At 35.7% G+C, this 121,896-nt stretch overlaps 5 protein-coding genes and 1 long non-coding RNA gene across 10 annotated transcripts; 5 read left to right on the top strand and 1 right to left on the bottom strand.

Annotated features, from left to right (window-relative positions):
- Positions 1 to 5,146: 5,146 nt before the first annotated feature.
- Positions 5,147 to 21,092, top strand: LOC127850892 (ras-related and estrogen-regulated growth inhibitor-like). Its single transcript, XM_052384283.1, has 5 exons — positions 5,147 to 6,143; positions 14,572 to 14,702; positions 18,656 to 18,757; positions 19,094 to 19,202; positions 20,660 to 21,092. The coding sequence occupies exons 1-5, from the start codon at positions 6,002 to 6,004 to the stop codon at positions 20,836 to 20,838; spliced, it is 663 nt and encodes a 220-aa protein (XP_052240243.1). The 5' UTR covers positions 5,147 to 6,001; the 3' UTR covers positions 20,839 to 21,092.
- A 3,961-nt stretch (positions 21,093 to 25,053) lies between these two features.
- On the top strand, positions 25,054 to 47,838 carry LOC127850309 (uncharacterized). 4 transcript variants are annotated; one of them, XM_052383250.1, is made up of 6 exons: positions 25,054 to 25,214; positions 33,066 to 33,152; positions 35,769 to 35,822; positions 40,932 to 41,132; positions 44,234 to 44,516; positions 44,931 to 47,838. In XM_052383250.1, exons 2-6 carry the CDS (start codon positions 33,137 to 33,139, stop codon positions 46,756 to 46,758), a joined length of 2,382 nt encoding a protein of 793 aa, XP_052239210.1. In that variant the 5' UTR covers positions 25,054 to 25,214; positions 33,066 to 33,136; the 3' UTR covers positions 46,759 to 47,838. The 4 variants fall into 4 exon arrangements, with proteins under 4 accessions (XP_052239210.1, XP_052239212.1, XP_052239211.1 ...); XM_052383252.1 differs by having other exon boundaries at positions 25,127 to 25,260; XM_052383251.1 differs by having other exon boundaries at positions 25,148 to 25,296.
- An 18,181-nt stretch (positions 47,839 to 66,019) lies between these two features.
- Positions 66,020 to 73,596, top strand: LOC127851647 (uncharacterized). Its single transcript, XM_052385468.1, has 9 exons — positions 66,020 to 66,274; positions 67,159 to 67,275; positions 68,086 to 68,181; positions 69,079 to 69,277; positions 69,815 to 70,045; positions 70,915 to 71,376; positions 71,706 to 71,817; positions 72,581 to 72,791; positions 73,058 to 73,596. The coding sequence occupies exons 1-9, from the start codon at positions 66,236 to 66,238 to the stop codon at positions 73,262 to 73,264; spliced, it is 1,674 nt and encodes a 557-aa protein (XP_052241428.1). The 5' UTR covers positions 66,020 to 66,235; the 3' UTR covers positions 73,265 to 73,596.
- Positions 73,597 to 75,910: 2,314 nt separating this feature from the next.
- LOC127851349 (uncharacterized) lies at positions 75,911 to 83,307 on the top strand. 2 transcript variants are annotated; one of them, XM_052385075.1, is made up of 6 exons: positions 75,911 to 76,012; positions 77,756 to 77,809; positions 78,793 to 79,101; positions 79,880 to 80,080; positions 80,558 to 80,639; positions 82,458 to 83,307. In XM_052385075.1, exons 1-6 carry the CDS (start codon positions 75,976 to 75,978, stop codon positions 82,594 to 82,596), a joined length of 822 nt encoding a protein of 273 aa, XP_052241035.1. In that variant the 5' UTR covers positions 75,911 to 75,975; the 3' UTR covers positions 82,597 to 83,307. The 2 variants fall into 2 exon arrangements, with proteins under 2 accessions (XP_052241035.1, XP_052241034.1); XM_052385074.1 differs by lacking the exon at positions 75,911 to 76,012 and adding an exon at positions 77,438 to 77,622.
- Positions 83,308 to 92,927: 9,620 nt separating this feature from the next.
- On the top strand, positions 92,928 to 102,112 carry LOC127849790 (uncharacterized). Its single transcript, XM_052382541.1, has 4 exons — positions 92,928 to 93,038; positions 99,764 to 99,894; positions 100,082 to 100,211; positions 101,993 to 102,112. The coding sequence occupies exons 1-4, from the start codon at positions 92,928 to 92,930 to the stop codon at positions 102,110 to 102,112; spliced, it is 492 nt and encodes a 163-aa protein (XP_052238501.1).
- Positions 102,113 to 118,159: 16,047 nt separating this feature from the next.
- On the bottom strand, positions 118,160 to 119,424 carry LOC127851206 (uncharacterized). The gene is made up of 2 exons (XR_008035693.1): positions 119,338 to 119,424; positions 118,160 to 119,019 (listed from the first exon to the last, which is right to left on the bottom strand). It is a non-coding gene; the product is annotated as an uncharacterized LOC127851206 (long non-coding RNA).
- Positions 119,425 to 121,896: the final 2,472 nt, after the last annotated feature.

The raw sequence follows: 121,896 nt of genomic DNA, 5'->3' as shown, positions 1-121,896 counted from the left end.
ACTCATATTATTTTGCCACGTATTTGCCATATTTGTGTAGGAGTCCTGTAAAATCCAACAGTTGTACGAAATACGCATTGTTTTTGTTACATTGTTACATAAGTGGGGATCAAATTATACATAGGTTTTAAACCTGTCGTGTCACATTATTTTTAATTTTTAAACATGATCAAAATAATATTGTGGTGCTAAATGTTTAGCTATAGAAGCAAACAAAATAATCAAACTGTGTCCTATCGTGCAATAATTTTTAGCAATTAATTGGAGTACGCAAACGAGTTTTATTTTTCGGATATATCAGTGAATTTATTACAGACAAAACAGAATGTATTCATTCTATACTATTTTGTTTAAAACATTATAATTATGTAGGAAATTTGATCATATTCATTGAAAATCTAAGAGGTCAGAAATAATTCAAATCCTAAGTTTAAAGAAAAGCTATTTGATGAAGGATCTTTTTTTATATTTTAAATAATTGTACAATTTGGTTTATCACAGTTTTTATAATTATTTCTGTAGCTTAATTTGACCAATGTTAGAGCAATACACACGTGTAACTGTTACACTGTTTAGTTAATTTTGTACAGTGGAAATAAAAGTGAAAAACTCACGACGTTATATCTTGTAATGTGTGTGTTCGTCCCTACGTTTGGAGTTGGCATCACATACCATTGACAATGCGATGGTGCATAAATTGATGAATCAATGATTTCAATATTGCCTGTGTATGCTATATGCAATAATGACGTCGCCAAAAAAGCGGTTTAGGGACAAAATTCTGAGGTTTATTAAAGCCGCATTTTTATGGGAAAAAAAAACAAACAAACAATGCTATACTTGGATGTTCGTGTGATTGTGAAAAGTAATAAGTCGACTAATAATGTGATAGAGCGTTCGAGTTCCTGTAAATAATTTATACACATTAAGATGCTTTGTATTACACTGTTTCAATTTGGACCATTTTAACAAAAGACGCAGCACCTAGAACATGTCTCTGTACATTACATATAGATGTACCCTTGCCTAAACATTTATACTAGGTAAGATATAGCTCAAATTTGGTGTGACTTCCAGGTATAACTTACACCTGATTCATATATAAAGTAAGTTGTAAACTGATCCAACCTCGGATCCAACCTGTCTGATGCGCTGGCTTGTTTTCAACGTGAGTTCTTGGTTTATTTTATCGTTTGTTATTGCATATAAATAAGGGAAGTAACTCATCATTACCAAATGGTCCATAGTATCATAGAAAGCAAAGGGAAGTAACTAGTCGGTATCTAACACAATCCTTGCAACCCTGATTATCCCGCTTGGCATTGATAACCATTCGATCATCAGAATAAACCGATCTAATCAGAGTATAACTGTTTCTGGCATCTTCGAAAACGCATTGGTCCTCATATTAGCAATACAGTCCTGGTAAAGAGATGAATACAACCATTGGTTTTTCTTTATTAAATTATCTCTCAATTTTATGTTTGATACTAACTTATTTTCTGTTAAATTTAAGAATGCTAACTTCTTGCGTAAAATTAAAAATTGGATGTATATTAAGTATTGGACCCACAACTCGTCACTTTGTGCATTTTACGGTATTGCGAATAAATATGCTAAAATAGAAGCTATTTTTTATCGATATCATTTTATTCTGTAACAAGTTAAACTGATTAATACTTTTGTTTATGTTTTGCCAATGGGTAACTAGTTGTATTTAAGGACAAGTACTGATTTCACTGTTTCACCTCCGCTTGTAAAATTTATAATTTAACATATCATTCATAACATAAAAATCGACAAATATCATCTCTATTTATGATAAAATACAGAAAGATATGGTTGTCAATCAGGAACTTGCTTTTCAACATTACTGTTCTGGATTCCCCGGAAGTGTTCGATAAGACGATAACATACGGCTATCTACCTGTAAACCAGTTTATTAACCACATTTCTTAACATGTTCGATCGGCCTGCTTGAAGGTATATTGGCCATGATAGCCTCTCGTTGAGAGCAAAGATAAATTATGACTCGAAACAGCCGTATTATCTTACACGATTCCGGTATTTAAATTCCGCGAAAAGTACGGAGGCCATGAATTAAGGAATATTTTCGTATTTTCGTGTTTTTTTCCGAAGCAAGACTTATACTAAGCAAGACATACTTTCTAAAATCACGCAATTAATGTGTTAGTTTACACCTATTTATTTTAGCTCGATTGCATCGAAAGCCTAAGGCTTATATAAACGCTCTCGAGTCCGTTTCCTGGGCCTAGAACCAGTACATGGTGTCTGTGGGGGAGATCATAAGAACGCTCCCACGGTGGGGATCGAACCCGTGACCTCACGGTCGCTAGGCGGACACCATATCCATTACACCACGGCGACCTTAAATTAATTAATATGTTGGTAAATATGACTCTGGTTCAAGGCAAGTTGCTTACTCATGTTATACGTAAATTGAAGGTTCATTTAAATAATATCAGTTGATATGGTAGGTTATTTTGAAAGGATATTTTATTGGTTACCTTTGTTTGCAACTCAAAATTAATGTTCCTTTCATTTTAGATCGTGGCAATTCCCAGGCACGTGTATTAATTACTGTTGCAGTGCAACATTTGATGAGTTTGTTCACATTGGGAATCTGGGGAAAATCGCAGTTTTTATACTTTTTTCACGATTCTAGTTCTGAGTGAATCGGACGCGAAAACGCGGTTAATTAACATTGATAAATATTATTTACCCAGGTATGTGTTAATGAGGGATCCAAAGAATGAAAGGAAGGGGCGTAGCTAGCATTTTTTGAGCTGTAGGCCCGGATATGATACATAAAAACGGAGGATCCGGGACTCCTCCCCCTGAAAATTTGTAAATCCCATAACGCCTGTGTAGAGATTTAAAGCATATCTAGACAAATAATAAGATAAGAAAGTATAAAACTTTGGCCTGTTTTTCTTTGATATTTTACTGTTTTATCTCAATGTAAGAGAACTAAATTTTACTGTATTATCTTTATACCAGAGAACTAAATTTTAAAACAATATGGAGCAGAGAAACATTAAAAAATGTAACACTCCACTTTTTCCACCGAACCGACACGAAATCAGTCAATAGATCGGGATACGGGGGCAAGTGCTCCCTTTTTAAATTTCCGCGGTCATAAGCATCATTCGGAATGTTTCTTAAAAATCCAACGATAATTGATTACACCTTACTGTATTGTTAAAAGGGAGACAAGTAGATCTACATGTAGATCTATGTAAACTTGTAACAGCAAGTCACGTGAAAAGAAGCGAGCTAGAATCTATGCCCATAAAAAGAAGTAGAGTTGATAATTGGAAGATATGTCCTTTGAACACGACCAGATTCCATTGTCTGAGAAGTATGTCAATATGAAATGCAGATTTCTAACACCTCATCCCCTCAGGATCAACTTTTTAATGCGTTTTTTGAAGATGAAGCATTTTTTTCATGTTAAAAAAAGTATAGGCCCGGACCAGCTGTGCCTAATAGCAGCTACGCCCCTGAAAGGGTAAAAATGAAGACGTACCGTAGTTACTTTAAAAGTTCCACGTCAAATGTTAGAGAAAATGTTAGCGTTTATTCTCTGATTTTTTTTACTATCAAAATATATCAAAATATGGATGTTTGCATCCAAATTTAAGTAGTATACATATGTTTCGTTAAAGCGAGATTATACGATTTTGTCAAATATTTATGCATTTATATAAAATTTGTGAAAAACTTATTATACAATTATTTCAATATAAATTAAAATAAAAGTTACGAAGAACATTTGTCGAAAAATGCGAAATAAGCCAGATATTTAATTATGAAGTCGAAAATGTCTGTACAGTCGAATTCGCCAGCATGTATATCTTGCATGTACGATGTGAATCTAAATTTAGTTTAACGGTTCATTTTAAATTCCTGCAACGATATATATCCATACGACACACGAACACTAACTCTGATCCTAATAAAAAGACGAATGCTTCGGTTATTGTAGGAAAATATGTACGAAATATAGTCGTCACAATCGGCTCGGGGCGCTAATTTGTCTTTGCTGCATTTTATGAAATTCGTCTTCAATGTTTAAATTGTCTTGCCTATTTTGTGTTATTGTAACATATTTCATCAATATATTCCAATTTAACACATATACAAATAGTATAATCTCGCTTTAACAAAGGACGTTGTCCCTCCAAATTAAGAAATATACAGTATGCAGAGTGATATTGAATTTCATACTATCTGTATCAATTGTGTCGCGTTCTGAGAAAACTGGGCATAATACCTGTGCGTAAAGTGTCGTCCCAGATTAGCCTGTTCAGTCCGCACAGGCTAATCAGGGACGACACTTTCCGCCTAAACAAGATTTTCGGTCAGAAGGGACTTCCTTCAAACGAAAAATACCAAACAAAAAGCGGAAAGTGTCGTCCCTGATTAGCCTATGCGGACTGCACAGGCTAATATGGGACGACACTTTAAGCACATGCATTCTGCACAGTTTTCTCAGAACGCGACACAATTAATAACATGACATTACGGTATTATGTTTCTTACCTACAAATGCCCTAGGATTTTAAATTCGTTTTATTTTAACATTTGTATCAAACAAAATATTGAAAAAAAATCTTAAAAGCAAAACAACACAATTAATATGTGTACACAAAAAAAGGCAAGAAATAATATATATCACCTTATGGAATATTAACATGTGCTCTATTTGTATATGTATAAATGAGTTCTAGTCCTACATCTACACTTAACTTTACCCCAGGTACTTGATAGGAATTAGCTTGCGTATATAAGGCATATTGCGTTTGTTTATTCTTGTAGAAAAGCTAGGCATTTACCGGCACGTGGCGAACGCCTTTCTGTTTTTTTTTTCCTCATATCTTATCAATATACCAATGTCGGTAGGCAGTGATTGTTGCTTGTGTAATAATTAAGAGTGATTGCTAAACGCAAGTGCATATTACAGGGGATTGTTATTCCGACCTACCGTTCGCAAACTTTGAAAAAAAATCGTTTTTGTTATATTTGGTTAACTTAGTTTCATGTTAATAATTATTCTTAGACATTGTAGGTTTGAACAGGGACGTGCTCTGTGAAAAGGGGGTTTAATGCATGTGCGTAAAGTGTCGTCCCAGATTAGCCTGTGCAGTCCACACAGGCTAATCAGGGGCGACACTTTCCACATTATGATATTTTCTGTTTAAAGAAAGTATCTTCTTAGCAAAAATGTAGTTTATGCGGAAAGTGTCGTCCCTAATTAGACTGTGCGGACTTCACAGGCTAATGTGGGACGACCCTTTACGCACATGAATTAACCCCCCTTTTAAACAGAGCACGGTCAATATTACGTTTAACGATATCATGTGTTATTAAAAACAAAAAATCTAAGGTGTAACAATGTGTCTTAATGAAAAGTAACTTTGAATACAAAGAAAATGTATGCTGTGAATATAACTTTTTTCTGTATTTGACGGGAGGAGCAAAAACAATTACAACGGAATGCTGTATTGTTTTCCTGCATTGTTGCGCGATCGGCGGATTATTTTCTTTAGTGCTTTGGTGATTTGATCTCGAAAGTCTTAAAGCGGACAGTCTGAAACGGCATGACGTACTCTTTCAAACGGTGGATGACAATCTAAAACCGTTGCACATTAACTTATTTCATAAATGTATTCATATGTTTTTGCGCAGTTTGCATTGTAAAGTATACACCAGGATTATTTTCAAATCAATACCAATAAATAGTCGTTTACTACGATGAAAACAAGTTTTGAGACGTAAATGTAGTAATATATATCAAACTTGTTAAAAAGCTATAAAAATGCAACGTGGACGATACTGTTGAACTAAGTTATCATTAAATTCTCAAACAAACATAACGCAGTCATAAATATTCCGTTTCATTAACTTAATATGTAAGTGAGAGATTTGGACAGAATCAAACAAACTTATTGTTGCCGACGTATCGACCGACGTGACGATGAGCGGAGGACCTGTTGGGGGTCTGGGGGACAGCCCCGCCGGCGCCGGCCCGGCACTGAAGCCGTACCTGAAGCGGAAGAAGTCCTCCCTGGGAGAAACAAAGATCGCAGTTCTTGGCGCGGAAGGAGTCGGTAAAAGCGGTACGAATATATCTTTATCAAAAAGTGTGTTTGTTATGTTGTTATGAGTATATATAAACTGTTAAAAAAATTAGTCAGTGGGATTCATTATAAAGAATAACGCAGTTTATTTTATTTTCGTTTATATTGTTCATTAATGCAAAGTTTTGATTTAACAAAACTATAGCGCTAAACTGTGTTCCTCATAATTACATCGCTATGGGAAAACGGCCTGCAAGTGCGTAAAGTGCCGTCCCAGATTAGCCTGTGTAGATTGCACAGGCTAATCAGGTACAACACTTTCCGATGTTATGGTATATTTGCGTACAGGAGGTCTCTTCCAGTTAAGGTGGAGAGTGTCACCCCTGATTAGCCTGTGCAGACTGCACATACAACTATGAGACGACAATGTACGCATTCGCATTAAGGCCGTTTCTTCCAGAACGCGGCTCAATTTGATTATAAGCAATAACTCATAGCTTTCATATACACATTTTTATGCTTCCCAATATACAAATCTTGTGAATGGATATGAATATATCACATCTTACAATAAAATACGATAAGATGCAAATAGAGTATCATCAACTCGCCATATACTTTTATAGACAGTTAAACCATATGCAACAAATAAACGATATGCAACAAAAACGATATGCAACAAACGCACTTCAGCACTCAACAAAGTTTGCAAAAGTATATTCTTGATAAGTTGCTATTTATTGAAGCAAATCAACCGGCCTATCTGTATTTTTCTACTAAATACGTTCTTAGACGAGCAACCAGTTCCCCAAGAACAAGCGTAGACTAATTGATAAAGGCTTTACGGCATTACACTCTCAATAATGTTTTATGAGTTGGCGTCTTATCAATCTAAAATTATGTGATGGTAAGTGACATCTTAATTATACCATGCGGCATTTGTTAACACAGATACGTTCACTGGAGGCGCATGTTAACATAAACTACTCTACTATATATAAGACATACGTTTGATTTCTAAAGCAAATCTATGGCCTCTAGATTTGATAGTGTGAGATGTTTTGGTTATACAAAAATGGTAATTTTACAATAAGTTTTTTAAAAGAACTCATACTTACCAATACCGACAGATCTTTCATTATTGTCATTCAGGTTGCAGGTCTTCGACATTGGACTCATATCTATTGTTTTCCGTAGTTTTTGTATAAGTATCTGATATGAATTATCATATTAAATCTTTTGTTGACGTATTTGTTTTCCTTTGACATCATCTTACATCAAGCGACCGATTTTGAGCTTAAGCTAAACATTTCTGTTCAGGATATTCGGGCGTCAAATTGTTAAAAAAATTATGCCATCATGAAAACATTCGTTGATCGACTGCGCAGAGTAAAGTACTTATCCGAATGTCGCGAATTCTCTTCCTAGCCATAGCCCGTCCTAGCCCGTCCGCATAACTTTTACGTGGGCCGGTCACTTCACTTTCTAAGGCCAGTTCTAGCACTACCTTTGATATAAGTGAGGCATTTGCCAGTAATTAGAATATGGTAGAATGTGAAGAAAAAAATGTGAGAAGGCACACTGACAGCCGGTTTTTGATTGAATTACTGATGATACGATTAGAAATCCAAATTAAGAAAAACCTATACATTAATAATACTGTTTAGAAGGTGACTAGCTGTGTACCAAATCAGCCTCGTTTTGGAAAATGGGTTTTCATAGATATTGTGTCGTCCCAGATTAGCATGTGAGGTCCGAACAGGCTTTCCAGTTACGACAGTTTCCACTTTAATTGTATTTGTCTTCTTTTTTCTAAGCGAAACTTGAGTAGAGGCGGAAAGTGTGGTCCCTGATTAGCCTGTCCGTACTGCACATGCTAAGCTGGGCGACACTTTATGCAAATGCTATAAGCCCCGTGAGCGGTGCTGATTATTTACAAAAACACAAGAGGAGAACTAAACCCTTAATCCCACCAGCTGTCTGATTAGTTTACACCAGTACCTAGCAGCTGGATAAACTGTTTACATTTCTAGGATTGAAAACAAGAAGGCGCGAAATGCTATTGAACTAAACAAATCTTAGCACCTTTTGGTTTTTAAGCCTTTGTAACGTAAGTTTTTTTTACGTGGATGGAAATATCACGGCCTGTATACTATAAACTGTTTCTGACCGAGCACAAATTTCACGCGTACCATTTGCTAAGCATTGACCGTTCCAAAGCGATGACCTTAGTTTTTCCCATGTGTGCGTGCTATTATGTACCTGTGTGGGTCGTATGATGCATGGTTTTGTGTTTGTTACTGTTTTGCTTATGATCCGTGACATAAATATTCATTCCGTGACACATATTTAATTATGCGCGACAGTTTCGGTATTGTAGAAATGCTAAGCGAAACGACAAAGATTAATTAATGTATCACATAATACACAGGGCAGCAAATAGCACTGTTGACTTCAGTTATATTGATTTCTGTTTCATGTATTATATAATGTATTATTTAATGTATTATTATTAAATATACATATATATACTTTGGTTATATCAAACACTTCACAAAAGAACTGCGAGACAGTTATTATGCCTGTAATTTAGCCATTGATGTCAAAAGTATATTTTATTTTATTTTAGTTGAGAGTATGTGCTATTAAAACTAAAACTTATTTTCAAAATGACACTAGTACATACCGATGTATGGTTGTCATGAAATTGGTTAAACATTGTAGGTGGACATATATACGCACAGAGTTTCCAAACAAACGGGCGGTGATCGTTTGTAACGGTTTTACTTTGACGAATCCTGATTGAGTGCGATATAAAGTTTAGTGTTTGGATCTTAAAAGTCCCCAGATAATTGTTAACGAACAATAATAGCACACGCTCCTATGAGCGTAAGTATCGTATTTATAATCTCTTAATTTCTTCTTCTTTTTTTTCAACGCATATTTAGGCGTAAAACGCGTTAAAGAAACGAAATGAACTAGAATAGCTCAAATATTAGATATTGCAATTGGTGTGAGGTATATTCAAAGTAAGTAGAATCATTTAATGTCAGAATTAAACAAAGTATATAATTGGGCCTTGCTCTGTGAAAAGAGGGTTTGATGTGCGTAAAGTGTCGTCCCAGATTACCACGTGAAGTCCGCACAGGATAATCAGGGACGTTACTTTCCGCTTTTATGATATTCTTCGTTAAAGGAAAGTCTCTTCTTAGCAAACATTCAGTTTAGGCCAAAAGTGTCGTCCCTGATTAGCCTGTGCCAATGTGGAAATTTAACAAACTTTTCCAATAGGAAATTAACCGTCCTTAGTGAGTCTGGGGTGAGTAAGCCGCTATTAGTAATTGAGACAATCATCACCAGCTCAGAGGCCTTCGGGACGTATGGAGGGCCGTTCTTTAAATATAGGGGTTGCTGTGAGATAAGCAAGGCCGTCGAAAACAAATACACAGCTTTGGACTAACCGGCAGTGTTTCGATCCGAATGGACTTAATGGGTAGCGGCGCTCGAAAACTAGAAGTGAGATTATATTTCTTAAACCATGAACCCATGACAACGAAATGTTTGAACGTAAAGTACAGAGCTCATCCATTTAGTCGGACGTCTGGCTTTCAGTATTGGTAATTCATATTCGTCTGTACATATCAATAAATTATCATATTAGTAAAATTTCCCTGGAAAATCCACGGACCGTTCATGTTTAATTCAATATGACTGTCAAATGGCTAAGTATGTTCTGTAAATTGTACAATTGTTTATCAACTTCGGGGTCTGAACAGATTGAGTCCTTAATCTCGAACTCATGTTTCGCCATGTACTGTGCATGTTCGAAGTTATACATGTACAGTTTTGCACGAGACTCTTTAATTGCAGTAACCTTTGGAACCACAGTGTGCAATGTTGGCAAAATTGGTACAGCATATACATGTGAACTCATTATTCGCGGAATTCCGTTAGTATGTGTTTGTTGACGTTTTAAGTTATCGCTTCTTTCTGAACAGCATCAGCAAATATGCAAATGTCATTAGTTGTTTCAATAAAGGATGCTAACACTATGTATGGAATGGTGCGAACAAACTTACTTGAATATTTGGTAGATATATCGGCGGAACCAAATAAATGTGCAAAAGAAACATGTTTTTTTGAAATGCATAGTGGTATAACAACCGTAAAAATCGTTGTGCTCAATATTTTATTATATCAATACTCTGACATTGACCTGATACAAGAAAGTCTGATATATGAGGAATATAACATGAGAGTTGTTTTCCTGTGGTTGGCGTAATGTTTGTCAGTAATTGACTTTGTATTTCACGAGCCCATTATCAACGAGTGCGATGCAAGCCATCGAAAATCCCCAATCGTGACATATTCCATTCATTGTGTACCTACTCACATTAAAAACGACATTTTAAGTCACGAACTCAACAAATCACGTACATATTTCTAACATGAACACACCTTTAAATTGAACAACTCGAATACATACATGCCATCATGACGTCATAATGATGTGTATAAACAGTCTGGTTTCGCAGCCGTTTAATAACGAAACGGTGGTCAACCAGTGAGATACGGAATTCGTATCTGGTCTTCTCCATTTGATACAAAAGTACACCAGGGTTTAGATCAAATTATCTATAGGAATATATTTGTTATCAGGTTATCATTAGGTGTGTATATCAGTCAATGTTTGGAGGTACGTAACATAAATCGGAATTGACTATGAAGTCATATGTTTCTATAGAAATTAATCATATCCACCAAAACAACGCTTTGATACCAAGATGTTTTACATTTGAGAAACAAACAGCAATAAAACACAGCATCAATATATTTTACAAATCGATTTATAATTTCTTTAAAAACGGGGGCGTCGAGGTACGATACATAGAACAGCAAGGTACTACAAGAATCGCCGTTATTTTATTTTATGACATGCTTCACCACCAGATACATAGCAAAACGATGGGGTAAAATCCGTTAGTCAAAATGGGTTTATGAATGCACTGTTACATGTTTTTACATCCATTTTATTAGTATTATGGCAGTTATATAAATAATAAAGCCCCTTATTGTCATTGCAGAAAATAGTGATATGAGTGTCTATTGTATGTTTCTTGTTTGTTTTTGGTTTATTAAACAAACTAACAATGTTATAAGGCGTGGTTTGAGCTGGAATGCACGTGATATAGACAATCGACAATAGCTAAATAAAGCGCAAAAAAAACATTTGAACGAGAATCAATCATGCCATGAAATGTACATAACCAACGAAAGTCAAGATATTGTAAAATGCGGTTATCATTCACGGAAATCACTAAAAGGAAACTCAAGATAACCGACACTTTAGTGTAGTATATTTGTAACGCGTTTCTATTTGCGTTCCTCGTTCTGTTAATCTTTATTAGTTACGCTTTATTGTTTAAAACTGCGGAATCGAAAGACTTTATCAGCTGGATTGACAGTTCACATCCATTTTGTAACATATGAGTTTTGGTAAGGCGTTACAATACGTGTGTAAGGCAAACATTGATATTTGATGTTCATCTTTGTTCCAGTAGTTAATTACCGTGACATCTATTTTCTGTTAGCGATAAACACTCGATAATCTATTGAAATCAACAACTGGAATTATTTTGCGTAACGTTGACAGTTAAAAGAAGTATAACATGAGACGTTATTGCAAATTACCCTTAATGACTCTTTTCCTGACCTATTGAACCTCAAACCAAAATACACTGTACAAAAAATGAACAGAAAGGGAACAACATATTTCTTCTTTAAGAACAGATGTACACAAGGAATGCACTCATCACTTTATCTGGAAAACTCATTAATGAACTTCAGTGAAAAACGCGCGTAACATCAATTAACATATCATCGCTGCGATAATGAAAGTCCCAGGTGTTCATGTACATTACATTTTGCATATATTTCCAATGCTTTTAAATAAATACTTGTATACTAAGTCTTCTCATAAACAAGTCATATATTGGTGCAGCAAAGTTCACATACGTACATGTATGCTGTTAACCCTTAAAGCGCTGGAGCTGAATTTTAAAGGCCTTTGCAAACAGTTTGGATCCAGATGAGACGCCACAGAACGTGACGTCTCATCTGGATCCAAACTGTTTGCTATTCTGATAGTATTCTTTGAAAAAAATTCGAAGAAAATGCTAATTTTAGAAATTCAACAGACGACATTTTAGCAGACGACAAATTACCCAGCATGCAAAGGGTTAAAATGCTGAGATTATTTAACTACAGACTGTTGTGAACTATTTATTACACTTTAAACGTTGAATACTAGATTTACAATTGTTATTGATGATTCAATTGCAACAAGTATATTCTACTTTCATCCTTTAAAGTAAATGCAATACTTTACGATCTCAAAAAAATCGTTTTATCATGGCACAAGTTCTACATTTAAATACGAATAAATTATGAAAAGAAATGCGAGAATTTTATTGTGCCAAACATTATTTGGTATTCCTTTAAGTTGTTCAACTCTTTCATGCGTTATATCAACCGTTCCACGGATGTGACCCCATTTGTAATAGGTTCGTTTGTTTGTTCCACTTGTCCCATCAAACAGACTTTATTGTGGTATTAATGATTCCTGTCTTGTTAATTTTTTAATTGTTCATTTTGGTAAGAGTAATGTATTTATGTAATATTTTCGATAATCTTATATCTTAAACGTTTAAGGACTAGAGGCCATGACAAAGTATTAGAAATAATGAAGAAAGCACAGTATGCCAGAAGTATTACAAAAAACAATCTTTGATTGACACGTAAACCGAGTTCTTGTCTTCGAGCATATTTTTGTAAATCAATCTTACATCTAGCTTTAAATGTGTTGGATTTAACGCATACACGCGGTTACAAGAAAATAATGTAAATAGTTGTCTTTTCATCAATTTGTTCAAGTTGAAAAATAAACTTTTTTTCTAATATAAAAATAAAATACAAAATGGCATGAAACATTTTAAAACGAAATTGTGTGTGCTACTTATAACATGTGTATGTTTGTTTTTTATTTTAAAGGGGCCTTTTCACAGATTTTGGCATATTTTGAAGTTTGTCATTAAATGCTTTTTATTGATAAATGTAAACATTGGATCTTAAAAGCTCCAGTAAAAAATCAAGAATACAATTTAAAAAAGGAATACAAAGTAGCCGGTACCAGGGCTCGAACCAGTGACCCCCGGCGTCCTTGAGTTAGTCTGAAGCAAAAACGCATTAGCCCACTCGGCTATTCCGCCGGGTATACACAGGACAAGTATTTTATACCTTATATAAGCAATCTTTGTAGTTTCGTAAATTAAACGACAACAACAGAACTTTCCAAATTATTCAATCGTTTCGCGTTGCAACGCTTTATAATTTTTAGGTTTTCAAATCGTCAAAAGATACATATAATGGTTAAATTGGACTATGGTTAATGTTCAGTAATACTGTAATACAGTAATTTGCGAATCTGAAACAACTTTTTTCAATTTTGTCAATTTACCAAACCGTGAAAAGATCCCTTTAAATAAAACATAGGGTACATAACATAATCATGTAAGACCTTAGTTTCTGAAACCGAAATAATTAACGAGTGTAATTTCAATTTCGAATGTGACTAGTGTTGCGTTATTTGTATGTGTGACAATGTGCGTTCAAATGAGCACATTTTCAACGGGCTTTGGATGCAACTTTAATATGATTATGAAGCAGTTTAATCTCATGGATCATGATACATTCATAACGCATTCCGACCTAATCGCAAACATAACAATCTATATTCAGCAAGAACGTGTTCTTTTTATATTTATTTATAAACGCTTTATAACAATAAGATTAACATATACGCAAGTAATTATGTGTTATATAATCATACAGGTATCTGCAATATTTCTTCCAGTTATCGAGGTTATATCAACAAACTCGTGAGAATCCAACAAATCCGACTTACCTGTGGCAAAAACGCCGTATCTTTCAAAATCGGCTAAGTTATACCACTACACGTGGTTTTCTGCTTTATGTTTGCCTATTTTGCACTGCATATGTGCACGCTTGTGTTATTTATTTTCCGAGGAAACAAATGAATGTCAAGTATTCGTAAGGGTTGCGCAGTATTGTGTTATATTATAGAGGTACAATAAAACTACAGGACAAAAGCATATTTCATTCATTCATTACGTATATAGCATGCGCATTAAGAAACCTTTTTATTCTTGGTCACACACAGTATACTATATGCAGTTAGAAGCAAGGTCATGTACATGTCAGGCGTTTCTGGGCGGATATGTTGGCGACTGAACGGAAAACAACATCGACATATATTTATTAAACAAAATCGATTTAAATACTGGTTACGACAATGTATTAAATGGCCTCTATGTTTTTAGCTAATTTCGTCGAACAACTATTAGACTCATGCGGCTTAATAGCAATAATGTTTCCATTTTGTTGACAGCGTTGTCGGTGCGGTTCATTACGAAGAGGTTCATAGGGGAGTACGACCAGACGGCCGAGTCAAAGTACAAATACAGTACGATGGTGGACGGGGAACAGATGGCGTTCGAAGTGCTCGACACTCGCTCTGTGGTAAGTACAGTACGGTGGTAGATAGGGAACAGATGGCGTTCGAGGTGCTCAGGGTCACAATTTACTAAAACATTCAATGTAAAAGCAACACCTTCAATGAAAAATGAAGTCAAACTTTTGCGCGTAGACACCCTTATAACCATACCAAGACGAATTGTTTTAAACAATAAAAATAGATCATGCAGTATGTAAGAAAGAACTCGACGCGAATCAACGGTCACTGTTTTACGGCCATCTTTTTACCGGCTTATTTTCAGTAGAAGAGGGTTTTTCGCCAACTGTCAGTCTCATGTAGTCTCCAACCTAAAAGCAACACAGTGAATTTCTAGTACACAACAATGTTTTCCCTACCATATGCACACAGAAATATTCAAACATGACAAATGACAGAGAATTGGTGTCTTGTTCTGAGAAAACTGGACATAATGCATGTGTGCAAAGTGTCGTCCCAGATTAGCATGTGCGGACTGCATCAGGGACGACACTTTCCGCTTAAACTAGATTTTCGGTAAAAGGGACTTCCTTTAAACGAAAAATACCATTAAAGCGGAAAGTGTCGTCCCTGATTAGCCTATGCGGACTGCACAGGCTAATATGAGACGACACTTTCCGCACATGCATTTTGCCCAATTTTCACAGAACAAGACACATTGTGTCTTCAAATACCGGCTAAATGATGCTCCCTCTTTTAGAAAGTACGTAGCTCTGTAGTTGTAGTAAGCAATTCTGTCGAGGTGTATAACAGATCAAACATTTATAATAACAATTCCGTATTGATCTGTTACAACGACTTAAAGATAGCATTCTTACAAAAAATTAACGCCACCGCACATGCGTTCGTCGACATGTTTGTTTAGATACCGTTCAGTACAAGAATGTTACCTATAACGTATCAGATATCGATAACGATTAGCGCGTGGGCGATACGTTCGCTTCCATGTGATGCTTACATAATTTGCAAGGCAATTTACGAGGTTAATTACAAAGAACCTGATATACGTGTTCGTCTGTTAACCTCATTAAAGCTTTTAACTGTTCATCCAAAGAAAATTACGCTGATGAGCGGGCGACTAGGTTAAACGTTCACCGAGGTATAAACAACAGGAGTTTCATACAATCCACACGTAAGTGAAGAATGAAAATGTTCAGATTCGAAATTATCCTGTTTAGTAATTTTGGTGTTAGTGTGTATGTTATTATATGAGAAAAAAAAACATCTTCGGATACACACTTTCAATTATTTACATTCCTTCAAGTTCTTAAATGGGGAAACGTAACCAGCTGCTAAAGGTATCAAGAAACAAAACAGCGATGTTTTCGTAAGATGAATATAATTTCCCCAAAATATATCAAAACGAAAAAATAAAATAACCACAGAATTACGAGGTACCGGGTAGTAAACGTCCTATTTTATTAGTGGTACACTGTCTTGAAGTGTAGTCGAGTAGCGCCATGTAACAACCACGATGTCGGATGTAGGTGTCGTTTAACAAACAAACGTCAACAAAATTCTGGCGCCTATCAATTCCGGCAACATGTTAAGGAATTAGTTCTCAAACAATCGCTAGCATTTTGTAGTTTGGTATTACTGTCTCTAATCGGACTTGTTCAGAGTTTTGCAACATAAGACTTTTACGAAGAATCGTTATTTAGAATTCGTACAAGCTTATTGATTTCTTTTTCATGTGGGACGAGCATATTTGCAGCCAAATAAATCGCTCATTACATAAAACGATTGCTTTGAACATGAACAAGATAATACATGCATAAAACATCGGCTTCTAGCCGATCTAATAGATTAATTTGTATTTTTCAAAAATAGATGGAGCCAATACCTAGAAGGTGGCGCTAAGAATAGAAGGTGGTGCAAATGCATATTTATAGCTATTTTTAAGTGACATATTTTATGTAATGGTTTCAATTTTGTTTACAGGACTTAGATAATTTTTGTAATTTGACTTCTTCAGCACATTTGAGTCGCGTGCTTTTTTTTTATTAGAAAAAAAGTTGTTTTCTAATAATGTATTGATGGATGTAAACGTTCGTCTTTGTAAGATAAAAACATTTAACATATATAATACATAAAAGTTAACGGAAAAGACCGAGCTATCTAATGTTTGGAGTTGGTAATGGGAAAAACAACATCTATGAGCCTAATTAAGATTCGTTTATCATGGCCTTTTTGTAAATTAAGCATTCAATTAAGGGACACAAGTCATCGTTTCAAGAAAAAGTATTATTTTATATTTAATTCGTGAATTATCATACTGTATACAAAAATTGCTGTTGATGAACTATTTTGATAATGTTGAGAATTTTGTCATTGGTTTTATTGAGTATTACAACTACTTGGTATACCGGTATATCGTACAATATGTTGTATTCATGTTGGTGACTTCTTAATTGAGTTGATAACTTATATATATAAATACATTCTTATTTATAAAAGAATGTGTTTTTTTTTCTGTAAAGAATTTGGCGTTCGTAGTACGTTGAAAAATAAAGTAAAAATAAAAAATAACATTATTTATCACATGTACGTCATGTGATGGCATTACGATACGAATGTTTATTGATACATCCTGCATTGGCACCATCTCCCATAATAAGCGCCATCTCCTAAGCATTGGCTCCATCTCTTTTGGAAAATGCAAAATTATCTACTACATCGGCAAGAAGCCAATATTTTTGTGACTGGAGCATCTAATGTCGTTAGCGATTGAATTGGGTGGAAATTTGCTCGTCACACAGGAAAACCTCATCGAAATGCTTTTTAAAACTCCACCATGCCACAACTGATAAAGGTTCTCACGTTTTTAAATGGGTTGAGAATGTACGTTTCTTTACATTTTCGGATGAATTGATCTTCGCTAATTCGCACTACATTGCCCGATTTTAAAAATAATGCGATGTATGCTGAAAAAACATATAAAACATAATCAACCTGTAACATCATTCATGAAATTTCAAAACATTCGGGCCTGCGCGCCACCTCGGAAGTTGCATGGACTAAATTATTATTGCATCTCAAAAAGAGGTGGTGCCCGTGATTAACGGCCGTGTAAATGCACTTTATTACACGCAAATTATATGGCAGTGACCGAGTGGTTAAAAAGAATGTTTTTGGTTGGAATGCCAGAATCGTTTTTTAAATTTTGATTTCAAACATTTATTATTTATTGAGGTTTGCACACGAATGGCTATTCACCATCATGTTTAAGTTATATGAAAAGAAACTATTAAAAAGCATATCATGCGACCGAATAAAATTATCACAACTTTTCTGTTTGTAGTTACTTTGAAAATGGATAAAGTAAACATAGAGAAGAGCAAAACAAAAAAACGGCGAATGATTATTTTTTAAATTTTTGACTCGAATCTGATACATTTAGGTTAGAGAAGAAATTATAAAGAAAATTGATAACACCGATGCACCGATGTACACATACATTACATGCAGTATTTTCTGCCCGTTACTCGGAGTACTTTCATCAAGAAATCGCTAAAGCATATGCAGCAAATCAATAACACTATCAACCACCAAGAAATTATTCACGCCTTGACAAATGAATAGAAGGCTACCTTTTTAATTATGTTTATCTGTAAGCGATAGTAATACAATACTAAAACATTACAGCATTAGTATCATGAAAATAGCCATAGGCCGTGCTCTGTGAAAAATGGGTTTAATGCATGTGCGTAAAGTGTCGTCCAAGATTAGCCTGTGCAGTCCGCACAGGCTAATCAGGGACAACACTTTCCGCCTTAACTGGAATTTTGCTAAGAAGAGACTTTCTTGAAACGAAAAATATCATAAAAGCGAAAAGTGTCGTCCCTGATTAGCCTGTGCGGACTGCACAGGCTAATCTGGGACGACACTTTACGCACATGCATTAAACCCTCTTTTCACAGAGCACGCTCCAATCTATTTCATGTTTGTTGTTTTATTCCAGAACGATGATTGTGGGGCCCGTGAGGACGTGTTGCGCTGGGCGGACGGATACGTTTTAGTGTACTCGGTTGTTTTCCGGAAGTCTTTCGAACTACTTAAAGAGGTTATTGATTTTATCAAAACAGTGCAAACGTTTTGTATTAAACACATTATCATGGTCCGTTCAACGTCAAGTACATTGTTGTAGCAACAACTTGTGTATACTGAAAGATCCCCGATTTAAATGATACGATTATCTAAGATTGACTGAGAAGATACAATAATAATTCACTTAAAACATACCCTTGTCGCCATCGTCTGACGCTGCTTTCGTAACTTCTCAAGCATTTGATTCATTGGCGAATTACATAGTAAACATCAGACAACTACAGCAAAATGAAAATCGAATGATAAAGTTACGTTTTAAATTGACAACTATATTTCCCATATCGTCGCCTAGGTACAGAAGCGAGTGGAAGACTACCGGAAAGGTGCTGCTAGCGTTCCCATAGTAATTCTGGCCAACAAAGCCGACCTTGCTCACATGAGACAGGTCACGCGGGAGGAGGGTAAGACAATAATTGATGCGTCATGCGTAAATGTGTCTAAGCCATATGCAGCATTCGCGCAGTCTAGTCAGGAACTACTCTTACCGCTTTAAAGCCACGCCAAGTTTCGCGGTCTTATAAGTGGACGGCGTAGCTCATAACCTGACTACGCTTATTGTATAAGACCCTTTTTCGCATGAAGCGTCGAATTTATGTAGAATCGGTATATACTACACCATAAATTCATTTAAAAGGTACATGTACACCTAATTTGGAAGTCAAGTTTCCCCCCATCCGTCAGTCCGCAAAACGGGATAAACCCAGTGATGAAACACTTTATTCTTAACTTTAGGAGTATGCACCAACTTTAATTGTTCGCTACAGGTATAAAGTCACATTAACTTAAAGTATACGATATTAGAACAAAATGATAGTTATTCAAAGACATTATATATTTTAATCAGAAATAACAAAGTTTTCTTTATCTAGTAACTCATTATTCCAGATACAATCATTTGTGAACTTTTATTTACTTTGCACCATAATTATCACTACCCCATTGAGTGTATGCTCTAGCCTCTAAATGTCCTAATGTACAGTATTAAAATGTCAATAAATGTAGGTATGCGTGCGTTGAATATTTGATTTAAAGGGATCAAGGTTTTGTAAAGGTCGGCATGTAACAAATAGTATGTGTAACTATTCTTTATGATCGTTATTGATCAAGTCCAAGCAGAACATGTTTTAAGACAATATAATAAGTTTTTTATTTCATAATCAATAGGTTACCCAATGAATGAACATATAGATCTTGACTTGACTTTATTGTTTGTCTTTTTGGGAGTTTGCCAATCAGTTGGTAGAGCGTAGGACTTTAACATGCGAGGGTCGCGAGCTTACTGCCCGGTCGGGTCGCGAGCTTACTGCCCGGTCGGGTCGCGAGCTTACTGCCCGGTCGGGTCGCGAGCTTACTGCCCGGTCGGGTCGCGAGCTTACTGCCCGGTCGGGTCGCGAGCTTACTGCCCGGTCGGGTCGCGAGCTTACTGCCCGGTCCGTCCACACACCTTGTTGGGTCTGTCATTAAATCCTTCATTGGCCATATTTTCCCTACCGTTGATTCCAGTAGGGTGGTAGCCAGTTGCTGGCATAGGTATGTGCGCTTACCACAGGTAAACCAGCGATCACAGGAAAGATAGAGTTAGTTACCGGACCGCAGTGATATAACGGAGAGACTGTTGATAGTGGCGAAAAAAACAACAACTAAACAAACATACATATATGAACAATTTTATGCTTCCACTGATTTTAAGAAAACAAATTGGATTATGCAAACACGTGCTATAAGCAATTAAAAATAAGCCTACAATCAGCCTTATCAAACCTTGACTGACAAGAACTAACTGGGCCCACTTGCACAGAAGCCGTGTTTGTGTCGGCTCTTATATGCCCGCGCTAGTATTCATGTTTTTTTATTTCAGGTCAACTCTTTGCAGCCTCTCTCGGGTGTCCGTTCATCGAGTTGTCTGCGTCCGAAGACGTCAGTGACGTCACAGAGGCATTCCACTCCCTTTGTAGAGACATTGTGGAATATAAACGAAGGTCTAGGACATTTTTTGGCAGGGTACTTGGGGCGTTAGGCAGAGAGAAGGTTTCGTAGGACGTGTTTTAGAAAAAAAAAGTTTAGAAAAAAAAGTTTTGACAGTTTGAGTAAAACTGTTTGATGTTGTAGTGTTTCATTTTGTGTTTGCCGTATGATTGTCATGCTCTAGTAGCAGAGAGTGCATGGTGAGGTTAACATTACTTAGGAATATTGTATAGTCTTTATAAATCATTTATGTTGATTGGTTGTTGTATTAAACAAAAAAGAGCAAAACCGATGGATGTTCCGTGGTCGTGCTCTTTGAAAATTAACGAGTTTTTGTGGAAACGATTTTATTATTGAAAGGACAATAACGTTTCAAAAATCTAAATGAAGCTGAACGAAATAACAGTTAGCATTTGTCAACCGTGTCGTGAAAAGAATAAAGATTTGTTCATGTGACACAGACTATTGGAATTCATACGAAAAAGTCATATTATTAATCGAATGACAAAAACTTCCTCTAGCGGATCGATCTATAAATACACATGTAGACCCAATATGGATGCTGCATATGACGAGCCTCCACTATCGGATCTTTAATGTTTGAGATCAAACGCGAAAAGGAAATATTATTCGAAGGGCAATTACTCAATAACATTAACAATGAAAAATCATTAGAACGAAATGACATTAGATCTACTATGCCTATTCTTAACGGAAAGCGCACATAAACCTTCATCGAATTATGATCACGAGGTTCATGCGATCTCTCGCATAAACTAAAACTTAATTAGAAAATTATATAATGAAACATTATATATAATCAAAGGCCAATAGTTACCTGAACAAATAATTGAACGGAACGAGCGCAAATCCACCAAATATGGATTAACATATCAACAGATTCATTTTATTTTGATCATTAATGATTGAGTACTCGCGCGGAATCGACAAGTGACATATTAATAATCAGAGGGCAATAAGGCCCTTATAAAATCAGTGGAGATCAACGACCTGACAAGGATAAGCATGCCCACCTTATAAGGATGCTTCATATCCTTTTCGATAATAAAAGGGCAACAACTCCATGAAAAATCGTGCCCAATTAATCGAGATGCTGCATATAAAGTTTCTTCAAAGTCGGATCACTAGTCTCTGGGATCTCGAGCTGTGGAAAGGTGTTTTGAACAGAAAGACGGACGGACAGATGGACGAACATCGAGAATGACGGAAATGATTTTCCGGGAAATTTGCGTCAGACAAACCAACACAAAATTCCATCAAAATTGGAATTCGTACATACGCACAAAGTGATACCGGTACAAGTATGCTCTCTTCATTCGAGGAACATACAAATCATAACTCAGGGAGGCATATGTGTCGTTCCAGAGTAGCATGTGCTGGCCGCACTGGTTATTCCAAGACGACACTTTTCGCCTAAAAAAGAAAAGCGGGAAGTGTCGGCCCAGATTAGCCTGTGCGGACTGTACAAGCTAATCTGGGCGACACTTTACGCACATGCATTAAACCCCCTTTTCACAGAGCGAGACTCATGCATGAAGTTTCATCTCAATATCTAAAATTGGAATGGATGCATAAAATGCGCACGAAAAATAACATTGTAAGAACAATAACGAAGAACATGTAATGCTACTTTTACTCTGCTCTTCCTCAATAAGTCATTTATCAATCTATGAAGTTAAATTTGAACCCATTAAATACTTTTCAAGTTATGTTTTGCACAAACATTTTATAGTAAATCATAGTATTCTGAACAAATAAATAAACAACTGGTAAGAACTAAAAACACTGTATTTAACAAGTTTTGGTCTGTGCACCTGGTGCTCTTACTCTCAATGTGCTAATTTAAAAAGAGCACTAATTCTGTAACTATTGCAGATATATTTATATTCCTTAACCACAACATGTACGTCAATCTTTGTAGTACATCTATTAGTTAATAAATACTTTGAATACTTTGAATACCTTCAAAACGTGCAGTTATGCTATACACAATGAAAAACAAATCACAAAAAGGCAATGGTCAATTACTACAAAATACCGATCAGATAGTTGTGGTTTATGTACTTTGCACTTCCTTACAATATTCCTCTTTTAATGTACACAGTTTTTATAGATACTTTCAATGACACATTCACCTTAAAATTCTTTTTGAAAATAAGCATATGATATGTGATCAAAGAGTTAAAACTCCTGAAAATCCATTTGAGCAGAACCATCTTAGAATATACCAGTTCACATGTGCACACAATAAGGAAACCGAATACAAAGTTTCGTCAAATTCAGATATTAAATTCATGAAAATGCGTTTGGAAACTATCAATAGCTTAGTCTTAACCGTAATTCAAGTGAAATAGTCTGAAAGATCAATGGACCGTAACAACATGGCAATTTGCTTATGTCCACACTATGTGGTGTGAATCAAATGTTTCATCACATTCGGATAACTCGGTCCTGAGGCTCGCTCAAAAAGTACCAGAAAGCAATACCGGATGGGCCGAATGAGGGACGTACATTTGTTTTGTTGATACGTTTTATCAGGGCGGTTAGTATCCACTTCCACAAAGTCAAAACATATAAGTTATTGTAATAACAGAGAGAGTACGAGAGTTTGTGTCCGCGCTACAACCGACACTAAAAAATCCTCTCGAGGTGCCTTAAAAAGATAATATTTCAATAGTGTGCTTTGCATATGGCTGAAAACGAACGTCGAAAAATGATTGTATGCTCATTGTAAAGCAATTAAACACCTCTAATTCGATGGTAGTTTGGCTTAGCCATGCATTCAAATGTTGCTAAACAAATAATTTGACATTCTTTACATCGTTGGTAACCTATTGGTTCTTGACTGTGTTTACATATAGTTCCTTAAATAAAACTTATAGCCGTTCCTCAAATTTATAAAATATGTAGAGACTCTGGCATTTTTACATTAAATTGTTTAAAGGGTAACTATTTCTATAATGCTGAACGTTTTATCTGTTTGGTCACCATGATCTGAGCTTATATCATACATTAATATCTGCCTGATATAATTCTACCTGATACATATTGTATGAGGTCCACAAGAAGATGTTATCAAAACAGGCTTACTGTTGATTTATTCTAAGTTATTTTACATTATTACATATTGCTGGCAATAAACCTATAGATACAAAACAGAAAACCAAAATAAGAATGGAAGTGAAATTAAAACATATCATTATGAGTCAACCGGCCTCACGCGAAGTATCCGTACATATTTTAAATATTTATAGGCGCGTAATTCGAACAAACCTGTTTTAGTGGTTTGTCGGGCATTGCTATTTGATTCGATTATTAACAGTATCGAGAATCATCGCGCTCATTCTTAATACATTAGTCAATATGGTGGAATAATTCTTGTTAAGTTAATCAAAAATAATATTTATCATGGTTGGTTGAAAACACATTTAGAATCAATTATTGACATACCATACTTATATCGCTGAATATCTTCATTTTTCATATTTCTGGTCTAACGAAAACTCCAGGTCACTTAGTTCACGGATAGCGTCTATATTATACAACGATTATTTTACTGGCCGCGAACTCAGGTCAGCACATAAAGAAGTCGTGAAGACGCAGCGATGACCTGTAAATAAACTCTGACATTCACACACACTGGCCGCGAACTGACCCTGATACCTCGCGGGTTGAAATGCAATGCATTAAAGTGAGGCCACGCTTCCACTGATTTTGATACTTTTACATGTTAACATGTTGACAGGAATATGGAAGTACTTAATATGAGAACATAGCCTTTAAGAAAAACGCTGTTGCGCTGGCAATCCTCTGAAAATAAAAGGTGCACGCACAAACTGTACTGGTGTCGAGAGTTGAGTGTAGAATTGTTCTATCTATGAAGCCTTTTCATTAGAGATAAAATTGTTTCGTGCAGTAAAACAGTGTTACAAAGACGCGGATATGTTTCCAATGTTCAGGTGGCATACTCAAATCAGTCAATGGAATAAATGAAGTGTATTCATTCATTTTATTTGAATTTTATTGGACACGTACACAGGTCAGGTAAGGTCAAAAGTGACGTTAAACATCTATGCCGAATAACAGATGTATGGGCCTCTCATTAACGTAACTAAACACAATGAAATCCAGGAATAAATGGGTAGCCAAGCTAGTAAACTGAAATAGACTGTTTAGAAGATAAAACTCAACGGCTGGTTATCATATTCGTACTTCGACTGATAAATGGCAAATATACTTGTCTGATCAGGGGAACCAGTGAATCGAAAAATAGTGTATTTTAATCATTGATCGACTAAATATTTAGTGATTGGTAACCGATGACTCATGAACACACGGTTCGCGTAAAAATAAACACAGGTTAAAATTGGGTCATGAGGTATCAAAAGCTGACACTTGAAAGGCGTTTTTCAGGAAGACAACTTAAGGTATAAACACAAATCTTATTCAATGGTATTTGTAGCACGGTTCTACGTGAGTGAATTGTTATCCACGTCTCGTTTGTCTAAGGTAGACACTGTCACTGTATTGCGCAGGTCTTTTTCTTTGTTGAATAAGTAGCATGAACCAATGATTTTTTTAAACATAAATAATTGATGTCAAATGCCTGCAGGAATAATATTTAAGGTATTAGAAAGCATTTTCTTTTTGTTTTAATGGATTACTTTGAAAATTCTATTTTTTATGCATTTTTTAGCAACAAGGTGTAATGAACTTTAAAATAATGTTATTGAATTTCTAACCAAAAACTGGTACCATGGCAATACTGGATGGATTGCAAACTTTTCTTCAAAACAATCCGAATTCTAATGCTTTTTCTTGATAAAATATTTCCTATACTAACTAGAAATACCACTTTTGATCAGAAAATTAATACAAAAAGAGGTTTTAGTTGTTTTTAATTTCAATAAGCATACTGTTTACGTTCTGTTCATATCTTCCTAACAATCTGTTATCCTAGCGTTACCAGTTTCCGATAATTTAACAATAAAACTCACCTTAAAAAATTGTCTGTGTTTATTGTCGTCTTTTCTGTCACTGCATCGTCAAGATGAATACCAAAAACCAGTTAATGAAAACCAGTTAAAAACGTATACACTTGTAATAAGTAAATTTGTTACCTTAATTCGCAGCATTTTCACGAAATTGTTGAGCTACAAAAAATCGCAGATGTCGAACGCACTTGCTTGCAAGTTGTTTACCTGTGACGTCATGTAGTAAACAAAAACACGCGCAATATCGGAACCTATCGGAAATAGGTGTCTATCGGAAACTGGTAACGTCACGATATGTCATCATTTTTATAGGACAATATTTAATGTATTGTGTTTTATAATTTTGAAATGAAAACATTAATATTGTTTAAGACTAATAAACAAAACATACTGATTAAAAGTGATTTTTGTTGTTATTATTGGCATTTTATTTTACATGTGTAGCAAGTTTAGGTAAATCTTTACCTATGTATTTTTTCAAACTATATATATACAATTAACATTTTTGTACCAGAAATGTGTTATTAGATAAAAGTTTCTCAATACAAATAACTAAAAATATATAATAACTCAAGTTTAAACATACATAATATGTGTCATAATTTCAAAAATAAGTGGGTGGCTGAAGCTTAAGTAATTGATAAAACAATCATAAGAAGGATAAACTGAAGTATGATTTTTCAATGGTTTATGCGCTAAATTTGAGATGTCTTTTTTAGCAGTTATATAAAGTGTGCCTGACCAAAATAAATGTTATATTACTTTCAAATCATTTATGTATTGGTATACAACAAGAAAGTGATAGAATATTTGCGGAAAACATAAGAATTTTTGATGGAAACTTGTTTGCTGAAATTTACCGAGATGTTCAGGAAATGACAGATCGTCGGTTTCCGAAAATAATACATGTCATGGTTTCTGAAAAACAAAATGGATGTACCCAAAGATTTTGGTGTTATTGACTATTACTGGTTGATAAATGTATGATCTTGCTTCTTATTTGAAAAAGTGATGCTTTCAAGGCTGATAAACTTGAAATATGAAAGCTATTCGGTCGTTTGGCCTTTGTATGTCAATACATCTGTACGATCGGTAATTTCCGTAAGCACTCGTAAAATTGTAGAAGACACAAGTTTTAATCACAATACTTATGTTTTCCACTTATATTCGACCACTTTCTTGTTCAATACCAATACATAAATGATTTCAAAGCAATATTTTATTGATTTCAGCAAGGAACACCGTCTATAACCGCGAAAAAAAAATCCAAACTTTTTGGTTTACGATTTTTATTTTCTAAATAGCTTGCATAGAGCATGGCATTGAATGTTCTGCAAGATAAATGTCTCTCCTTTCTTGATTGGATGATTTCAGACTGTTTAATCCAATTTGAAAAGAGCTTTAAAACTTAATTTAGACCCATGTTAAGCGAGATAATAAAGAACCACTTTTTGGTTACTGCCGATTTGTGACATCACGAGTTGCCTCCCTTGTTGGTTCATGCTAGAATAAGTTCTTCTTGAATGCTCTGAGCTTTTATGAGTACATACGTACAGCTCAGAATTGCCATAAGGAACACTGATTTTTAATTGGTTAAGTCTATTTTACGATCAATTGTACGAAATGTTCTTTGATTTTGAGTAGTAATGTTTCTTTAAATGGTCGGGAGCAATCAAATAAGACGTTTGATTCCAATTAATTGTATTTATAACTTTAATTACGCACGACCGCAACACACATCAGTTAAGGTTAATTTTTGAAGCAAGTTCTTTATACTTTTTTATTTTCTGCAATAGTCGTAAAAATTAAAAAAATTAAAAGATTGCTGTGGCGTAGTGGATATAGTCAGCGATTTCTTTTGTCCAATTGGGAAAAGTACCCGTACCGGTCTAATTGGGAAAAATTGAGGCGTGAAAGCCTGAAAATTGGGAAAAGTCGAGTCGTGAAACCCTCAAGTTGGGAAATTGGTGTATTTGATTTCATGCTCCGAAATACTTTAAAATTGATAACTAAGTGTTTTCAAGCTGTCAATATTATATTTACCTAGGTTCAAACCATAGAGCTGCATAGGGAAACTAACAAAATGTTGCATTCCCCCCCCCCCCCGCAAAAAAAAAACAAAAAAATAAATAAAAAAATTACCTTAAATTGGGAATTTTTTTGACAGCAATTGGGAAAATTGTAGTTTTTTCGTAATTGGGAAAGTGCTGTTTACTGGTTCTTTATAAAGAAGGAAAAAATTGCTGATGGTGTCCGCCTATCGATCGGGAGGCCACTGGGAGTGTTCCTTTGATCTCCCCAAAAAGACACCATGTACTGGTTTTAGTCCCAGGAAACGGACTCGAGAGCGTTTATATAAGCCCACGGCTTTTGATGCAATGGAGCTTAAATAAATAAGTTTAAACTATTTAAAATAAAACAAACAATTTGAGCATATCTTTAATTGCTCTTACTCCACATGTACCGGTAAAAATAGATCATTCTCGACCATTATTAGGGGACAAACACCACAATTGATCCCCATGAACTACCCATAAATCGTTCATACCTGTTATCTAAGCCCCTTATGCACACACCACTGATAAGAGCGTGCATGTTTTGATTGAACATTGGCCGAATGCAGACAGCAAGCGCTTGTGAGAATTTCAAGTGCACGCATTTTAGCCCGCTGGGCTAAAATCGCCTGGGGAAATCATAATTCTTATAATCCATGCATTACACTTTTGTTATTTTCTATTTTGTATATGGCTTAAAGCAATTGTATGCTTTTGAGCTAATACATGTTGCTGCTGTAGATGTTGTATTATAATTCCCTTACGGCAGATCTAAGGGTCGTCGTTCCTTTTGTTTCTTCCAAAAGTCTGTTGTCTGACCGCTTTTCATTTACAATTAACATAAGTATTAATTAAAATTTGAACAAATTGTATAGAAAATTCCTGTCCATTTAAAACAAATGTTTAATATTCGAAAATAAACTTTCTTATAAACATAAATTGTATGTTTGGAGAAAAGCATAGGTTAACCGTTTATTGGTACATGTTGTAAACACACTGTGTGCGTTCCTTTAATTTTTCTTTTGGTTAATAAAAAATGTTCCATATGAAAACAAGTTGACATTTGCATTTATGGTTGACGTGTTTGAAACTTTGATTAAAATCTTTCTTCTGCGAGCACACCATATCATGTAAGTTATCTTAATTTGCTCATTATAGATATATTGATGATCTATTTGTGTTAATTCATGCCAGAAAATAGTTTATGTTGCTAATTTTACCAATAAATCAGCGCCTGTAATCCAGGCAGTAAAATTTCTATGGTAAATCGTGTTACCAGTTGCAACTCCCAGCGACCCTGAGGGTCAATATAGCTGGGAGTTGTATTATTGCAACTATTTGTTGAATTTGAAATGACAACACAGTCTTTTACCCTTAATTTTACTGCAGGCACTCGGCATAAGATGCTATTCCTCACCCCAATCTGTAACCCCCCTTCCCAACTGCAACTTTCCCCCTCCAAATGCCCTTCAATTACTCAAAATTGGGGACAATTGAACATTACCAGTACAGTCAAGTTACCATTACCGGATCAGTAGCGTTATTAAGTTGTTCTGGTGGAAGGCAATACATGTTTTGAGACTTCTTTTACACCAGTTTGATTAAATATTACCTTTGCTTACTGATTCAGCGCATAGTCTTATTTTTAAACGCATTCAAAATGTATTTGTGATACCGGTACTTTTTTCGCCGCAGAATCCATGCATTAGCCATAACGGATCACGTGACTGAAACCACTCAGGGGGGGGCATCTAACACGCTATTTGAACTGTCGAAACATGAAATGTGTTCTTTACAATGACCAAGTTACATTTCCAGTTATAAATTATATTCATATATTTGACTAAAATTTGTAATTAATTGTTTTCTGTATGTGATCTTGTATCCACACTTTACACATGGTGTTCTTGTGTGAGTCTGTTGTAAAATCCTAAAAAGATCAACAAGATATGATCATCTTATAAACCATGTAAATTGTTTGAATCATATCTTATATGATATTGAACATGGGGCATATATAAAACATTAAGATTGAGATCATTTATTGTAAGAATCAACACGATATGCATATATTAAAATATAATATTTTATCAATACACATATGAACCACAGGTGGTAAGCGTTTTGCTATGATATTAATTAGTAAAAACATCATTTTGAAGGATAAATAATCATATTATAACGAAAAATTATCTTTTCTGAAAAAAAAATCACTATCAAATATATATATAACAAGGTATGCAAGGTTATATACCGGAATATATTTGATAGTGATTTTTTTTTCATAAAATTAAATTTTTCGTTATAATATGATTATTTATCATTCAAAATGATGTTTTCACTAATTAATATCATAGCCACACGCTAACCACCTGAGATATGAACACGCTTGATCCGTTATTGCCCTAATTCTTAATTTCATTTAAGGTGTTGCAAAATCTTAAACACGAATCAAAACTGAAATGGACTTTTGCAGGCGGAAGGACTACTAAATTGCTTTTAAATTAATGCGTAAACTTCCTACTTTACAACAGAGTTATAGCATGTGACCTTGAAAAATATTTAACCTCAATTTGCAAACGAGACATAAGTCATATATACATGTCAGCAAAACATACGGAAATGTTTGACAAAGAGTAGCTCTGACTACAACTCAATCAGTGCATTTAAAGAACAGTCCTTGAAGATGCTTTAGGCAGAATATCATCTAAAAATGTCAACTATTTATCGCGATACACAATCTTGAACATCAATGTGATCCGCTATAGGTAATGATCCGATAATGATAACTTGACTATACTAGCTAAAGAATCTTCAGCGTACAGTTTATATAGTATTGACATACGCCAGTCAAAAATCCTAAAAAGCGGCATTTAAAAATTTGGTTGCCAGAACTATACCGGTACGTAAAAAAGAATGGAAAAGCGTATAATTTTATCGTTGCTTAGCGCGCAACACCTAACACCGAACGCAACACTTAATTATCCTTTTTATCCTAGATATTTCCTTATTATTGGGGGCTACTGTCCCCAATCCCCCCCCCCCCCCCCCTTTGTCAATAGTGCAATAGTCAACAACTGCATACCGGTTAAGTTTTTATTCTTTTTTATTCCTTTTTTAGCTCACCTGATTGCTCAGGTGAGCTTTTGTGACCGGTCTATGTCCGTCATATGTCCGTCCGTCCGTCCATTAACATTTGCTCGTAAACACTCTAGAGGCCACATTTCTTGTCCCATCTTCATGAAACTTGGTCAGAAGCTTTGTCACAATGAAATCTCGGCCGAGTTCGAAAGTGGGTTGTGCCGGGTCAAAAACTAGGTCAAAAAAAATAAAAACCTTGTAAACACTGTAGAAGTCACATTTCATGCCCAATCTTCATGTAACTTTGTCAAAATGTATGTCTTAATGATATCTTGGTTGAGTTCAAAAGTGGTTCTAATCCGTTGAAAAACATGGCCGCCAGTGGGCGGGGTAGTTTTCCTTATTTGGCTATAGAGAAACCTTGTAAACACTCTAGAAGTCACAATTTTTGCCCAATCATCATGAAAGTTGGTCAAAACATTGGTTCAATTGATGTCTCAGGCGAGTTCGAAAATGGTCAAGATTGGTGAAAAAACATGGCCGCCAGTGGGCGGGGCATTTTTCTCTAAATGTATATAGTGGCAGTTTTGGCTCTAGAGAAACCTTGTAAACACTCAAGAAGTCACAACTTTTGCCCAATCATTATGAAAGTTGGTCAAAACATTGGTTTTATTGATATCTCAGACGAGTTTGAAAATGGTCGGGATCGGTGAAAAGACATGGCCGCTAGTGGGCTGGGCATTTTTCTCTATATGTATATAGTGAAAACATGTGAACACAGTAGAAGTCACATATTTGGCCCAATTTTCATGAAATTTGCTCAGAACATTTGTTTCCTTGATACGAGAGTTGAGTTCAAAATTGGTTCCGGTCAGTTGAATAACATGGCTGCTGGGAGGGAGGCAGTTTTCTCATTATGCCCCCCCCCCCCCCCTTTCGAAGAAGAGGGGGTATACCGGTATTGTTTTGCTCATGTCGGTCCGTCCGTCCACCAGATGGTTTCTGGATGATAACTCAAGAGCGCTTATGCCAAGGATCGTGAAACTTCATAGGTTCATTGATCATGACTCGCAGATGACCCCTATTGATTTTCAGGTCACTAGGTCAAAGGTCCCGATGACCCGAAATAGTACAATGGTTTCCGGATGATAACTCAACAACACTTATGCCTAGGATCATGAAACTGAATTCATAGATACATTGATCATGACTTGCAGATGACCCCTATTGATTTTTCAGGTCACTAGGTCAAAGGTCAAGGTCACGGTGACCAAAAGCAGTAATATGGTTTCCGGATGATAACTCAAGAACGCTTATGCCTAGGATCATAAAACTCCATAGATACATTGATCATGACTCGCAGAAAACCCATATTGATTTTCAGGTCACTAGGTCAAAGGTCAAGGTCACGATGACCCGAAATAGTAAAATGGTTTCCGGACGATAACTCAAGAACGCTTAGGCTTAGGGTCATGAAACTTCATAGGTACATTGATCATAACTCGTAGATGACCCCTATTGATTTTCAGGTCACTAGGTCAAAGGTCAAGGTCACGATGACTCGAAATAGTATGATAAAACTTTAAACAAAAAATTAAATAAAATAGTAATTAAAGCGGAAAGTGCTGTCCCTGATGAGCCTGTTTGGAATGCACAGGCTAAGTGGAAACATCAATATTCCCACATCCATTAAGCCAAGACCTCCTACAACTAGGCTAAAATGATAACCACGATCAGCTTTATACTGCCATAAAATAATATGAGGCACACAACAAATATTTGAGCCAGGCTCTGTGAAAAGGGGGTTATGTGGGTTAAGACTTAAGTGTCGTCCTAGATAAGCCTGTGCAGTCGACACAGTTTAATCAGGGACAACTCTTTCCCTGTAAACTTGATTTTCGGTAAGAAGAGACTTTATACGAAAAATATCACAAAAGCGAAAAGTGGTGTCCCTGCTTAGCCTATGCAGGCTGCACAGACTGATCTGGGACGACACTTTACGCACATGCATTAAACCCCCTTTTCTCAGAGAACTGCCCATTTTTAATCCAAAAACAGAGAGTAGTTTTAATGCATGTAATTTACATAACCTCCCCTTTAAGGCATGTACATGCTTATGAACTCTGCCTCTGTTTTATCTATTATTCAGTGGTGAAGTCAGATCCAGTTAGCGGCTCAGTGAGCACAGCTGACAATTAGCTAACTATCAGATCAGCAATCATGGCAGTCAGGAAAGGTAGTGTTTACTTTACATATACGCATTAACATGTATATCCATGTTTGTTCGAGTCTTGTATTGTAAATAATTATTTTATTATTTCCCTTCAGATAAACCATTGTTACTTTAGTGTAATTCTAGAGTGAGAGAATATGGGTTTGCTTGATCTAAGTGTTTTTTGCTTGATCTAAGTGTTTGTCATTGTTTTGATGATGATGATGATGATATGATAGTTATATATATTTTAGAAATTATTTATTATTTTGTATTGCATGTACCTGTATTGACCTAAAGCTTTGATAGTGTAAAGCGCAAAATCATTCCTTACTTACTGACAAATACAAAACAGTTTTTTTTATGTATTTGAAAAGCGGCCTCGGCTTCCCCCATTTTGTGAAAAAAAAGTCGCGCACTTTATAAAATTGTGAAAATTTGAGCAAGCTTCGTGACATTGTGAAAATTCGAGTCATGAAGTTCTTGAAATTGTGAAAATTTGAGTCGCAAATTTCCCAAAATTGTGAAAAACAGCCATTCTCACAGAAGGAGAAAATCCCTGCAAAATTGTGTTGATTGTAAAAGCAACTAGAAATGGCGCTGCAGAGGCCGATGCGTATCCCCACGCCGCATGTTTGACCCAGGGGGGCACCCCAGGGTTGGTAATTGGGCGCTGCATAGTTGAGATTGACCATATTGTCATAAGAGATGTTCATTATCAATTTGAAGTAAATCAGTGTGGAAATGAAGAAGTTATGGTAAAAGGCAATATTTGGTGGGTGTGGTCTATGTGGGCAGGCATGCCCCAGGGTTGGTTATGGGGCCATGCATAGTTGAGATTGACCGTATTGTCATAAGAGATGTTTAGTATCAATTTGAAGTAAATCAGTATAGAAATGAAGAAGTGATAGTAAAAGGCAATTTTGGGTGGGCGTGGCCTATGTTGGGGGTATGCCCCGGGTTGGTAATGGGGACATGCATAGTTGAGATTGACCGTATTGTCATAAGAATTGTTCAGTTGCAGTATCAATTTGAAGAAAATCTGTGTAGAAATGAAGAAGTTATAGTAAAAGGCAATTTTGGGTGGGTTTGGTCTATGTGGGCGGGGTCGCCCCAGGGCTGGTAATGGGGCCATGCATAGTTGAGATTGACCGTATTGTCATAAGAGATGTTCAGTATTAATTTGAAGTAAATTGGCGTAGAAATGAAGAAGTTAATGTAAAATAACATAAACAAATGAGTGAAAATATCTGACCCCACCCCGACCCCCATAACTTTTGACCCAGGAGTCAGATCAAAATTCCAAATAGTGCAGGGTCGCACATTTGCACATAGCTACCATGTTTCTAAGTTTCTAGATTCTAGTGCTTATAGTGTAGGAGGAGATAGTGGCCAGGACAGACGGACAGAGAAAAGCGTGGGGATAATTATAATTCATTGTGCATAATGTTTTATGTAAGGTGTTGCAATGTCAGTTAATTTCCTATTCATGCTTATATAATGAACTGATTATCAGTGATGTTTATCAATTAATGCTGACTCAATACAAGCGTTCTAAAGTCTACCTATAACCAGCAAAATACTCTAATTATAGCACTTAGCAAAACAAGTTTTACCCTTTGCAAATATTAAGCTTTTTAGCTCGACTATTATATATGAAATATATATAGTGGAGCTATCCTACTCACCCCGGCGTCAGCGTTGCCGTTCCCGTGTCCGTTTGCATGCATATGTTAAAGTTTGCGTACTATCCCAAATATTTTCAATGTCCCTTGACATATTGCTTTCATATTTTGCATACTTTTTACCATCATGACCCCAACCTATAAACAAGAGCAGACAACTGTATCAAGCATTTTGACAGAATTATGTCCCCTTTTATACTTAGAATATGCATAATATTGATAAATCTATGTTAAAGTTTGCATACTACCCCAAATATTTCCTGTGTCCCTTGACATATTGCTTTCATATTTTGCATACTTGTTAACCAACATGACCCCAACCTATAAACAAGAGCAGATAACTGTATCAAGCATTTTGACAGAATTATGGCCCCTTTTGTACTTAGATAATTGAACATTTTGCTTAAATTGCCATAACTTCTTAATTTATGATCAGATTTTATTAATACTTTGACAAAACAACACTTACCTGAATACCACAATGGATTCCACCCAAACAAAACTCTACGCCCCAATCAAGAATCACTGCCCCCCTGCCTCCCCCCCCCCAAAAATATAGTTTTTTCCCTTTTGTTTTGTTTTGAAAGATCATCTTATAAATGACCACACCCCACATTATATTATACTCACCCCCCTACCCCCCCCCCCCCCAATTGTTTTTCCCTTTTCTTTGTGAAAGATCGTCTAATAAATTACAACACCCCACATTATACCCTCCTCTCAACCCCCCCTACCCCCCCCCCCCAAAAAAAAAAATTAAACATTTTTTTCTCCTTTTTTTATTTTTGAAAGATCGTCTAATAAATTATTGAATATGAACAATTGAATAGTCGAACGCGCTGTCCTCTGACAGCTCTTGTTTTAATTGGTAATTTACAGAATATGTACCACTTTGTGTTCAACGCCTAATTGATTAGACTAAGAATTAATTGTGTATCCCACAACGTGTTTTCAGGATTGCAGAAATTGGTGTTGCTGTTGGCAGTATGGGTGGCCTTCATAAAGCAAGGTATATATTTTGATATCATAGAATATAGCTTATTTTAAACATTGAAAGACATTTTCATATTTCCTGACAGTTTAAGTAATTTGTTGTGGATTTATTCCAGGATTTGCATAAAAGGAAGTTTAAGAGTAATTTTAACCCAGTTTTGGCTGCAGTTCTTCAAAAAATATAGCTACCGAAGTTCCAAGACTTGCAAAACAGTTTTAATGATTCTGTTAATAATAGAGTAATACGTTGAAAGAAACACTAAGCAATAATTAGTTTAAACCTATTTATTTTAGCTCGATTGAATTTAAAGTACTTACTACTTCTTTGAAACGCTTTTGAGTCCGTTTCCTGGGCCTAGAACCAGTACTTGGTGTCTATAGGGGGAGTTCTAAAGAACGCTTCCACAGTGGGGAGCAAACCCTTGACCTCCCGAATTAAGCAATAATTCATAATAAATACTTGTTTTTCTAATTACATACATGTACGTACAAACTGATGTAGGGCTGATGTTTGAAGTTTAAATAGACCGTTACCAAATTCCAGAAATGAAGAATATTAGGAATTGCCTCACTTGGAAGGACAATTAATGAGCAAGGCTGGCCAAGTAATGGCCAGAATTTCCAATATAGGAATTAAAATGTGTTCTGATTGTTGTACAAAGTTATACAATTTTGTTATGATTATCAAGTTTACATATTTATTCATAGTTTTAGTGTTGCAATATTTATTTGGATACAGATTATATGCCTAAGCTTGTTTTCAGTGTAACCCTTTCCCACTCCGAAGCAAAGTAAAAATGGCTATGTGCAAACAGCATAAAACCAGAACAGTCTGCGAGTTATTTTCAGGTTTTATGCTGTTTGCTGCACATCAGTATCTAAGGGTTGGAAATGAAGCCTTTAAAACTTGAATCTACACAATGTAGTAAGAAAGGTCTTTAATTTAATGTAACTTTCTAAGAGACTACAAATGCGTCAAAATACTATCCTAAGTGAGGAAGCGTATACTTATAAGCAATGATCGCTCTTTATTTTAATTTAATTCATCTCAGGAACACATGTACATGTACAATTTTATAATCCATTTTGTCATCAAAAGCAATATTATGTATTTAGTCATAGATCTTAATGTAATGTACTTAATTATGCATATATAAATGTTGCTTTATTATACATATAAATGTTGCTTTAACGGGAATCATTTGTGATGAAGCCAGTCAAGCTGTTGTGACAGTGGCATGTGTTTTACTTAATTGATTGGTATATTACTGTGTGTATTAGATAGCGGCAGCATGTTTTTGTAAGATAACATATATGATTACAAATTGGTCATGTGCTTGTATTATATCAGGATCATTTCCTTGATAAGACAAGGCTCACTCAGCTAAATGTGGTCAAGGGCTCATGGAATGAACACAAGACAACTTGTCTTGTGTTCATTCCATCTTGTCAAGATTGCAAGCAACAATTTTAATAATCAAATGATACTATTTTATTAAAATATCATTATGCTTTGTTGGAAATTACGTTGGTTTGGCAAGAAGTAAAATTAGTCATATTTATAGAACATAAAAGTATAAATACTGCTAGGCGCTATCTTGTGTTCTCAAACCTTAATGTTGATTCATTGAGAAATAATTGCATATTGATAATAGCTTAAAATGGGAAAAGGATCTATAGATACTTTTTTTGCCTTTATGAAGAGTGCATGACTTTTGTTGCACACTTAAAAAAACTACGAATTGTGCAGCGCTATAGAAAACCTGGCTAATTGTAAGTGTGCTTAATGTTGTCCCAGTTGAGCCTTTACAATCATTGAGGCTAATAAGGGACGACTGTCACACTTTCTGTCTGGACTTGATTTGTGTTAAGAAGAGACTTCCTTTAACATGGCAAGTGTTGTACCTTGCACAGGCTAACTCAGGACTATGCGTTACACACATGCATTAAGCCCCGTTTACTAAGAGCGCTGCGGTTTCATGTCAGCAAAACTCTTTCAAAATTAGAGACCAGTTAGTTTGAGACTTCCAACATTAGAGGCAAGGAAGTTTTAGACTTCCAAGCTAAGAGGCAAGGAAGTTTGAGACTTCTTAATTTTAGAAGTTCATGGAAGTTCCCCTTAATCCAAAGGTTGAGTTTGCATTAACAGTTTCCCCACACCATTTTTGTGACAATTTGTCATACCAAGATCTAAGGTCGTAGCCCCAGTCCTAGTGTAGATGTCATCTTAGCTATCGAAAAAGATTCCCTCTCTATTATCTAAATACAGTCAATCTTGTGCTTGCGACCACTCGAATTAAGCGACTTTTGTCTTATGCGACCACTTTGAATCCCGCCCGAGCGTTTTTACTATGTTTTCATATTGTATTAAGCGACTTTTGTCTTACGCGACCAGCGACCGCTGATTTTAGTGTATTTTTATGTCCAAGTCTTGAATTAAGCGACCACTTTGAGGTAAACGTGGTAAATCTGTTGACCGTTCAGGGACAAATAAGTGCTAATTGCTTATCTAAGCCGATAGATTAACGATTACACCTTTGTTTTGATTTCACACCAGCCATTTTCCTTTGTCTCGATGACCGGTTCTGACCGGCGTTAATGCTGACTGCGTATCAATTTTTGGTGTTGAATAATACAGCGAGGTATTGCCGACAGTCTACGGGTTGACGAGTTTACTATCTGGGACGTTACGTGACACATTTGATCGCCGATTTTATTGCAGAAACAATGCGCCGACGCGACAAACATTTTTACAGCATTCTCGAGATGTGTAAAAAATAAACTATTTATCTGGAACATGTGTCGAAATCCGTTCAGTAAAAAATTGTAATTGCTATTATGCTAATTAGTTTGTGTTAGCAAGTTTTCCAATCAAGCCTGTTTATTTAGTTTTCAATCGACGTGTTTTATTTATTTAGCTATGTACCATAATCAAGTCCGATTTCCATAAGCTTACATGCAGAAATTAAAATGTCAAAACGGAAAGTGTTAACGTTAAATGAGACAATTCGGGTTACTTGGAAGTGTCTAAGAGAAAAAGTGCACGTAAATTAAATCGCGAATGAGTTTTGAGTCGGAAAAACCCAAATTCTCCATGCAAACCATTTATATTGTATTTATAATTAAATTCTTAATACATTCAATTAGAGAGAACAAATAAAACTAATTTTAAGTAAAAAATTGTTTTATTAATTTTATTTATATTTAGATTCATTTGATTACAAAAGCTGAAATCAATTTATCAAAAGGAGATAATCCTACAACTGGATTTAAAATCAAAGGTCTGCATTCATCCCAAATGACCTTTTTTTATTTAAAGACCAGTTTATTAAGAGAACACTTTTGGTTACTCCCTTCACTGGTCTCTAAATACAAGATTGACTGTATTACAGTGCAGCTGTATGCGTGTGTTTAAATAAAAATGACAAACAAATATTATCAAAATTTTGATGAACTTGCTCTAGACAGTCCATACATGTTAATTAAACATAACCTGATAAAATGTATGAGTGACATAATAAGATAATGATAACCGATATTTGATGATTAAATCACACATCTAAGTGAACATATTAATGTCAATTAACTACAAATAAATAACAAAATCTAACAATTCACATTTGACGTTATCAGTATTTTATCAACAAGTGCATGAATAAGAATGGTCAAATTCCTGTTTGAAAGTAATCATGGTCTATATGGCTCATAGGTTGAAAAACGAAAGTGATTAGATTAATTAGCCCAGCGTTTAAGTGGTAAACAGACTGCTCAAAAGTGGTTAAAATATCAGTGCTCCTGCTAAAATTGTAGAGGGCCTGGTTCCAATTTGTAAGAGAGAGTAAGGACTTAAGTCCCACTGATCACACACTACAGTACATTAAAAAAAAAAGGACTATTGTCCTTAGCAGTGGTTAACAGCTCATTTAAACAAGAACTACGATTAATGTCCGTCCTATTCAAAACGGGCAAATGTTCCCTGGGACATGATAACAAGTTATGTCCCTTGGTAATGACCATCTTTGGAATGGCTTTGGTCCAGTGAAGGGCTATGGTTAGTTGACCTAGTCTCAGTCATTGATGTGTCAACATCACAACAGATACTATTCATACCATCACACGGTGCCTATACCATGTGACTTTTTCGGATCTGTGATCCAGTTTACATTTTTTAAGGATCTCTTTTGAAATATTTTACCATTTCTAATGGGATAAAGTGTAGAGCCCGCTCATTTGTAAGAGTTTAATTTCTATTGGTATCATGATCTTTTTAAACAAATAAGTATTTTTTTAGTAAAGCGCAACCGCGCGTTTGTAATATGAAATCCCCACACTGATCCGACATTTTTCTTACCGTTCAAAAGCGCGGTTGCACTTTACAGAAAAAATACTTATTTGTTTAAAAATATCATGATACCAATAGAAAACTCTCACGAATGAGCAGGCTCTCCACTTTATCCCATTAAAAATGATGAAATATTTAAAAAGAGATCCTTAAAAAATGTTAACTGGATCGCGCTTTAGTCTCCAAACACAGATCAAAAGCCACGTGGTATAGGCACCGTGTATCAGCTGGTTCTGTGAAAACTGGGCTTAATGCATGTGTGTAAAGTGTCATCCCAAATCAGCCTTTGCAATCTTCAGAGACTAATCAGGGGTTACACGTTCTACTTTAATGGTAGTTAACGTTTAAAGGAAGTATCCTGATAGCAATGATACACTTTAGGCGGGAACTATTGTCCCTGATTAGCCTGTGTTGACTGCTAAAGCTTATCTGTAAAGACACTTTGCACATTTGCATTTAGTCCAGTTTTTCCAGAAGAAGGCTCTTAGAAGAAATGTCTTATTTCTAAGTGAAATGATCCATGTCAGTTTCAAACATGTAAGTCATGAGTCTTAATATTTTTCCAAAGTGTATATAATGTGTTCTTATGTTTTTGTTATTTATACAAACATTTAAGACTTTCAAACATGAAATAAGTCTATGTAAACGTTTTTTGAAGTCACCTTGTCAAATCAATGGGATAATTGTTATGTCCAGTTTTCTATCCATCATTGGGAAAGAGACCCATGGGACTAACTAAGATCTCATTACAACCCTTCACATGTATTTGTCCTTTATTTACAGGCAATGCTGAAAACATGAACGGGCGTTATCTTGTTGCTAGTGGATCTAATCAAGGTGTGCCGTTCAACGATGATTACGCTAGCAAGGGACACGAGTACTTTGATGTGTGGTCGCCAGAGCTGGCAACACACTATGGAGAAGTGTTCTGGACGGATCAGGGTAACAACCCGATACCAAAGGAGATTATTGATCGGTTCAAAGGTTGGTTATAAGTTATAGATTGTGTTTTGTATAATTGTGTTTTGTTGGTTGTGGAAATATCTACATAAGTTACCTGTCCATTGAAGAGTGTATTTGTAAAACCTGATTGTTTCAAAACAAACTGAATTGTTAAAGAGTAATTTTAGCCAAGGCTTGCTTGATATACTTTAGAGAAAATCAATAATATCACATGTCAAACACAGCCTGTAATTATGGTTGTTTAAAGGGAAATATGAGTGACCCATAATAATGTAGAAGTTAGATAAGCCTTGTTTTGGGAAAGCTGGGCTTTATGCACGTGCCTAAAGTGTCGTCTCTGATTAGCATCTGCAGTCTGCACAGGCTAATCAGGGATGACATTTTGTGCCGAAACATTTTTTTTTACCAAAGAGAATTCCTTGAAATGAAAAAATCCATAAAAGCTGAAAAATGTTGTCCCTGATTAGTCTGTGCAGACTGCAGATGCTAATCTGGGACAAAACTTAATGCACATGTATAAAGCGCAGTTGTTGCAGAGCCTAGCTCAATTGGAGTCACACATAGCATTTCCTTACCATGGAGTCACACATAGCATTTCCTTACCATGGAGTCACACATAGCATTTCCTTACCATGGAGTCACACATAGCATTTCCTTACCATGGAGTCACACATAGCATTTCCTTACCATGGAGTCACACATAGCATTTCCTTACCAATGGTCTTTATACAAATGTAAGAAGCACTGAAGTATGTTGGCAGAAGAAAAATGCATTGACAATATAACATTTACATAGCCACAGGATATATTGGCCATGTTTGAGACTTCAAAATATGGATTTTATGTCTGTCTCATGTTTAACATCTAGAAAAGGTTTGTGAGAAAAAATTGGTTAATACAATATTTAGTTTAGAAATAATTTCAGATTTTTCATTTTTAGTAACACATACCAGTAATCAAAGATTATAATTATTATGCATAGGAATCTTATCAGAAATTCATTAATAATTTAATATGTTTTTATCGGGTTGTTAAGCAAAAGTTTTGTCTTTTAGCTTTAGAAAAAAAGCCTCGCTCTGAGAAAACTGGGCTTAATTCAAGTGTGTGAAGTGCAGAGCAGACTGCACAGGCTAATCTGGGAGGACACGTGTGAAGTGCAGAGCAGACTGCACAGGCTAATCTGGGAGGACACGTGTGAAGTGCAGAGCAGACTGCACAGGCTAATCTGGGAGGACACGTGTGAAGTGCAGAGCAGACTGCACAGGCTAATCTGGGAGGACACGTGTGAAGTGCAGAGCAGACTGCACAGGCTAATCTGGGAGGACACGTGTGAAGTGCAGAGCAGACTGCACAGGCTAATCTGGGAGGACACGTGTGAAGTGCAGAGCAGACTGCACAGGCTAATCTGGGAGGACACTTAACATGCATGCATTAAGCCAAGTTTCCAGAGAAAGAGGCTTAAAGTGGCTTCAATAGTCTGTTATCTAACCAATGATAGTGTCACCCAAACATCTAGAGTGAAAGAGCAGGGTACTGTCCTGCTGCTTTCCATCCCCCTCCATACTGACCCTGTAGGCTGCTCTACACAATGAGTGTAAAAATGTGCATTTGAAATTAAAACTTTTTTTGGAAAATGTTGAATTGTTTTTTTACAGATTATGCTGAAAACCACACTATCAAGTGATATACTGAGAAATTCCTTGTATTTAGCAAATTTTTAGAAAAACACGTCACTAGACAGGACTGACCTTTCCTTTTTAAGCACCCTATACCTTTTGCGGTTCAAGATATCACCTATCGTTTTTTAAAGAGCACTCCATACCTTTTGTGGTTTAAGATATCATTTAGCCTCTTTTTAAGAGCGCCCAATACCTCTTTAGGTTCAATATACAACCTAGCCTCTATTTTAGTACCTTATACATGTTGTGGTTCAAGATCTCCTTGCCCCCTTTACAGAGCACCATATATTTTTTGTGGTTCAAGATATCTCCTTGCCCCCTTTACAAAGCACCATATACATTTTGTGGTTCAAGAAATCACCAAGCCCCATTTTTATATACCTTTTTAGGTTCAAGATGTCAACTAGCCGCTTTATAAGTACGCTAATTACCTTTTGTGGTTCACATAGCCTCTTTTTATAAGAGCAACCAATACCTTTTGTTTTTCAACATATCACCTAGCCCAATTTTCAGAGAATCCTTTTCCTTTTTATACGCCCATTTAAAAAAAACGGGACGTATTATAGTTTCACCTTTGCGGTGGGCGGGCGGCGTCCACAGCAGTTTCCGCTCTCTAATTCAAATAGTTTTCATCCGATCTTCACCAAACTTGGTCAGAAGTTTCGTTTAGACAATATCTAGGTCAAGTTCAAATATGGGTTATGCCGGGTTAAAAACTAGGTCACAGGGTCACTTAGTGCATTTCAAGCATTTTGTATGGTGTCCGCTCTGTAATAGAAGTAGTTTTCATCCGATAATCACCATACTTGGTCAGAAGTTGTATCCAGACAATATCTAGGTCAAGTTTGAATATGGGTCATGCAGGGTCAAAAACTAGGTCACAGGGTCACTTAGTGCTTTTCAAGCATTTAGCATGGTGTCTGGTCTCTAATTGAAGTAGTTTTCATCCAATCTTCACCAAATTTGGTCAGAAGTTGTATCTAGACAATATCTAAGTCAAGTTTGATTATGGGTCATGCCGGGTCAAAAACTAGATCAGGAGGTCACTTAGTGCATTTCAAGCATTTAGCTTGGTGTCCGCTCTCTAATTGGAGTAGTTTTCATCTGATCTTCACCAAATTTGGTCAGAAGTTGTGTCTAGATGATATGTAGGTCAAGTTCAAATATGGGTCATGGTAAATTTATCAAGTTGACCAAAACCTTCAAAAGGGCAAATCTTGTGACAGTTTGGCACTCTTGTTGTTGTTCAATTGATCCCCTAGCCCCTTTATAAGAGCACTCAATTCCTTTTATGGTTCAATATATCATTGAGCTCCTTTTTAAAGACAACCCTCTACCTGTTTTAGTTCAATATATAACCTAGCCCCTTGTTAAGAGCACCCTTTAGCATTTCTGATTCAAGATGTATGTGAAAAGATACTGTCATGGTTTATTCCACTGCAGGCAAGGTGATGGCCATCACGGGGTATGAGCAAGACCAGGTCATGGTGACCCCAACAGGCAAGCCGGGTTTGAATCCTGACCTGGATGTGTCCGTGCCGATCAACTGGGCATACAACCACCACTACATGGCCTGGATGACAGGAGATCACTCTGAGATGGTGCGCATTTCCAACCCTGACCCCAAGGACGTAAGCGACCATGGTTCTCCCATGCGCTGGATGGCAGTGAACAAGCCGACTTCAAAGCGACTGGACCCCAAAATTCCAACCAGTCAGATGTTCAGGTTTGTTGTCCCTGTTAACCTTATTTAGTGTCAGCTGGGTACATAGTGGAATGTCACCCTCCCAGTTGTATAGTACTTAGATTTATCTGTATTGCAATCTGGAAAATTAATGCAGAATGTGTCTGTGAAAAACGTTCCTTTTTATGTCTTTCGTGTCTATGGTAAATATGTCAGAAAAAGTTTTAAAAAAGTTGGAATATTTTTTGTCTTGATCTTAAAATGATTGATCCCTTTACTCACAAAAATAGCCGTTGTGAGTTCTCTCAAGCAATTTTGCATTTCTCTATTTATGGAACATAAATTGACATTGTGTCATGTGTAACTGAGTAATTTTGTGTTTTACCATTAAAACACTATGGTTATTGTTTACTAATAAATTGGATATTTTTAAATTTATGAGCATTATATTTTCAGTGAGGGAAATGGAGGCGAGTCCAGAAAGAGTTTCCACGGGTATCCAGATGGTTACGCTCAACTAATAGATTCCCCAAATATGTGGCACATAACGCCCATGCAGATTGACACCAGAAATCGCGACTGCGGTGTTACGCCCAAGGACGTCAACAACTGCACAAATCATGTGAACCCAGGACCAGAGCCCAGACAGGCAAGATATGGGCTAGGTATACCGAAAGAGGGATCCCCATACTCTGGTATACTTGAGTGCCCTTGTAATGGCCGCTATGGTGGGGACCCGTCAATCTATGGTGAAGGTACGCTAACCAAGAAAATCAATCATCACTACACATGCATTTCACAGCCGTCCTGTGGTAATGCTGTCATTGGTAATGCACCTGAATGTTTCGACGCCGTCTATCAGCTGGGACTTCTTGTTAGCAAGAACATCACCCTAACACCTGGCACAACTGGTGTTCCAGTCGGCTGTACTGTTCAGTCATTGTCAGACGGAACACTGTCAGCTACGTACAATCCCACTGCGAGCACCACCCAATGCTCAACATCTGTCCAACGTTACGGTACAACAGCCTTCGAAGTTGGTACCAAAATTGGCATCACACTCAATAGCACCATGGCCCTTATCACCATTTCCGGTCCAGATGATGTCTGGTTTGGGGTTGGCTTCAATGCCACTCACATGGCCGATTCTCCTTACACAATCATCATCAACTCCGATGGTGTCTATGAGCGACAGATTGGGACATGTGGCAGCGAGGCAGAACATTGTCCAGGCGATGCGCTGGATACAAGCGTCACTGTTGTCTCCACCACTGTCCAGGATGGCAAACGCACAGTGGTGCTTTCAAGACCTCTCAAAGGCAAAACCTCCAAGCACTACACATTTGATATTACGAATGAAGCTCAAATCCCATTCATTTCTGCTATTGGCTACTCTCAAAAGTTTGACTACCACAAAGCTCACTCGAGTGGGTTGGTAGTGTTGCTGGCTCATGGAGAACAGAACTGCATCTGCGATATCGGGAAATCGGGCTACATGTGTGATAACAATGGAACGAACTGCGACACCTTTGTTAAAAACTGCGTTCCGGCTCCCGATGGAGATTTGCTGTCTCAGCAGAATCCAACATGCAACTCAATCCAGTATGCTGGCGGTCTGCAATGCTGCAAACATGGAAGAATTATGTTGGATGCTGATCAAGAAATTCGTCCGGAGCTGCTGCGCTACCACATGAAATTCCGGTTCTGGTTCCAAGAGTACAAAGTTGACGGCGAGCAAGTCTCGCACTATGATCTTCCAAGGATCTATTACCAAACTGAGGCCTGGGCAGGAGAATACGACATACCCCCAGCATTCGCTGCTCCTGGTAAACCAATCCCAGGCTACCCTAACTGGCCTGCAAATACTCCTACACCGGGTACAAAATGCTCTGGAGATTGTCCTAATGGAAAAGACTGTGACTGCGTACACACAATTGTCTTCAGGTGGACTGTAAGTAACATGCGGCTAATCTATGCAGGCGGCCATTGCCATGCCCCATCTTGTATATCGTTAAACCTTTATCGAAACGATACCGGTCACGAAATGGAACTGCTTTGCAGTCAGATGCCAGTTTACGGTAGCGGTAATGTCACTCACAACAAGTACGATGAGCTGGGCTATCTTGCCCTGCCACCCTGTCTCTGGGGCAATGACAAGGGGCTGCAACCCTCTGTTTTCCTCGGGCCCAATACGCCACTGGTGTCCATCAAGCATAACCACAACACCAATATGGGCCACTATGGGGAGATGGCCTCCTGGCAAATGAGAGGCACTTTCTTCTAGAGTGGCTTCACTTGATATTTTCCTCTTTATTGGCCTCCCTTGATATTACACGACCTTTCTCTAAGACTTGTATATGTTTCCCTTGATTTTTCCAGACTGGCCACCTTTGTAGATTCTTCTAGAATGACTGTCCTTGCAGTTTTCAACTAATCTTAGAGTGATCTCTCTTTAATGTTTTTATTAAATCCTTGAATATTTGTTCTGTAATTATCTCCCTTTATAAGAATTTGCTATCTAGATTTGACTCAGTTGAAGATTTGTCTAGAGTGTTCTCCCTTGAAGATTCATCTTGTGTGGCCCCCTTTAAAGATAATTGCACATGATTGTTGTTCCATTTTTTACTTTTTCACTTGTTTTTATTTTATATAATGATTTCAATTACAATTAATGTGTCAATCGTCTTGTTTTATCACCTGCCCAATTATGGGATTATTTATGTATGGTCTTAACATGTGCAGTGAATTACATTCGTTTTTGAAAAAGGCGCCTTTTGTAGCATTATCTGTATAATATACGCAAGTTTTTTGTTACAGCATCTTTAATTTATTTCTAATTTTATCTGACAGTTTTTACAAAGTAAAAAAAAGCAAAATATTTTTAAAGCATATTTGTATCTTGTGTGTTAAACTTATGGGTATGTCATAGCTATGTTTTTAATCATAATGTGAAAAGTATAAGGATTTAAATTTATAAAAAATATTGTATGTATCATTTCGTAATTTACACTTATGTGCTCATGAGGGAAAAGTAAAAAAATATATTTAATGTATTGGACTTTATTTTTTATTTTTGGAAATGTCGGTACTCAATCTTTTTTATCAGATGTATTATGATGGTATATAATACCCGTTCAGAATTATGAATATTTTGAAATACTCACAATGTTTAATTTAGGGGAATAGTTGCATATATCAATGACCTTGTTTTGAGGAGTGTTGTGCATATAATGTTTATGAGTCTTTACTTACAACATTCCTGCAAATTGTGATATATATGTTGTTAATTGTGAATGCTATCTAATATCTATTTTTTTAAAGAAATCCTGGCGATTGTGGTTTCAAATAAATTGTTTCTGTATTTGGTAGTAGTCCTTTTATTCTTTACTGTGCAAATCTTTAATTGTAAGTTTTTTCACGCATGAATTTTATGCACCAATTAAGGTCCTCTCTCAGCTACCGAGGACTATCAAATTCAAGCCAGACCGTAACTTACTTGGAAACTATCGGTAATGAAATGTGCATCAATTCTGGATAAGTTTTTGCGAAAATCAGAGTTTATTGACAGTTTATCTCAGAGTCTTTACGACTACTTGATTACTGAATTGCCACTGCGACCTTTCAGCTGAAACATTTAATTCTGAGCAAAAGCAGGTCTGATTTACCCCGGCTCCAAATAGACTAGCAGACAGAGGCCAATCATACCTTTAATGTTCACTGGTAAACCATTTTAAGACACGTCCTGTGTGGTTGCCCCGCTTCTCCGCCAAGGGTTTGCTGACAAGATACAAGAATCTTTATGTAACGTCGGATATGAACAACAGTAAACATAAGCTCATGAGCTATTTCCCTACAAACAAATGTATATGACCTAAAAGCTAAAAAAAGATTAAGCATATTATATAAGCATTTAAAGTACATGTTAAAGCGCATAGTTAAAGCACATAAAACACAAATTAAGTACAAGTGCACCTTAAGAGCATAATATTTTGCATGCAACAAACACAACATCTAAGAAAAAGGGTAATATACCTAAAATTACATTAAAGTTATCTTGCATGGTTAAATATTTACACATATACACATTTAAACACTAAAAACAAGCATAGCAGACCTTATATATATTTAAGATATTAAAGCAGGTATAACACATAAATACATGTTTAAAAGCATATTAGAGCATGTGAATAACAAATACATAGCACATATATACATATTTAAGACATTTTAAAGCACACAGGAAACGAAACATTAAGCACATAGATATGACTGGTTAAAAGCATAATAAGGAACATAAAACAATTAGTACACACAAACAACTAAGCAACTATTGGCAATAAGCTGAGCACTAAGAGTAACCTGAAGCAGGACAAACAAGGGGTTAACTGAAAAAGTATATAATATAAAATAAAATAAGCAGGACAACAAGAACAAGCAAAAACTCACACATGGCGCATTTGCATTTTGGACCTGTCCAGGTGCGGATCAGCCGCACAAAGTCTTTGTATTTGTCAACTGTGCGGAAGTCCTCTGGGAGGATGTTCCACACCTGGACAGCTTCAAAACGAAAGGAATTTTTGCTTGTTGTCCTTACTTGTGGCGTCTCTAGGATGTTTGAGTACCTGAAATAATAAGTAGAGGATTTGACTTTAACCAAGGAATTAAGATATTCTGGGGAAATATTGCGGATACATTTAAATGTTTCTGATGCAATGAGGCGTAACCTGTTTAAGTGAAGAGTAGTACTGTTAACCTTTTTAGAAGTGTATCATAACTTGATTCATAGTCATTAAAAACAATTTTTAGGGCTCTGAACTGCATCTTTTCTTGTTTCTCTGTGTTGGATTTACTACAAAAATGCCAGATTAGAGGACAATAGTTTAAGTTTGACCTGATAAATGATATAAAGATAATTAACCTAGTGCTTACATTCAGGAATTTGCTAAGTCTTTGGAGTACATTTAATTGTTTGGCTGCCTTTTTGCACAAATTTGTAACCTGGAGATCAAAGTTTAGCTGGTAATCAAGTTCCACACCTAAGAGTTTTACTTCTTATTCACATATAATTTCATTTTGACATATAGTAAATAATTTTACTTTTTTATTTGTCTTGTTACCTACACATATTGCCTAGAACTTACCGGGTTTGCTTGCATTTGGTTAATATTGAACCAGTGTATCAGGGATTTACTCTCTGATTCAATAGTTTTCTTAAAGGTATTTAAGTTTTTGTGACTGAAAGAGAATGTCATCTGCATAGTTATACAGGGTTGACTTTTCTATAAAATAAAAATATCATTGATAAAGATGTTGAAGATTAGAGGACCGAGTATAGAGCCTTGGGGCACTCCTTTAATGATTTATTGCCATTTACTTGTACAATTGTTTATTTTAACCCTTTGAGACCTGTTTGATAGATACATTAACATTAATTGACATGCATGCTCAGTTAAACCATAGGCCTTAGTTTAGTGGGAGATTGACCTTTATCTTTAATGGCGTTTGCTAGATTTGTGACTGGGGTTATAAGGCTATTTTGACCTGCTATGATTATTTTAGGAGGGATTGAGTCAACACCAGTAGCCTTTTTAGGATTTAGATTTTTTACACATTTACTTACACACTTTTCCGTAACCTTATTAAAGTAAAAAATATCGGCCTTAATTTTACTGTACATGGCGTTAATGCTAGGGTGTTTATCATTTACTGGGACTGTGTTTTCTATACCTATATTCTTAGCAATGATGATGAAAAATGTGTTTAAATTTTCTGCTTCCTGGTGTTGATCAGAAATCAGTGTATTATTTTCAGTGTTTGTAAGGATAATTTGACTGTCTGATTTCTGTGTTGACTTTTGGGATAGGAAGGGTTTTATAGTGGGCCAGAAGTCTTTGGATTTGGGCCCCCATCATATCATAGACTGAGATGGTCTCTCGTTTTGACCTTGTTATAAGATTTCTAAGTTTAGTGTATTGTAACCAATTTTCGCTTGACTTATGTTTCTGATACTTTTTTTGGCTTCCCGGGTTTTGTGTATAATCTTTCGGTATTGGGAGCAGAGCTCCAGATAAGGATTTAGTCATTTAGTCAAAAGGGTATATTACCCCCTGATATTATTGTTAAAGCGTATTTTACTCCTTTGTTTCATCCATAAAGGATACTTGGGAATATTGAGGGGTATTTTCTATTTACACAGATAACTGATATATTACATGGCGTGTTTAATCTTGAAATATTATTATTGGTTATTTATATAAATAGATGCTAAGGAAAGAAGTTAAAATGATGATATGAACAGACTTTCTTTAAAATACTTTAATCGATTAAAAATACGTGCCAAGATTTTTATTGCGTAATGTGACGTACCGGGCTGATTTTTAATGCGTTTTTTGTTTTAATTTTTTCAATGCGTAAATACGCAGATAGGCATTTTATCTGGAGCTCTGATTGGGAGTTCATGTATGGTGTGTGTGTGTGTGTGTGTGAGGGGGGGGGGGGGGGGTGTTCTTGGGGACCTACAAAGATATCGTCTTCCCGCTCCTAGCGCGCTGCGCCGCCGTTATGGTCGCTCTAGTCGTCACCAGCCGTCGACGCCAACCCCAGACCAGTTTCCTCAGCACGTTTAGCGTACCGAGTACCGTTGTCCTGAGATAGTCCATATGAACGGACTCCCAGAGCCCTTGATAATTTTTGCTATGGCGGTTCTGGCAGTCCATATACACCCCTTCATAAACATGGGTGCAGTTCAGCGCAGCGAATCCGTGCGCTTCACTAAACAGACGTCGTTCGAGACAAATTGAGGATAATAATGAATTAACTTCATAAACATGTTAAATTTACCTGAATGGCAACCTACGGATGTTATCCTTTGCATGCATCCTATAAAAACACGACGAGGTTTCAACACACTTTTCTCGCAGACATGTTTATGTTTAAATTTGAAACAGTGTATTCTGTATCGAATACCACATCGTTATCGACTTAATAGGCTGGAGCACATAACCCGACGTGCAAAATATTGGTGTACTGCGACCTAACCAATATTGGGTCAATTTTCCAATATGGCGGATACAGCATACAAAACAAAACCTAAGTCAATAACATCAATGATTTCTTGCTTTAATGGTACCATTTAGATAAGTTTGTGGTTTAGATAGGTAAACTTTAATAAGTTCTTGCAGTTTCAGTGTTCCTTAACCCTTGCATTGTTGATAATATTTTGCACCCATGAACAAGAGAGAGCGCATTGCAACTCTCAGCCTAAGCTGAGCGTTGAATTATTGCAACTAGTCCTGAGACACTTCAATTATCTTCATAGAGCCACCCCATCGAAGTCTTGATCTGCATAGCTGCTTCAGGTCCGCTCCGCCCGTCCTCTACGCTGCCAATTCCGCTGACAAGCTATTCTCAGCCCTCTTCCGATGATTAAGTGAGACCACTATCTACTTACGGACCGTTAGCACTCCACTTGGCGATTCTTCGGAGAAGTCTTAAAGAAAATCTGTGAGTGACTCTCGCCCCGGTCGCGACGTGCACGCTCCAGCTGCTGGCCGAGAATTCTATATAAGTAGACCATTTTTTGCATAAATCTATCTTAAGGAGAAATCTGGAGAAAGTTGAAGAATCACGATTCAATGTGCATCGTTTTCGCTGTTATATGACGGTGTATAGGCGTGTTTCTTGCAGTCTGTTATATGACGGTGTATAGGCGTGTTCCTTGCAGTTTGTAGTGTTCATCTCCAGAGTAACCGATCATTTTATAGAACATCAATACAAAGCTGCCATAATAAGTATCCATATACGTAGTAAGCAATGAAGATATAGTATGCATGCGGTAAGCAATCAAGTTTAAGTAATCATACAGTAAGTAATTAAGATTTAGTATCCATACAATAAGCAATCAATACAATGGCATCTATATAATAAGTAATCAATGCATACAATCCATTCACTAAACAATTAAAACAACAAAGTATTCATGCAATCAACAATCCAAACAAATATCAATCTGGACATATCCATACAATCAGTAATCAAGACATAGAATCCATACAATTAGCAATCTAGACATAGAACCCATACAGTCAGTTATCGAGACAAAAAATCCATACAATTAGCAATCTAGAGTCTAGCAATCTAGAGTAATCAGTTTTGATTACATTCTGCCTACTGAACCCTCGTTCACAACAACAACAACAACAACAACCTTTATTAGCATATAAGCATAATACAATGCTTTTTTGCCACAAAACAGAAAGTTACGCAGTGTGTGTGTTAAACATACATTGATTCAATATTCAATAAGAGAAGTTTACAAAAAAACAGTAGTACGTACAGCAGTAATCAATATAATTATATCATCAACTTTAATACGAGGAAAATGTAGAATTATTTTAATTATACAAACATATTCAATGAAAAAAATTAAATAAAAAATAACATGGCTATGTCTTGTAGAAGTTAACAATTATAACTGATTGTCTATATTATTACGCATTTCATTAGCATTGAAAATATATTTAGCAAGGCTTATTATGTCTCTTTTATTTGCCGACTGCATTAGAAAGTCAAATTTATTGAACGTTGGCCACCTTTGAAAATATGATTTTAAATGTTTCTTTCTAATTTCTCTATATAAAGGACAAACAAGTAGAAAGTGATACTCGTTTTCTATAGCGTGTCCGTTGCAAAACTTACATTTTCTATTATCGCGTAGTATGTTATTATAACGACCTCTTTCGATTTCTAATCTATGTGACGATAATCGAAATCGTGTAAGTGATGTTTTGTATTTCTTATTTGTTATAAAATCAAGATATGGTTCTAACTCAAAAGTGTTTTTAAATCTACAATAGCTCATGAGTCTAGGGGAATTATTTATTTCACTATACCAGCTTTGTTTGTAATTATCTAATAAACGTTGTTTAATTGTATTGTAGATGAATGTTTGATCGGTTTGATTTATGATAGTTGTTTGATCCGCCCATATATTGCTTAACCCAAGCTCGTCAAGAGTGTTTCTTATGTGTGACGCCCAATTTCGATGGTTGTATGTGATATTTTGTTGTGCATCGTTAAATATCACAGAGTATATTGTTTTTGTGATACTGTTATCACTTGATTTAAGTATTTTTAACCAATAGCGGAATATTTGTAATTTGCGTATTATGTATAGCGGGTATCGTCCTAATTCTCCGTACATACCAGCTAGATTTGTAGATTTGTTTACTTTTAAGATTTTTCGAAGTAGTTTTGTATGTATTATTTCGATTTCTTTACCTTTCGTAAATCCCCATACTTCTGCTGAATAGTGTAGGGCTGGGGTGACTAGTTTATCAAATAGGTTTAATTGTTCGCGTGTTGAGAATTCGTATTGATTAATAATAGTGAAAAGTTTATGTAGAGATCTATTTCCACGTTCTGCTAGTGTTTGGGCTGTTTTATACCAGTTACCATTCTTAAATAGTGTTATACCTAAGTACTTGAAAGATGTCACTATTTCTAATAATTCCCCGTAGAGGTAAAAGTTATAATTTGTATGGCGATTACTTTTTTCAAAGATCAAGACCTTTGTTTTACGTGTATTAATTTTAAGTTGAGATACTATGCAGTAATTTTCAATGTCATTCAACATTGATTGTAATGATGTTGGTGATGTCGAAAATAGAACTTGATCATCTGCGTATGTTAACAAGAAAAACTTAATGTCGTTAATCGTTATAATTCCTTCTATGTTTGAGTTTATGTTCTCTACCATATCATTGACGAACATTAAAAAAAGTATGCTTGAACACGGGTCTCCTTGTTTTACTCCTGTATTAGATATTATATGATCGGATATTTGTGATTTCATTTTAACGGCTGCCTTAACAGAAGTATACATAGCTCGAAACGCGGATACAAATTTGGTACTAATTTTTTGCGATATCAGTTTTTGCCATAATAGTGCACGGTTTATGCTATCATAGCATTTAGCATAATCAATAAAAATGCAGTATAATTTTTGGCCCGAATTTAGTACTTTATTTATTAGACTGTTTAGTATAAAAATACAATCTACAGTACTTTTGCCTTTTTGATAACCGTATTGGAATTCAGATATTGATTTGTTCGATTCGCACCATTTGGTTAGTCGGTTTAATAACACTTGTGAATAAATCTTTGATATTATATTATTTAGGGTTATTCCGCGATAGTTTTCTGCTTGATTTGGGTCACCACTTTTATAAATTGGTGTAATGTAACCTAGTCCCCAATCTTTCGGGTAATTTCCACTTTCAAATATGTTATTGAATATATGTGTCAGATGTGGTTTTATGATGGTGTATGAAGCTTTGATTAGTTCAGCTGGTATCTGATCCGGCCCGCTTGATTTTCCGTTGTGTTGTGTTGATAATGCTTGTTGTATTTCATTCTCTGTTATCGGGGAGTCAAGAAAATCATTTGTTTCGCTGTTGCTAGTGTTGTCATGAATATTGTCAATGTTTTCATTGGACATGTCGTTTATATCATTACTATATAAATTATTGAAATGTTCATACATGTTTTCTATATTGATGTTGTCGGGAATACTCGCGTGTTGTTTATGACATTTTTTAATATTTTTCCAAAAAAAATTAGGCTGTGTTTTAGCTATATTAGTTAACCGTGCCCCTTCTACGACTCTATAGCGGTGTTTTGCTTTTCGTCTTACATCGTTATATTTTGTTCTGTGCTGAATAAAATTGTGTCTGTTTGCATCAGTTTTACTTTTATTGAAAGCATTTTTTGCGTGTTTGAAATTGTCTTTTGCATTTTTACAGGTTGAATCGAACCATTGTGGGTTTTTATGTTGCCTGTTGTGCGAATTTATTTTTATTACTTTGCCGAATATGCATGCACTGTTTTCTTGAAGATATTTAGTCAAAATACTAGTTTTCTCATCTACCGTTTTATTTTCATCAAACAATGTATTTAAGTTTTGAATTGTATTTTTTATTAACGTATTAAATTAATTAATTTTAGATTCGTCATACACTACTTTTTTTAGTTTCTGTTGTATTAGATTCATTAATATTAAATGGTGTCTTTTTGGTGTGATTTTTCATATTTAAACTAAAATATAGAGCTGCATGGTCAGAAAATTCTGTCCAGTCTAGAACTTCAAATTCTTTAACAAAATTCCGATCGAGCGAATCCTTTTGCATTAATAAATAATCCGTTACACTGAGGCCACGTGATGAACTGAAAGTGTAATTCCCATGTTTATCTTGCGCTAATCGACCGTTGGCAGTAATGTGACTGGTGATTTTGCACATGGAGATCAAAGCGCGACCTTGAATGTCAATCACGTGATCTTGATTCATGCGTTTAGGAAAACTCGTGGGCGTAAAGTAAGAGTTGTTTGTATTTAAAGTGGTATCGCCATCTAAATGTTTGTCATATTCTAATATGTCTGATAAATTCCCAGTTCTTGAGTTTAAATCTCCAACAATGTATGTAAGGCCTAAATTACAATATTTTTCGATGCCTTTTTCTAATTCCTCAAAAAAATCAAAATCTTTGTCTTTTAATACTTTTGAAGTGATAGGTGGAATGTATGTACAACATAAGTATACATTTTTATCAAAATCAAACAGTGATTGATCTAATTTCAACCATACTATTCCATAATTATCTTTTTCTGCAACAGTTATTTTATTTTTAAATGTTGTTTTATAATAAATTGAAATACCTCCGGCTTGACGACCTTTTTTAATCCTATATGATTTATGTCCATAAATGTGTTCACTAAGATAGTTTTGAATTTCGATGTTTGTTGATTGCGTTTTGCTTGTCCAAGTTTCACTTAATACCACAAGGTCGTAATCGCTGATTAATTGTAGAAAGTCACAGTCATTTATTTTATTTTTCAATTGAGTCCGTTCACATTCCACGAGATGATTTTGAACTTCTCAGTGTCCTACATATTAACTTCCCGGAAGTTCCCGTCCGCTCCTCTGGATAGTAGTTTCGGTCCCGCCGATTTTGTTGTTCTACCGGCTGCTCGTTCCCGGTCTACCAAGTGCTGCTTGTTGCGTCTTTTCTCTAGGGTCCCCCTCGTTTGTTGGATACCGATGCCTTGATGGAGTGCTTTCAGGTCTTGGCTCCGCTCAATTGCTGTTTTTCGCACCAGCTCTCGATCTTCGTAAAGATGGAATTTTGCTACAATAGGTCTCGTTTTAGATGGTTTACTCTGACCTATTCTGTGTACTCTGTCAAGGATGATATTTTTGTCGATGTGGAGAACTTCTTTAATGAGCGTTTTAATAATTTCGTCACAGTTTTCTTGGCTTGACGTTTCCGCAATACCATGAAACAGAAGATTTTCACGTAAGCTATGAAATTCAAGTTTGTCGGTAGCTTCATCAATCTGGGTGATTTTTTTGTCATATGTGTGTAGTGTATCTTCGATTTTCGTCACCTTTTCATGAAAATCTTTGATTTGGTTTTTCGACTCCGTCAACGTTTTCTTTGTCATTTCAAATTGTTCGATAAAGAAATTTAGACTTGTTTCAATGGAATTTCCTTTTTCTTCGAGAAATTCAACTCTTTTGATCATTTTGTTCATGCACTCTTCAATTTTATCGATTTTTGATACTTGCGTTTTGATCTTTTTCACGTCCTCGATCATTTCGGATGCCCACATCGGAGGTACCTGACTGCCTTGACTGAAAGTCCCAAATTGATTGCAGGGAGGGGATGCGATTCCAAATTGCGTTCCGTATTGTGGTGCTCCCGGAAAATTCATATTCCAATTATATTCAGGGATATGATATTGCGAACTGTTAACTGTGCTACCAAATGTAAAATGCGTTGGCGTAGTTGACCTGTTTACACGTTTCGCTTCGTCGTCGTTGTTCACAATCAACTGTAGACACTGGGGATACTAACAAACTTTTGGCAGCTTCTGCTGATGCTGGATAGGAATGGACATTTTTAATTGCCAAATTTGCAGCAGAGTGAATGTCAGTCACTGACTTGTTTCCAGAATTATGGCTGGCTCTTGCAAAATTAACAAAGCAGGCAGTTCAGACTGTGAGCCTTCAATTCCTACAGTACCTAAGTAGTCAGAGACAGTGTCAATGTCTGAGTGTATTTATGGGACTGGGATCACCGAGTCTTTTTTCAGGATATTGCAACCTACAGTGAACGTGTTGGAATTCTGCACCTTAATGCATAGGTCACAGTACATTGATTTTGATTCATTCTCAACGCGAAGCCAATTATTATCAACTTTCCATGACTCTTGGAATGCTCTAGTTTTTTGTGTTTTATTTTTTTTGTTTGTTTGTTCAGACTCATTTTCGGTCAAAGGACGCTTTAAGGTTAAAGAAGTTATGTAAGTGACTGTTCGGACAAAGTGGTTACTTCCATTTATATAGTAGACGACATGAATTAGTCTTCCTATGCGTTACAAATTCGTAACTTTAAGTAAACTTTAATTGCAATTAAACCGCGCGTGTTTTTCACGTTTTCCTTTGATTAAAATACGCCGCTGTTAGTTAGCATAGTGTGTGAGTAAAACGATCAAATTAATTAATTATCACCTTTTCATTTCAATCGAAAATCGGCAGAAAGTTGTAACACCAACGACATAGAACTAATTATTTAATTATCACGCTTTAATTTAGATCGATAGTCAGCTTGGAAATAATTAATATATTGTCACGCTTATTTTCATTTTTAATCTTATAATACGACATTTGCGACCGGCCGCTTTTTTGTTTGCAGACGACAATATTAACTGTGTATTCAAAGCTCCACCCATTTTACGTTTCATTCAACAACGTCATTTCATGTGTAAGCGAGCTCAGTTTTGATTGGCCAGCTACCATGTGCACTTCAATAACAATAAGGTCAAGCGATGTCTCGATACAGGTGCAGACCGGTTTTCGTTCACTGTTCAAATTGCGAATACTTTCATTGAAACAAAGAGAAAAATATAGAAAACCAGTTTCGGGTTAAAATGGCGGCTGTTTTCAATGAAAATTTTACGAGATTTTAGCATTTTCGCAAATCGGATTTTTCTTTAGCCAAAGTCTCAATATTTTCGCAAATGGCTCAAGTGGCGAACGACAGCGCGAGCCCTGTAGACATAGAATCCATACAGTCAGTTATCAAGACATAAAATCCATACACTCAGTTATCAAGACAAAGAAACCATACAATTAGCAATGTATACCTAGAATCCATGCAATCAGTAATCAAGACATAGAATCCATACAGTCAGTTGTCAAGACATAGAATACATACAATTAGCAATCTAGACAAAGAATCCATGCAATTAGCAATCTAGACATATAATCCATACAATGAGCGTTCTAGACATAGAACCCATACAGTCAGCTATCAAGACAAAAATCCATACAATTAGCAATCTAGACATAGAATCCATACAGTGAGTTGTCAAGACATAGAATCCATTCAATAAGCAATCTATACATAGAATCCATACAGTCAGTTATCAAGACATAAAATCCATGCAGTCAGTTTTCTAGACATAGGATACATACAATTAGCAATCCAGACATAGAATCCATACAGTAAATTAAGACACAGAATCAATACAATTAGCGTTCTAAACATAGAACCCATACAGTCATGTATCAATACATATACCGGTAATCCATACAATGCGCAATCTACACATAGAAACCATGCCGTTAGTTATCTAGACATAGAATCCATACATGATGATGTGACACTTATATTCCATTTAGTGATATACTGGTATCGTCATCTGTTTTTAAGTAACGGGATTAATTTATTAGAGAACACAGATTCGGGGAATAGCCATGCATCGTTAAAACCGGTTTGGTTAAATAAGTCCCGTACGTTCGATGACCAATTGTTTGTGTTATTTTTGCGTTCAATTTCTAATCTATGTGATAGTAAAATGTGTTTTAGGATACAATAAGCCTGTTTTACTGTCACTAATTTTATAAAGTATTTCACGCTCCCGACATATATGTCTGAATACAAGGGGAATCTACCAACTATAGCGATAATGAGTTGGTTGACATCTTTACATTAAATATTGTTTTACAAAATGTACGATGAACGCGCTCAATGTTTTCCGCTTTCATCAATCCCCCCAACCTCGCGCTTATAGTTTAAAATTGATGATACATATGCGTTAAGTTAATTCAACATTATATTTATAGGTACGTTCATGTCTTTTGTTAGAGAGAACAAAGAATACTTATACATAGAAGACAAAGAATCCGAACACTCAGAATTATCGATCATGAAGACCAAGTATGAATGATATTACCGGAGTATGTATTAAACATAGATAAAACATTGAACGATTACTTCCCAGGTGACCGATTAAAGCATTACATTGAACTGCGAGGAATGCGACCCGATATTCTTAAGGACATTGATATTTGTTTTATGCACTTGTTCTGGTACTGTCCATATTCCCAATAAATCGTTTATTTTGTTCTTGAGACTATTAATAAGAGAAGACCAAGCTTAACTATTGATAAAACATGTCAAGATCTAATACCTGGATTCACGACCCCAAACATGAATGATTTAAACATTGTGTGTCTAGAAATTAAACGGTATATTTTTCATTGTCAGAAGAAAGAAAGAATCCTCTCAAATTTTGCGGTTGTAAATATCATGAAACACAATTTCGAAATATATAAAACTACATATATCACAGAAGATGAATTACGAGACTGGTCCCTTATAAACATATTTGTATACATCCCCCATTATGATAACACTAATTATTTATAACACATAATTTAAATACAATAGATTTTGTTAAATCGCTAAATATTTTGCGAAGTGTGCATTTTTAATCTATTTTACATTTTGAAATTCAGCACCTAAGTAACCTTTTTAATGTGAAATATATTTCAGACAAAAGATATACACGACTACAACTAAAGTCGTATAATATGTATGAGCAAATTAGTTGGTATAGTGCTAAAAATATTAAAACATACACATTGTATATGAATTTATGTTTTATAACTTCATGTAAGCTGTACTCAAATAGCTGTACTTTAAATACTCTGTAAATAACATGCTTGAATGTATGTATGTTGTATCTTACGACGAAAAGAATTGTTTATGTACCCATCTTATAGCTGTTCTTAAAATATTATGTAAAGTATATGCTTGTATGTATATCTGTAATATCTTACGAAGAAAATAAAAACTTGAATAAATCCAGTTTAAGTCGGAGTAGAATCGCATTACGTCGAACATAAGGTACATGTAAACTACATTCAACGGTTGTACACTTACAATGACCAATCATTATTTTCTTAAATCTGTCTTTAACACTAGACACTTCCTCATGATATTTCCGTTAAGTAGCCTACGGCCATCATTTCGCTTACTAGCAATGATCGATATACTGGCATGGTCAATAAAATGCACTCTTTAACGGTCTCTACTTTTACGTGTTATGCACCAGCCTTTAACGGTCTCTACTTTTACGTGTTATGCACCAGCCTTTAACGGTCTCTACTTTTACGTGTTATGCACCAGCCTTTAACGGTCTCTACTTTTACGTGTTATGCACCAGCCTTTAACGGTCTCTACTTTTACGTGTTATGCACCGGCCTTTAACGGTCTCTACTTTTACGTGTTATGCACCAGCCTTTTAAATACGAGTCGCCCTCTGGGGAAACGGGTTCGTGTAAATGTCGCCTCAGCTTAGACTGTGCAGTCAGCACAGCTTATTCATGGGCGACACTTTCCGCTGTTGTGGTATTTTTCGGTTAAAGGAAGTCTTTTTTTAGCGAATATCCAGTATACGCGGAAAGTTTCGTCCCAGATTAGCCGATGCGGGCTGCACAGGCTTATATGTGACGACACGAAACGCTCATGCGTTAAATCCAGAATAAAGATCATATTACAATGGTCAGTATGACACAGAGTACGTGTGCATTTTACAAGGAATACTCTGAATATAATGTGAAGCTCTCTACGAAGAAACTGCCAATAACATCCATTCATACTGACAAATATGTGCCACCATATGTCAACTAATTGGAAATAAAAACTCTTCATATTTATTAAATGTTGTACACATGAGATCAAAGATCTATCAATTAATAGACCTCTGATTAAATGAATAATAATAAGTAAATGTCAAACGCAGATACTTTGTGGCCATCTCAACCACAACTATCAGGGTCATGTTCGACTTGCACAAGCAGTAAAATCTATTACGGTACATTATGACCGACACTCAAAAATGTTTATGGCTAACAAATGACTGACGACTGACAACAGGTACGCTCATTAACTCATTACATGCCTTCAACTACAAAAACTTTAAAATAGTTGCGCTTTTCGCTGATTTGCTCGACAGCTTTGAAAAGACGAGACTCACATTATATAGACAAATAAACGATACCAATAAAAATAGATCTACTTTATTGTTTTTGTACCAAACACATTTTCCAAAAATAAAACAGAACAGAACAGGAAGTTTATTAATATAACTTGAACATTTACAGTTCATCGTTACATATACAAAACTGACAATATATAAGCAATAAGCACATGCATAGTAATGCGAAAGTGACCAAACTAGTACATAAAAAGGTGTTAAAAATGCACTAAGGCCATCGAATTACTCGACGTTTGCATTCAATGTATCAGTTCTCATTTTAAAAGCATTTTTACAATATATCGCTAGTTTATTTAGGACTTTGGTTTTAATTTTTGTTAACAAAAGAATAAATGTATGCATACTAGGTCGGTTATAATAGAATTTGTCAATATACATTTTTCTTATATCTGTATAAAGAGGACATACAGTTACAAAATGGTATTCGTCTTCAATATCATTTGAGTTACATATATTACATTTGCGTTCGTTTTTAGGAATATTTGTATGTCTCCCAGATTCAATTGTTAACATGTGGGACGAAAGTCTTAATTTTGATATGTATTTTCTTAAATTAAAGTTTTGGATTATGTTAAGGTAATCATATAGTTCAAATCGATGTTTCAATTCTTTGTATAAAGTTAATGAACTTTTAACGTTTAAATGTTTTAGCCACAAACCTATGTATATGTTAATTAGTCTATTTTTAAATATAGGAATACATACATTTGCATTTACTGATTCTGGGTACATCCAGACATCTACAAAACCAGTGTTTTGAAGTAAGTCTCGTACTTTAGTTCCAATTGTTACATCGTATTATATTTTCAGCACCATTTCTCATATAACATAGTGTACTATAAAATATACAATTAGTTTGTTTAACAGTATACAATTTTATGAAATGTTTTATAATTCGTACGTAGCGATTTATATATAATGGGTATCGCCCTAGTTCCCCCTACACAGCTGAATTAGCGGTACTCATTTTGACACCCAGTATTCGTTTCAAAAATCTTCTGTGAACTCTTTCAATATCATCAGCATTTACAAACCCCCAAACCTCACACGCATAACACAGTATTGAAGTAACATAAGAATCGAACAAATTTAACATTATTTTAACAGGAACATGCATGTCTTTGGGGATTGCAAAAAGCGACCCCATAGCCTTTAAGCCTTTATCGGATAAAGCTTGAGTAGTTTGTATAAATGATCCACCACTTGAAAGTACAATGCCGAGATAGTTAAATGATTGAACCATTTCTATTTGCTCATTGTTATAAAAAATTGGCTCGTTCTGTGAATTATTTCCTCCCTTTTTATATATGACCACTTTTGTTTTTTCTACATTGACTTTTAACTTCCATCGTTCACAATATTCGTATAGATTATCTAAAGATTTTTGCAATCCTTTTGGTGTTTCTGAAAAAATTACAACATCGTCTGCAAACAATAACAAATAAATAGATAGCTGGTCCAACGTGATCATGTTTTCATTGTTATTACTCAAAAAGAGTTCGATGTCGTTAGCGAAAAGAGAAAATAGTATAGGTGAGATTGTCTCCCCTTGCAATAATCCAACTTCGCCATTAAAGGGATCTTTTCACGGTTTGGTAATTTGACTAAATTGAAAAAAGTTGTTTCAGATTTCAATTTCAGATTCAGAATTTTCGTTTTAGTTATGATATTTGTAAGGAAACAGTATTACTGAACATTTACCATAGTCCAATATAGCCATTTTATGTATCTTTTGACGATTTGAAAACCTAAAAATTATAAAGCGTTGCAACGCGAAACGATTGAATAATTTGGAGAGTTCTGTTGTTGTCGTTTAAATTTACGAAACTACGAAGATTGCTTATATAAGGTATAAAATACTAAATCTGTGTATATCCGGCGGAATAGCCGAGAGGGCCAATGCGCTTTTACTTCAGACTTACTCCAGGACTCCGGGGGTCACTGGTTCGAGCCCTGATACCGGCTACTTATTTTTCCTTTTTTAAATTTTATTCTTGATTTTTTACTGGAGCTTTTAAGATCCAGTGTTTACATTTATCAATATAAAGAATTTAATGACAAACTTCAAATTATGCCAAAATCTGTGAAAAGGCCCCTTTAAAGAAATCCGACAACGTCCCCATATGTCTTACACATAATTTCACTTCATCATAATAGAACGAATAATTTTTAACAATCTACCGTTTATTCCGCTTTTAATAAGCTTGTACCATAGTCCGTTTCGATATATTGAATCATAACATTTCATAAGGTCGATATAGCAACAGTATAGTTTCTTTTTAGTACTGAGTTGTTTATCTATAAAAGCCTTTAGTAGGAAAATAGCATCCACAGTGCTATAATTGGTTTTGAATCCAAACTGAGCGTCTGTGAGCGTATCATTTACAATAGCCCACTTTTTAAGCCGTTCATTTATTACTACTGTGAACAGTTTGGCGAAACAGCTCCAGTAGACAAGAGCGATACTTACCTTATCTGTTGCGGTGAAACTAAACTCTTGCTTACATTTTATATTTGTCAAAAACAAAAGTTGATTAATGTGTAAACTGCCCCCGGCATTTGTAGCAGTATAATTAAAAAAACAACAACACCGCAACACGACCGCTGGGAAATACTATTAAAACCCCTGTTCATATTGATCATTTATACTCAAGGTATGAAACACACTTTAAACCAAATGGTGTACGAGTGTGCAGCCCCGTTTTTTAAAATTATATTTTAACTGTGCAGGCTAATCAGGGACGACACTTTCCGATTTTTTGGTATTGTGCGTGCAATGGAAGTCTCTTCTAAACGAAAATCGTTGCTGACTGCAGTCTTATTTTTGACGAAACTTTACGCACATTCATGAAGCCTTGTTTCCCGGAGCGAATTTTCTCGTCAATGTCATAATATTGATTTGAGCATATTTTAACACAAACCAACCATCAAAGCGACCTAGGGTCATGTAGGGCGATTAGTTAATAGCAAAGTACCGCGGGGTACTTTAGTTTGGTTGCTAACGGATGCGATGTCTATTTGCAACACATTGGCGACATAGTCTAGTGTCAAAGGTTCGAGTCCACCACTCAACTGTAAAAACCGTTAATACAATATACATTTACCATTTCTAATTGGTTGGTTCGGACGAATATTGAAGTGTGTGTGTTTGTTTGTTAAAATAACGCACAAAGCTCGCTTTGTCTGGAAAAAGTGTTAAAGATATGGGCCTTGCTATTGGAAAACGGGGTTTAATTCATGTGCGTAAAGTGTCGTTCCCCAATAGCCTGTGAAGTCCGCACATGCAGGATTTTCACTGAACAGAGACCTTCTTTTAAATGAAAAGTACAACACAAGCGGAAAAGTCGCCTCTGATTAGCCTGTGCAGGCTATAAGTGAACGCTACTTTACGCACATGAATCCCCAAAACGAGGCAAACATGTTATACTTTAAGAGAAAGAATCACCTCAAACTTTTGTTAATATACAATGAGACGTGCGTTCAAAGAATTAACCCATTTATGCCTAGTAGACTTTCCCATCCTTCTAAATTGGATCAATTTATTTCCAAAATTAGGTATGTCTAGTATATTTATTTGTATATTTAGAATATTTCTTACAGAAATTCCTTTAAGCAAACAGCGTTAACCCGTCTCATCTGGGTCTAAGCTGTTTGCAAAGTCCTTTTTTTCAGGACGCTAGGCATAAATGGGTTAATCGTGTTACATGTTTTGAAACCGATCAAAAATCACTCAAAAATACATTCATGTTATACTAACTTCGGACTCAGGGACGTCATTGACTTGCACCAAAAACTAGTTTCACCACTAAGAAAACAAAAACGTATAAAAGCATTTACAAATCATTCGTGATGTACACGCGGTACGATATATGTAAAAAGCGATCTTAGTATTTTGAGTGTTGTCATATTTTGACAAAAGACATGCCCGGCTGTCAAGTTTTAGCGTAACCCAAATGTTTACGTTCGTCGTTTTGTAACGTATATAGTGACATGAATGGTTTTCTAGTATTCAATGTTTATTATCACTGTGGCCTTATACGTGTAAGTAAAACTTACTAGTATTCGTGTTTTTCAGGTTTCACTTTCGTTAGAGTACGTGTACAAATAGGATTGAATTTTTTATACATGTATATGAACTGGTATGTTTAAAACATTATTGCAGGACTGAGAATCCGGGGTAAAAAATAAGCAAACTATGCGCGTTAATTTAATATAATAAAGTATTTTTTGCTTTGCTTTAAAACATCTTTTGAAGTGTATAATTATGAACATTTGTGATGGAAACACTTTAACCAATACAGCGATCACATCTGAACAGTGAGCTGCAGGTTTATTACTGTTGATCATCCGACAAACCATGAAAAACGGTCACGTGTTTACAGCATGCACCATCCTGGTAAGTACATCATTCATTCTATTTTATTTTGTCACTTTTCATACGAAACTTATGACAAATTGGCAATGCTAAAAGTAAAAATGCACGCTATGTAAAACCTGTCATGAGACATTAATTAATCAACCAACAGATGATTTATGAATTTGATTCGCGTTCTGGGAAAACTGGGCCTCATGTATGTACGTAATGTGCCGTCCCAGATTTGCCTGTGCACTCCGACTTTTATCATACTATGAATTTTACCTTAGAAAAGACTTCATTTTCAAAACGAAAAATACCGTAACAGCGGAAAATGTTATCACATATTAGCCTGTGCGAACTGCACAGGCTTATCTGGAACGAAACGTTACGCATGTCCATAGAGATCTGTTTATCCAGACCGAGATTGATTTCTTTTTACCAATATGAGTAATTTAATTATTCAAAGTAATGTTCACTTATGTAGAACATTTGCTTATGCAAACCGTATCATGGACATGTGTGTGTGTCTTTTCTTTTTTTTATTCATTTGTCGTGTGTGCCTCTTCTAATTTTGTATTCATTTGTCGTGTATTAATAGCAACTAGATGATCACTTTTGTTTATCTATAATCGTATCTGCCCTACATTAAAGAAGTTCATTAGATAAATCTGCAAAACCCCGTTTCCGTAACGTTGCACATTTGTTAAATAAAAATGTCAGAACTAAAACAATAGCGAAGATGTGTAACGATTACGATAATGACGATGATGATAATAATGATGATGAAAATCATTATACATCGCATACTACTTATAACGATGATACATAAGAAGCTGATGATTATTATGTTGACGAGGTCACGAAAAGCGTATTAAAATAATTGATCATGACATTCATTATACATTTTTTGCTACTTGTTTCAGATTGGATTGGTGACAGCCCAAGTTCCAGCCGGAAATGAAGCTGAATTAAGGACCATGGTTAAAACGGTTTTGGAACAGAACAGACAGTTAATATTGCAAAATAACCGACTCCAACAAGTTAGGCTTACATATTTTTTTATACATTTAGAAAATCAAAATTAAACGTTAATTATGATGATTGATATACAGTTGTATACAACAAAACAGATATATGCATGCATATGTTACAAATGCGGGTACTTGTCGTGTTGGTGTTTTGTTAGCAAAATAATGGGTCTTTACACGCCCGAAGGTCGCATACATCTAACGCTCGTTCAAGCGCAACCTAGTTTGCGTGAAAGCGAATTCATTTTGTAGTTCTTGTTGGTTTAAAGCCCTCCCCGTCGATACGCCAGTTCATCTTGACGTTTGGCTGTTGTCGTTTTGATCACCATAAATCAATATCTGAGGCGCCATCACGCCAAATAAGGACCTTCATATCGAGATAGTTGAGTTGCGTTCTGGGAAAACTTCGCTTAATTCATGTGCGTCAAGTGTCATCCCAGATTAGCCCGTTGAGTCCGCACAGTCTAATCTGGCACGACACTTTCCGTAACGAGTGGAATATTGTTTAGAATAGTATTTCTTTAAATGAGAAATTCCGTAAAGCGGTGTGTCGGCCCAGAGAAGCCTGTGCTAAATGCACTCAGTTTTCACAGAACAGAAAGGACGTCTCTTACACATGAAAAGGTAGAATGTGTCTTCCTTGATAAGCCTGAGCAAATTGCACAGGACAATCCGGGACGGCACGTTACGCACATGTATTACGCCCCATTTTCCGAGAGTACTTCTCATATCTTTGTCCATTTCAAAGTTTTAATACTATTTTCAATGATTGTTGTGAAAATGTGAAAATATGGAAACCCATTATCATACTCTGTGATCCAGATGTGGACGGGTATGCGGCAGATTTGTGAGGCGGTCAGTATTCAGACCTGTGACTGTGGAAACAACACAGGTGGCAGCTCCACTCCGTCTGGAGAGGTATGGATATGGATGAACGTCAAATATGGACAAGACAGTACAAGCGCCCAATATGGCTTACGTTTAATGAACACGCTTCGTGTGATCCGGAATTAGGAAAAATAAACAAGTATTTAACCAGTGATCAGAGAGACTTATATTTTCACACATTGCACATACACGCGTGAAAATATTTATTTTTAATGATCACGATTTTTAAAAGTTATATAATCTTCAGACATCAATGTATATATATCTTCTAAAAGTCAAGTATTTTTATTTATATGCAATGCTTCCTCCGCCATATGTTAACATATTTTTTTTTACACTTTTGTGGGAACAATGACGTCATGAGAATCTCGCACGAATAATGATATCATGTCGCCATTTCACAGTAAAAACAGTCGATAATTATAGTAATTGTACTCAAAGAATGTTTTTTTTTTTATCTCATGTCGGAATAAATATAAGTCAGGTATAACATAGGCAGTAACGTAGAAAGCGGAGGTTTGACAGGATATTAATCGAACAGTCTTGAGAAGTGAAATTGGCAACATTGGTTTAACCGATTCTTCAAAAGATTGGAAGTTGCAGAATATAAATTTTGTACAACAAATCCGTTATAATGATTACTTATTCAAAGTCAGATAGTAATGTATTGAAATTGGCTCAACTCCCTAAATGTTTGTCTTTTGTATACGGTCAATACAAGTTACCCAAGCGGTTCAAAAATATGTTATTTATATTGGAAGGTAAATAGAGTATTTTTTGTAATATATGAAAACATTCCAAATAGATTGTTGATTTATTTCTGGATAGATTTCACACATAAACTCTTTTTTGTATACATGTATTCAATGTTTGCATATTGCACCTGAATAACCCTATGTTTGTCAAAATATGTTGCGATTCCTGCAGTTTATTCAAACGCTGACCACCGCTGAGCCGCTGCCGGAAGTGCCGGAAGGACCCGATCCACTGCGCATACTCAACATCAGCACTACTGCCGGTCCGAAAGGGAGCGACACCGTGAAGATTTCCGTTGGGTACGCTGGTTCCCCGCAACATACGACAGAATGGATCGGTCTGCGACAGAACGGGGGAATGTGGCGTACATGTAAGCCAATAATGATAATAAGATGTATTGTCATAAAACAGGGCTAATTAAATAAGACGTTATCCGCCTGGCTGGATTTTGGCTCAGATAAGACTTTTTTAAACAAAAAATAAGATAAAGGGCGAAAAGTGTCGTCCCTGTACGCACTACACTGACTTATCTGGAAAAACACTCTGCGCACATGTCTTAAGCCTGTTTTTCCCCGAGTGAGGCTCACATTTATTTGAGTTTGATAACATTGAGGATATTGGGCTTAAATAAACTCTGTTGATATCGCTTAGGGCGAGAACACAGTAAGTGGTCTTGAAAAGCTCTTGAAATCGTAAGGCAATCTAAATATATACGTAACACCTATACTTAACAGAATTTGTAATAAATCAACATATTTTTATCGTTATTTAGAGGCTAATTGCATACGATCAGTATCGCAGGGAAAATTCAAACAGAGAGCTCTTACAAACTAATTAATATACCATCAGTTGCATTTCACTTGTATATTGAAGTCGCATACACAATACCCGCATTTTTATATTACAGCCGGAAAGCGGACGTCCAGCTCAGAAAACAACTACACATTTTTCTCTGACGTCACAATCGATGACCTCAGCAACATGCGTAATCTCTTCTTCCGGCTTTACAACGATGATGAGAGTCTCAATATGCGCGTGAACATGAACGAGACTTCGAAGAACCAAACGCACGTGGTCACCCAGCCAACGGCTGACTACCTCACCGTGAACACGACCGTGAAGGCTGCGCAGGACTTAGGTAAAACAGACTAGGGCAGAGTATATGAAAGTAAACGTTATTATTAAGACGTGTGCATTAACATAACTGCGCAACAGGTTTTATAAACGTTATGTAAAAACTTCTGCAGCCATTGCGTTTACAGAATATAAATAGATTTGCAAAAATGTGCATAAAACTTTATGACAAAATATCATTTCAGACAATTACCCGGGATATGTGTTACAAAACAAAGGTTGTAATGAATGAGGTAATTAACTTGCGATTTGTTGGAAGCAGAAAAGTTTATTCGTACACCTACATTTAATCTACTTCTTAAACAATATCCATCGAAAATTACTTATTAAAAAAAGCATCAGTTCTTGCAAAAGAGAATTCCGCTAATTCGTTCTGGGAATACTAGGCTTACTGCTTGTGCGTGTCGTTCCTGATTAGCCTGTGTTGACTGCATTAGATAATATTGGACGTTACTTAACGCATGTGCATTGAGCCAAGTTTACCCAGAACGAGGATTATCTATTTGTGTAAATGTTCGAAAGCGCTTGGTTGGTGTTAAATGTATACTTCACTGCACTCTTGTTACAAACCTAACGCTTAATCAGTAGCTAGCTCGTCTATAGAATCTATTCGACTTACTGTTATCAAGTCTTTGTTTGACCGATTTAATTGCGTTTGCTTTGTATTTTATTATGTAAGAGGTCCAACATGGGGGTTAACGACAGTGTAGACGCTTGTTTGAACGCAGTTTGCATTAAAGAATACACGTTCATTAATTCACTATTTGATGCATATTTTACAAAAACACAACTGTGCTTGTATTGTTACAGTCGGCCATAGCCCACATATATATATATGCGTTGACACAGATTAACTGTCATTTTTCTTTTCAGATCTCAAGATCCCGGCGGTGCTTGTCCAAGACCCCACTGAGGTGGACCAGCTGGCCTATGCTGAGGTCTTCTTCACCGGTCTCAACACTTCCGCCAGTCCGCCAGCCATCTTTGAAATCATGCACTTTAATTCAGAAGGCCTCGGACTCTCGCTCACAAAACGCACTAACACTACCTCCAATTTAGAGATCGTACTTCGAAAGGATTACGCGCAGTATGGCGGCATCCTCACCATCCGCCTTCCTTACCGAAACACCGTCGGCGGTCTGGTTGAAGAGTTTTATTACGGCCCGTTCGTGAAAGTGCTGGCACCCGGAGATGATAGTGTAGTGTTGCCTAACACAATCGGCGTTTTCCCGCTCAGCCGTCAAATTATCGTGTTCCCACCGACGCAGACGATGATCTGCGCTGCCATGGGAAACCCCAGACCGGAAGTGAGCATTCTGAAGGTGGCCAACGGCGGTAAGCACAACTTCCAGTTTATAATATGGAACGTCCCTGTTTCTCGTATCAGTTTTCATGTTTAAATAAATGGCCAAGCCCATAGCTATCCAATTACGAAGTGTATAAAATGGTTTATATTTATTTAAAGATCATCAACGTTACATATAGATGGCTTTGATTTACCGTGAAACGGTAATCCACTAATGTGCTTTCCGTGACGACATTGTTTACCACATTAAGCACTTACTTTAATTTGCATTTCCACAAGTATGCATTTTGATAGGTCTGCTCCACCTCAACATCTGTACCTGAAGTGTCCACTAATGTTGTGAAGTATTCTATTTCAGATGCCCGACCTGTTCCTTTGGAGACGGTGATACTTGACAGCTCAATGAATATGGTTGTGCACTCATTTAAAGCCGCGGACCCTGCAAATACCGACGGCAGATATATTTGCAGGTACAACTGCGCATAAGGAGTTAACGATGTTTGGACGGGAATATTCTGACAGCTGAGCCCTGTGCTGGAGAAACTTGGCTAAATACTTGTGCGTTAAGTGTCGTCCCATATTATCCTGAGCAGTCCGCACAGGCCAATTCGGGATTACTTTTACCGTTTTTATGGATGGTTTTCGTGGAAATGAAGTTTCTGCTGAACAAAAATCCAGTCGAGCGGGGAGTGTCATCCCTTATTGCAATTTAGGCCAAGTTTTTTCAAGATCAATGCTCAATTCTAAATGTTCTGACGGGAAAACGCAGACAATTTGATTCGTCAGAAAATGGAGTTAATTCGATTCATTTTCCTCGTGTGATCCCGCTTTTATAATTTAAGGGTTTCGTAAATGAGATATCCACTTAAAAATGCGTTGACTTTCAAATGCATAATTTCGTGTAATCTTTTGTTGTCAACTTTTATCACAATGGTGATGCATTTTGTTGATATATTGTTGTAATTAATGAGTATTTGTTGTAAAAATAACGGACGATTATACTTACATCCAGATATGCTAGATAAATGATTTCATATATATCAAGTGTATCAAGGGGACAGCAAATGATCCAACATTACCATTCTAAAAATGAAACATGAAACATTAATCCCAAATAAACTTGGATCCCTTGGACGGTCAATGTATGATTGATGGCCTTGATTGATCTTTGCAAATAATTTCTATTCACAACCATATCTATAAACACGCAATTGTTTTTTTTAAACTCTCTAGGGCCACCAATGGGAACCAGACAATAGACGCTCCGACGGAAGTGCTGGTTTTGCGTGCGGCTCGCTTCAGCGCTGAGCGGACCGGCGTTATGCAGAACTCCACGGATCGTGTCGTTATTTCCTGCCAGGCAAGCGGCCGGCCTCGCCCTGCCCTGGAGCTGCGACTGTATGACGACTATGGACCAGATCTTGTCAGTTCCGGTCTCTACAAGGTAAGAGTTGTAGCTAGCATTTGGGCCTAAGAAATGTAACCATTAACATAAAGATTTAATGTGTTTCATAACCGCGTCAGACTTTATAAACTCTTTGATTATCATAACTGCACTCTGGACGTATACATATGGTAAACTTCATACGGCATTGCGCTCCGGACTAATATACTTGTATCTGGTAAAAGCAATTCGGGAATTTCGGTTGGCCCCTTATATATGATATGCGTTTTTTGGCAATTCGCTCCAGTCCATGTGTTTTATTGCAGGTGTGGAAATCGGATCCCAACGCCAACACGTCTCGGGTGACGTTAACGCTGACTCCCGTCGACGACGTTGACGTCCACACGCTCTACTGCGTCGCCAACCAGGGAGGGTCAGGCGGCAGCTACTCAGTGTCGAGCAAGATAGAAATCTACCCGGGCCAACAGAGGTCCAATAACACGGAGTTGTACTCAAGACTTAGGGAAGCTTAATCAGGACTTAAGAGAATATTGTTTCCGTTGGCTAATAACATTTAACCAATCATGTGCACGTTTTCTCGGATAGTCTTTAGTTTCCATTTTTGTTATGTATGTATGTTACGTATATCTGAATAAAATTGTTTATGATAATTTTTAAGCAAAAAAATATTTCTTGTACATAAATGTGTTTTTTTACAAAATTATTAAACGTCAAATACACTAGGCGTTTAAAGTGTGTAAGGGTTGAATTTATGGTTATTAAAGATAATGGTTATTAAGTATAGATCGTAATGCTAACTGAGTGTTTTTGAATGTAGCTTTGTTTTAATTCAACAGTAGCTATAATTTCCAAAGTTGTAATTTAGTTGACTTCTCTCTCATAATAAACAATGAAGCTTATCCTAGTTTATATTGTGTATTTATCCCCGTTTATCGAGGTAAGGAAACCTTCATGATCAATTTTATTGCATTCGTCATAAGTGTATGGTATATGGTTGCCCTATCTTTTTTTTTTAAGTGACATTAACTTTTTAATGCATTTGATATTCAATACGAGTCGCGCTCTGATAAAACGCGCGTAAAGTGTTGTCCCAGGTGAGCAGGTGCAGGCCGAAACTTCCGTCTTAAATGGATTTTCGATAAGATGAGACATCTATTAATCTTAAAGTACCATAACAGCGGAAAGTGTCGCCCCTGATAAGCTTGCGCGGACTTCACAAGGTAATCTGTGACGATATTTTACGCACGTGCATTAAGCCCCGTTGTCCAAGAGCCAGGGTTTCATATTTATCAATGTTAATTTGTGTAGATTTTTATTAACACAATCTTGAAACTTGCAAAAAAATGATACGTTACATTATTTGTAATTTGAATAGCTATACTTTGTTTAAATCTAATTAGAGCATTGAATTATGTAGATATATTTAGCCAAACTCATTTTTTTACAACAAACGTCTGCACACATTTTAAGGGGCTTGACCCCAATGATGAAAGCATACATATAATGATATACTATAAGAAAGAACAAACTTTGGATTATATAAGCAATGCACGTGTTGTAATACAATTAATCAAATACAATACAAGATTACTAAGTAGCAAAATCGTCTCGTGTTTGTCACGCTTTAGAATTTATCCATTTCACCTGATGATTATCAATAAACAGAGCTGTCTTTTTCAGTACAAGACTACGTTTACAATGGTCTTTTTGGATTAAATATGAGACACAAATTCATATAATATTCATTAGATGTTAATTTTCCATAACTTGTGTCACCAGAGCAACTATATTTTCGTCTGATGTAAAAAGGAAAATATGTGTTTATTTCCAATGAGGCCCTCTATACTCGGATTGTGTTATATCAACACAGATTAATTTTTTTAGAAAAAACGCAGTAGCCACATTGTTTGGACGGACAGACCGATAGACATACGGACGAACGGACGGGCGGGCGGGTGGGCGGTTTGGGCGGGTGGGCGGGTGGGCGGTTTGGGCGGGTGGGCGGGCGGGCGGGCGGGCGAGCGGGCGTGCGTGCGGGCGGGCGGGCAGGCAGGCAGGCAGGCAGGCAGGCAGGCGGGCCGGCAGACAGGCAGGAAGGCACACAGGCAGGCAGGCAGACAAAACTAAAATAACGTACATATTCCTAATTGGGCCTTCTATGAACATACCCTGGACAATGATATTAGTCACAAAGTTTTTAATAACCATAACAATCTTTGTAATATTTCGTTCTTCTGAACAATATTCTGAATATAGTTGCATTCAGAAAATAAGGACGCAAATGATCCGTATCGTTCGAAAATGGGTCTTATGACATAGTCGCAGTCTGGTCAGGAGCGACGTGTCTGTAAAGTCCCGCAAGGTTTCTTGGTCTCATAAGCGAACAGTTTAGCTCCTGACTAAATTTTCGGATATGCAAGCTTGGCTTGAACTATTTTTTCCGCATATAACATTTCATTCACATACAAGCATTTTACTCACTTATATGCAGCTGAGGTTGTATAAATTTCATGGCAACCGAAACGCTTAATTGTTTTAAAATTGCAGTCATGTTTAGCCAACTTTGCATGTACCGAACGCGCGTTTAAATTTCCTTCATATTGTAACATGTTGTGTTTAAAGATGATTGTAGTATATTTAAGGGGCATTTTGGTAAATTGACAAAATTTTAAAAAGTTGTTACAGATTCGCAAATTTTCGTTTTAGTTATGATATTTTTGAGGAAACAATAATACTGAACATTTACTATCATGCTCTTAAATAGCCAATTTATGCATCTTTTGACGATTTAAAAACCTGAAAATTATAAAGCGTTGCAACGCGAAACGATTGAAGAATTTGACGAGTTCTGTTGTTGTCGTTATATCTTGTGAAACCACGAGAATAGCTTATAACTATAATTAAGAGTAACATCTTGGTCTAACATGTGTCATTCTAATTCTCCCCAAAAAGACTCATTGGTGCATGCATAAATTATGTTCCCTTTATATCAAAGACCTATAGAATACATGTATTTAATAGGTCTTTGCTTATATTTATAAACTTTCTTATATTTATCTTTTACACGGAGCGTATATCTAGAGTCCGTGTCTTTTATGCGTCCTCTAATGTGTTTTATTTACCCAAGTTTACGTAATCAATTTCCCTGTGTATTGATCACCGCCGAGAAGGGTCGCGAAATCTCATCAATTTGCTAGTACACGGGTTTATAATACACGGATTAATGGTCCCAAATGATGGCTTAAACTATGCCTTAAAAGGTACATTTTAACTCACAAATGTCGTATTATCTAGAACTAATGATACTTTACATTCCAATAAGCAAGATACCTTAAATCGATTAATATATATTTTCATTAATTGATCACAAATGATCGAAAAGATCAATTATCTGTGCTTTTGAAAGACTTTTCATTGGTATGTTTCACAATCTTGGAATACACGCGTATTGACACGGCGCTAAAAAGATACGCCGGATTTAAAAGAGGCTTTTAAAGGGACAGTTTCACAGATTTGGGCATGTATTGAAGTTTGTCATTAAATGGTTTATATTGATAGATGAAACGTAGGATCTCAAAAGCTCCAGTAAAAGAAAAAAAAAATAAAATTAAAGAAAGAAAAGCAACCCTCAACTGGGCTCGAACAACTGAGCCCTGGAGTAAAAGTCTAACGCTTAGACCACTCGGCCATCCGTGCTCATAGAGAAAATGATGTTATTTATACTTTATATAAGCAATCCCCGTAGTGTCACAAAATATAACGACAACAACAGAACTCTCCAAATTAATCAATCGTTTCGCTTTGCAATGCTTTATAATTTCAGGTTTTTAAATCGTCAAAACATACATGTAATTTATATTTTAGAGCATGGTAAATGTTCAGTATTACTGTGTCCTCACAAATATCATAACTACAACGACAATGTGCGAGTTTGACACTTTTCTTTTCAATTTTGTCAATTTACCAAAACGTGAAAGGTCCCTTTAATTGCTGGATGGCTCATTGACAGTTTGTCTATTGTGCTCCAACCGATCTGGGCATAAATAATGAAATCGGCAAACATACTTATTTTAGCTTTTTGGTTTTGTCATGGCATAGACAAACAGTTAAAAAAACACGTCCCTTTAAATATTGTTATTTACATTACCTTAAGTCCTAACTAACACTTCGATATGACAGAACTAGCTAGATCTCATCGCGATTCGTTTCTTGTGAAGGCTGTTAACATGGTTGTGTTAACGACTCACTGCAAAAGACCAGAAAGAAATGCATTACATCCAATGCCCGCAAACAAAAACAATTATGGCTGTACGTGAACACTCCCAATTGATTGTATAAGAAGTCAACCACTCGAAATCGTTAATTGGTCATCGTTGATTTTAATTGTTTCCAATCGCATTGAGCGCAAGTAGAAATAAATATGAGAGGAATGAAATAAACCTTACAAATAAGGGATCTATATAGTTACTGTACAGAACACAGACGATGGCTCCGGAAGACCACATAATATTCTTTTCAAACTTGTTTCCGAAATAATATAATTCAAACAAGCTTTTCGTTATTGATCCATTTTATCTTCATAATTACAAATCGATCATTGTTTTATTTGCCTTTCAACGATTGAAGTTATATGCATAGGAAAATTATTAATATTATCAAACCAAAAATGTCGAGGTTGTTTATTCAGCGCTTTGCGCTTTGGAAGGAAGATTAATACTACTAGTGCGTATCAGTTGTGGTCCGGTGGGATCATTTAAAACAGGGTTTATGCATGAAAAGTGTAATTTAATATGTCAAATGTTTTAACCAGTTATGGTTGCTCAGGGACTTAATTTCGTTGCGACTTTGGTTTTAGTTCAAAACATCATTCGTAAGTAAAATACCAAATTAATATCGATGAATTGTGGACATATGTCATTCAAAAATAAGGTAAATGAATAAGATAAACTCACGCCATAAAACAAACATAGCGGCAGGTTCATGTTTTTTTTGGTAATTTTCAGAGAGCGTTTCCGCCAACAATTTTGTATGTGCGTCAACTTTTAACAGCGTAATAGGTAAGCAGTTTGTTCTTCTTTAAATAACTAATACATGTTAAACAATTTAACGTTTTCATCGGCTAAGGACATCACCGATACAATAAAATTTGCGTTGTTTTCCAACAAATTAAAGTTACAAATATAAATTATTTTCGACGAAATGTTTATAATAAGAATACAACAAAACGAATTGCAGAAAGTTATCATGTCTATGTCAATATGATTCGTTGCAAATTTTGTATGACTTCGAAATATAATATACTTGGGTCGTGCTCTGCGAAAAGGGGGCTTAATGCAAATGCGTAAAGTGTCGTTCCAGATTAGCCTGTGCAGTCCGTACAGGCTTATCTGGGACGACACTTTCCGCCTTAACTAGATATTTGCTTAGAAGAGACTTTTTTAAGCGAAAAATACCATAAAAGCGGAAAATGTCGTCCCTGATTAGCCTGTGCGGACTGCACAGGTAAATCTGGGACGGCATTTTACGCACATGCATCAAATCCCCGTTTCACAGAATGGCCTAATTAGTTTTGTTGATAATATGAAATGGTTTCGAAATCCAGTATTATCCAAACCTTCGCTAGCATACACAATTAATTGTTATAATTAGACTCATTATTTCAATAATAAAAATAACCTAACATAACATAGCATATTCTTTATATTGCATAGCATAGCACAATCCGTACTCATAGACTTAGGTATTGATTAAGTTAAACACGCAATAATGTACGGGAGGCGGAAAACTACAACGGGGGAGGCATGGTCAGGGGTGATAACCCCAAAAAAGGATTAGGGTAAGGGTTAGGATTAGGGGTCGGGTTAGGGTTAGGGTTGGGTTTAGGCTAACCCAAACCCTAAACCGACCCCTAACACTAACCCAAACCCTAACCCTAACCCTCTAACCCCCCCTTGCGCAATACCATACCATGCCTCGCCCGTTGTAGTTTTCCGCCTCCCTCCCATAATGTACTCATGTAAATGAATACATTAATCTGTAGACGCATGTCCTAGTGAAAGAACAACTCGTATCACCGACATAGCCAGTATTGTCATAGATACCGACTCGGCAGACAATGACACAACCGAATGCCTTTGCTTGGTGTCGCCAATCATATCTGGTTCAAGGACTCAAATACAAATTTCCTTCGCCACCGGATCGCCAACCGAGAACAGAACAATAATTCTCCCTGATGGGAACTCGCTGTTAAAAGGGGCTAGTAGCTTGATTTTCAGTGAACCACCGTGGTTGTTGAATTACACCAGCAAAGACGGAACAACACTGTTACCATCATGTTTCCAATTGGAAGGTATACAATAACATCGTACTTAAAGGGGCCTTTTCACAGATTTTGGCATTTTTTAACTTATTCATTAAATGCTTTATATCGATAAATGTAAACATTGGATCGTAAAAGCTCCAGTAAAAAATCAAGAATAAAATTAAAAAAAAAGGAAAAGAACATTGCCCGGACCAGGTTTCGAACCAGTGACCCCTGGAGTCCTGCCAGAGTCCTGAAGTAAAAACGCTTTAGCCTACTGAGCTATTCCGCCGAGTACACATGCTGAATGTATTTTATACCTTATATAAGCAATCTTCGTAGTTTCACAAAATTTAACGACAAAAACAGAACTCTCCAAATTATTCAATCGTTTCGCGTTGCAACGCTTTATAATTTTTAGGTTTTAAAATCGTCAAAAGATGCATATAATGGCTCTATTAGACCATGGTAAATGTCCAGTATTACTGTTTCCTCACAAATATCATAACTAAAACGAAAATTTGCGAATCTGAAACAACTTTTTTCAATTTTGTCAATTTACCAAAGCGTGAAAAGATCCCTTTAAAGAATAACATCTATGCGTATATCATTCATTTTAAAATTATGGCTGCCATTATAAAATGGCTGCCAAAATCCGCCATTTTGATTTTTTCAGATGGGTCCATATCCGAAATTAATTGTTATAACATTAACTCCAATTCTGCAAAGTTTCATGCTTTTATCATTTTCTGAACAATTTTCACACAAATCGACTGGACTATTTGATGTTACGTTATACAGGTTTTTACGTTCCTTGTTTTTCCAGCTTCTATCGGACGATTCCGTGTCGAATGTTCAACCAGTGTGGACATGCTTCACTCGGCCCAGCACAGAAATGAGTCATATTATTCAAACAACAGAGACGAAACGACTCATACAACAACAATGCATGCGAATGAACAGAACACATCAGTTACCATGACTACGAGTGTGGATGTGAAAGAAAGTTCAAGAGACAGAAATACCGGTAATACTGTAATAAAATAAAGTATTTTATTTGTATTAAGGTAACATATTAAAAACCAACATCAGCAACAAAAACATACATACCTGAAACAAACAATTATTAAACACAATCAAAATAGTTTATATTAGCCTATCAGAGGAGCCTGTTGTTTCGGCGAATTCAATTTCCTACTATTAATTGTACAAGTTACTACTACTTTGTACCACTTCCAAAGTTGTTCTAGTATGAGTTGTTCATCTTATGCTTAATTTGGCCTAATCTCGTTTACTGTGTACCGGGTTATTTGAATACTATGATTTCGGAAAATGTGAATTAAAGTCCTGTTTCCAGAATTATCCACAGCGAATGTGTTAAAGCTTGTAAATAATCTCCTAAATTCAGTCAGTCAACTTTTGCAGTGATAGTAAACTGCTAATTAACTACATTGCTGTAATAACAATAACACTGGTGCGATTCGAGGCCTGTTTCTAATTTCAGATGTTGTTGCATTAGCAGTCTGCGTAACTGTGATTCCAGTTGCACTTGGCATGGCAGTTGTTGTGGTACTCCTGGCACGCAGGTATATTAGTTTTTAAGATCATACAGAACTCATAGCAAAAGTATATGCAATGTTTTTTATACTCAAATTGTTTCGGCTACCATTTCATTTTTGTCGCATATGCAAATACGAGAAACTGTATACGCAACTACGTTTTTTTTTGTGTTTACATTTTTCCAGCAGTCGGGCTACTTGTTAATGTAAATTCAAACGTTCGACCGGCTTCTACACTTATAATAGGAACACATGTGCACTTGAATTTACGTAGTGTATAATTGGTTCTTGGTTCAAACAAAAAACTTTCGGAAGAGACACTCGAGATATAAAAGATACAAAAGTATGTTGACGGCTACATGCACGGCTACATTTGCCAATACGCTGACACAATCTCGTGTTCTAAAAAATCAACTCGACCGTATCAAGTTTTCGGAATACAGTTATAGCATGATTTTTTTTATACTCAAATGACTTGTTTCACCTGTAATTGATAAGTCAATCGTAACAAGCTATGCTTACCAGGCCAAGCCGAAGTGATGTTCTCTAAAACATCTTTACATGAACACTCTCCCAATCAGCTCGTGTGCTGGACAGAGCGCCATGTTCCAGAATGCACTTCTCTTCTGGTACTCAGGCCAGAACCGGTTCCAACTTACACTGACATACACGCGCACTATAGAAACGTAGACTGTTTTGCACAATAGTTGCCTATCTCAATGTCTCGTGCATTATTCACCATTTCCATTATACAATTTTGTCCAGCCTAGCATGGCCTCATAAGATTTGATGCTGACCATTTAAAGATTTACGGACCCCTTACTAGCATTACATATACAGGCTCAATTAGTTTTGTGCACTTCAACATATTGTTTGTATTTAGTATGATTACTTTCTGTTGAATAGGCATGCATTTGCGTGATATAAATTAACATTAAATCACCTTAACTGTTCCCAGTTGAAATTATTTTAATCCATTCATTGTTTCTATTTAAAGCTAAACACATTCTGCTGTAAAGGCAAATACAGCCATATTGGATTTTCTATGCCCGTTACTTTGCTACCAAAGGCACCTGAGCTACATTGAAGCCATTTTTTACTTATACTATGCATAATCTTAAGTAAATCTCAGAAAAGCGTCAAATGATCATAATATTGTTATCTCTCAGAGTTATTTGTTAATTGTTCGCTTGATGTCCAAGAACTTGCATTTTTATAACATGTTTTGAAAACTTGTTAAAGACACAGTGATTTCTATGTCCGGCACAATATTTATTGCTGTAGGCACACTAATTCACGTGTTTGACACAGAGCACATTGCGTCATCTAGAAAAGTAACAAGAAAAGTTCAATTAAAGAGAAAATATCACCTTGCACAATATTTATTATACAACTTGTGTCATTCTGCACTAAGTGAATACATATTTTTGTTTCATTGTAATGAAACATACCTCATTTCGTAATAATATCTAATACCTATATTAAAACAATCATTATGCACTAAAATAATATTTCCTTGTTGGAAATCAAACATATGACGTTGAACTTTGAAGGCGTTTTCTGCTGAACTCATGAATTAATCACTCAGTATGTCATGTTGAACCAGGATCCCATTTTTTTTACATATAAATAAATATTTAACCGTATATATTAAATCGGCTTTAAAAGCTCTTCAGAGCTTGTGTTATCATGCTTGAAATACCCGACTTTATACATAAATATTACTTGACTAATTGATTTATCAACGGCATGGCCGACACTTCTGAATTAAGTTAGGCTCAACATATAATGCATTTTATGTTATGACATTTTACCTTTACAATATTATATTTTATCCTATTACAGAAAGAAAATCACGAAGTCCAAGGCAATAACTGCGAACACTGCGAACACTGGAGCTGATTACTATGATCTTCACGAAATCAACGATGAGAAAAACAATGAGAAACCCAGTACTACTATGAAGGAAAATGCAATCGATTGAGCGTTTTCACAATGTCGTATAATGGCTTTGCCTATACAATTAGTGCTATGAATATAATTGTTTTTTTTCTTAATTTATTCATTATACTCGTATGGTGCTTATGTATGCTTTTTCACTTGGAGTTGTCTTCTTTATCATTAAAAGTAGGGAACATTAACATAATATTTTTTTGTTAAATATTTGTCAAAAGGTTATATATCCATTGTTCTTACACTGCAAAGAGTAAACTAGCCAGATCATGTACGCATCAATATGAATACTGTTCCCGTTCGTTGTGGTTCACTTTCTGCTATAACGACATGTTCAAAAATGTGTTTTTTTATTAACATTTGACTTACTATTTGATTAACAAGTATGTTGAGTTTATTGGAAAGCTTTCCCGTTATCACACAATACATGCAATGGCAAAAAAGAGCAACAAATTTATATTAGATATTGTCCCTCATTGTAATACCAACCATTTGAGCAAATACTGACACAACTTATGAACTTGTCCAGCTCTGCAAATACTATTGAGTGTGTGCTTCGTGTTTTCTGCATTCTTTTTTATTTATTTGGGGGCGTATGTTTGTAAACAATGCATATAATGCATCTTTATATAAAGATTGGCACGATTCTCAAATGCAAATACGCAATGTTTTTTTAACATATACAAGTATTATTTTTATAACACTATATATAACGTAAAACAATAAAAAAGCACGTGTTTCAGCATTGCATGTAAAAGTCTACTGTTATAAAATATAACAAATTACTATGCATTTTAAACTGCATAAAATGATATTATGTACTATGTCGTTGCATATAATTGCGGTGCATATACTTGTATACATGTATGACATCGTTTTTTGCTGGATGTTGCATTATTATTAAAATTAATCTATCATTCATACGATGACCTTTATGCAACAACTTTATTTTATTGCACTCAAGATCGATGATCTTTTTATCTTTTTTTTCCCTCTTCCGTTGTTTATAACGGTCGAACGGATGTGTCATTTTTGATTCTTTGTGAGACTTCCAACCGAAAATATAAATTTAAAATGATAAATAGTTTTTATTTTCATTATTGAAGTTATCACGTAATGTAAAATAATATCAGAAACGTTTGACGTATAGAACATACGAGGTTTAAATCTGACGCCACTGGACATTTTTAAGACATAAGAAAAAATGCATAATTTTCTTATTTTTGTGTCGAACGTAATAAACTTTGCAGTACATACTCTATGAAAAAAAGTTTTTCAGACATATTTTTATGTTGACGCAAATTAAATAATAGCTATAGCAATAATAACTTCAATATTTATGTCTTTTAAATATCAAAATGTAAACGTTGAACTGGACATTTTTAAGACATTGTTTGATTTTAAATAAAAAAAGTCGAACGTCGCTCAATTCAAATGATATTTGTTTATGGAAATATATGTCAAAAACGTATTTTTTGTATGCAATTAGATTTAACACACATATGAAAATGCCAATTTTATTGACACCTAAACGCAAAAATAAATAAAAAATATATAAATCTCAGGAATCTTACCTTTGTTTTCTTTCGCTCAATCCCGTTTGAATTTAACCGGAAATGCACAAAACTGTCAGTTTGTTTTTGACGTCTGTTCTCTTGACAGACGTAGTTTCGCGCCAAATCACTTTTCAGTTTTACCGCTATAGCTGTTTTTTGTTTAACCGTGAACATTTTGTGATACATATCATTTCATTTTTTGGTGAAAAATGTCGGATTAAATTATCTGTTTGATTATCATTTTTTTTAAATTAAATAAGAAAATATCTATTGTTAAAATGCGGAATTTAACGATGATTTCAGAGATATAATCATATTTTTTTCTGACACAAAGAATAAAAATGTTACGGGTGAAATGCCAGAAACAAGTATGCATTATTTCGAGTGTACCTCACCTTTTGACATTACGTCTCAGTACCCGTAAAAGCGTTGGAATATATGGCCACATAATATATACCTTACTATATATAGTAACAAATTTGTACAGTTGTTCATGCCATTATCACCATTGCGGGGTCATTATAAATATTCGGCCCTAGGGCCGATTATTTATATTCGGCCCTCAGAATGTGTGCGCATGACGTTCAACTGGAAAAAAATGGCGTCCACATCCAGTTAAGCCATACAAAAGTAAAACATCTAGGTCATTGTTCTACTCACCGAAGTTGTGTAATAACAATGTTTATTTTCGTAAAGTTTAATTTGCTTCCTTGACGAGTTAAAATTGTGGACACATTTCTTGATCGCCATCCACCTTTTCCATTTTAAAGCACTGGATGTAAGCAGGCAATTCTGTGTGGATAGACATTCTTTGATCGACTGACAAAGGAACGACTTATTCATCAAAGAAATTACCCTTTTAATTCAACATCGATTTCCTTCGAACAGTTAAAGAACAATTCACTTACACTTTTCTTAAATTTAATCAATCAATTATTCAACAAAACATCGCGTTATTCGACATTTTAACGAAATCGAAAATGCAGGCTTACCACAATACCAGTTTCATTCCAGTTTTATATCCCAACACTGTTATTCACATTCATAATAGTATAATAATCCATCGTAAACATACACACTCATCGTTCAATGCTTAAAAAATATTTTACTGTTAAATACAAACACTCTAAGTCCGATTTGTTGTTGTCCTTAAATCAAAAGCGTCTCGCTAGTTTCGTCATTTAAATTTCGTTACTTGAGATACGTCATATTAAATTGCGTAATCAATTCAATGAAAATATAAGTACGGAAAGCTGGTTGTTCATAAATGTTAGTGAAGGACCAAAATAGTATGATTTTATGACTCAAAACCTGTGCCCATCTATAATTTAGTATAAAAGTAAGATATATATTATAGACGTTAATACACGGCTGAGCTGGGCCGGGCCGGGCAGTGATAATCGGCCCCAGGTCGCAAACGGCCCTCGGGTCGTTATGATCCCTGCGGGCCGATTATCACTGCCCGGCCCGGCTCAGCCGTGTATTATCCTCTAATTCTCGTTCCTTGACGTGTCCGTAAATGACATTTGCATGAATAGTTTCAATATATTCATCAGCGGTATATAACGGGTGTTATGTCTTTATATCGGTCTCATGCGGTAGATCGAATTAGGCAGTTACATTATTTATTGCATGATCATCGGCGATATCATCAGCGTAATATGACTTGTTTTGAATAACACCTTAAACTATGAAAGCACGAATTATCTATTCTTGCAAGAAAATATCGTAAAAGAAACCATGCTTTTATTGAAATTAACATGTGTTTTAAGATCGCAATAGCCATCTCAGCTAATATGCACGATGCTGAACCTGCTCCTGCAACTATCACGGTGACTGTTTATACAAGTTATTTCATTTATGCCATTATAATTGCTACCGAACATGCACTCTATAATAATTAATCTTTTAATACATTCTTATTATCAAAAAAATACACGAGTTAAGCTACTAATGACGGAACAATTAATTAAAGAATAACTGTGCATGTTACAAAATTTTATAAAACAGCCCGTTATATTTAATGATATTCTCTTAATATCGTATAATTGTAATACCTAATATAATTTTGATTTTTTATTAAACTGTTTGCAACATTTCAATCTGACATTTTGTTCATAATGACGTTCGTATTGTGCTCAACCGCTAACTATTTTACTAGATCTATAGTGTATCGAAAATACTACAAAGGCTAATTTATTAAATGTCAGTTAAAAACAGCATATATTATGCGGGCTCCATCAAGAACGAAACGTTTAAATCGGATCATAATGAATTTGGTTGCATTGTTTGTGGTCATAATATTTCCAGTTTCCTTTTGGAGGAAATTATTTTTTCCGCTATATCACTCAAATAGTTTAATTGTGTAATTATCAAACATGTTTGTTAGCGTAAAGACGTCATAAAGTACGATCGCCTGAAGCATTTTGAATTATGGCCCTTTAAGTATTGAGGCGTGAAGTACCACGTTTATACGTAAATATCGCGTAACGCACTCGGTCATAGGGACGTACAATAACAACAGAAAGGTTATTCAAACGTACGACACTTTCCGCTTTTCTGTAAGCTCCGTTTAAAAAAGTCTCTTCCAAGCGAAATCCAGTTCAAGCGGTAAGTGTCAACCCAGATTAGCCAGTCCGGGCCGCACAAGCTTATCCGGGACGACTCTTTACGCATATGCATTTCGCCTAAGCTTTTCTCAAAATCCGTTAAATGAGTAAACTTCAGTTCAAAATGAAATGCCCCTGGAAACCAGAATGCTACAACTCATATTCACTGGTCATATCGACAAACCACTCCACATCTCCAGGAAATGAAGTTGATATTCAATTTTACATGCACGCATACATTGTTGTTTAATCAAAATATAAATATCGCTTTATGTCCTGCATTATTTTGGAAATTATTTTTTAAAACAAAACATGAAAATACTTAAAAAAAATCACTTCATATGTTTGTCTTTTTGCGTTTTTTTTTAAAAATTAATTTTGCTGGTACATATTTTACGGTTGTACAATTGCATATACACGGAACTATGTAACGATATGAAAGATTTGATACCAATAAAATATAATTATTTCATATTTGTTTACTATTTCGCACATTTTAAAAACCATAGTTAACATAGTTTATAAATGCGTAAGTGAAAATACTTCGTTTAAATAAAATAAAAAATAAAGAATAAATTAATATCCCAAACTAGCTATAAACTATCTGCACACTTTGTTCTTTCATATGATTAGGAAAAACGCGACAAAATATCCTTCTATATAAGGAAGTTGAGATTTTACACTACATTATGGGGCGGAAGCTTACTACAAATAAATCAGATCACCAAATGTTTAGGCGTATTCACGGTCAGTGTGGACTTATCCGAGAAATTTTAATAGAAAGACAATCATCATTAGTTGCAAACATCGCACTTATGAATTACAATTTCAAAAAGATTGTTTAAATTCTGTAACACTATTGCAATGATAACGTCGCTCTAAGTGTGTAACATTAAACATGGTTATTACAATGTTTTTACAACCCAGTATCGCATAGCAAAATGGATTATCAAGTTTTTAAAGTTAATATCATATTGTAACAAAGTAAATTGCCAATAGAAACGAAACTTAATATAATTTAATTAAATATCATAGTAAATATTAATTTAATAGTATATACTATAAAGGGACCGTCAACCAGATTGACGAAAAAAAGGAAAGTTCTGGAATACCGTATTTGTTTACAATTATTAGTTTATACTGATTAAAATATCACGACTGGTATATTACATTTCTTGAAAAAGTTGTTAAGTTTTCATATTTTCAGGATAGTCGGTAATACAATGTCACTGGGTATGTATACCAGGTAGCTACCAGTTAACTATAAATAACGCAAGTAGATTGATCATCATCGTCACGAGGTAAACCCAGGAATGCAAATTGTGCATGCGTAGTGCATTTTATACATCTTATATATAAAATAACTTGTGTAATTTATAGTGTGTATATCGTTATATCACCTATTTTCGCGATGTACTTTCGATTTCTCATCGCGAAATTGTATTACCGAATATACTAAAAATATATACTTTTTTCAAGTAATGTTAAATACCAGTCGTGATATTTTAATCAATATAAACTAATAAGTGTAAAACAAAACGGTATTTTAGAACTTGTTTTTCGTCAATCTGGTTGACGGTCCCTTAAATGGACTAAATAGTATAAGCATTGAAAAGTGTAAACAACATCAATTAAATTGGCAAATTCACTCTATAAGCAATATCGAACATACAAAGATAAAATCTGGCATCGTGGTGCATGGAAGTATACTCAATCAAAATATAATACACCAATGACGAGTTGTTGTTTAGATTGGCTTTTAGATATGAAGGCCATGATGGACCCGGTGGGTAACTTCCCAAATTTTTAGGGTAGGGGTGTCCCACTGAGACTACCGAAATGTGACTTATTTTTATATCGGAACTCTGATCACGTAGACCCATTTTGATACAAGATTTTTGAAAAAGCAGACCATTTGTATACGATACCATTGAGAAAGTGGGCCCATTTCAATACGCATATGAGCCTTGCTGCGGCGCAGTTTTGCCACAAGAACCAGATAATTATCTACTGTCTCCTTGAAAACGCCACCCACTTGCTGCAACCTTGTGAAGTTGATTTCTTCGGGATATTGAAATCATCTTTGAAACGTCAAGTGAAGTACTGGCTAACAGAACATCTAGGTCAAAGTTTCACTAAAAGGCAATTTCCAGGTGTTTTCCGAACATGTTGGGAAGATGTAACAAATATTGAGAACGCGATCCATGGGTTCAAACGTTGTGGACTGTTCCCATTAAGTCCCGAAAAAGTTGACTAGTCAAAATAATGCCCCTCTCATTAGCGACACCGAAGACACTTGTACATCATAGTAAATCATGGATCGGCGAACGCGGCGATTCCGACTCAATCGCAGCTATTGCCTCCCCAATCGTTGTCTGCGAAAACCAATGGCAGCGATACAGACGGCGTGGCGATGTCCTGCACCACGAAGCTTATCGACTTGAGCGATCTGTGCAGCCTAATAGTGAGGCCGTCTTACAGTCAACCAGCAAACTATATTCTTCGACAGAAAATGAAAATATGCACACAATCCCGTCCGTCAAAATTGTACAAACAGATAAAAGCAGTCAAGTTTCTGCATCTTTCTCGGTAAGGAAATTTAATTTTTGAAACCGATTAATATACAAGAATGAAATTTATCATACCCATTTTGAAACTGATACTTTCAAATCTATATGCATTTATATACAAGCAAATTTCTGATTGCAATACCCACATCTATACTTATATGCTCAAAACCATACCCATTTCTATAATTTTAGTCGAAAAACACACCCCATATTTTCGGCCCCCGCTGGGATGATGGAAATTCACGATAAAACCCGTCGCGACTTGCATTCGTACATACCATATGGACGAATATAAGCTTGGGAGCGGTGTCTATATACCGTGAATCACAATTAAGAAATAAGTGAACACGTAAAACCAAAAGACCAGATATATAAGGCAGTGTACCTTATAATTATACCGAAGCAATTAATAAACGGATGCATGTTTCCATATGGTGCCGATGTCCAGTTCATGAAGCTCGGCCTATATAATACTTACCACAAGACATGATACTTGACTTATGTAATGAAGTAGGAACGTGTTTTATGTTAAATTATAAGTCTTTAGAAAATATTAATTATTATAATTTTAGATTGTAAATTATTAGAACTTATGTTAAATAAAATTATCGTTGTGAATTGAATTAGTTGTGTTTCATCGTGCTTATAAAGTTAAGGTATAGAACTACGTTACACCAGCACGAACTTAACGAGGTAATAATATCAGTATTGCAACCATATCGATATTTTTTTATCAATATGCAATTACATTCACACACTTTAGCGGTCTATATCTGTACACAATTTTACAATGTAACAGTTTCAATTATGAGTTTGATATTAAACCATTATTTAAAGTAATGAGGTACATCGCTCTTCACTGACAATAATAAGTGTGATAAATAACAATCAGACAGTTTTGCTTGCCAACATTTTATACCGCACGCACTTGTTAAAAACAGAATCATACGCGAATATTGTTATTGCTAATGGGATTGAACTGATCTGACACTTAAGATAAGTCTGTTTATTTCCGGAAATCTTCAAAAGCTAGTTTCCCACTACACCCACGGCAAAAAGTTCAATATGGCATTTGCTGTCTTATTCTCGATATCACTTGTCAGATAGATAATCACGCAAAGTACGAAGAACTCTGCTCGTTTGGTCGGAAGATGACCAAAACTATAAACTAAAAACAAACATGCGCCCAATACTTATTTGACTTCCTTAAGATTATAAATTAAATAATGTGGGTTCTACGACAAGTTTATATCCGAGAGCCTTATTCCCCAATGCATTTTGAATTAATGTCCATGCATTTGAACAAAACGTAAATCTTTGACAACCGGGCATGATTAATCCGATCTTGATGCTTTTCCTGTCATAAACAGTAATCCCCCATAGACATTCATCTTCATCAGCTAAGGACAAAGTAAAGGATTGACACACGAATGAGTGCTTTCTTTCCGAACGCTTTGAGATTTGATCTAACTTATAATAACGAATAAGTATCGTTCGAACCAAGGAGTGTTCAGGTTGACGAGCAATATGTGCTGACTGCAACTGACCATATGTTATTCAGGTTTTCAGGTACAATAAATTGTATTGACTGCACAAGGATTACTTAACATGTAGTTTATTTAGTTTATTTAGTGTAGCGGGCAACTAATGAAGATGAAGTTTTGTAAGTCAGTCTACTAAAAACTACGCTAGGAAAGATAACCACCGCATCTGCCTTTTTATACTCCACCGGTACACTGCAGACAGCAGAGTGTGTGTATGTAATCAATAGTGTTTAACAGCTTGTGCGATGACATTGGCCAGTCTAGAGTTTAACAGCTTGTTCGACGACATTGGCCAGTTTATCATTGTAATCTGAAATAGGCTGCTTTCAGGGAAAACGGCGCTTAATGCATGTCAAATAAGATTAGCCTGTATACACTGATTAGCCTGTGCAATGCATACAAGCTAATCAAGAAAGACACTTTCTGATTTTATGGTGGTTTTGTTTAAAGAGAGTCTCTTGTACTGGGATGACAATTAATGCATACGCTGTTTTCCCAAAATGGAGCTTAAATTATATGTTTTATTAATGATTTGAAAAAAAGATAACAGTGATAATAACTTCAAAGTAACTTCGCTGACAAGGCAAATAAACAAAATCTTTTTTAAATCAAATAAACAAGCAATAAGTTCTAAATGTTTACCTTGTGGCATTTATTAGTAAACATCTAAAACTGACATTTTCACAGCTTGTCATTAAATTCTTAATATTGATAAATGTAAACATTGAATCTTAAAAGCTCCATTAAAAACAAGAATAAAATTAAAAAAACAAAAAAGTTACTCTCAACTGGGCTCCAACCACTGACTCCTGGAATAAAAGTCTATCGTTTAGACCACTAGGCCATCCTTGCTTATACAATGAGAGATGTATTTTATACTGTATATGTATAAGCTATCATCGTAGTATGGAAAAATATAACGACAACAACAGAACTCTCCAAATTATTAAATCGTTTAATTTTGTCAATTTACCAAAATGTGAAAAGGTCCCCTGAATGTCTTCAGACTTGCAAATTGAATGAGTTCAATACACTGTCAGATCTTACATCATGAATAACTTACAGGTCTAGTGGTGTCCTGTTAGCCTAGGGCCAGTAGATTTAAGCCCAGGAAACTCAATTTCAAAACTTGGTTACAGTTGGGCTAAAACGCAGGGCAAATAGCTTTTTCAAAGCTTGAAACAATTCAATCCAATTTAACATAGAATACAAATTGGCGACTGTGGATCAATTAGGCATAGAAAATGATTCAATTCCGGCTCACAGCAAGACATGATGCATTAGTCTGTCATGTCGGCAAACATGTTGCTTAATAATTTAAAGAAAATACATAAAGTATTAGATACACATAACACAACATGAACATGATTCTAGGTTTGTTGTTCTTTAGCAAGGCAACCACAATTCTAAAGATGGTTGCCAATGCAGCAACCAATTGCGAAAAAAAGAGAGAAATATTGTTGGTATTTTGGCTAAGTTATCTCTATAACATAAATATGAAGATGAACAGTGCACACACATCTCGACATATGCTTTAAGACACAATCTTTATAAATTTGAATGGGTTGTAATCATTTCAAACTTGCGATTTAAAAAGCTTTAACATAATTTTGAAAACTGAGTTGCGCCTAAGATTATGCAATAGAGAACAACTTCTGTGCCTTCAGCTCTTTGATTTACTGCAGTAGACGCACAAGTTTTATAACGGGACACTAAGCCGTGTACAGGATAAACCTATTTGCAGTAACAACACTGGGTTTTAAATGTCCTCATGTTGCACGTAGTGCAATGCACATCGGTTTAATGTCGTGCTAAAAAAAATAAATACATATTTGTGCAATAGGGATTTGAATATGTTACCGTTGATTCGTAAAGCCAGTGCGTTACCACTATAACACGATTTGTTTTAATCGCAAATGAATCGTATTGCAGTGTTAAATGTCATGTTTCTCTATTAGGAATTACATGTTTTGAAAACGTGCACACAAGCCTCAGTAATTGAATCTGTAAATGCTTCGTACTATTATTCATTGTCCTTGGGACTTAATCTCTGGATGTTTGCAAAAGCAACACCCAGTAAATCATGCTTTTCAACGCCTCCTCCATACCTTTCACAATGAACGCCAGAGTTGGGGAGAGCGGATTTGTGCTCATTGCCGCAGTTTTGTACTTGACACTCCTTAAAGCCACAAGGGTAACGAGCGAACGTGTTGTTTCCCACCAGTTTATTGCTAGTGTGGGCAAGTTTTTGAAAATTAAAGGCTGTAGTACAATTGAAAACGTCAGGATTTTGCTAGAAAACCTTTTTATTTGTAACATGTGCACTACTTATGATAGGATTGCGAAATAAGGCGTCACAATAGTTACCTATTGGAAATACCTTACTCCATGTATGAACAGCCAATATGGAGATGGCCAGGTGCTGATTGTGTACACGTGAACGCACATATAAGATAATTTCTAATTCGACATAAACGAATTGTACATGCTGATACGTTCCATTTCACTCCCAAACAGTAATTTTTATGTTGTAGTTTCGCTTTACACCCCATCCATAACCTCGTGAAGGAAGTCAGAATCGACGTGACTAGTAAAAGTTCAAATCGCTCATCAGATTATCTCAAAATTAAAGGCCTATGACACAACACAACACAACACAACACAACTACTTTGGATGATGTTTATCCGAATATTATCAACAATTGTCAGTATTTCCCTCAAAACCATAAAACAAATTAACAGTATCTGCACAGTCTTGCTGATAGTAAGAACATGGATTTTCCAGACAACAAATTGAAGATCATCAATAATTGAAGCAAAATATATTTCAGTATACGAGTACCTGGTGTATTGTGTATTGAGGAGCGACATCCCCTACTTACAAAAGCAATTACAGTAAATAATTATTTGCTCAGTTTCTTGATTGTCGCAAAAGACTACGGTATGTGTATGTGTATTACTAGAGATGTCGATTTTATACAATTGTATTATAAAACCATTTACACTGTGTCCATCCGTTATAACGATGTACGTAATTGTAACGTTTACATATTGCTATTGTATGAAATGCCCTTCGAATTCATAGAACATGATTATGCTGTAAAATGTTACATAAAAATTATGATAGCGAATTATTTATATCACGAAAGTCTTTTCCATTTTTGTTGTTTGTAATTTACCACAAATGAACTGTTTATCGCAAGTTTGTTACGGATTGTTGCCATACAACTATTTTAAATGTCATATTTTGTACAAATTATTGATATTATCATAGTAGTCCCCTACCCCTTCTTGCTATTATCACGTACTAGAGTTGCGACACCTTAAGGGTTTCGCGGGATGGAATGAGTGGAGAGATCAATCAAATTTAAAACAGTTATTTAAAAAAAAAATTCGTATGAAAAAATATGGAGGTACGAAAACGAACACATTTGGGTACGAAAACAAATTTGAGTAAGAAAAAAAGGGTACGAACAAAATAAGGGTACGATAAACTATTTGGTTACGAAAAAAATGGCTACGAATAAAAAATTAGGTACGAAGAAAAATTGGGTACCAAAAAAATTTGAGTACAAACAAATGGGTACAAACAAAATGTGGGTATGAACAAATTTGTGTACGAACAAAAAAATGGGTACGAAAAAAATGTGGGTTGGAAAAAAAACAAATTTTGTTACGAAAACAAATATGAGTACGAAAAAATATAGGGAACTGAAAAATTAGGGTACGAAAAACTATTTGGGTATGAAAAAATGGGTATGAATAAAAATATGTGTACGAAACAAATTTGGGTAGGAACAAAATGGGTACGAAAAAAACTTTGGGTACGAAAAAGATGGGTACACAATTTTTTTGGGTATGAACAAATTTGGGTACAAAAAACATTTGGGTACGAAAAAAATGGGTACGAAAAAAATAATTGGGTACAACAAAAATAGGGAACGGGAAACATTTGGTAGGAAAAAAATGGGTACAATGAAAAAATAAAATGGGTACGAACAAATTTGGTTTAAAAAAACATTTGGGAACAAACAAAATGGGTACGAAAAAAAATGGGTACGAACCAAATATGGGTACGAATTATTTTGGGTACAAATTTTTTATATTGAAAAACAATTTTGAATTGTGTAGCGCGTGAATTTTCTCGTGGGGGTAAATTGTCTTGGGGTTGCTATTAACGCTACATGTACTTCCGGCCAAGCCACGTGTTTATACTAACACTTTTTCGTCATTTTATCAAAAACTGGATTTTTCCCAGTTATAACGAATACGCCAACAGGTAGATCGCGTTCTGGTACATAAACATGTCAAATTTCAGAAAAGGTGTTGGGCCAGTTTTCAAGAGACCCAAATCGCGGCAATACCCTGGAGCTTAACGAATTTTAGTTGCCATTATCATTCGTTCAATTAGACGTCATCAATAGATGACTCATTCCATACGAAAAGTTTTGGTACGAAAAATGACGATACAAACATTTTTGGTACGAAAAAAAAGTGGGTAGGAAAAATGTTGGTTACGAAAAAAAAGTGGGTAAATAAATTACCTCAGCGAAAGTAGCTCAGGCACCTAGTCCCCCGACTTATAACATTACAGGCTTGGCGAAATTGGACAAAATCTGCCGGTCGTCCGGACAGCGGTTAAAAAAATGTGCCGGTCCGGAGAAAATTTAGCCAGACTGACAAAAACAACACAAATATGTACATTAACATACACCCTTAATTTTAGCTCAACAAGCACTGCCAGTGCTTTATCCTAATCAGATAACAGTTTTTCAGTGTTAATCAATTCGTCTTGATAGTCCGGACTATCTTCTTCAATTTCCATATCTTCTTCAGTATCACACAGTTTATCAATCTCCTTTCGAAGTTAAGGATTATAACAACGTAAACTAAAGTAAGAAGTATCGAACATAAAATTGCGGTTAACGGACACTACCTTGTACAATGTAAAATGATAACATTTGTGGAAACCTATGACAAGTGCATGTTATAAGGATATTAGGGCTGTAACAATACATTCCAATATTCGAATTACTCGAATACGGCTGTGGACAAATCGTATTCGTTATCCGCCACCTCCCGAAATGAATATTTGACGAATACAAACAACGTGGTTTCGAGTTTGAGAGTTAAATCATCTTATCTTACCTTACAAATAAATGTTCATACAATAAACCCCTATATTTAAATGTTCTTCCCCTTATTCCAGCGTTTTTCATCATGTTTACCCCACCCACTATGTTACACAGTGAGATTATCAACAAAAATGACGGGCACCGGTTGAATATTTACGATATTGAATTGAAAAATCTTTCAATGGTTGTTTAATGTTTATTTAGGTAAATACGAGTGTTTTGATGCTCAAACTAACACAAAAAGGATTAGCAGATGGAATTTCTTTTTTGTTTATCTTTACGACAATGATTTTGCTACTTATCAATAAACATGGAGCCTAGAGTAAAAGGAATGCTAATGATATCATAGACCCGCCGGCCAACTGTTGACTCTTAATTGTTCTGCTCAAGGATTGTATTGGTACAAGTCATATTTTCTAAACTGTGTTCAAATTTTAAGCAGTTGTAGTCAGTGTTTTGTTATTTCAAATTGTCATATTTCATATTTTCATTATGCAATGATCCCGGCAATGATAATTAATGAAATTGACAAATACTCAGAGTTTCATACTATATAATGTCATGTCAAGTTGTCAGTATTACTTTTGTTCATTGAAATTCATATTTGTGAATAAATATTTGTATTCGCCACCCTGTATTCGTGATACGTATCGTATTTATCACCTATAGTATTCGTTACAGCCCTAAAGGATATCACTAGAACATTGCTTATATTTAATAAACAACGTTTTCAAAGCCATCCTTCATAAAGAAATTAATATTTTAATGTCCTTATCTACTTAAAAAATATGTCAAAGCTAATAAGATCTGTTTTGTTAGAACTCAGTTGCCGATTTTGCGACTGAGTTTGAAATAGTTGTTGTGAAACCAGATGCATTTGCTAATTGTACGTAACAAACTAATTGCAAACATCAAAATAATTAGCGATTTCATTTTCATGATGTAGTAAGGGGTTTGCTTTTCGAATTTTCGACTTTAAATAATATTATTTGTTTGCATTAATTTCACATTTTGCCGGTTGCCAGGACTGACATTCTTGTTAAACCTACTGGACAAAATGGAAATCTGCCGGTCACGCGGCCCACTGGAAATTTCGCCAAGCTTGTTATAAGTCGTATTAGCTGCTCTGTGGCAGGGGTATCGTCTGGCGCCACCAGACTCATTGTGGCTAGGTTCGGCTTATATCGGGCTTCTCCTGCCATTTAAAGTTTAAAAATCCGAGTGTCAATTGTGTTCGGAGGCACAGCATTTTATAAATCCGAGTGTCACTTGTGTTCGGAGACACAGCACTATAAAAATCCGAGTGTCACTTGCGTTCGGAGGCACAGCACATATAAAACAATTCCGAGTGTCACGTGTGTTCGGAGGCACAGCACTTAATTTTTTTTTCGAGTGTCACATGTGTTCGGAGGCACAGCACTACAAAAAATCCGAGTGTCACTTGTGTTCGGAGGCACAGCACTACTTTTTACGTAAAACATTAAATAACATTGACAAAGAAGATGATTTCTCCATTGCAACACAGACGCTCTTTGCATTTAATACATAAAGTGCCTCGCCGATGAGGCTAACGGTGCGTGCGTAAAAATCGCACTCCATTAAAAACGTTGACGTGGCTATAAAAAAAAATCCTCCAGTAGTTTTAATTTTATTGCGATTTTTTTTAATTTTGGCTTTTAATTTTGAATATAATGATGTAGGGTCGCAGCAAAATAATAGGCTCCGTTGGGGAACCGTAACCACAACATTATTTTGAACCCTGTTGATGCTGCACCCTGTAAATGTTATTAGCAATTTAACAATTGCTCAGTTATACAATTTTATTTCACGGTCAAAGAATTATTCCATTTCTGATATTGCTTGCAAATGCTATTTTACTTAAAATTAAGAAAATCAACTGACAAAAGCCTTAAAAACAAGAATATCAGTGAAACTGATGGATACTCCCCAATGACGGGCTTTGCCAATCTATGTGTTAATAACCACCTAAAAAACTATTATTAGCCTTGGTGACCTTGACCCAAGTAACCTCATCAAAAGGTAGAGGTCCATGCAAGGTACCTACATGCCAAATATGAAAGAGATCAGTCAAGTATTGAAGGTGCTATGAGAAACTGTTACAAAAGTGTGACAGAAGAATCTATTATTAGCCTCAATGACCTTGACCCCAATGACCTCAAACCTCATCATAAGGTAGAGGTCCATGCAAGGTACATACGTGCCAAATATGAAGGAGATCGGTTAGGTATTGAAGGTGCTATGAGAAACTGTAAAAAAAGTGAGACATTAGAATCTATTATTAGCCTCAGTGACCTTGACCCCAGTGACCTCAAATCTCATCATTAGGTAGAGGTCCATGCAAGGTACCTACATGCCAAATAAGACAGACACACAGATTGTTTTATTGACGTAAACTTTATAGTTTTTTGTCATTTACAAAATAGTTATATAAAGCATTTAGTCAATGTGAGAACAAATAAGAATATTTAAATATCATATTGATCGCGTAAAAATCATATAACACTGTATTATGTGAATTGGGAATAAGACATCACTTAGGGAATAAATTGTGTTTTATCAAAAGTGCATAATATGCAGTTTTATATGTTGCATTTATCTAGTTTTACAAATTATAATTAAAACATATACTTGCATATATAATAGCACCATTAAAATTTATTTTACTTCAAAACTGGATTTCTTATTAATTAAAAAAAAAACTCATGAAATAATACTGTGTCCATGCTGCGCATGCACAGTTTCAAAATACACTTTAAATCATACAAATTCAATCACTGTTAATGAAAAAGTCATGGAAAATTTCTTATTAAGCTTAAATTATAGATAATGTATTACAAAAATATATGTAGATCATGAAATGAATAGTTTTGTTTGAGAAAATCACCAAAATGATGTCCATTTGCAGTTTGATGTCTTATTCCAAATTCACATAATTCATTGTTATATTCATACATACATGAATTTAATAAAGAAGTTGTACATAATAAAGAATTGTTTTACAAGTATTAATAAGAAAAAATAAATAAATGTATTCGTGTTTCGCTCGATTAACATATACTGATGATGAAAACAATTATTTGTTATTAACTTTCATAGAAATATTGGAAATATAAGAAAGAGATTGGTTAAGTTTTGAAGATGCTATGAGAAACTGTAACAAAAGTGTGACAGAAGGAGGGACAAACTGGCAACTATATGCTCCGCCGAAATTTTATTTCGGAGAGCATAAAAACTAAGTACTAGAGAACATTATATTTACAAAACACAACAACATTAATCTAACAGTATTTACAATTTTACATGTAATAATATATTAATAATTAATATCCAATGCTAACACAAACCTAATCAAACATCATGTATATTTACATAACAAACAACATTAATTTTACAGTATTTACATGCACAAAAAACCAATGAAACATGTATATATTTACATAACACACAACATAAACTTTCATGTAACTCAGCACCCTTCAATCCCATGAAGATGCTTTTCCGTTATCCAGCATTTTCCAGCATATATTGAGAGTAAAGTAAGATTGAGTTCATGGGTCGGAGTGGGCCGACAAGATACAGGTTATAAGTAGTTTATTTATGTTTTGATACAAATTTCCTGTTTATTCCGACAACCTATTTATTGGAATTGTTATTGCTTGACATGTTTGTAGATATTTTGTTTTTTGTTTATTTGTTAAATAGATTTGACGATGGTAATATCAGATTTATGTAAAAATTGTTGATTTTATGTGCCTTTCAACAGATGCAGCCAGAGCAGGGCGAACAGACAAATAAGCCGATGACGCTGCGTCGAGGGACCTGTCATCTATGCCCTGCTCGGCGACACCTCTCGTGGCTATTGTTGATGGGTCGGAGTGGGCCGACAAGATACAGGTTATTAGTAGTCTATTTATGTTTTGATACAAATTTCCTATGTTTATTCCGACAACCTTTTTATTGGGATTATATTTTTTATGCTTGACATGTTTGTAGATATTTTGTTTTTTATTTGTTAAATAGATTTGACGATGGTAATTTCAGATTTATGTAAAAATTGTCGATTTTATGTGCCTTTCAACAGATGCAGCCAGAGCAGGGCGAATAGACAAGAAGCCGATGACGCTGCGTCGAGGGACCTGTCATCTATGCCCTGCTCGGCGACACCTCTCGTGGCTATTGTTGATGGGTCAGAGTGGGCTGACAAGATACAGGTTATAAGTAGTCTATTTATATTTTGATACAAATTTCCTATGTTTATTCCGACAACCTTTTTATTGGGATTATATTTGTTTGACATGTTTGTAGATATTTTGTTTTTTGTTTATATGTTAAATAGATTTGACGAAGATGATTCATCCATTGCGTCGCAGGCTCTCTTTGCATTTAATACGTAAATCTCTGATATGATGGTGAACATGATTTTGTCTGTAATATCAGATTTATGTAAACAAAATTGATTATATGTGCCTAGCAGTTGTATGTTAGGTGCCTACATACATGCATGTACTCATGTTTTCTGAATATAATTTGTTCCATTAGAGACATGGTATTTATTTCCCAGATGTAATTTTAAGTTATAAATGCAATTGTCGTTCATAGATTAAAACAATGGCACATTCTTCAAGTGGTGTTCTCACTGTATTTATGGAAAAATTTTGTTGTTCTGTTTCCTCTAAATTTCCGTGGCACAATTGAACACGCTCATCACTGTAAAAAATATAGTGATTATTATCAACACACCCAACAGTAGTGTAGTGTTGGTGGTGATGATTGACAGACGCTTTGAACTCATAGGTCTCGTTGTTAATAAAAATGTTATTATCAAGAGAGATTCTCTTTTGTGCACTACGATGAATATTTATTATCAGGAGACTGGGCGGTCTGACCAATTCACGTTTGACCTCATGTAACTTTTCACCACAATGTTCAAAATTAAGCAATTTCTGTTCCATTAGCCATTTGTTAATGCCCTCTTGTATACGTATTTGTGCTTCTTCTATATCTACAAGATTGATTAAGATTCTTTGGGATCGGAATTGTTCTTTGATTTTTGAGGAACTGCAACTTTGACATGTTTTTGTAGTTTTGACAGTTCCCTTGTGGATTTGGCAATCGTATGTTTGATCAAGACGGTCAAAAAGTTTAACAAGGAACTCATCCGCATCGTGTTCTATTCCTAGGCGCCAACCAGGGAGCAGGGACTCTGTTAGTTTTATAATTGGCATTTTAGGGAGATCCCTTAGGGGTAAATTGTGATGCCGATAGGCACGATTTACAACCTCATTCAGTGCACAAAGAGGACAAATCTCATTTTGAAGGTGGTAACCAGAGCATTGCTGGTGCAAGTATTGACACTCCCTTAAGAAGGCATCAAAACTTCTGGTATGGCAAAGAGCTATAATTGGGGCATTCAAAAAGCACACATTATTTCCACTGTTTTGCAAACCTTTAAATGTTTGTCTGGAAATATCAGGTCGAGTTTTTAGGGACAGCAAATTTTCATTAGGTATGGGATCAAGAGGTGACAATTTTTGTTTTGGGGTTGGTAATTTCCTTTTCTTAATGTCACATGATGGGCCTCCGAGAGATAACTTATCGTCAAATTGTCTTTTTAAAACCTTTGGTTTAACAGATTTGTTCTTTTGGTAATTAGTCAAGGTTTCATAATCCTCTTGACTTATGTGTGGTGCTGCTTCAGCTACCAGATATTCCTGGGTTTCGATCAACTTTTCAAGCACTCTCATAATAACATTTGTATCGGTGTCTATAAACATAAGTTGCACGATGCGAATCAGTTCCTCTTTGTCCTTTTTGATACTTAACCTTTTTGCAAAAGCTTGATCTATGATACTGTCTGCCAAATCATTATAATGAGTAGTCCAAAATGGGTCGCCACAGTTTTTATGTCGGTACATGCGTTCAGACTTAACTTTACGGCTTCTTCAAATGCTTGTGCATCAATAACATTTTCCTTAAGCCTTTGTACTTTAAGGTCCATGTAATTTGGAAAAGTACGTATATGAAGATGGGCGGGACTTCTAACCCTAGAAATGGCAACCAGGAATATGCCAGGCACATGAAACCAGCCATCCAGATCAACTTCAGCCAATGAGAAATTAGCTCCTTGTCCTTTAAAACTTGTTGCTGCATCTCCTCCTTCGAGTGGCAAGGCGATTCTAATCATGGGTATGTTTGACTTTGTCTTCCCAGCTTTTTGTTTGTAACTTTCAACAGGAGGAATTGGGACATAATTTTCGCATCCTGGTAATCTTAAAATATTTGGGCCCGAGTAATTGGAAGCTTCTATTACCATAAAATCAGGCATTTCTGGTGGGTTACTAGGACCCTGAAACTTACAGGTCATGTGTACGCCTGAAGGAAACTCATCAACAGTATCCTTACAATAAGGAACATCATCAACAGAAAGCAATACACTCTTTGGGGGAATCTGCTGTACTTTTCCACATGTATCGATTGGTTTTGTAGTAATGCAGTCCTGTAATTCTCCTGTTTTCAAATCTGCACTAGTTAAAGAAGCAACAATGCTGTCCCTGTTATATATTGGTCCCACCAAAGTATGTAATGATCCATTGTAGAGACCTATACTTGGAGCAATGTTACGTAAGAGCATGACTCTCATTCCCCTGCATGCGTGCCAGCTGGGTGGGGCACCTTCAAATTCTTTTGCAGACATTGCTCTCAGCTTGTTTTCTTTTGCTGCTGGACGATGTATTGAGTCGATTCGCATTATCGGATTTCCTGTTATTTTGTGATGTCTGAGAAGAGCTTTTGCGTTTTCAGACTCAACAGTTGACCTATTTTCATGGTTTTTTGAATGAAAATGATACCCATGGATGATATGTGCACTGTTCCACTTCCCGTCCATCTTCATATCACGTTCTGTTGCACAGTTTTTCCTAAGGAATAGCATTTCTTTTTCCCTGCATTTTTTACCATACCTCATATTGACAAGCACTTGTCCAGTGAAACATTGACTAATGGGATCAACATCTGTTCTTTTGACTTCAGTCAAAAACACAGCATCAAATTGGCCCAGCATCAGATCTTTCCGACAAGCAGTAATATCATCTGATAAAAGACGATCTTTAGGCGATGTTAAGGATTGCCATTTGTCATAGTTTGGTATTGTTTGTAACGGTGGAAATTTGAAGACCTGTCTAAACCTTATCAAACCATTAATAGAAAGGGAACTGCATTTTTTGTTTTCATGCGTGTACGAACGAGCGCTCCAGAGAGGTTCAGCTGCAATCGGAAGAATCTGTGCTGGGTCCCCAATAAGAACAATGCCAATATTGTCGAGATCAATGTTGCACTGAATCAGTCGTTCAGTTACAAAGGCAAACATCTCTCGTGACAGCATGGAAAACTCATCAACAATGAGGAGAAAGAATTTTTGGGGGTCAAAATTGAGCAAAAGTCTGGAATATGTGGCAGATGTTTCTTCCAGACGCAAATCTTTTTCATTTAGATGGACAGGTATACAAAAAAGTCGATGCAAAGTCTCTGACTTGAAGTACATCTGACTTGATGCAGCTCCTGTGGGAGCTGCAAGTTTGATTCTGTCTGTCCAAGTGCTTACCTGTGCATCTGAATCAGGGTTAGATTGTAAGAGGCTTATTACACTGCTTATAATGCATTTTAGTGTCCAGCTTTTTCCAGTACCTGGATTGCCTATTAGAATGAGACGCAAGGGGTTTGGGGGAGGTCCTTGTTTATTTTTTTCCCAATTTAATCTAATTTTAACATAATGAACAACAATGTCATGAGCCATCTTTTGTTTATCATTTAATGAAGATGCTTCAAATGAATTACTTGACAAAACTCCTTGTGTGTTTGTGAGATTTGAAATATGAGCATGTATTTCAGCCGTAGAAGGTATAACATTCTCTCCTAGCCAGCTCTTCATAAAATCAACACCTTCAGGATTAGCTAAAACGTCAGAATCACTGAAACATGGCTTGGAATCTATGCCCTGCTGCGGGGCAGACCGCAAGCGATCAACGGGGTTTTGATAAAATTGTTCATTTCCGGGTCGTGCTATCGGTTTTGAAGCGGAATCGTATTCACTGCTTTTAATTTTGCTAAGATTAGTGTCATCAGTTGCATCTACTGCACAAGCTTGCTGGTTTTCTTCTACATCTTCGTCTGAGGATGAATCTGAATCAGAGTTGTTGTTTCGAGGAAGATGGTGATGTTTCCAAAATTTGTATGCCCATGGTGGAAGTCCATTACCATCAAGAAATGTTTGATTGAATAGATCAATCCAAGCTTTCTTTAAAGATTCTGCATCTTCAGCAATTGGTGAGAAGTCAGTAGTTTTGTGGCAAGGAATCTTCCAAAGGCAGAGTGTTCTACAATAGTGCCAATATTGTTTTCCACGTGGATTTGCCATTCTTATACCATGGCAAGGTATGAGCTTTAATGCATTCAATCTGCCATTTCTTGCAGTACTTCTTCTTTTAAATTGTAAGAATCTTGCACCATCATTGGGTTTAATTTCTTTAACATCAAACAAGTCACAAAACTGATGTAGACACATGTTGCATTGTATCTCTGCCTTCAGCTTTTGCGACTCTTTGCCACATTCGATGAAAACAGCTGTTGTGCCATGTCGCCCATCAAATTGTTTAATGAGAGGTGGGAGAATGTAGTCTTCGCCATCTTTTTTATCATAGTCAGTTCTCAGCAGAGACAAACCAGATACACTGCAACTTTTGATGTTAACATTTGAAAGAACATGTGGGATATTTTGATTGAGGTGAGTTGCCTGAAAGATAGATGTTGTTCCAGCAATGGCATGGCTATTGTACATTTTTTGAACAGCACCTTGATTTATTGGTTCACCATCTTGCAACTTCTCCATTGCAGTTATGAGCACTTCGTTAGATGTTTTAGTGGGAATTGCATCTTTAAAGGCATATTTAGTAACATACTCTGTAGCAGAGTCACCAGTATCTGAAAAGAACTCAAGATTAAAGTCCTGCACCCCATTGTCTTTATTTTGGCAACAACTGACCTCTATTACTGGAGGTTTTCTGAGAAACTCTGGCACAACAGCTTTGTCATCAGTATTGCTAAGAACATGCAGAATCTCAAAAGGATCATGACCATTAAACCATTTGTCGTTACATTCAAACTGAAGTTGAAAAATTTTCTTATTGTGTTTGTCAGGCTCAATGGTGGGTACTTTATTCATTGGTTGCGGTTTTCGCCTTTTACAGGTAATAACCTCTGTGGACTGTTTATTCCCTGTTTCCTTGCATGTCGATTGCTTTTTCTTAACCACTGCACATTTATCTGTCTTGGAAGGCTGATCGTTTATTCCTGTATGACCTAAGTGGCGACATGTTCCATTGACAACAGTCACATATATTGTGTCCAATGTTGAAAAATCACCGGTTGTGAGGGCATTGTCTATCACACTTGCCATGTTCAGTCTGCAGATGGCGGAGGTCCTTTCATAGATGAAATCAAATGTCTTGTTTTTACCATCTGCTAGTAAACCTGCATTCCAGTTGGTGTAGAATGGTCGCATATATTCAATGTAATCCTGCCTAGCATGATCCCAACAGTCGAGTACCCTAGTACGGATAGTGTCTTGAACAAGAGGATTGTCGAGATCCTGGCCAGTATTTAAACATTCGTCTTTGGCACTCTGAAGGCAGTTTTGTATATTTAGTTTCAAGCTGTCCATGTGCTGACTGAACTCACGACTAAAATACAGCCTATGAGCATGTGGATTGGCATTTGCACCCCATTCAAACCGTGTAAAATAGGCATCACCATCATATTTAATTCTAGATAAAAACGTTGTGTCCAGCTCTGCCATCAATGCGCACATAAACGATACGATGCTTGGATACTGTAGTACGTTTCTTCGCCGACCTTCCAAAAATTCTTGGTCACTCTGGATGGAGAGGGTCTCTGTACCTGGACAGACGTTGTGAATTGCCGGGTGATGGTTATACGGTGGAGCACGAATCTGGAACAGCATAATTGACATTGGCATTTTGTCTTTTCGCCAAGGAACACTTTCTTCCCAATCCCGTTGAACAGCTATTGCATCATCCCTTGACCTTTTCCAGAATGGAGCTGTATCCGGTATTGATGACTTGAACATCATTAGGTTTGATACGGTCCAGTCACGAAGCTCTGCATTTTGCATTAAATCCTCTTTTACAGGTATTCCAGTTGTTTCAAAGGCATCACTTTTCAGAGCGAGCTTGGCCTTTCCCTTGCTATGTTCTCGTTTAATCATGCTATGAACTAGAAATTGAAGCTCAGTATTGACCATCGCTCGTTTTTGTGCGCATACCCAATACAGGTAAGCAAATTTGTAGCTGCCTGATTTATTTTTAATGCTACGAGGACGTTCTTGGTGTGGACATGCATCACCAGTGAGGAAGACATCCGGGAAAGCCATTTGTAGGTATCCTTGTGTATCCTCAGCAACAGGGTTCTGGCGGTCCACATCTGGTGCTGAGATCCTTTGTAACACTGTGTTTTGCATTCCATTCTTGAGAATTTGCTCTGGGTTTTCAGACAAGTTAGAAACTCCACCCTGTGCAACACTACCTGAATCTCCTTCATCATTGCTGCTCTCCCTTAGGAGAAGTTCTACTTCTTCACAACATAGGTAGGTTAGGTTTTTCAATTCATCTTCAGGTAATAATACCTGTTCAATGTTTTTTTTGTGATGCATTTGAAACATCTGTGCTAGGATTGAGCCATTTTCTCTGAACACCGTACAAGACAACATCAGTGAGTGTTATTTTTATGGTTTCATTTGGATTTTCATCATGGTTAAGTTTGTCATTAGTTTGATTCTCTAGTATGAACTTTGCTAGATCGTTCCATATTAGATTTGCAATTTGTTCCATGTTAAGGCAGCTGGATGTGGCTTTTTGATTTTCAATTAGAATCGCATCTTTTATGCCACTTCCGATAATAAAACCAGAGTTTATCCATTCAGAGAACAGCTGAAGAGTTAATCTTTTAGAAGCACGCTCATGGATTAGCTCAACATTGATTTTTCTCAAACCATTTGGGTAAACAGCTGTGCTTGTATTTGATAGCTGACTTGCTAGATTCTCCATGGCAGCTACTGTAAAAGGTGTATGAACCTTATCACAGTACCTGTAAAATGGTCTTTTGGTACCATATACAGGACAAGTCACTTCACGCTCCATAAGCTCTTTTGCATGAACAATCTTTGCCATATTAATTTTAGCTTCATTAATGCTCCCATCTTCTTGCTTAGAGACCATGATAACAAATGGCAACTTTTGAAAAGTGTGCCAAGGAAGAGCTTTAGTTTTGACTGGTTCTTTTATCGCAAAAGATATTGATCCATATCTGGAGAATGGAATATTATTTGTGCGAGAACGCAATATAACTATTACAGCATGGATCGGTGATAGAACAAGTTTTTCAGCCTGAGATAAAGTGTCCATGAAAATTTCATGCTGATATGAGGCCTCATCTTGAAAAACATCAAGAGCCATCAGATTTTCAGGACCATAAGGGTTTATATTTGAAATATTGTCATCAAGGGATTGCTGACTATCAACAGTGGTTCCCTGAGAACTCTCTTCAGCAGCAGACTTTTTGTGCAGCAATGATACAATTCCATCATCTATTTTGCAAAATTTTGAACAATTTGTACATATCCCTGTTACTGTTTCATCATTATAAACTCTAGCACTTGAAAATGCTGAGTCGAGAGTGACACTAGACCCTGCTAAGACCTGAGACTGCTTTAAAGCTTGCAGAAGAAAAGAGTTTGACAGTGGAATCTGTTGGCCAGCTTCAGGAACGTCTATACAATTAGCTGCATCTGCTTCAAAGCCAGGTGAACACATTCCACATTGAGAGCAATGGATCATCTTCATGGCACCATATGTTGCATGGAGATCACGAATTCCACTTAGATTTAGGACAGTGTGCTGAGCAGATGGGTCTTCAGATGACAGCTCGCTATGATCTAACCATGATTGACAAACAAGAGCTTCGCGTGGTTTCATTATATTAAGCTTTCCTTTTTTGAAAGTAGGTATTTCTTTACAAGACTTAAATCGACCAGTAGTCAAAGATTGAACAAACTTCACACATGCCGAAGGCAGAGACTGAGTGTATACTGCCCTGCCTTTGATTATGTCAAATTCTTGACTCGTGCATGCATATTTTGCCATTATCTGAACATGTTCAACACCTGCACTAACTTCGCTTATTGTTTTCAACACAAAAGCAACTGGTGTAAGTTTTGACTCGTGCAGACTGTTGTATGCTACCCATAGTTGTGGACTTGGTTCAGAACATGGAAGAGGAATAATGTCATTTTCCTCATCACATGAAGTGCCATGAAGCAGATTGCAGGAGAATTGTACTTGTTTATGAAGGTTACCATATACATATGAGCCCAAGACAAACTTTTCAGCTGCTCTCTTTCCTAACCATCGGACTTTGCTGCAAAGATTGCATTTTCTAAGGTAAAATTCGCTCGTGTCTGCTTCTGTTGGTTCTAATACTTTTTGTAAAGGCAAGTCCGAGTTTGTTTTAAGTTCCTGTTTTGCCTTAGAAGAGGCAGATGTAAATTTGACATCAAAGTTGACCCTTTCATTATTAAGACGATCCTCATTACATTGAGGCCCAGCAAAGTTCTCTAACAACTTCTCGTGTCTTAAATGATGGTTGATAATTTGTGTATGAACGTCCCTTAATATTTCCTCATAGTCTGTGCAACTTATGAGTCGTGTAGTTGGGTCTACCAAATATTCAGCCTTTACATTTTCTCCATATCTTTTTGCAACTAGCTGCAAGAAAGTTGTTTTTCTGTAGTACTTTATTGTGCCCTTTCCATAATAATGAAGGCGCTCTAAATTGCAAGCATCTTCATGGGATTGTGGTCCACGATTTGGCTCTAAGCCTTCATCTTTACAAGCTTTTGAATATTTAGTGTAATAAAGATTTACTTCGTGTAGAAGTGAAAGAAATTGACCCTCATTCGTCAGCACTGAGTTTATTGGTAAATTTTTTTGATTTGCAATGGCCTTCAAACGAATCCATGAATACCAACGGAAAGCGAGGGATGATCTTTCAGTACTTGGTATTCCTCTTGTTAACATGCTATCAAGTCGAATTGAATTACTGATGTCTGAGCCTTGAATGGTATACTTTATGATGCAGTTTCTTGCATTTTTATACTCCCAGGGTCCAAAAACAGAATCCTGTAGACCAAACTCAGTTGTGACGGACAAAACATTAATTGGGCCAAGAGTAAGCAAATTTTCTAAAGTTAAAATTTGTGTTGTTGTTTTATTTACATTTGTATTAGCATTGGATATTTCTATACTTTCCTGTGTGGTAGACTGAGCAACCATATACTTATCCTTTTTAATCACATCATCTGGTCTTCCTTCCTGCAATATTAAGTATGACAGAAATTATTCACTTCATTTCTTATCTTGCTGCTCCAAATGAGAGATAAGCTCCGGACAAAAGAAAATGCTGGGATCAAGGCGTTGATGATATATATTTTATTAATTGTCATTTTTGTTACATGCATTTCAATAATACAAATGATTAAATGCTATACATTTCAAATGCTATCCAAAACTTTTTTCAGGTCAAACATGTGTGACTGAAGTTGAAGAATAATTGTACCATACATGGAACTGGTTTTGTTTATTTCAAACATATTTTCATGAACACATACATAATTTTACAATAAAAATACAGTTATACATGAATAATTCCAATTGCACTCCGTGAGATAAGATTTTAGCAGCATTTAATACTAAGTCTCTTTCTTTTTGATAATCCACAAAGCAACCATGCACATCAACACAGTAATCTTTATTCAAAATGTCAACTCCAGACTTGCAGGAAAGATTTCATGTGCATCATTGTCTACTCTCATCTCAACTGTTTTATCTACTGCGACTTTCATGGTAGACAAAGCACCTTCATGGACCTTCTTGCCGACATAATTGAAACACCCATGTCAAGTGTTTTCTTTCCTTCAAAATTTGGGCCTTTTTTCCATTTCCAATGGTCATTACATAAAAAATAAAAAGAGGCGACTTAAGGGGTGTGTTGAAGCGTTGGAAGCAAAATAAGCCTTTATGTGTAAAAAATTCACACCACATGAATTCTTTCAACCAGATTCTCAATAACCAAATAACCAAAGCATGGTTTTGTCAATAATTCATGAACCTATAAGCTCATGCGTAAATGACTGTGAATCTGAAGCGGTTAAAAACCTTCAGGTTCATTGTCCGGGAGAACAGCTGAGCCATGGAAACAGCAATAGCCCTGGCTTGAAATAATTGATTTAACAAATAAGCAGTTATTTAACATTAAATTTTATAAATAGGGGGTAAAATAATAATTAATTTTTAAAATAGGGGGCAAAATAAGAATTTGACCAAATGTTATCTGGAGCTCTGGGTACAAGTGTGTAGCATGTCAGACTCAGGACTCCAATAATTTACTTTTTTTATCAACTCGCAAAAAATTGCGAGTTGTTAAAATTTTAACTCGCATTTCTTTCTTTCCAGCTCGCAATACAAGTTGGTTACAATCAAAGCCCAAGCCACGAGACTAATACAAGCACTTGTAACAATAGACTAGTGTAATTTTCCTTTTATTATATACCAAATTGAATCATTTAATTTAAAAACAAGAGCCGTCTCCATCGGAAGACATATCGTCTACTGAATGTAATAACTAGGGTTACTGACATTTTTTTAATTGTTCAAGAATATATATTTTCCGACATTTTCTTACATACAGTAAGAGCACTTACATTATTTTTTGCATTCAAAATATTTCAGTGTTGAAATTATGATATAACTGCTCCTTTTTTAATTTGTTATTTAAAAAAAAAAGAAATCAATTTTGAGTTTTGTTTCGTTTTCAAGTGTTATAATAATACTAATCACAAAATTTGAATAAAGTTTTTTATTTTAATTGAACAGTTTTTTGCTTCCAGGTTTTTTTTTCAGAAAAAGGGGAAGACGCTGGACGCTGGGTAAAAGGGGAAAATAGAGCGCGAAAGAGACATATTTTGGGGAAAAATAAAAACTGTTCATTTCAATGTCTATAACTTACCTACAAACTTCAGGATTTTTTTTAGAAAAAGAGGCATGTCTTTGACCTTTTTGTTCTTAAACAAGTATGATATTAAAGTCAAAGTCCTAAATAAAAATGCAGGGGTAGATCTAATAATGGGAAATGTTTTCAACTGGGGCCGGGGAACGATGTCAATATTCTGATTTCAATTTCATGATGAATGGGTAGACAACTAGATCTGCTACAGTATTGGAAGGGAAAGGTGCGGCAGCTGCCGATTGTCTACTTTCACTTTCACAAAAATCCTACAGTATTAATCTATGTTGATTACATGAACCTCCGAATCCTGCTGGGTTTAACGGTTTTTTATGATTCATTCTTAAAAAATGCGTCAACGCAATTAATATTTTCCGAGTCTGAACGATTTATTTTGTTTGTGTATGAACGCCAATTGTGAGACTTTTTTCTGTTTTAACTTTTATATCTTGGCTTTCACATAACCCGGATGAAAATTCGACTGGTTTCCAGTAATTAATTGACGAAACACCCATGCATACCAACTGTGAATGTTAAATCTGAAGTGACATAAAAGTTATAAGAATTTTTCAAAATCTAAACGCAAAAGTGTGACGGAAGGGCAGACCGACAGACAGTGCACTATAATTATGCACTCCTTCGGGGAAATAAAAAATGAGTTTAAGCATTCATAATTAACGAAGAATGCTCTTATAATTTTATTTTTTCAAAGTGACTTCATTAAAAGTAGTCCGGCTAGTATGGTTATATGGAATTGGAAAACTTGTGAGTAGCATAATATGGGAATTATTTCTGTGCAGATAAATTTTACCGATTGATAAAACTTGTATTTTTTGGGAACATAAAGCAGGCAGGGGTGGCGAAATCAAATGTCCGAGTTGCCCGAGTCGTACATTTGCTTGTCTGGGCAACTGATTTTTTTCAATTAAGTTGTCCGTGGACAACAAGTTTTTTAAAAGTCGGGTCCAGGTATACAAAAAAATACATTGTATTAAAGCCATAATTAAGTTTTACAAAACCGGATGTTGACATGCGATTACATTGTCAGTGCTATTTGCGGAGCAATCAAGCTAAAATACGGGCACTCTCCTGCGCAGTGATCTCCCTTATTCTATAAGAGACCAGGAACATGCCGCATTTTAAACATTCGGCCTGACTGTTAGACAGTGTACAGACTGGTTTCTTTATTTTTACAATCAGACGGAAATAAAAAGTATCAACGTAAGATAATCAAAACACGGTGTACCTTGTTATTTAAGACGACTTTAATGGTAAAAATGGAACATTTAGTTTTTTTTAATCTTCAACAACGGAGCAAAAACCCGAAGCTTTGAGCAGTCCACCTCCCAAAAAAACTAACAAAGATTATGATAAAAAAATATGATCTATTAAACGCACCAGAACTTTTCAAGAAACTTGGCTAACAGATTTTCAATGGTTACCAGTTGATGATAATCAAATTGCTACCAGTAGCGGCGCACAGCCTCAGTCCGATGAGGTCGACATATTGAACTAGTTTAATTTGTTAAGATTACGTTGCACTTATGTTCAACACATGTTTTAATAACACTAGCTTTGCAAGATTAAAAGTTTTAGAAAGTCTTTATATTGTTTATAATATACTGCTATAATGAATGTACTATTGAAATTAAACTATAAACAAAACTAGCAAATCATACTCATTTTGGTATATTCCACATTGTTTTACATTAATTAATAAATGCGTTTATAATTTATATAAACATTAACGGACAAGTGTAGTTCAGCAACGGACAAGTTAAATTTCCTAAATGGTTGTCCGTGGACAAGTATATTTTTTTTAGATTTCGCCACCCCTGGCATGTATATAACTAGTAACCTGAAAATTAACAGGGGTCATCTGCCAGTCATGATCAATGTTCCTATGAAGTTTCATGATCCTGGGCATAAGCATTGTTGAGTTATCATCCGGAAACCATTTAACTGTGTCCAGTCACTGTGACCTTGACCTAGTGACCTAGAAATCAATAGGGGTCATCTGCCAGTCATGATCAATGTACCTATGAAGTTTCATGAATGTAGGCGTAAGCATTCTTGAGTTATCAACCAGAAACCATTTTACTATTTCGAGTCACTGTGACCTTGACCTAAGGACCTGAAAATCAATAGGGGTCATCTGCCAGTCATGATCAATCTACCTTTGAAGTTTCATGATCTTAGGCCTAAGTGTTTTTGAGTTATCATCCGGAAACCATCTGGTGGACGAACCGATGGAAGGACCCACTGACATGTGCAAAACAATATACCCCCTGTTTTTCGAAGGGGGGCATAATAAATGAAAATAGTTGAATTTTCTATTATCATTAAAAAAAAATTCAATCAACACATATTTCAAGTATTCAGAATAAAAGTCTACATATTAATTAAAGACAATCATATCGTGTACTGAATGTAATAACTTGTGTGTAACTAACATTTTGTAAAGTTTTCAGGAAAGCATATTTCCGAAATATATTAAGAGCACTTATGCTACTTTTTGCATTCAAAATATTTCATTGATAAAATTATGGTAACTGCTTCTTTCTTAACTTTGTATTGTTTTTAATGATATCTCAATATGTAGTTGTGTTTTGTTTTACAAATTTTACTATAACACTGATAATAAAATTGGAATACTCAAAAGTATTTATTATGTTAATAAAACAGATTTTAGCTTCTCCTGAAAATTTAACAAAATGTCAGTTACACTACTTATACCATTCAGAAAACAACACGTGTTTGCTTATTTCAATAAGGAAAATTTGGTGTATTTTTTTAAATGAGCAACTCATTTATTCCAGAGTGAGGGGGTCAGGGCCGCTACACAAATCAGAGAAAAAGCTCTGTTGTCAAGTAAGTAAATATTGAGGTAAGTATTCTTACCTTTTTCTGCTGAAACTGTCGTTTCTTTGGTCTCCCGCGCCCGCGGGTATTTCCAGTTCCAGGCTTTTTCCGCCCTATGCCACGGGTCCGAAATTCGGCCCCATTCCCAATGCAAATCTGGTTGTTTTTTTCCCAATTGAAAAAAAAAATTCCCAATTCCAAAAAAAAAAAAAAAAAAAAATTTTTTTTTTTTTTTTTTTTTTTACCCTTTAAATATATAAGTTGACCTGATCTGGTGTAGAAAATAGAAAGTATTGCATAATTAAATTATCTGTTGCCTTGAATTTGTTTTAAGAAATGTAAAATATGTTAATGATTATTTAAGACTTTCCTTATTTTCCTCAAAATCCGGCACTTCCCGCGATTTTTTTCACCTCAAAAAGGCCAAGCCTTTTCCCCAAATTCAGATTAAAAAACCTGCACTAATCACACATGTTCACAATATTTTGTAAAATTTTAATAATAAGTTATCAAAATAGTCGTTATTTACCAGTTAACGGCTTCTTTGAAATATAAGAAACACTGTTTTAAATAATTTGCATGCGATAATTTTTCCCAATTGAGCCAATTTTGCGATTAATTTTTTTCCCAAAATGGGGGTTTTCGCGACGCGAAATTCCCAAAATTCCAGTGTGGCGTTTTCCCAAAATGGAGCGGAAAAAGCCTGAGTTCTGTTGTTATTCATAATTGTTTTGAATCTATTGAGAAAAAAAAAGGGTATATATATACATGTAGAACTGTTAAGGAAGTGACTACAGGTACGCATCTGTACCTCTAGAATCTCGTTCTAGGGGTACGGATCCGTACTTCTAGCCAAAACCACTAGGGTTTTGCTACAGGTACGGACCTCCCGTTTTCACATATTATATGCCCTTTTTCATAGTTTAATTGTTCCACACATATGTTAGATCAATAACAACAAAGTATTTACATTAATTTTAAATCAAATGCAATTTATCCCCTCTTCAGGACTCGTTTGTTTACATTGTTCAGGTCAGCAATAATAACCGAGTAACACCGGTTATGGTATATTCTATAACTGCTTCTGTACATAGTGAAAGCGTTGTCGTCTAGCGGATGGGAGCAATTTAATTTAATAATTGTTAAAAAAATAAATAATCTTATAAGACAAAAAATATTACCTTTCTGTATTTCAATACTGAATGTATTATACTTGTTAAATAAAATGCTCTGCCTCGAAATGCATCATTTCAAATTCAATTGAAGTATTTGGAGGAATTGCTGATTTAAAGAACTTTTATATAATAACTTTAATTATTTGTATTAATTGCTGATTCGATTGAACTTCAAGATACTAAAATGAACAAAGGCAAACTTTACACACGGTAAGGCTTTACAACTTTAAACACGGTAGTTTGCATGTGCGTGTACTCAGCGTGTCAAACTTTGAAACATCTACCGAACTGAAACAACGTCTGTTTTCCACATGTAGTGATGTACAGTTAGTAATTGCCTTTATGGAAGTTACTTTCTGCAAACAATTTAAGCTAAGTGTGAACATTTTAATTGTCTTCAATAGGACCGACAGTGTATTTAATGTGCTTTCTGACGTGCGTTAGCGCATTTTTGAAAATGGTAATTACCTTTAATTACAAATTAAGTGCAATATGAGCACATACAGTACAGGCAATGTGTACTTTGACAAAAACACGTGTCCGCGGTGTTCAATTTTCCCGATGGGTGACATTTCGCGGGGGGCGGACACGCTACTGACCGCGGTGTTCGGCGAACACCCGAAATTGCGGCGATTGCACGCTATCGTTAACGGGAACACCCGTGATCACCGCGCTGCTGCGCAGCCACCGTAAACACCTTTCTGCGAGGGTCATTCACACGTTTTAAATGTACATGTACAAAATAAAATCATATACTTCATGTACATGTAGATATTATGTGCACATTTTTTATGTGTACTTAAACTCGGCCAGTACGTTAAGTCGGAAACTAAAACTAAGTGTTGAGATGATCAATACCATTAACTTTTATGGTATTAATCAATGCAATTGCCCTTTTTGTTTTCACAAAATTGGGTTTCATTTTTCCCGATTTCCAGAAAATGACTTGTGCATGTTGCATGAAATCTAAATATAGCGTGTTACAGCGTGTTTGATTTTAATTTTATTCAGATGAAATGTCAATTCCAAATCATTCGCGAGCTACCCTGGTACTTGAGAAGAAATTCACTACGAAACTTTTAATTGAAATTAAAAGATCCCAATGTTGTCTGCGCTACGAAGATTTTGTGTCAAAAATAAATACACCCACGCCAATTTTTGCGCGCATTTTATGGTTTAGAACAAAGAAAATGAAAATATCATGGGCATATATACATGTATTTATTTGTGGCTAGAATTTGTAACAGAACATGAACTCTACAGAACGCGCACACTTGGCGTCAGGTGATTTACGAATGTTAAAATACACCTGTTCTGAATGGGCGCTTATTTCATCAAATCTTTAAATAGAAACATATGCAGAAATTCATTTGATAGTTTAGAGATATGGCGAACGTTTGTGATTTTTGCATTTCTATCACACTTTTATCGTCAACATTGACCAGAATTTGCATGAAATCGGAAATCTCGGGATTATCGGGTAATGGACAGAGACGGGAATTTTTGCATGTATGCGGTAATCGATTGTGATTGTTCGTAATTTCGTTAATTTTTTAGACACCAAACGACACCTATAACATTCAAACGCACGGTAGATTCTTTCTGCAAATTGGTACCGACCTATGTTAATGTTCAATAATTTATTTCTAGCGAACACGATGAACACTGCGGTAGATATTATGGGTCCGCGGTGATTCGCGGTGTCCACCTTATGGAAAACGGCCCCCGCAAATATTTTATTTGAACACCCATCGCGAGGGTCGTTTGGTAAGCGAACACCGTAAAATGAACACTGCAACGAGTGGCGTTTGTCAAAGTACACGTTGCCTGTACTGTACCAGCATACAGTATTTAACTCCCAGACAATGCGTACACGTTGTCATTTGAGAGTTTTAAAATTCAATTATGGCGGCCGTCTCTTTTCGAGTCGTAATAATTTCCCTCTTTCCTAAGTCTGCAGAGTAAAATAGAACAATATCAAAGTGCTAACAAAATTCAAATGTACAGAAGCAGTTCGCGTAGTCTTGCAGCTGCTAAAAGTAGGTGTCCAAATAGAGTGTTCAAGGAAGAAATAAAATATTGGGAATTATGGCCTAAATTAAAATTAAGTTTGTTTGCCCTTTACCAACTGACCCACTTTTTACCCCACGACCGATAAAATTTTATTGCGATTCCTGAAAACGTATTTTTTTTTCGTTTTTTTCGCCGATCATTAAAGAGCCGATTGCAATATTTAATTGTGCGCATATTTATATCCCTGTCCATTATTATCGCCCCTGACTGATCTAGCAGGTCGCTCTGATGGTTGGAATTTCATATGCCCCAGCAAGTGTCTATAACCAGCATCGCGATCGGCGCTGTTCCGTGAAAATGGCGAACAACATCATACTTAACTATTGGTTCGCGAAAGTAGTGTGACATATACGAGTGTGTGTAGTCTGGTACGTTCGTTGCACACATGTTGCTAACGTGATCCAAGATGGCGGACAATTAAAAGAAATAACGATGCTCAGCGAGGACAAATGACTATGGAATTTACAACGGACATCATATAATTAGTATGGATTAATGAAAAGAGCGTGTCATTCTACGATGGAGCATACGTTTTAGATACAAATAACTCATTTTTTGGAAATGCATAAACTGAATGTCACAGAAAAAGTGTTTGATAATTGGAATGCAGTCTACTCGCAAAGAAAAATTCATCTAACAGTTACTGGATTATCGTTCGAAAATGAAAAATAAAAGACAAACATGATTTGATTTATATGCAAGTGGATCTGTGTTTAATCATTTGCCACTCTAAACAGTTTACTGTAATGGCATGTTAATAATTTTTTTATATTTTTTTAGGGGGATTATACTTTTCAGGGGTGAATGCGGCCGAATTTCGGCCGTGGATTTGACAGATTGAGGGCCCTGAGTTCGATCAGACACGGCATGACTCTGTGCAGAGTAAGAATGTATCATTTACTTGAGATTTTCAATAACAATGTAAGATGCATTTTATTATAAAATATAACATAGAACGATTTGTTAAAAAATAAAATCCTTCAATCTTAACCATAATTTGTCTCAATCCTTAACCACAAATTATCAGTTACAAATACTACAACATAAAAACTCTGTAATCATTACAGATTCTGAGTGTATACAAAAAACACAATTAAATTCAACTGAAAAGCTATAACTAAAGTGAGTGTAATTCAAATTCAACCCCCCGTAAAGCAGTGACAAACCAACATCACATGACTGTGCATCGATTGAATGCAATAGTACAATAACACTCTTAATACTGCAAACAAGTAGTAGTATGGAGCAAAAAGACAATCAATCTTCATTAACACAAATTATCAAGAAAAAGATTGTATTATGCACAAAACCAAATAAACAGTAACATGGATCTGTCACAGCTAAAACAGTTTTATACGTGTACATAGCATTTTCATTGAGCCCGTAAAGAAAGGGAGTTAATTGTGTAATTTGTGCTGATCAGAAACTTGTAACAGTCGTCTCCCTTGAAATATTTGCACTTTATGAGACGCCGCAAAACATGGCGTCTCATCAGGATTCAAATTGTATTCTGAATCGTCACACTAAGCCCTCATAAGTTATCCATTGTATATGCACAATATAAAACAACCATATAATATATCTAATATATCCAGACACACGTATTATACCCAAATATTTGAAATACACAATTTTATAACAGTAAAAAACAATGTCAATGGTATTTCACAAACAATTGCAGTCGTTAATAAATGCAGAAAAGCATCATCTACACGTTTCATACGTTGTTCAGTTTATATGCAAACGCATTTAAATATATTTACCTCGATACTCGACCAAGCTGTTGAAAAATTCTATTATTTAGAACGAGAACAAGTAAGATTAATGTGTTGTTTTCACATTTCTTTAAATGGCTGCCAATACCGCATGTAATAAAACAATCAAAGCGCATGCGCATAATATAGGTTACACTCCAACAAACTAGTTGCAGCAAAGACATTCACAGGCGTTCATTTCACTGATATTCATGATATTTCCATATGCGAGTGTGATTGTAAACACAAGTTTCTGAAAACAGTGCGAAAAGGGGCATTACGCAAAGCCAATAAATCTGCGCAGATTTTTGTCAATATTGACAATAAACTGCCTGTTTTCTTACCTTTAGTAATCCGACAGTCCGTTGGTCACTTTGTGGAAGATCTGTATAAGTCCGTTTCAGTTATTATTGCCTTACACTTTTCAATATGAACTTTAAACAAAATAATTAACTAACTAACTATTAAACTGACTAACACGCGCGTTTTTTTTCCGCAATATCCGAGACATTTTACTTTTGCGCTTTGCCCTCAATGTCTGGCTTTTAAAGTTTACCGCTTTTTTGCAAATACAATGACGTTTACATATGAATTGGCCAATGAAAATTTCGGCGGGATGACGTCAGGCGCCAAAACTGGCGCGTGGTAATTCCCGGTATAGACCCAATGTGTCAACGCTGTAAATGCGCGCTAAGCATTGTGGGAAACGGAAAATTTCCAGCATGGCGCCCGCAAACCTTATGAACACGGAAGTAAAAATAGTAATTAATTATTATCAAAAACAGGCCTCATCAAACCGGGTCAGCCATGATATATTCTTGGATGCAGTTTGTGCTTTAAAAGGAGCTACTATTCATGCCAGCCTATCGATGTAATATTCACTAAACACGTTGCAATGACTGTTATCTTCGAAATATAAATAAATATTTACAATTTAATACCTGAAGTCCTTCTGAATTTTGAGGACGTCATCGATTCAAAATTAACGCTGTGAACATTGCAAGGAATCTAACATACATGTAATTTGTGAGAGGATTATTTAGAGATGAAATCAAATGGAAGTTGATGGATTGAACATTTGGAGGAGGACGCCCTGGTATCATCATTTGGCACTTTCATATATTTATTTATCAGTAGATACTGAAAATGCTAAATGTGCTAATCGCAATATCAAACGCAAAGTAAAACAGGTAGGATTTTTACAGCTTTGTTTTTCTTAACATAATATTGTATGTTTTCCATTCAATTTTTATGCTCATTTTTTATATAATTTACTAATGTATTCATAACCAGAATAGTTTTTGAATGTATAAACAAAAAGATCCATTAACAGTATGTTTAACTATTTAATAAATATGCTTTGCTTAGTCATTTGGTACTCTTCTTTCATGTTTATTTTTTTTCCAAATTACTAAAACTTTTTTGATAGCAAGAACAAATTGATTCAGTACAATGAATTTGCAATGTTATAGTGGGAACAATATTTGATTAACTCAAATTTGACTTAAAAAACATTCGAGTCAATTTAATCAAAGTTGTTTGCACAGATAATTATTGCCCATTCATACTGCTATGAATTAATGGACTATAACACCTATATAATATATAGGTGGTACATAAAGTTTCAAAGTGGTACATAAAAGGCTTGGTACATAAAAGGACTGGTACATAAGGTGTGACATTGAGCTAAAGAAACTTCAGCGTACAGTTTATATAGTATAGACAGACATGTACTAGTCGCCTTGAAAGTCGCGCCAGTCAAAAATCATAAAAAGCGACATTTAAAGTTATGGTAGCCAGAACTAGGTATCAGTGTTTCAATAATGTAGTGTTTCCTAATTATGTATTGCTTAGGTTGTTTTGTTTGGAATTTGCATTTATTTTAGAGCATCTTAAGTCATTTTGCAAATTCCATGGGTTTTTTTGTAATAAGGTAAATTATGTTGCACATGGGAATGCGTGGTAAGTAGTAGTAGTAGTAGTAGTAGTTATTGTTGTTCTTGTTGTAGAAGTTAATTATTTGGAGTAGTAGTAGTTGTAATGTTGTTTTTTTTATTTGTATTGAATTCTGCTCATACAACACAATGATGCAGCTGCTAATGATGATGGTGATGAATATAATAATGCTGCTGATGATTGTGATGATGATTATATGATGGGACTTAGTTCTAACAAACTTTGTGAGGTTTAAACACAAAACCTGCTGGATAATAAAACCTTTTTATGACAAAAGAGCTAGATTATACAGAATATAATAAGTATAAAATTGGGAAAGTTACCATTCAATGATCATGTGGGCTTCATCAACAGCAATGCATGAAACAGTTATATGATATTTCTTTGAAATGTACTCAATATTGCTCTTCCAATTGTTGTGCTAAGAAATGCTTCTGGTTGGGCATACACCAATGAGTACTTTCCTTCAATTATTTCTTCTATATTTCTAAAGGCACATTGTGTCTATTCAAATCATGCATCAGACATTGCACATGCATGCCAAATATCAAGTTGCTATCTTCAATATTGCAAAAGTTATGGCCAATGTTTAAGTATGATGCAAACCAACAAACAAACAAACCAACAAACAGACAGGGCAAAAACAATATGTTCCCAAGTATAGACTGGGGGACATAACAAGAGCTGTCAGAGGACAGCGCGCTCGACTATTCGAGTGCTTGATAGTATAACGAAAGCTATCATGGGGAAATTGTTCATATTCAATAAGGTCAATGAAATATAGTCATATTCTTAGTGGAAGAGGACCATCTACTTTATAGACGATTCTGAGTTCAGGTATATTTTCAGGTATATTTTCCACAATCAATTGAACATTTGTGAAGACATAAAACAAACTAATAAGATTTTATTTCAAGTTTGGGTGGTGTCCACTGTGGTATGTCAGG

This window comes from Dreissena polymorpha, chromosome 11 (assembly GCF_020536995.1).
Source record: "Dreissena polymorpha isolate Duluth1 chromosome 11, UMN_Dpol_1.0, whole genome shotgun sequence".
NCBI classification, from domain to species: domain Eukaryota; kingdom Metazoa; phylum Mollusca; class Bivalvia; order Myida; family Dreissenidae; genus Dreissena; species Dreissena polymorpha.
The sequence above is the reverse complement of the archived record's forward strand: the minus strand, read 5'-3'. Positions and strand labels throughout refer to the sequence as shown.

Bases quoted from the DNA above. Each gene is read 5' to 3' on its own strand.
- LOC127851349 (XM_052385074.1), top strand. From the start codon at position 77,565: ATGGTTGCTCAGGGACTTAATTTCGTTGCGACTTTGGTTTTAGTTCAA. The intron at 77,623-77,755 runs GTAAGTAAAATA...GGTAATTTTCAG, and splicing joins TTTAGTTCAAAACATCATTC to AGAGCGTTTCCGCCAACAAT. The intron at 79,102-79,879 runs GTATACAATAAC...TTGTTTTTCCAG, and splicing joins ATCATGTTTCCAATTGGAAG to CTTCTATCGGACGATTCCGT.
- LOC127850309 (XM_052383250.1), top strand. The intron at 35,823-40,931 runs GTATATATTTTG...CTTTATTTACAG, and splicing joins GGTGGCCTTCATAAAGCAAG to GCAATGCTGAAAACATGAAC. The intron at 44,517-44,930 runs GTTTGTTGTCCC...TTATATTTTCAG, and splicing joins CCAACCAGTCAGATGTTCAG to TGAGGGAAATGGAGGCGAGT.
- LOC127851647 (XM_052385468.1), top strand. From the start codon at position 66,236: ATGAAAAACGGTCACGTGTTTACAGCATGCACCATCCTG. The intron at 66,275-67,158 runs GTAAGTACATCA...TACTTGTTTCAG, and splicing joins TTACAGCATGCACCATCCTG to ATTGGATTGGTGACAGCCCA. The intron at 71,377-71,705 runs GTAAGCACAACT...ATTCTATTTCAG, and splicing joins TCTGAAGGTGGCCAACGGCG to ATGCCCGACCTGTTCCTTTG.
- LOC127849790 (XM_052382541.1), top strand. From the start codon at position 92,928: ATGCTTTTCAACGCCTCCTCCATACCTTTCACAATGAACGCCAGAGTT. The intron at 99,895-100,081 runs GTTATTAGTAGT...GCCTTTCAACAG, and splicing joins AGTGGGCCGACAAGATACAG to ATGCAGCCAGAGCAGGGCGA. The intron at 100,212-101,992 runs GTTATAAGTAGT...TTGTACTTTAAG, and splicing joins AGTGGGCTGACAAGATACAG to GTCCATGTAATTTGGAAAAG.
- LOC127850892 (XM_052384283.1), top strand. From the start codon at position 6,002: ATGAGCGGAGGACCTGTTGGGGGTCTGGGGGACAGCCCCGCCGGCGCC. The intron at 6,144-14,571 runs GTACGAATATAT...TTTTGTTGACAG, and splicing joins GGAAGGAGTCGGTAAAAGCG to CGTTGTCGGTGCGGTTCATT. The intron at 14,703-18,655 runs GTAAGTACAGTA...GTTTTATTCCAG, and splicing joins TGCTCGACACTCGCTCTGTG to AACGATGATTGTGGGGCCCG.